This window comes from Dipodomys merriami, unplaced genomic scaffold (genome assembly GCF_024711535.1).
Source record: "Dipodomys merriami isolate MVZ:Mamm:240054 unplaced genomic scaffold, mDipMer1.0.p SCAF_78, whole genome shotgun sequence".
Taxonomy (NCBI): domain Eukaryota; kingdom Metazoa; phylum Chordata; class Mammalia; order Rodentia; family Heteromyidae; genus Dipodomys; species Dipodomys merriami.
In genome coordinates, this window is record NW_027206379.1 from 667421 (window position 1) to 800109 (window position 132689).

Sequence of the window (132689 nt, forward strand, 5' to 3'; positions counted from 1 at the left end):
AACTGTGATCCTCAGATTATAGGCATGACCCGCTGGTGTCTGGCTTTCTTTCTTCTTTTTTTTGGCGGTTGTGGGGCTTGAACTCGGGGCCTGGGCGCTGTCCCTCAGCTCTTCAGCTCAAGGCGAGCGCTCTACCACTTGAGCTACAGCACCACTTCCGGTTTTCTGGTGGTTTATTGGAGATAGGAATCTCACGGTCTCTCCTGCCCAGGCTGGCTTTGAACCGCGATCCTCAGATCTCAGCCTCCTGAGTAGCTAGGATTACAGGCGTGAGCCACCAGCGCCTGGCTTCTTCTTTTTCTTTCTTTCTTTCTTTTTTTTTTTTTTTTTTTTAACTCAACTCTCTTTAAGCTTTGGTGAAGGGATCCCTGGGGTCCCTTCCCCAATTGGACCAGAGCTGGGCAAATAGTTGAGAAAGGAAATGGGACTAGGAACCAAGAAACTAAGTTTAGAGCTAGGTACCTCAGAGGGAGAATACTTACCTAGCCTTGGTAATACTAGCATCACAAATGAATGAAATAAAGAGGGAGAAGGAGAGGAGGGGAGGAGAGGGGAGGGAAAGGGAAAGAAGGAAGGAAGGAAGGAAGGAAGGAAGGAAGGAAGGAAGGAAGGAAGGAAGGAAGGAAGGAAGGAAGGGAGGGAGGAAGGAAGGGAGGGAGGGAGGGAGGGAGGGTGGAGCTCAAATATGCCCATGTCACTGTGCACATGACACTGCCCTTAGACAAATTGTTTGGTCTCTGGTGGTCTCAGCTTTGACATCAGAAAGCCAAGAGGCATTCTTCCTGCCTCTGAGGATGGGAGGTAAGAAAACACTTCATAATTATAACGTGCTCCAGGCAAGAGTGACTTATGAGTGTCACTTGTTATTGACTCTGAGCCACTAAGAAAGCAGCCCTGCTGAAGGACCAGAGCCTGCAGTGAGGAAGTCTTTCACCTTGCTTTGCCACTTAGAAGTGAGCATCCTGGCTGGGCTGTGGTTACTTTCATCTGAAACCTAACCATCTCTCTCCCCTGCCTCATCTGGTATACGGAATGGGGAAGCCCAAAATGTGGTGCTTTAAAGGCTTGGTGGAGCAACATCAAGGGAGGAAAGACCACCAGGTCTCAGTGGTTTGGCAGCATGAGGGGTTGATCTGGCTACAGGGCTGACACCCATATGGAAAATGAGGAGGGGCTGGGAAGGTGGCTCAGTGGTAGAGTGCTTGCCTTGCGTGCCTGAGGCCCTGGGTTCGATTCCTCAGCACCACATAAGCAGAAAAAGCCGGAAGTGGTGCTGTGGCTCAAGTGGTAGAGCACTAGCCTTGAGCTGAAGAGCTGAGGGACAGCGCCCAGGCCCAGAGTTCAGGCCCCACGACCGGACCAAAAAAAAAAAAAAAAGAAAATGAGGAATATTCCAGCCTCATAGTAAGGAAAGACCTGGTTGGGCTGTTGCCAGCAGGCCAGGCATGTGGGTAAGGACTCTAGGTTGTAATGGACTCGAAATCCATCCCCCCTTGGACTCCTCTAGTCCCTCCCAAGCCAGATCTAAGGCTTTGACAGACTAGCTGCAGAAGCTGAGTGAGGGAGACAGCTCCATCACCTAGGGAGTTTGCCAAAATGAAGCAGGCACTGCAAATATGAGTGCCATGCTGGGCGCTGGTGGCTCATGCCTGTAATCCTAGGTACTCAGGACGCTGAGATCTGAGGATCGCAGTTAGAAGCTAGCAGAGGCAGGAAAATCCATGACACTTTTTTTTTTTTTTTTGGTCGGTCCTGGGGCTTGAACTCTGGGCCTGAACACTGTCCCTTAGCTCTTCAGCTCAAGGTGAGCGCTCTACCACTTGAGCTACAGCGCCATTTCTGGTTTTCTTGTGGTATATTGGAGATAAGAGTTTCACAGGGGCTGGGAAGGTGGCTCAGTGGTAGAGCACTTGCCTTGCATGCTCGAGGCCCTGGGTTCGATTCCTCAGCACCACATAAGAAAAAAGCCAGAAGTGGCGCTGTGGCTCAAGTGGTAGAGTGCTAGCCTTGAGCTGAAGAGCTGAGGGGCAGCACCCAGGCCCAGAGTTCAGGCCCTCCGACCGGACCCCCCCCAAAAAAAAAAAAAGTTTCACAGACTTTCTTGCCCAGGCTGGCTTTGAACCTTGATCCTCAGATCTCCCTGAGTAGCTAGGATTACAAGCATGAGCCACCAGGGCCCGGCCCGTGAGACTCATCTCCAATACACCATCAGAAAACTGGGAAGTGGCACTGTAGCTCAAGTGGGAGTGCTTGCCTTGAGCTGAAGAGCACAGGGACAGCAACCAGGCTGAGTTCAAGCCCCATGACAACAACAAAAAAAGTCCATGAATCTCTTTATCTCCAATAAACTACTCAGAAAAAGCCAAAAGTGGCACTGTGGCTCAAGTGCTAGCCTTGAGCAAAAGAAAAATCTCAGGGACAGCACCAAGATCCCCAGTACCAGCAAAAAAAAACCAAACCAACAAAAAAACCTCACACAAAAAAACCCACACAATTGCGAAGTATGAAGTCCTTCTACAGCACCTGCAGCCCACCCCACAACTTCTAGTCAGGCACTGGTGGCTCACACCTGTAATCCTAGCTACTCAGGAGGCTGAGATTTGAGGATCACGGTTCAAAGCCAGCCTGGGCAGAAAAGTCCATGACTCTTATCTCCAATAAACCACTAGAAAACCGGAAGTGGCACTGTGGCTCTAGGTAGAGCGCTAGCCTTGAGCTGAAGAGCTGAAGGACAATGCCCAGGCCTAGAGTTCAGGCCCCACAACAACAGAGTGAGAGCAGGCCTGAGTTCAAGCCCCAATTTGGAGGCGGAGGGGTGTGGGGATCACAATTTTTTTTTTCCTGTTTGTCAGGAGGCTTGAACTCTAGGCTTAGGCGCTGACCCTCAGATCTTCAGCTCAAGGCGAGCACACTACCGTGTGAGCCACAGTGGCACTTCCGGTTTTCTAGTGGTTTATTGGCGATAAGAGTCTCATGGACTTTCCTGCCCCAGCTGGCTTTGAACCAAGATCCTCAGATCTCAGCCTCTTGAGTAGCTAGGATTACAGGCGTGAGCAACTGGCACCTGGCTCACAACTTGTTTTTGGAATACAGCCAAGACCCAGCCCACTGCGAATGCCAGTGTCATCCCCTGGCAGGGAGCTAAGATGGGGCAAAGGTGCGAGGCTGGGAAAGAGCTCCCAGTGGACTCAGGCTCATGTGGTCATCTCCCAGAATGACATGTGACTCAAGTGGGAGGTGCAAACATGCTGTAGCACCTCATTGTCTCTGTACGCTCAGCTGAGGGCTCGAGGAACAGGATCACCTCTGGTAGATTCTGAGGAACTTTCTCACATCTGCAGATGAATTATTGGTCACAGCAGGTCAGGGCTCATGGTGGTCCCTGGGCCCCTCCCTGGAGTCCAGACCACTGCAAGGTTGAAGCCCAAGCTGGCTATGGGAGGGAAGCCACTGACAGACACCGTGCACTGCTGTGTGGCTAGACTGGGTAAGAAGGGTTCTGTCCTCTCCCTTAAGCGGTGGATTTGAACACAAGAGGACCTTTCTTCTAGAATATCACACCCACATCTGAGATGCCTGCCTGAAGACAGACTGTTATGTACTCCCAGTATATGTAGGGTCAAGGGCCCCTGAACCCCATTCCTCCCCAGCCGTTCCAGTCCTTGGGGGAACAGGGCATGACATCTGGTTATAGCCTTAACACCAGGGGAGCGGGGCTGATGTATGGCTCTGATGGGGGTTTGTTCCCCAATAGGCATGGGGGATGGGTACATCCTTATCTCTACTGTGCTGACCTGGCTGGGAACGAGGAAGCCCATCAGCTAAAGCTGTGAGGACTCCTCACTCCTGTCCCTGTAATACTGTGTGTGCTCATGAGGGGCCATTTGCTGTTGGCTCTAGGTGGGAGCTGCAGAAGCTCCTACAGAGGTTTGGGGAAGGGAGAGTCCCAAAGGGCTGAGGGCAAAGGGCAAGGTTTGAGCTGCTCCCAGACTCCTGCCCTCCACCTCCTAGCTTCCTCAAATGTGCAGAGCTCTCCCAACAGCTGAGGTTGTTGAGTGCTGCGTTCTGAGCCAGGGGCTCCTGGTGAGCGAGACCTGGGAGAGAGCAGAGCTGTCTGCCCTCAGGGATGATAGGCAATGGTGGGGCTGGTGGCACCCTTGGCTCCCACTTTAGGCTGGTCTGGTCTAGTGGAATTGATGATCTAGCTTTAAGCACGAGTGGGAGATGGGTGAGGGGTGGAAGTAGTGTAGGTGTGGTCGTTGCCTGAGCTGCCGCAAGGGTACTTCTTAATCTTCCTGTTAGTGTGTGCTAATCTTCCTGTTAAAAGAACCAACCCCTCCAGAACCTATACAAGACAAAGTCCAAGCTCTCAGCCTGCCCTCTGGCAAGTGCTTATTGCCTGTCTGTGTGAGTCCTATTCTACCCTCAAGGCCCAGGTCAGAGGCCACTTCCTCTCAAGGCTTCCCTGGCCTGTACTGAGAATCAGGTTTTGATCTACAGTGTTTCCATATTGGATGCTGGGGAGCGGGGCAGGGGACCTCACACCCTGTACCAGCCCCTCCAAGCCCCCTCCCCCTCCCCAGTCCTCACCTTCTTAATGTAGAAACCAGAAGGCAGAGTGAGTGGTCTCTGAGGATGGAAACTGTCAGACAGGCTGCTTACACATAGGCAGCCAAGGCAAATGGCAGTCCCAGAGCACCCTCAGAGACCAGGAACTGGGAGGTGCGGCTAATGCCTCTCCAGACGCTCCACCTGCCACGCAGTGACACCCCCACCACTGTCTAGCAGCTGAGTGGAACCGCTTACCCTGCCTCTATTTCTCTTTAGTCTCCTCCCCAGAACTCAGACTTCCAAGTCCTGCCATGTTTCCTCTTAGAATAAGAACCTCATCAAGTTGGCAGCTAGGCCAGAACGCTCCCTCCTTGCTGATCCTCCTAGTGTAACCCCCTCCTTCCTACAGGTATGCATAGTGCTGAGGGTCCAGATAGTTACCTGCCTTCTCCTCTGCTGATTACCACTTTGCCCCGTTCTTTTTTTTGTTGTTGTTTGTGGGGCTTGAACTCTGGGCCTGGGCCCTGTCCCTCAGCTCTTCAGCTCAAGGCACTCTACCACTTGAGCCACCATGCCACTTCCTGTTCTCTGGTGGTTAATTGGAAATAAGTCTCACAAACTGGGTCTGAAGTCCTCCACTCCACCTGGCCAGCCCCACCCTGAGTGGACTCCAGCCACATCTACCAAAGGCCAAAGGCTCAACCTGGCCTGACTCATAGCAGCCCGTGAGCCTGGCCTTGTAATCTTGAGTCAGCCATCCAGGGACCCAACAAAACCTTAAAAGGTAGCAAGTAGCTCAATAGCCCACACACCTGGGTAGGACTGAGCCAAGTACCCAGTGGACTTCACTGCTCATCCCCTCTCTTGAGCTTCCATGAACGCAGAAGCCAATGGTCTAGCCCTCCCCCAGCAGTAACAGCAGACACTCCCCGGGCTCAGATACCCCATTCAACAGCCAGTATGGAAGTAATTACAGCCACACACCAAGGCTTCTGTCTGTCCCTGCAGGCTGGCTGAGGGTAGGGTACAGGACAGACAGCCAACAGCATCTTTTACCCAGCAAACCCTGTTAGAAATCCTGCAGACCCCAGCCCTGAAGAAGCATCCTGTTGATGAGGCTTTTTATTGTTGTATCTTTTTTTTTTTTAATTGACAGTCCTCACTGATCCTGCCTCCATGAATGGCCAAGACCAGAAGAAAGGGGGGGTGGGGGGGAACCAGCCGGCGCGGGGGATGGGGGTCATCTCCACAACATTCCATTTACACACAGAACTAAACAGACAAGCACAGAGTCACTATTGCGGTTAGAAGTTGGCAGCATGGGATGGGGGAGGAACAGGTGGGGAGTAGGGATATTGTTAAAAAAAAATACAAGCCTCCCTCCAAACTGGGTGCAGGGGAGAGGGCAGAGGATGGGACATCCTCAACCAAAAAAGGAATGAGAAGATCAAAAGCGGTTTGGAAGAGCCAGAACCATCAGGGATGGAGGAGAAGGAAGAAGAGGAAGGTCCATGGGGTGAGGGGGCTGTTTGGCAACTGGGGCGAAGGAATTACCCTCCCCCTGCTGGGTTCCCCCCCAGCCCCTCCCGTCTGGCAGGAAGGGAGCAGCCTGCAACCCCCAAGGGCAGGTCTGGGGCTGCCAGATACTCCAGGCAGGGGGCTGGAGGGGGCTCACAAAGGCTTGCCCTCCAGGGAGATGACAGCACTGCCTCCCAGCTTCTCCGCCAGGGTGCATCGGTCCTTGACCTCCTCATAGCAATTTGCTTGTAATTCATGCTTGATCCCTGTAGGAGAGAGGGGAGCATCTGTGAGAGAAAGCAGTTCCCGAGTCTGGGAAGCAGCCATCAGAGCAGATGGAAGGGCATAGAAGGAAGGTCTGGCCCAGCAAGGCAGGGAAGACTGGAGGAACCCCGTCATTGTCATGTACTCTACCCTTCAGCCAGGGCTCACGCACACAAAGGTACCACCATTACATACCTGTCAGCTTCTTCTTGATGGCATCCTTGGAGCTGGCATAGATCATTTTGCTCTTAAGTGGTGCACACTCAGGGGCCCTGTAGACAGACAAACCAGGAACTTTTGCAGCAATGGTCCTCAGCAACAGACTACTCTTCAAGAAGCCCTGGGGCTGGCCTCTATCATTTACTAATGTTCCCCACTGAGGGAACATTTTGTCCCCACCCCCTCCCCTCAAAATGGCACCTCCAGGAGTGCTTCTGAATGAGGAGCTCACCAGAAGATGAACACCAGGTCCTCCTTCTTGCTCTCCTTGGTCTCGTAGGTCGCGTCATAGAGGGCATATCGGCAGTCTTTGTCTGGCAGCATCTTGACAAAGGTGGCATAGGGGTCATCCACAGTCTGGCCCACATCACCTACCAGGATTTCCTTGCCCTCTTCCAGAATAATGTTTTTCTTGTCCTCACTCAGGCAGAATAGCACTGCCTTCTTGCGCTTCTTCACTTCCTCTGGCGTTGAAGACTTGCGCACCTTCATGTCATTAAACACCTTGATGACACCATCAGAGACAGCCACACCGGACGCCTGAGGGACAAGTCACACACTCACACCTCATGAAAGAACTGTCTCCTGAAGCCCCTGCTTTCTAGTATTAGATCTCAATCTGGGTAACAAAAGGTACAGCTCTCAGCTCATATTCACAAGGAGTCGGCTAATCCTCCTGCCAAGGTAAGACTTTTTCCCCATCTAAACCACTGCCCAAGAGAACCAGATAGGACATGCATAACTCCTCTGCACGGAGGGTACGGAAGTGGTCTCAGCCGTCTAGCTCAGCATCCTTACTGATTTTACAGGTTAGAAACTGGAGAGCTATGGTAAACAAAATCCTTCCATGAGCTATGAACTCAAAATTAGAACCTACTGGCTGAGCTCTTAAGAGTACTCAATCACAGCCTTTAGGTAGCAGAATTTCACAGAAACCAGACGGCCCAGACAGGCTTCACTCTCCTCTTCGAAAGGACAAACTGGGATCTGGCCATGATGCTGAAGCAGGCACTAAAGGGTGCTCCACCGTTAAGTTCACTAGAGCCGCTCAATACGGTTATGACACAAACGCCCCTCTCCCCAGCTAGGATCTTTCCAAAGGAGAATCACGGCCCTCAAATTCAAATCCGCTGGACAGCCCCCCGCCCCCCCAGCCTCCTCTGCAAGGGGTACAGGACCCTAGAGGTCGCTGACAGAACCCTGCTAGTGTCCTGGATTCCCCAAACCTCCTCAGATCTTTACTCGGCCTGGTGCCGAGGGCCGCCCCAGCCGGGAGAGGGAACGATTGTTCACGGTGAAGTCTGCCCCCCCCCTCGGGGAACTGCAGAGGAAGCTGGCCACGTGACCGTCGCTTCCGGAGTGGGTGGAGAGAGATGGGCTAGGCCTGCCCCCTCCACGGGAGAGAAATCTGTACCCCGGAGGCCACCGCAGCCCGGCGCCTCTCCTCACGCCGGGGCCGCCTTTGAGAATACACGAACTCGCGTGTCCGATTGGGGCTGGAGCCCGGGCAAGTGGCCGAAGCTTCAGTTTTCGAAGCCTTCGGGCTAAACGTAGGAGGCGGGTGGTTTCCGGGCGGTGCCCGCCTGGGTCACTTCCCTAAACTCGGCTCCGCCCTCAGGCCCCATCCGGGAGAGCTGGAGGCCCCGCGGGTCTCGAACCCCGGCCCCCCGAGGCCGGGCCGGAGCGTGTACGCACGCGCGGCGCCAGCGCAGCCCGGGGTGCGAGCGCGGGCGTAGCGGGCGCTGTGGGCTCGCGAGGAGGGCGGCCTCGGCGGGTCGCGCGCCTCGCCAACTTCTGGGTCTCCCGACACCGGTGCCCCCCCCCAGGACCCCCTCGCCCTTCCCGGACCCCGGCATCCCTGCCACCTGCTCCGGAGACGGAGCCGCCCGCCGAGGGAGGGTGACGCGGAGAAAGGAACAGCCCTTGGGTGGGGCGCGCGCGCTTTTCCTCCGCCGCCCCGGGGCTGGGTTTGGACGCCGCGTGCTCCCGGGCGGGCGGGCGGGCGGGCGCGCCGGCTCGGAGGATGCGCGACGCCGGAGGCTCCGCGAGGGGCGCGCGATCGCGCCCGGACCCCTCCCCCACGGCTGGTGTCCGCGCGGGCGGCGTGGGGGAGGGGAGGGAGCCAGGGGGCGCGCGAGCGGCGTCCGGCCCGGCCCCGCACCCGCGGGCGCGCACGCGCGGCCCAGGGCCGCCCGCCGGTCGATGCAAGACCCGGTCTTGCCGGGGGGTCGGGAGGGCCGAGGTCGCCCTCTCCATCCCCGGGCGTCCGAGGGACCGACCCGCAGCCGCCTCCCCCGCGGGAGCCGCGGCCTGCCGCTCACCATGTTTCCGAAAGCGAAGAGAAGAGGGCGAGGAGAGCCTGGGAAAACCAAAGCTGCTGCAGCTGCTGTCGGGATCCGACTGAACGCGGCCTCTCCCGGCCCCTTCCGTTTAGTAGGAGCCGCACAATGAGGGGCGGGGCGGGCTTCCGGTGCTCCCTGCTCGTGCCGACGGGAAATGGAGTCCGAGGGTCTCGCACGGTCTTCGGGCTCCCTGGGTAATAGCCGGGGGTGTCGCCTGCCTCGCGGCTCCGCAGGGCCTGCGGGGAAATGTAGGCCGAGGGGCGGGGCTGTGCGCGTAGAGCGGGCCTATTGGTGGGGCTCACCAGGAACCGCTCCGGGGCGCCGAGGGAGGTGCCCAGCGCGGAGCGCAGTGCCCCGAAAATCATCCTCGATGGAGCGGCTCCTTCTTCCGCCGGGAAACGGTTTCCTAAGGTCCACCTGGCACTTTCTGGAAACCTACTGTAAAAATATTGATGATTAGGATTTCGCTTCTTGGAAACAAAGCTTTGGCCTGGAATCCGGTCCTAAAACAAGCCTAATTGCTAGTTTGAAAGTATCTTCAAAAAAAAAAAAAAAAAAAGTATCTTCAAACTTTGCACCCTCCGTGAGCGAAGTAATTCTTGTCAATTAAACAGTCGAGCCAAATCTAGCTACTCAGGAACCTGCGATCTAAGGATCGCAGTTCAAAGCCAGCCCAGACAGGAAAGACAGTGAGACTTATCTCCAATTAACCACCAAAAAACCAGAAGTGGCGCTGTGATTCAAGTGGTAGAGTGCTAGCCTTGAGCACAAAAGTTCAGGGGCAGTGCCCAGACCCTGAGTTTAAGCCCTAAAACGGCACACTCACAAAAAGGAACAGGTCATATAGAATAAGAGGGAAACACACACACACACGGGAATAGCTACAAGAGAATCTGAAAGAAGAGCTTGGTTCTTAACGTTTGGCAAATTCAGTGAAGCAGGACGGGTATGTGTATGTGTGTGTGCATTCAAGACTTACGTGCCCTTTGCCAGGCAGAGAGAAGAGAAAGACGAACCTAGTTGTCAAGTTGATAAATTTAGTCACTCTAACACTCAGAAAAACCGAGACACTATCTCTATGGGAACATGAGCCTAAAATTAAACATGTGGGGAACTTCCAGGAAGATTTCGTTGGCCTAGAACAACGACCGACCTTAGCTTCACTACAAGAAAATTGGGCAATGGAAACAGTCGGAGCAAGGGCGTTGGTACCACAAGCAGAATAAAGCGTGCAAGTGGAGAGCAACGCAAGGAGTGGGGGCTATTTCGCAGAGCATGCTGGGGGTTGTAGTCGGCAGCAGCGTCCACCGTCCAAGCTCCGATTGCAGCAGGTAGAAGAAGCCGCTGGACACCCCCTTCTCTGCCGCGTCCCCTCAGCACCCCGGGCTAAAGAGAAGACTAGCTCCACCGTTTTGTGAGCCTCGCAGTTTCCCAGAGCAACGAGGAGGGGGAAGGGGCTTCGTAGTTACCCTGGAGACGCGATCCTTCCGCCCCCGGCCGCGGGATGCCCTAGATGTCCTTATTAGGACAAGAGACTAGAGGGGGCGGGGCCGGCCCCAACTCCGGCTTCAGGCTCCTTATAAGGCCGGGTCGGGAAGGAGGCGGGCTCCGGGAGCCGGGCTGGGCGGGCCTGGAGCTAGGATTCGCCCCGCTCCTCGCTGCCTGGAGCCCGCCCACTTCTGGCCTGACAGCTGGCGGCCTGGGGCTGCTGAAACCCCAGACGAGACCTGTACCCAATTCACCTACATTTGTCCTTCAACCTGAGACCCCTGTGCAAGAGTTCGATCGTCAACCTCCGTGAGCCACGAAAACGAAGTGTTCTGTCTACTAAGCAGCTTCCTGGGATGCCATCACACGCCAATCTGGTCTCCCCAACCTTCCAGGAACCCCAGCACCTCTTAAAGGTCTTCTACTTATTCTCTGACACACACACCCACACCCACCCCGCCCCGCGCGCCCCTTACACTTAGCCTGGGCCTTCGGGGCACGTCCCTGACTTTGTGTCCCCCCCCCCCCACTACATACACACGTGTCCCACGGCTCACCATTTCTTCTTAGATCTTTCAGCTATTCCTGTCTTACCTTTGTGCCATCCCCTACACTCCTTCCCGGATGTCCCATCTACAAATATACTTGTACTTGTGTTGCCCTGTCCGACTCTTCTCCAGCCTAGCTGGTCACCTGTCACCTCTGCGGGGGTGAGGCCGTAACTGCCAGGCTTAGAAATCTTCCGGGCTACTAATTTCGGGTGACAGTCCTCCCAGACGCAGGGGGCGCTGCCCCCCTCCGTTCTCCAACACGGAGAGGCTCCCCCCCACCCTTGCTCTCGAATCTAAGGCGAGAGGAAGGGGCGGGTCAGAGCTTCTGGCCTGGACGGGACGCTTCCAAAGGGCGGGTCCTGGCAGGGGGGTGGGGTCTGGGGAAGCCGAGGGGGTGGGGAGAGGGAAGATGGTAGCGACCCTTTCCCGCTGGGTCTCTTATGGAGTGGTGCGGGGATAGAGAAGCGCAGGGAGCGAACCTCTAGTTAGTGCCCAACAGGGGCCACGTGTTCGGGGAGGATCTGCCCTCACTCTTGCCTCAGCCCCCCCCCGCCCGCGCGCCCAGATGTTCGCGTCCTGACAGCCGCGCCGCGCGATCGCACCGGCGTGGGACGCTGAGGGTCCAGCCCCGGGGCTCATGGCGGCGCCCGTGCGCCTGGGCCGCAAGCGCCCCCTGCCCGCCTGTCCCAACCCGCTCTTCGTGCTCTGGCTGACCGAGTGGCGGGACGAGGCGGCCCGCAGAGGGCGCCGCACGCGCTTCGTGTTTCAGAAGGTGAGTCCGGTACCGGGACTGCCGGCGCCGGGGGCGGGAGGGCGCCGCCCGAGCCCGCGCTCCCCCTGACCGAGACCCGCACCCCTGCCCCGCCAGGCGCTGCGTTCGCTCCGGCGGTACCCGCTGCCCCTGCGCAGCGGGAAGGAAGCCAAGATCCTCCAGCACTTCGGAGACGGGCTCTGCCGGATGCTGGACGAGCGGCTGCAGGAGCACCGAGCGTCGGGCGGTGAGCGCCCCGGGCCGCAGCGGGTGGCCTGCCAGGGGCAGCCTCCGCGCCCACTTTGGGTGCCTTGGCTTCAAGCTCCCCAACTCCTGGAGGAGCTGCCACTTGGCCTGGGGTAGTGGTTGGCACTCTCTGAACCTCATAGATCTCAAATACAGCATAAACAGACGGACTCTGCTAGCTGCGTACTCCCCAAGACTCAAGGTTGATTTTCTTCTCCCGCAGGTGACCATGCTCCAGGCCCCCCGTCGGGAGAGAAGAGTCCAGCTATGGAAGGGTCACCTGCCCAAGACCAGGACTCTAACATGCCGGTGAGGAGGGGGCAAAGGGGGAGCGCTGAGAGTACGACTTGGTTTGAGAGATTCCTCAATGAATCTCTTTGAGACTGTAAATGGGGATATTGATAACAGAGAGGGAGCCATTTCCTTGCTGTGTTCTCTTGCAGTGGTGGCAGAACTGAGGCAGGGCCAGGCACAAACCTCCACCCTTTGTCTTTGCCCTACAACTGGTCTCTGTCTCATCCACAGGCTGCATGGGCCTGTGAAAAATGCAGCCCTTGCCAGGGATTGAGCTGATACTGACTGACTGACCATCATTCATGTCCAGATTCTTTCTGTCCTTTTCAGGTTTCTGCTCAACCCCAAGCAGGAGGCTCTGGTGGCTACTGGCCAGCTCGGCACTCAGGAGCTCGAGCTATTCTACTGCAGCTCTACCAGGAGCACCTGGTAAGTTGGCTGGCCACCCCAGCGGTGGGTGGGATGAGGCAATGAGTGGAGCTGTGGGCTCCAAGAAGCACCTGGTGATGGCAAGGCTAAGTTTTTCTCAGCCATTCAGGGAAGTAAAAAAGCAGCTCCTAACTTTTCCACCATGATTGCAGAACCCTGATGGCCACTCTTTCCTAACCAAGGAGGAACTGCTGCAGAGGTGTGGCCAGAAGGCCCCCAAGGTGAGCACCCAAGTTGGGCTGGAGTCTTTCCTTCATGGCAGTGAAGGACGGCATGAGGCCTTGTCCAAGTATGGCTCATGGCTGAGGGACACAGGAACCTGGAATACCAAGAGCTCTGTTTCTATTCCTATTTCCAGGTAGCCCCTGGGACTACTCGACCCTGGCCTGCCCTTCGTGGCCTGCTCCACAGGAACTTGGTCCTCAGGACACACCAGCCAGCCAGGTATGGGCCTGCTGCAGGAAGATACTGGTGGCAGGAATGAAGGAGCATGCACGGCATTCTGGCATTCTTAGTGAGGCTCGCCTACCCCCAGCAGTTCCCACACATGGTACTGCTGAGGTTGGGGAGGCCTAGCCCATCTCAGGAGCCTGCACTGTGGAAAAACGGAGCCTATGAGCAACTAAAACAGCAGAGGGAGCTCCATTGTTAGAGGAGCAGAAAGCCTTTGATGGGGACATGGCATTATTGGCATGTCTTTAAATCTGATTGGAGGACAGGCTCAGTGGCACACACCTGTAATCCCAGCTACTCTGGGGGCAGAGACTGGGGAATTGTAGTTTGAGCAGGCACAAAGTTACCAAAGCCACACTTGTAATGAGTGCTTATGATTCCCAGCCATGCGGGAGGTATAAACAGGAGGATCACAGTACAGGCTAGCCTGGGGGAAAAAATAATAATAATTGAGGCACTACTTGAAAAATAGCTAATGCAAGATGAGCTGGGGTTGTTGCTCAGGTGGAGAGGATTGGCCTTAAAAGTATGGGGCCCTAGTAGAATGCAGGAAGCATGCTGAAAGGAGGGAACGGCATGAGTGAAGACAAGGGGAAGGAGACGGAGGCACACATACTGCAGACTTCAGAAGTGACACTAAGGAGGTCCTGAGGAAGTTGGTCTGAGAGGCAAGAAAACAGTGGAAGAGGGACTGGGCAGGGAGGCCAAGGCGGGGTGAAGTTCACCTCACTAGGGGCAGCAGGAGACCTTGCCAGATGTGAAGAAGAGAGAGCTATGTGTGTCTCCTCCACCTCCCAGGTTCTCACTGACCCCGGAGGGCCTGGAGCTGGCCCAGAAGTTGGCAGAGTCAGAAAGCTCAAGCTCGCTGAATGTGAATGTGGGCACCAGGCCTAAGGAGCCTCCTGGGGAGGAACCAGCAGTGCCAAGAGCAGCCTCTGCCGAGCTGTGAGGAAGAAGGGGGGGAATTGGGGCAAGGGAGGGTGGGGGCTCCTACAAACGAAGCCAGAAGCACATTCTTAATTCTGTGAGCTGTGTGTGCAGGGGTGCCCCTGGCTTCACACTCCGCCCCATTTCCTTGTAGTGGCACCAGTGGAGGAGAGGGCCAGCAGCCCCTGCTGGAGCTGAGGCCTGGAGAGTACAGGGTGCTGTTGTGTGTTGACACTGGAGAGACTCGAGGGTAAGGGGGGTGGGGGGAATAGTGGTGAAGCTGATGAGTAGATGCTGGGGGGGGGGCGCCTGTAGTAGACCACCTTGACTTTGGCCTCCTTCCCTGTAATTTCAGGGCAGGACACCGGCCAGAGCTGCTCCGAGAGCTGCAGCGGCTGCGTGTGGCACACACAGTGCGCAAACTGCACGTCGGGGACTTTGTGTGGGTGGCACAGGAGACTGAGCCCAGAGATCCAGGTAAAAGGCTGTGGATAGGCCAGGTGCCCATGGCTCACACTTATAAGCCTAGCTATACCCTGTCATCTGATCGAAGTTCCAAGCCAGCCTGTGCAGGAAAGTCTGTGAGATCCTTATCTCACAAGTCCTAGTACTAGCACAAAAAAAGGGAGGGATCTGTGGATGGGCAAGGGTCAGAGACTAGACCTGGTGATGGGGGGTGTCACAAGTCAAGAGGACGCATTTTGGCTTCTTGGCAGCAAGACCTGGGGAGTTAGTTCTGGACCACATTGTGGAGCGCAAGCGGCTAGATGACCTGTGCAGCAGCATCGTGGATGGCCGCTTCCGGGAGCAGAAGGTGCCTTGGCTCGCAGGCCTTATCCTCCCACTGCCTGCCCCAGGCCCGTCTTCAGCCCAAAGCAAGCAGAGGGCACTGCTGAGAAGATTCCTCCAGTCAAAGCACCTCTGGCCTCCTTTGAGCTGAGGAGCATCTTAAAGACCCCAAGGGTGGCTCTGGTGGCTCATGTCTGTAATCCTAGCTACTCAGGAGGCTGAGATCTGAGGATCCATGTTCAAAGCCAAGCCCTCTCCCCACCTTGCCCCACCCCCCAAAGTCCCTGAGATTCTTATCTTTGGTAACCATCAAAATGTCAGAAGTGGAGGTGTGGTTCAAGAGGTAGAGTACTAGCCTTAAGCAAAAAAGCTGAGGGACAGTGTCCAGGCCTTGAGTTCAAACACCAGGACTAACATGAAAAAAGAAAAAAAAGACCTTATTGTTACCCAGTGCAGCCATCCCACATAAGGCCAGGGCCCCCAGTAATAGAAAAGCAGAGGCTATTCGCCGGCCTTAGGGTCAGAGGTCACATACAAGTCTTAGGGGCCTAAAGGATGGGTTCCCCCAGGAGTAGGAACACTGGTTGCACAGACCTCTCTGAGCAGGAGACAACTGGCAGGACTTGGGGTTACCTTGCAAGCTCGAATGTGGGGCATGCTAAACAGCCCAGTCACTTGGGCATTTGGGCCTGACCACCCCTCCCCCACCCCATCCCCCTTTCCACCTCCCCAGTTCCGCTTGAAGCGCTGCGGCCTGGGGCGCCCTGTGTATCTGGTGGAGGACCATGGCTCAGTCCATAACCTCAGCCTTCCTGAGAGCACGCTGCTGCAGGCTGTCACCAACACCCAGGTGAAGTGGGAGGGCAGGGCCAGGCTGGCAGGAGCCACGGCTCATGCCTCAAGCCGGGAGCCAGCTCTCTATCTGCTCTCCTCTTGCACAGGTCATCGATGGGTTCTTCGTGAAGCGCACTGCTGACATTAAGGAGTCAGCCGCCTACCTGGCACTGCTGACCCGGGCCCTGGAGAGACTCTACCAGGTGACGAGGGCTCCTGCTTGGCAGTGGAGCCTCGCTGTGCCTAGGCAGGCAGTGTGGGGGGGATGTCCATTTCTCAGGTTGCCTGGGGAGGCCCAGGACTCGGAAACACAGGTTGGGCGTTGCCCAGCTTGGCCTAAGTCACCTCTTCCCTTAGGGCCGCACCCTGCACAGCCGCCCCTGGGGAGCCCAGGGGGATCCCAAGCCAGGGGAGAGGCCCTCCCCAAACCCGCTCTGCTCACTCCTCACCTTCAGAGACTTCAACGCAGGAGCCATCAAGAACAAGGTACTGCTCTTGCCTGGCCCCTGCTTAGGTGGCCCAGGGGCCCAGCCTGCCCCTGACCCAGGCCTCCCCAACCCTAGGCCCAATCTGTGCGAGAAGTGTTTGCCCGGCAGCTGATGCAGGTGCGAGGGCTGAGTGGGGAGAAGGCAGCGGCGCTCCTGGAGCGATACAGCACTCCCGCCAGGTATGCGCTGCCTGTGTGAGGTTCACCTTCACCAGGGCTCCTATGGAGTGAGCTTGGCTGTGCACAGATCCAGGCGAACCCTGGGAACTCAGGTCGATGGAATTGCGGGGGAAGACAGGAATGTGTGCTACCCGGTGCCAGGAGGTGGCTTCTTCGAGGAAGATGGGGAGCTTTGGGAAGCTTTGCTGGTTCGCACCCCAGGAACAGAGGGACAGACAGGATGGAGCAGGGCCTCAAATATCAGGCTTAGTAAAATATGCAGTGTCTAGACCCTGACACCCCAGACTTCCCTGTTCATGGTTCATGGTTTTCATGGTGCTGGTACATACAGATAGTCAGCGCCGTATACCCCACCCGCAGCCTCCTGGCCGCCTACGACGCCTGCGCCACCCCCAAGGAGCAGGAGATGCTACTGAGCACTATCAAGTGTGGGCGTCTGCAGAGGTGAGGGTGAGCCTTCATCTGGAGGGAGGCAGCCTAGGCCCTGGGCCAACCGTCCCCTGCCTTTCTCTTCCTGCAGGAACCTGGGACCTGCTCTGAGCAGGACTTTGTCCCAGCTCTACTGCAGCTACAGCCCCCTGACCTGAGCTACGTGTGCCAAGAGATAGACCCCAGTCCTCATCTTCCTTCTCTCCCCAGCCTTTCAACTGAGATCTTTAGGGCTACAATAAAAACCTTTGTGTCTGCAGCCTTATTATGTGTTATGGAGGAAATGCCAAGCCCCTAGACCCTTATACAATATGCAGGAACTTAGGAGTGAAATAGGTAGAGTCCAGTGGGGTTTTTTTTGTGTTTGTTTTGCAGTGCTGAGAAACACAGAGCACTGGGCATCCTAGGCAAGCAGTCTACCACTGAGCTACAGATATAGCCCTAGCCAGTGCTTTTAAGAACAAGTTCCTGTCCAGGTGTGGTAGCACATGACCATAATAACAGCAGTTGGGAAGCTGAGCAGGACAATCTGGAGTTTCCTTGTCAGAGAGATGGAGTCAATGGGCATTGCAGCTTTGAATCTACTTTATGTAATTAGATGGTCCCTTGTCCAATAAAAGTTCATTTGATAAGAAGCTCTATAACGTGGAAAAGAGGAGCTAGGAAAGCAGTCACAGTCATCATCTCATTTTGTAGATTGAGAAACAGGCCCAGGAAGCGAGCGGGGCTTAAACAAATATCTACTTTGAGGCAGCGCTAGGACTCTAACTCTGGGCTTCTTGGCAATGTCCTGGGTAAGGTTTCTCACCCCCCTCCACATCAGCCAAGCTGGGTGCTGGGATGAGGCCTGGGGTGATTCTGAAGCCCTCAGGCCCACCTCAGTGGAGCCCCTCAACCTGAACACAGCTCCCTTCAGGTGGGCTTGGCCTGCTTCTCCCAAGCCCGGCCCCTTCCCCAAGCTGAGGTTGCCCGCCTACCTCAGCCACCAGGACTCCTCCTTTCTCCCTTTATTGCCTTTCTATCCTTCACAACATCTTGCTTTTTAGCAGAACACAGTCATCTCTGAGCCCCAGGCTCCTCAGCTACAGGGGGCAGATGGCCCCTCTCTAAGGGTCCCCCCCTCCTCAGAAGGTGTAGGCCCCCACGAAGACGGTGAGTCTCAGTACGGAACTGGCCCGGTAGCTCATGAGGGAGTTCATGGTGACCATCTCCAGGTCCAGCACGTACTCCCGGGGGCCTGTCACTGGCCGGGCGAGGACCAGCATGGCGCTGACGTTGTTGATTTGCTGCAGGGCACAGTGGGTGGCAGGACATGGGGGTCGTCAGCCTCTGTGCCAGGCAGGATCCTGTCCCAGTGTCACTTCCACTTCACTTCCCGTCACAGGGCAGTCAAGTGGGGGAGGGGGCAGCCCTGGTCAGGCTGTTGTCACCCAGGCTCTCACACACATCCTTCTTCTAGCCTAAGGTTCTGCCCTCCAAAATAACCCCACTGGTTCTCTCCCCACCCCTCCCAGCTAGTTGCTTTCTAATCAAGATTAACTGATGACTCAAGGCCAGTGTTGGAATGATGGAGCCTTTGGTAATTGGAACAGACTAGACTCCCTTTCAAAGCCATCAGTATTTTTTTTTCTTCTTTCGGTGCTGGAGATCAAGCCCGGGGCCTCTTGCTACAGACTAAGCACATGTTGTATCACTAAGCTGCATTGTCAGCCCCGAAGCACTCAACTCCAAGGGGAAAAAAGCAAGCTCTGATGCCAAATGCCTCTAAAAGCTTAAATACAGCAGAACACAGGGGGTTTGAGGCCCTCCCACACACACTGCAAGCCACACCTGGACCCGTGCCAGCCTCAGCTAGCTCAGCAGCAGAACTGGATCCAATCCAACTCCTACACAAATCTCAACGCCATTCCTTGTTTTGTGGCTGAAGAAATCAAGGCCAGGTAGGGGAGGCCGATACTGAGGCTCAAACCCCAGTGATGAACTGCCTGTCAGAACTGTCTTAGAGGCTGGGACCCTGGGAATGTTCCATTGCACACACCAGTCCCGCCTCCTGGGATGGGAAGTAGTGGAACAACCTAGTCTCCCACTCACTGTTCTTAGAATAATGCATGTTGGGGGGGCGGCGGGTGAGTAAGAGAGCACCTTACCCTAATGTAGAAGTCCCCCTGAGAGTTTCCTGCACGGATCTGAAAGGCATTGTAGGCCCCGGGGTAGACGGAAGTTGCCTGTATCTGGAACACATCGGCGGGCACGCTGCGCTCCGAGGTGATGCTCATGTACCGGTACACAATGGATGAAGGCTGCTCTCGACACAGGGGGTTGGAGGCGGGGCAGAGGCAGCGGCTAGAGGCCCCAAGATGGAAGACAGTAAGATTCTGGCCCATCCAAGATCCTCTTGGGAATCCCAGCAGAAGACTACAACTCCCACCAGCCCTCAGGTGCACTAGCCCGCTATAAGGCCTTCTGGGAATTGTTTCCACAGAAGCCTGTCACTTCGGAGACTCACTTGTCCGACACCTGGATATAGGGCTCCACACAACGGTTGGTGTCCACACAATGGTATCCCCCATGGAAGTTGACACAGGTTTGGGCCTCAGAGCACTGATGCCCACCTGACTCACATTCATCAATGTCTGTACCAGGGCAGAGGGGCTGGAATCAGGGACATGAGCTCCTAAACCCATCCGCCCAACCCAGCCCCCTGTACCTTGGCAAAGCCGTGTGGCCATCAGCTGGTAGCCCTGTGGGCAGTGGCAGGAGAAGCGGCCTGGCTCATTGACACAGCGGTACTGGCAGAGGTAACTGGAGTAGCTGCACTCATCTGTATCTGAGGGAGGGAGGGTGGAGATGAGGATACCGGGACCAGGGCAGCCCTCACCATTGAGTCCCACAGCCCAATTAGGGACAAGAGCCCTGGATATGGGAAGAGAGAAGGGACAAGAGGAGCCCTGAAAGGCTCAGGAGGGGGATAGAGGGCTCAAAGAAAGGTCAGAGGGGCCAGGTATACCTGCAATCCTAGCTACTCAGGAGGCTGAGATCTGAGCATTATGGTTCAAAGCCAGCTCATGCAGGAAAGTCCATGAGACTCATCTCCAGTTAACCAGCAAAAAGCTGGAAGTGAAATTGTGGCTCAAGTGGTAGGATACTAGGGACAGTGCCCAGGCCTTGAGTTCAACTAGGGACAGTGCCCAGGCCTTGAGTTCAACTAGGGACAGTGCCCAGGCCTTGAGTTCAAGCCACAATACCAGCACAAAAATAAAAGGTCTGAAGGGTTTGTGGGTATACTTCTGTGGTATTCTGTATGCTTTAGTATCAAGCCCTGAGTTCAATCCCAGTACTACAAAAGCAAGTGTGTGAATAACTTAGAAGGCTATGTCTATAGGTTGGCCCAGATCTCCTAAGTCCTTGATCTGTCCCAGGACTGTAAGAACATTAATAGAAAAAACAATTAAAATTTTTACAAAAGGGCTGGGAAGGTGGCTCAGTGGTAGAGTGCTTGCCTTGCATGCATGAGGCCCTGGGTTTGATTCCTCAGTACCACACAAACAGAAAAAACCAGAAGTGGCGCTGTGGCTCAAGTGGTAGAGTGCTAGCCTTGAGCTGAGGAGCTCAAGGACAGTGCTCAGGCCAGGCCCCACGACCGACTGGGGGAAAAAACAAACAAACAAACAAAAAACAGGGCTGGGAAGGTGGCTCAGGGGTAGAGTGCTTGCCTTGCATGCCTGAGGCCCTGGGTTCGATTCCTCAGCACCACATAAGTAAAAAGAAAAAAGCCAGAAGTGGTGTTGTGGCTTAAGTGGTAGAGCGCTAGCCTTGAGCTGAAGAGCTGAGGAACAGCGCCCAGGACCAGAGTTCAGGCCCACAACTGGACCCTCCCCCCCCAAAAAAAAAAAAACAAAAAAAAAAACTTGAAATCTAAAGGCTTGGGCATACATTCAACTCCATTTCCCCATTTCCCTGCCAGTAACATGAACAGGTTAAACTAGCAGATCAGAAGTGTCTGCTGTAGTTCTCAACAACTTGTCCAATTCCTACAACCCACAATCAGTCTGCACCTAGTCCCCTCTTGGCAGCTATGAGCTACACACAGGATGCTGTTTTCTACTCTTGTTCCCCTTATGCAGTCAGGCATCAACGAGCTTCTACTCCATAGCAAAGTATGACAGAAAGGATACTTTCTGTGTGAGCCAGTGGCTCGCACCTGCAATCCTAACTACTCAGAGGCTGAGATCTGAGGATTGTGGTTAGAAGCCAGGCCAGGCAGAAAAGCCCCCATGAGACTCTCATCTGCAATTAGCCACTCAAAAACTGGAAGGGGTACTGTGGCTCAAGTGGTAGAGCGCCAGGCTTGAGCACAAAGAGGCTCAGGGACAACACTCACACCTTGAGTTCAAGCCCCACAACCAACAAAAAAAAAAAAAGGGCACATGACGTGACATGGAGAGAAAAGTCTGAGATTGAGCCCCAGCCCATCTCATCCTTGGAGTTTAATTAACTTAGGTAAAGTCACTTAACCTCTCTAAATTGAAGGCTAAACTTCTCAGGAATTCACCCAAAACTTATTTGTTTTACAATTCTCCCAATAATGGTCATGTTATTGTCTTGTTTGAAGAGAAAGGACAACAAAATCATACCTATGTCAAAGGATTGTTGACAGGGTGACACAAAGACCAAGTGTGCAGAGCCAAGTACCCTGCACAGAGTAAGTTCTCAACAAACTCCTCTCCAACTTCAGCTGCTGGAGATCTGATGAAGCCGGTCCATTATCACTGTCCCTATTCATCCCCTATCCAACCCATTTTGTAGAAGGAACAAGCTCAGAGAGACGAATGGCTTGCTCTAGTGCAGGATTCAAATGTAGCTCAGCCTGACTGCTAGGAAGAATGGTACCCATATCCTTCTCGTCTTGCCAGCTCAGAAGGAGACTATTGCACCTGAGGGTGCCCACCGTCTTGGAGTGCCCTGCGACCAGCGCAGGATGGAGGGCATGGTGGTGTATGGGTGAGGAGAATGGGACACGGAAGGGTCAAACACAACCATGTGGCTGCTGGTGGCATGGTGAACTGCAAGGCCTGGAAGGGCAATTTCAGAAACTCAGCGCAGGTTTTGGACTCACCACTGCAGGAGAAGCCATCCCGATGCAGCTCGTAGCCCTGGTGACAGCGACACAGGAAGGTCCCATAGGAGTTGAAGCAACGCTGCTCACACGGGGCCCCCATCTCACACTCATTCACATCTGAAGGTGCCAGGAACAGTTGGAGGGGTGAAAGGAACAGAGCAGCCCACAGGCCCCCTCCACTTAGGCTGATCTTAGGAAGGGAGTTCCCTCATCTCACACCTTCTTTCCCAGGACCCAGGAGCCTGGCCCAGCCCAGCCTCACCCACACAGGAGCGGTTGTTGGGCCCCAGCTGGAAGCCTGGCTCGCACTGGCAGCGAAAGGAGCCGGGCAGGTTCACACAGCGGTGCTGGCAGTAGCGGTAGCGACACTCGTCTATGTCTGGGATGGAGATAGGGGAGGAGGGCGGAGGGTAGAGGTCAGGCAGGGCCTTGGTCAGCTAGAACTCAAGGCCTCAGCACCCATGATCCATCTTGTCTTTACCTAAGGAGCTGATTGGGCCAGAGCCAGGCCAGCCTTGACACGCCCCCTGCCCACATACAGTGTGCCCCCCCACCCCCCCACAGGTGATAAGGGACTGAGGTGATTTAGGGAGTAGATAGGAAGAGGGGGCAGGTGCTAGAATGAGAGCCAGGCTAGGGCCCAGAACAAAGACTCCCTGGACTCACCCACACACTCTGGCCCGATCTTGCGGTAGCCATCTGGGCAGGTACACTGGTAGGAGCCAGGTAAGTTATGGCAGTCCTGGCTGGGGCGACAGTCATGCAAGGCCTGGGTACACTCATCCACATCTGCGGAAGACATCACTCAGCTCTGAGCACAATCCCACGTGCCACCAGCTTGAGTGGTGGCACACACCAGATAACGTTCACATGGGCACATGGTAGACTGGCAAGAACACAAGAATTAAATCCTCTCCACAGCACAAAAAACAAAGAAAAAAAAAAACCCAGCAGCCTGGGAGCCTCCAAAGGCACCCTGACCCTGTGACACCCCATATCAGTGGAGCTAAACAAGGCTCTGCCCACCCCCTAATATCACTGACACCGGGACCTTCACTTCTTCAAGGCCCATGGCTCCCTGGGGTGGGATATAGATCTTAAAGCAGATAGAGCCAGAGGCTGGGGAAGAGGGGACGGGGGAGGAGGGGCAGAGCTCTTACATCCCCGGGGGTGGTGGGGATCTGAATGAGTGGGGATCTGAATGAGTGGGGGTGCCTCACTGAAGAGCCCAATGGGCTTTGAGCAAGGGAGGATCAGGAGAGGACGCCTGGTGAGAGGGCTGGAAGCCTGGGTACTGGAGTGGCTGGCACTCACCCACGCAGCTCTCCTGTTCATCCGGCTCGTATCCTGGTGGACAGGAGCTGGGGTGTTCAGCAGGGGGCACTGGTGGTGGGGGTCCCTCGCCATGTAGGTCATTGATCACGGCAGCCGAGCGGGGCAGGCACAAGTAGCCCCCATAATGGTTGATGCATTTCATTTCGCCCTTGCAGGCCTCAGGAATGGTCAGGCACTCGTTGACATCTGCAGAGAGGGGCCTGCTGGGCACAGCCAGTCATCTGGGCTGGCCCTGGAGGTAGTGAGAGGCAGGAGCCCCGGCTCGGCCTTCTCTAAAGTGGATAAGGATGTCTGCTTGCCTAGGACCTGTCAGGGCTGCAGGTGGGGCTCCTGTTCCCTATTTGTCCCAATTCTCTTGCCTCAAAGTGGGTTTCAGCCCCACCTCAAGGCCCTAGCCCTAGCTCAGCCCAAGACTAATGGGCAGGCCTCCTAATGAACTGCCCTCCTAAGTTACAGGATAAAGAGCTGGGCTAGGTCTGTGGTTCAGAGAGATGTATGCAACCTGGCTCTCCTGGGTAGTGCTCAGCTGCTTGCTTACTGGGAGGGGGTAGATTAGAGGAAGAGCCACTTCTAATTGAGCCCCCAGAGAACCGGAGCTGGCCTAGGCCCAGCAGAGCTGAGTAGAGGGCAGGCCATTAGGCTCTGGCCACAGTTCTTGGAGGTGGTGGTTAACACCTGAACCCCAGCTAGGCTCCCGGGGCTAGTGGGTCCTGCAGGTACACTCACCCCGGCAGTGCTGGCTGTCTGGATCCCACTCATAGCCATCTGTGCATTCCTGGAAGGGAACCAGAGATGGCCAGCGCTCATTCCAGGTCTCCTCCAACCAGCCAGCAACCACAGGGCCTGAGCCCTGCCACCCTCCAAGCACGATCCAAACAAAAGCCTCCAGCCGACCCACCAACCAGGAAGGGGAGATTGGGTCCCCGCAGCTGCCACTCCAGTACCAACATCCTCTCTGCCCGCCCCATCCCAGGCCAGCGGCCCCACGGTCCCCACCGTATAGCTGTCCGGCTCCTCAGACTCCTGGGGAGACGCTGCCCCCAGGAGCAGCAGCAGCAGCGCCCACAGCAGTAGAGAGTCGCGGAGGCAGGAAGCGAAAGGGAGCATCCCGAGGCTAGGAGGTGGTGGGCAGGGGTCAGGGGCCTCTGCCAAGACACGCGAGCCCCCGCTCCCGCCGCCTCCAGCTCAGGGCCGTGCTTGGCACCCGAGCCTTCCATGGCTGGGGGCCGACTCCTCTCGCAGGCCCGGATCCCAGGCCCACCCGGCCTCTGCCCATTGCCCCAGCAGTGCGAGCCGTGGGGCGCAGGCCTCTGGGTTCCGCGCCGCGCTGTCTCGGCGGACGCTGGGGCCCGCGCCCTCCCCCGCGGACGGCCACTCACTTGGGCCCGAGGCGCCCGGCAGCTCCGTGGACTCCGGCAGTGCCTGCAGGCGGCGGACGGACGGGCGGACGGCGCAGCTCCCTGGACGCACGGCCCCAGGAAGCGCCCCCCGCCCGCCCGCCCGCCCGGCGCGGCCCACCCCGGCGCCTCCGCCCGCCCTTCGGCGGATTCCTGAGCCCGCGCCAGGGGGAGGGACCCCGACCCCCGCTTCTCCGCCCTCGGCCGGCCACAGGTCCCCACCCGGTCCCCCGCGGCGCTGCCCTGCCCGGAGCCGCCTCCCGGGGTTCAGCCAGGGACCCCCAGCATTCAGTCTTAACCTTGATGCCTGGCGTCCAGGCTCACCTGGACGGGGGGGGGGGGTCCCTTAGACCCTCACTCAATATATCCTGTACACCTACACCCTACCCAACCTGCACCCCCAGAACTGTATCCTGTGCGAACACACCTTGGTCCTGCCAAGACCCGGACTCCGATGGTGCACCTACATCTCACGGGTACCAGGCACCCCAAACCCGCACTTCATTCTGGGGGCTCCAAACCCTCACTCGCCTCCCTCCAAGATCTTATTCTGGGCTCCCAGGTGGCCCCCAAAGTGAGGGCGTGGGGACCCTGGCGCAGGCAGGAGACGCCCCTCCCCCCCAGCAGAGCCGTGCATCCCCGGCCCTGCCCTCCTCCGCGGGGCAGCCTTCGGCCCGGTGGTCCTCCGCTCCAGCGCGCGTCCCCACGCCTGCCGGGCTCAACGTCGCAACTGTTTGGGGGCAGCAATTCCCCTTTGGCCCCAAATGAATGGAAGCCCCTAAGACAGGCTGGCATGCCTGAACTCCGGCGAGCCGGACGCCCGGGCCCAGTGCCAGCCCCTTCCCCACCCTCTTCTCACCCACGTCCCCCGCCGGGTTTCCGCCTCCGCCCCCAGCGGAGCGCAGGCCTTGGGGCGGAGCCGGGCCCCCAGGAAGGGGCGGGGCCTCGCCGTGCAAACGTCTCAGGGCGGACCAGACGGGAAAAGGCTGCGTGTCCAGGGATCCCCCGCTTGGGCCGGGCTGCGAGCCGGAATAGCGCGGCCTACCCCTGCCTTGCCCTTTCCTTCTCCATCCTTGCTTGTCCCTGCCATCGTTTCCAAGGTGGCACCGAGGTGGGGCTGTGCGGGGAGGGGGAAGGGTGCAGGTGGTGGCTAAGGTGTGAGCCCTTGGGGTTCAAGGAAAACTACTGAGCGTGGCCTTCGCACTGCCCAACGCGCAAACCACTAGGTCAAGGCTAAAAATTAGAATCCAAACCAAAAATGACGGCTGGAGATGGTGGCACACACGCCTGCCATCCCAGCACTAGGGAAGCCTCTTGCACATGCAATAAACTATTCATTGTTCCTACTCTATTGTAAGTATAAAGTGATGCAACTGCTATGGAAAACGTTCTGGTCTTTTCCCAAAATGTTGCATGATCCAGCAATTTCACCTCTAGGGAAAAATGAAAACATTTACACGCCAAGATATCTGTATGTAGTACTGGTAGCACTTTTTTTTTTTTTTTTGTAGGTCATGGGGCTTGAACTCTGGGCCTGGGCGCTGTCCCTGTGCTCTACCTCTTGAACCACAGTGTCACTTCTGGTTTTCTTTCTTTTTTTTTTTTTGGGGGGGGTCCGGTCGTGGGGCCTGAACTCTGGGCCTGGGTGCTGTCCCTCAGCAATTCAGTTCAAGGCTAGCACTCTACCACTTGAGCCACAGTGCCACTTCCGGCTTTTTTCTTTCTGCTTATGTGGTGCTGAGGAATCCAACCCAGGGCCTCAGGCATGCAAGGCAAGCGCTCTACCACTGAGCCACCTTCCCAGCCCCCCACTTCTGGTTTTCTAGTGGTTTACTGGAGATCAGAGTCTCATGAACTTTTCTGCCCCCGCTGGCTTTGAACCCTGACCCTCAGATCTCAGCCTCCTGAGTAGCTAGGATTACAGGCGTGGTGAGCCACCGGCACCCAGCTAAAGCAGCACTATTTATAACAGCCAAAATGTAGAAAGAAGCCAATGTCCATCCTCTGATAAATTTTGGTCTATCCATTCTTTTTTTTTTTTTTTTTTTTTTTTTTTTGTCGGTTGTGGGACTTGAACTCTGGGCCTGGGTGCTGTCCCTCAGCTCTTCAGCTCAAGGCGAGCGCTCTACCACTTGAGCTACAGCGCCACTTCCGGTTTTCTGGTGGTTTATTGGAGATAGGAGTCTCACGGTCTCTCCTGTCCGGGCTGGCTTTGAACCGCGATCCTCAGATCTCAGCCTCCTGAGTAGCTAGGATTACAGGCGTGAGCCACCAGCGCCCGGCTGGTCTATCCATTCTTGTATTCAGCTACAAAAATAAATGAATAAATAAAGGACTGAAATGCTGATACTACTCCAATATGGGTGAATATTGAAAACAAAGTACTAAGTAAAAGAAGCCAGACCTGGGCTGGGGAGGTGGCTCAGTGGTAGAGCGCTTGCCTTGAGCTGAAGAGCTGAGAGATAGCACCCAGGCCCAGAGTTCAGGCCCCACGACCGGACCCCAAAAAAAAAAAAATCTGTAATTTTAGCTACTCATGAGGCTGAGACCAGAGGATTGCAGTTTGAAAACCACACTGTGCAGGAGAGTCCCTAAGACTCTTTTTGTTGGTGGTGGTGGTGGTCATGGGGCTTGAATGCTGGGCCTAGGTGCTGTCAGCTCAAAGCTCTATCACTTGAGCCACAGCACCACTTTCGGTTTTCTGGTGGTTTATATGAGATCAGAGTTTCATGGACTTTCCTGCTAGGGCTGGTTATAGGCGTCCTAAGACACTTATCTCCTAATTAAATACCAAAAAAAAAAAAAAAAAGCCAGGAGTTGTGGCTCAAGTGGTATAGCACTTACTAGCCTTGAGTGAAAAAGCTAAGGGACAGTGTGCCCGTACCCTGAGTTCAAGCCCCAGGACCAATTAAAAAGAAAAAAAGAGGAGGAAGCAAAAACAAGAAAAAATCTCACCTGATTATTAAGATTTAACCATTCTAGGCAGTGACAAGGACCTCATTCGATTCTGCCAAGCTATAATGGGACAATGGGATGGTGTTACCACGCCCTTTCACAGATAAGGGTGGCTGAAAGATTTGTCTTAGGTACAGCCAGAGTGGTAAGGACAGCATGAGGATTCAAATCCCGCTGTCTCCAAGATTCTGACTTGGTCCCATATCAGTGTTTATCAATGTTAAGAAGCCACCATGTGAACAGGTGGCCAGGCTGATGGGTGTGCACTATCATTTCATTCAAACTTCAAAGAGAATTGTTGCTGTTACAAAAATGAAACACTGATGCCCAGAGGGGAATGACTGTATACTTGTAAACTTGAATCTGAACCTCCAACTTTGCATGTAGGCCCAGGAGAACTTGCTACTTGGAATCGCCTTCTCAGAAAGCCTCAGTGACCCTAGTGGGCATCATGGGCAGGAGATTTTGGGACCTTTTTTTTTGTTTGGTTCAGGTGAGCTGTCCCTGAGCTTTTTTTTTTTTGCTCAGGGCCTAGCACTCTACCACTCTGAGCTACAGCCCCAACCTGGGTTTTCTTCTGGTTAATTGGAGATAAGAATCTCATGTATTGTTGGGCGCCAGAGCCTCACACCTGTAATCCTAGCTACTCAGGAGGCTAAGATCTGAGGATCATGGTTTAAGACAGCCCGCACAAAAGTCCATGTGAGACTCTTATCTTCCAATTTAACCACTCAAAAACCAGAAGTGGCACTGTGGCTCAAAGTAGTAGAGTAATAACTTTGAGCAAAAGAGCTCAGGGGACAGCACCCAGGCCTGCCTAGGCTGGCTCCAAACCATAATCCTTAGATCTCAGCCTCCTGAGCAGTTAGGATTACTCCATGGGACTCTAATCTCCACTGAAACTATCAAAAAAGGGCAGTGGAGCTGTAGGTAGAGTGCTAGTCTTATGCACAATAGCTCAGGGAAAGTGCTCAGGCCCAGAGTTCAAGCCCTAGGGCCAGAAAAAAAATTGTCTCACAGACTTTACTGCCTGGGCTGGCTTTGAACTAAGATCCCCAGATCTTAACTTCCTGAATGTCTCGGACAGCAGTGAGCTACTAGCACCTAGCTAGGAAAGTTTCTAGAAGGAGATGGCTGAGCTTAACAGGAGCATGAATAGCTGTCAAGAGGGCACTGATCATTTTCTATCTCTGCCTGGTGTCTAGGGGTCTTTTTGGCCTACGCCCCTTGGGTTTCCCATCATGTCTATATATTGTCACTGTCCACTTCAGATCTGCCTTCCAGTCCCCTGAAGGACAGCTCTGTCTTTGTCTCCCTAGAGTTGCCCTGAAGTGGAGTGGCCTAGAGCTGTGGAATTGACAAAAAAAAAAAAGGAGGATGGAAAGAAGCTAAGCAGGCCTAAATGTCCGGAAGGCAGCCTACACGCATGCTTTAGGGTCCACCTGCTACCCCGAGCCTGACGTCTTGGGTGTTTCCCCAGCCCTACCCCCTCCAACTTGATCTGCATAGCTTCCTGCCCCTGCATTCGGCACTCAAGGCTGCATACCATGGCACTGACAGCCCAACTCTCCTGTCTCCTGGTCCTGATGGTGTCAGGCCAAGCCCATGGCTTCTGGAATTCCCCTGGAGCTCAGGTAAGTGTTGCCAAGCTGCTTCTCACAACTGGCTCCTCTTCCGAAACAGCCAGCTAGCCTCCATTTCTCAGGGGGAGCACTTGATGTGGGAGACATCTGTCATGCTCAAGCCTTGCTGGGGTATAGCTAAGGCAGACTCCCAGCAATGAGTTCTCCCCTCTCCCCCTTCTTCCTGCCATTCTGTGCCAGGGCCCTGGTCCCCAGCCACTGGAACTGAAAGAAGTCTTCAAGATGTTTCAGATCCAGTTCAACCGGAGTTACTCAAACCCAGCAGGTATCATGGGGCATATATATTTCTAGATGAAGAGCTTAGGGCTGGGAAGTTGGCTCAGTGGTAGAGTGCTTGCCTTGCATGCCTGAGGCCCTGGGTTTGATTCCTCAGCACCACATAAGCAAAAAGAAAAAAGCCGGAAGTGGCGCTGTGGCTCAAGTGGTAGAGCACTAGCCTTGAGCTGAAGAGCTGAGGGACAGCACCCAGGCCCAGAGTTCAGGACCCATGACCGGACCACAAAAAAAAAAAAAAAAAAAGATGAAGAGCTTAAAGGAGGGGGTAATAATGCTCAATAGGAAATGTACTCATTACCTTACTCATGTAACTGTAACCCCTCTGTATAGTACCTTTACAATAAAAAATATGATTATAAAAAAAATTTTAAAAAGAAGAAAAAAAGATAGAGAACTTGAACAGGGCGCTGGTGGCTCACACCTGTAATTCTAGTTACTCAGGAGGGTGAGTTCTGAGGATTGTAGTTCACAGCCAGTCTGGACAAGAAGATACATCTAAGGCTTGTATCTTCAACAAAGCACCACAAAGCCTGAAGTGGAGCTGTGGTTCAGTGGTAGAATACTACCTTGAGCAGAAAAGGCTCAAGAATGTACCCAGGCCCTGAGTTCAAACCCTAGGGCTGGCACTTAAAAAAAAAAAAAAAGACACAGAACTGGAGGTTTAGGTTGGGGACTAGGCTTGATCCATCCCACCCAGCAGGACACAGGACTGGAGTTGTACTGGCTCATGTGTCCAGGGCGTGGGTGAACACAGGGTTGTCCTGTGCCTTGAAGCTGGAGGATTTCATGATGGCTGACAGGCATCTGCCCTAGCCTTAAAGGATCCTCTGGCTCCTTCGTCAACTCGCAGTGATTACAAGCATGGGACTGATGACTATCAAATCAGGTGTTCACTCACCAGTCCCCGCATTGTGTGCCCATGATGGCATTCCTTGTCACCACCATTCCAAGAACAGAGAAGGTCCTGCTCCTCCCTTCTCTCTAGGTCTCATTTTCCACCGAGTGCTGGTCTGTGCAAGACAATGCTGTCCCCTCCCCCCTGCAGCTTCCGATGTGAGGTGTGAAGTGGACAAAATGGTGGCCGGGCCGGAAGCCTGTCCCTAGCTACTCACTCAATCTCCCCCTCTGAGTCACTGCCTCCGGACTCTGGGTTTTGCTTCTTCTCAGGGTGGGCAGATGCCCCCCTTGCTGCCTTGGGGGACCTAACACTTAACTGGATAACCACTTCCTGGGCCCAGTGTCTACAGTGGAAACTGGAGGCTATAGAAAAGGAGTCTGTGCTCACCTGGGTGGGGGTGGGTGGCCGGAAACCCGGCCAGTGGCCACTTCCTGCCTCTAGGGAGTCAGTCTGAGACAAATCCGTTTTGGTCCAGAGCATGCTCGCCGTCTGGACATCTTTGCCCACAACCTGATCCGGGCTCAGCGGCTACAAGAAGAGGACTTGGGCACAGCTGAGTTTGGGGTGACTCCATTCAGTGACCTCACAGGTACTGAGACTCCCCTGGACTGTAGGCAGTGAGCGAAGAAGCAATTTTCTAGGGATACGGCAGATAAACAGAATAGTGTCCACTTGAAGCACTAAACTAGGTATCTGTTCCACCCCAGAATTCAGGGGCAGGAACCCTGCTGGCCTGCATCCAAGGCAGCTCAGGGACAAGACTAGAGGACTCAGTATTTCTGCCTGATGCATCCGATACAGGGATGCAAATGACTAAGGATGCGCTTAGCTGGAGTGGGAGAAGGTATCAAGAGTGGAGTAGCCAGGTGTCTGTTGCTCATGCTGGTAATCCTAGCTACTTAGGAGGCTGAGGTCAGAGGATCCTGGTTTGAAGTCAGGCCAGGAAAGAAAGGCTGAGAGATTCTTATCTCCAATTAACCATCAAAAAGCTGGAAGTAGGAAGTGGCGTTGTGGCTCAAGTGGTAGGGCCCTAGCCTTGAGCTGAAGAGCTGAGGGACAGCGCCCAAGTCCTGTGTTCAAGCCCCATGACCGACCAAAAAAAAGAAAATCAAAAGACAAAAAGCTGGAAGTAGCCCGGCTGGTAGCTCAGATCTGTAATTGTAGCCACTCAGGAGGCTGAAATCTGAGGATTGAGGTTTGAAGCCAGCCTAGCACAAAAGTCCTGGTGAAACTCCAATTAACCGCTCAAAACACCAGAAGTGGAGCTGTGGTTCGAAAGGGGAGAGAGTTAGCCTTGAGCAAAAAAGCTCAGGGATAGCATCCAGAACCCTGAGTTCAAGTCCCACAACTGAAGAAAAACAAACACAAGGGCTGGCAAGGTGGCTTAATGGTAGAGTGCTTGCCTAGCATGCATAAAGCCCTGGGTTTGGTTCCTTAGTACCACATAAACAGCAAAAGCTGGAAGTGGTGCTATGGCCCAAGTGATAGAGTGATGCTAGCCTTGAGCAAAAGAAGCTCAGGGACAGTGCCAGGCTGTGAGCTCAAGCCCCAGGACTGGCAAAAAAAAAAAAGGGGGGGGGGACAGGGTCAAATCTGTGACTTCTATGGCTCTGTTCCCAGAGGAGGAGTTTGATCAGCTCTATGGGAATTGGAGGGCAGCTGGAGGAGACTTCAGCATGGAGAGGAAGGTAGGGTCTGAAGACTGGGGGGAGTTGGTGCCCCACACTTGTGACTGGCGGAAGAAGCCTGGTATCATCTCACCCATCAAGAACCAGGTATGTGCCCCGCCCAGTTCAGCCTTACCCAGCCCAAGGGGTAGAAGAAGGCCAAGACTTGGATGCCCTATCCTACCCTACTATCTAACCCACCAGGAGAACTGCCAGTCCTGCTGGGCCATGGCGGCAGCAGGCAACATCGAGGCCCAGTGGGGCATCAAGAGCCAGCAGTCTGTAGAACTCTCGGTGCAAGGTATGCTGGGAAGGAGGAGGATGGGGGAGAGGGAAGGGTAGATGAAGGCCCTGTTCACGGTCCCTTTCTGCCTTCAGAGCTGATTGACTGTGGCCGCTGTGGAGATGGGTGCCAGGGTGGCTTCGTCTGGGACGCGTTCATAACTGTCCTCAACGACAGTGAGTACTTGGGCTTGCTGGGTGGCTGCAGGTGTGTGTGTGGGTATGTGTATGTACGTGCGCGCGTGTGTACGTGTAGCAGGGATCAGGAACCAGGACTCTTCCCTTGTCTTGTCGTCTTCAGGTGGTCTGGCCAGTGAAAAGGACTACCCATACGTAGGCCGTGCCAAACCAAACAGGTGCCTGGCCAAGAAGTACACCAAGGTGGCCTGGATCCAGGATTTCATCATGTTACCAGACAGTGAAACAAGTGAGATCTGGGTGGGGATGTGGGGGGGGTGATGAGGAAAAGAGATGCCAGGACAGAGGCAGACAGACCTATCTACTACAGACAGTAGGGGGGAGGGGCAGGGGTGATGGTGACACTGGGGAAAAGACACACAACAGACAAGTGGCATGAGGAACATGCCCATGTGCCAAGAGCAGCAGAGCCTGACAGCATTCTCTATCTTCAGAAATTGCTTGGTACCTGGCCACCCAGGGGCCTATCACTGTGACCATCAACAAGGCCCTATTACAGGTAAGTGGGGCAGAGTGGGAGGAGGGCCATGTGAAGAAGGGGACCCCAGATTCAGCCCCTCTGCCTCTACCCCTGCAGCATTACCAACAGGGTGTGATCAAAGCCACAAGCACCACCTGTGACCCTCAACTTGTAGACCACTGTGTCCTGCTGGTGGGTTTTGGTAAAAACAAGGCAGAGAAGACAGTGTCATCGGGATCTTGTCATCCCAGTCATTCCACCCCATTCTGGATCCTGAAGAATTCCTGGGGGGCCCACTGGGGTGAGAAGGTGAGTCTGACCCAATGGGGAAGGGGCGGGGCAGAACAGGCCCTTTCCACTTTCTGGCCCTAATGCCCCTAAATTTCCTAGGGCTACTTCCGGCTCCACAAGGGGAGCAATGCCTGTGGTATCACCAAGTATCCGATCACAGCCCGCGTGGGGAAACAACCAGTTAAGAAGCAGCAAGTCATCTGCCCTCCTTGAGTGGGGCAGCCACCCTTCAGCCTCTCCAGCACACCAGCTGTCTTCCCTGCCAAACTCATCATGAGGTTTTGCCATCTTTTCTCTATGGCTTCAATAAACCAAGATAATACCCCTGGCTCCTTAGTAGATTCAGCTGAGATCTGGAGAGAGCGGGGCCAGGAGAGCACTGACCACCCTGATCTGACCCGGTCACTGAGGGGCTAATGTACACGGAATCCTCATGCTCAAAAGCCATGGCACTCAGGATATACTTGCACGCTGCCCACGGCCCTGTGGGCTCCTCCCCAGGAACCAGGACTGGTCTCCAAACTCATGGCAATTTTATTGTCACTGTGTTCAGGATGGAGGGAGAGGGCCTCAGTCATGATAGAGGCGCAGGAGGCAGCCACAGAGGGTGCCCATATAGCGTTCCCAGAGGGCTTGGTGCCTGAAATGAAAACGGCAACAGTGACAGATGTTCACTTAAACCCTGAGTCGGAGATGGCTGCAAGTGTTTCCTATACCTTATTAAATCCTCAGAAATTCCTTTTTTTTTCTTTGGGGTGGTGGTGGTGGTGGTGGTGCCTGTCCTGGAACTTGAACTCAGGGCCTGGGTGCTATCCCTTAGCTTTGTTGCTCAAAGCTAGCAATCTACTTGAGGCACAGCTCCACTTTCTGGCTTTTTTTTTTTTTTGGGGGGGGGGGGAGGCGGCTTAATTGGAGATAAGAGTCTCAGACTTTCTGGCATTGAACCATGATCCTCAGATCTCAACCTGCTGAGAAGCTAGGATTACAGGCCTGAGCCACTGGCACTTGGTTTTTCGTTGGTGGTGGTGGTGGTTGTGGGGCTTGGGTGCTGTCCCAGCTGAAGGCGAGCGCTCTACCACTTGAGCCACAGCACCACTTCCAGTTTTCTGGTGGTTTATTGGACATAAGAGTCTCAGAGACTTTCCTGCCCAGGCTGGCTTTGAACCATGATCCTCAGATCTCAGCCTCCTCAGTAGCTAGGATTACAGGCATGAGCCACTAGGGCCTGGCTTTGGCTTTTTTTTTTTTTTTTTTTTGGTCGGTCATGGGGCTTGAACTCTGGGCCTGGGTGCTGTCCCTCAGCTCTTCAGCTCAAGGCAAGCGCTCTACCACTTGAGCTACAGCACCACTTCCGGTTTTCTGGTGGTTTATTGGAGATAGGAGTCTCACGGTCTCTCCTGCCCGGGCTGGCTTTGAACCGCGATCCTCAGATCTCAGCCTCCTGAGTAGCTAGGATTACAGGCGTGAGCCACCAGCACCTGGCCTTTTTTTTTTTTTTTTTTAGTGGTGCTGGTGATTGAATTCAGTGCCTTGTATATGCTAGGTAAGTGATCCATTACTGAGTTACACCCACAAATCATAAATTCTTATGATTCTTCTACTTACAGTAGCATTTTAAATGAGGAAACTGAGGTAAAGCGAAGTTAATCTGTGTGTCCCAGGTCACACAGATTCTATGGGTTAGAACCAGAGACTTACACTCCAAGTAGCACATGGGGATCCCCAAGGGTGCATATGTGGGGGAGGGGGAAGTGAGGCCCCAGGAGGCTGGCTGGTTGGGGCCAGGACAAGCTGACAGGAGGCCTGTGGTTTCTCACCGGAAGCCATCCAGGGAGTGGACAGATGCTGAATACTGATTCAGGAAGAGCCGTACATCATTCAGTGGCCAGTGGTCAGAGCGGCAGGGTTCCACAAACTGTGGGCCCAAGGGAACATTTACCATCCCCAGTTCGACTCGGGAAAAGCACAGGTGTGGATCGAGGGTAGCAGGCAGCACAGCTCACCTTCTCCACCAGGTCCACAAAAAGGTCTCTGACGTCCTTATTGTGAGTCAGCTTGGCAGCAACATTCACCAGTCCTCGGGACAGATTCTGTGGGGCAAGGATCCTAGGAGTTCTGGGGGCTGAGCTTGGAGGCTGGTCTGTCCCCAAAAACACCCTCCCTCCCCCAATCAAGTTCCTTTGTTTACAAGTGCACAGGGAGCAGCAGTGCCATCTGCTGGCCAACCTATGACCCAAGAAGCTGAAGATTCCCCAGGGGAGAGGGCTGAAAGGGCTAAAGACCTTGAAGTTGGTTTCCATCTCAGAGAAGACACCAATCTTTCCCCGGAGGGCAGTACACACCAGGCTGAGGGAAAAAGAGGGCATACTACAATCACCTCTGCCCTCACTGCAGGTTCGGTTCCCATGGAATCCCAAGGTCACCTCTTATGCAAGTCCAGAAGGTCCTTATCAGCCACTAGCACCTTGAGCTCCTTCAAGTCCTGGAGGAATTCTTTGTCTAAGTCCACATCCATGTCATCCACCTGGGAGTCTGCATGAAGGAAGATGGGGTGAGTGATAAACTCATCTACGACAGCCAGAACCTTTCTCAACCACCACCTCCTTGCACCCCACAGGACAGAAGAAGAAACAGGGTCTCGTGGGTGGAATAACATGCCCCAGGCCAGACAGAGGGAGCCCTTGGTCTCAGACAAGGTGGGGTGGAGAGAAGTAGACTACATAAGCAGAGGTCTGGGTGGAGACCTGAAGAAAGGACACTGAGACCCAGGGGGCTAGAGAAGGAAGTGCTGGTGAGGAAGCAGGCCTTGAGAGGGTGGGAAGGGTCCAGGCACCTGGGTCGGTGGGGGCCTCACCGACGGCTCCAAGGGTCCAGTTCTGGATCATGAGCTCAGCACAAAAGGCAAAGTCACCGAAGCTCAGATACTGTAGCTTTTTCTTCCCGGTCTCAAAGCGGTTGTTGGCAAAGAAGACAATGGCTGCATAGTCCCTGTAGACAGGGAACAGTGTAGGTCCTCTCAAGACTTGAAATCCTTTCTTACTAAGCCTACAACGATGTGTTCATATTCATCTCACTCAATATACATTGTAGGATTAAAACAGTTTTCTTCTTGTCAAGCAGCCTCCACCTGCAACCTTGGCTGGCCATCTGAGTTCTGGCCTTTCTTTCCCCACTGTGTGACTCTCCCATAACTACCTCTTATGGGGCTCTTCAACAGTGCAGAGAGAAGATTCAGCCCAGTTTCCTAAGAGATACAGTGAGTAGTAGCAGCTATCATGTCTCCGTACTTCCTAAGTGCCATCGCATAAAAGCCCAGGTAGAAAATAACCAGGCTAGGATCTGAACCCAAGTCAGCCTGATCTGTAGTAGAGATCATAAATGAAATAATGTGGGGTGCTCACACTATATGCTCACACCTATAATCCTAGCTACTCAGGAGGCTGAGATATGAGAATCACAGTTTGAAGCCAGGACAGGAAAGTCCCTAAGACATTTTTTTTTTTTTTTTGGTGGTCATGGGGCTTGAACTCTGGGCCTGAGTGCCGTCCCTCAGCTCTTCAGCTCAAGGCGAGCCCTCTACCACTTGAGTTACAGCGCCACTTCCTCCCTAAGACTTTTATTTCCCATTAACCTCCAGAAGTGTCTCCCCAGCACAGCCAGGAGGTGAAAGAGTTGAAGTGTAACAGGCTCAAGGACTAGGGAAGGCATGTGCAGGTGGGAGATAGTTGGCCTCTCACCTGGCCAACCGATCAGAGAGGAGAAAGTGTTGCTGGATGTTATCCACCAGGGAGCCCCGCATTTCCTCCACCACTTTGAAGACTCGTTTAAAGTTGTCAAACTGCAGAGCGGTTAGTGGAGGAGAGGAACTGGTCAAAAGCCAATCAATGCTTACTCAATACCCCCCTCCCTCTTATCTGCCTCTCCAGTTGGCAGCTATTTCTTTTTGTTGGGTCCGGTCATGGGGCCTGAACTCTGGGCCTGGGCGCTGTCCCTCAGCGCATCAGCTCAAGGCTAGCGCTCTACCACTTGAGCCACAGTGCCACTTCTGGCTTTTTTTTTTCTGCTTATGTGGTGCTGAGGAATCGAACCCAGGGCCTTATGCATGCAAGGCAAGCGCTCTACCACTGAGCCACCTTCCCAGCCCTTGGCAGCTATTTCTTTAGCACCAGTTATTCCTTCAATAACTACTTGTTATTATTAGCAGTTATCAATTCAACAGATATTTGTTTGCTTCTACCATCTGGACTTGAGTAAACACTATTCTCTATTATTAATTCAGTCCTGTTCCAGCCTTGCTCTTTGGTTCTCCATAAGCTTGAACCAGAATGGATTCTCCTAGGTAAGTCCAAATTACTCAAAATGAGCAAATCCTAAGTTTGTGGAGAAGGCAGCATCCAGTGCCATGCCCAGAAATTCAAATGGTAGATATGGGCAAGAACTGTACTTTCCAAGTAACAACAACATAATCTAAAGGAAAATTGGGACTAAAAGGATTTGACCTGCAGAGAGCAAATCACAGGGAAGTCTGAAGGTCAAGACTAATAGTACACTGCCACCCTGGAGGCAATGGGAGCCAATGAAAGTATATAATCAAGAGAAAGTCATGGTCAGATCTGATCATATAAAAGGGACAAAATGTAGGGCTGGGAAGGTGGCTCAGTGGTAGAGTGCTTGCCTCGCAGGCATGAGGCCCTAGGTTCCATTCCTCAGCACCACATAAGCGGAAAAAGCTGGAAGTGGCAATGTGGTTCAACTGGTACAGTGCTAGCCTTGAGCTGAAGAGCTGAGGGACAGCACCCAGGCCCAAAGTTCAGGCCCCACAACTGAGCCCCCCACCCCCACCCCCAAAAAAAAGAAAAGAAAGAAAAAAGGGACAAAAATGCAACAAGTGTGCAAAGGAATGGAGAGAATGAGTGAACTATATGGGATGTGATACACGTGTGGATCAGCGCTCACCTGCCTGCGGCAACTCTTAAGCGTGATGCCTGTTTTGGTGCTGATGTCATCCAGGTCCTTCTTGGTGCCCTTGGATAACTTCTTGCCCAGGACTTCCCGAACAAAGGCCTCGTCAAAGGTGTAGTACCTTGTAGAGGCAGAGGACACCACTGACCCTTCATAAAGGAGGGAAAAGGGGGCCTGAGTTGTTCCTTTCTCTCAACTTTCTGGGTTCCTTGGGTGAAGTTCCATCCCTCCCTGGGCCTCAGTTTCAGCCTGCAAAATGAATATAGGTCACCACACCGGGTGAGCACCTTTCAATGAGCAGCGCCTGCCGGGAGGGAGGGATCTGGAAGATGAGCTGGTGTAGCAGCTTGGTCGGTGCATGCAGCAGGCGCTCGAGCATGTGAAAGGTTCGGTAGTGGTCCATGGTGTCGCTCTGCAGCACCCCTGCCGTGGCGCCCGTCTGTTCGAGGATTCCCGAACGCACTCGCAGAGCCACCGCGTCGCTCACTGGAGAGTGGGCACAAGGATCAAGCCCTATCTCGCCGACCCCAGAGACGCTGCAGAGCTTCCAGCCCCAATCTTTCTCCCTCCCTTATTCCCAGCCACCTGCCCGCGAACTCTAAAGGATGCACGAGGCCTGGTCCCGCCCCTTCTCCCATCCAAAACAGCCGCTCCTCCGGACCGGCCACTCACGGACCCGAATACCCATCCAGCCACAGGCGATACACATCCTCGTCGATAAGCGTCGTGTTCCCCACGAAGATGTCCAGCTCGCTGGTCATGGCGCGGCCCCGCCCGGCGTGCCAGGGCTGCCGGGGTTCCAGGAGCTGGAGGGAGCGCGGGCCCAGCCCGGGGCGCGCCGCCGCTGAGCCACTTCCGGGAGCTCCGAGATTCCGCTCCCCCTCGACCGGAGCCAATGAAGGACCACTTCCGGGGCGGGGCTAGCGGAGCGGAAGTAGCCCGGGAAGAAATCCCTGCCTGGGAAGAAAAATACTGCGCTACGGAATAGCAGCTGCTGCTGCGGGAGAGGAATCCCGCTTTTGAAGAGGACATCCAGGGTGCTTTCCGCCGCGTCTCTCCTGCCCTGCAGATTTGTCTCTCACTTCCATGTTTTCTCCTACTTTCTCTGCCTTCTTCAGGGCCTCCTAACTTTGACCTTTATCCTACACTTCCAGTTTCAAGGCCTCGATTCCTAAATCTCTTCTCAGCAAATATGTGTGTAGCCCTACTTTTTACAGTTGAGCCCCTCTCCTGGGTACGGGGCACTTGCCATAAGTTAGGATTTTTTTTTTTTTTTTTGTCGGTCGTGGGGCTTGAACTCTGGGCCTGGGCGCTGTCCCTCAGCTCTTCAGCTCAAGGCAAGCGCTCTACCACTTGAGCCACAGCGCCACTTCCGGTTTTCTGGTGGTTTATTGGAAATAGGAGTCTTCACGGTCTTTCCTGCCCAGGCTGGCTTTGAACCGCGATCCTCAGATCTCAGCCTCCTGAGTAGCTGGGATTACAGGTGTGAGCCAACGGCACCCGGCTTGCCATAGTTCTGACCACATTCTTCACCTCTGTAGGAGTTAATTCATACCCTCTTACTCTGTCCCTTAGATCTGTCTCAAGTCCTCATTTGCAGGGCTGCCCATCTGCCAAGTCTTCCCACATGATCTTGCCCCAAGCCCCTCCAAAATTCAACCCAGGATATGGTTGTAGCCAGGGGCAAAGTGCTAGGTTGGATTTCCAGCACCAGGCACATAAGGCTTAACACACTCGACAGAACTCTCGCTATCCCCAATCTGCTTCTTTCCTGGTCCCTATCTCTGTCACAGTCCTAACATCCACCCAGTTTACATACTAGGTACCTGGACTTTCTCCCAGATTTCTCTCTCCCACATTTGCTTCTCTTTTGCCTCTTGAGCATTTCTAGTATCTGTTTGGTCTCCTCCACTCCTGCTGACTCAGCCCCAGCCTAGTCTTAGCCTAGTTCTACTTGCTCATTGACACAGTGTTACTAGGCTTCCTGCCTTCACCTCCCCTCCCCTCAGAGTCCATCCCACACACAGCTGCTGAGCAATCTTTTTAAAATGCAGACTTTAAAATGTTACTCTCTTGCAGGTGTAATGGTGCATGCCTGTAATACCACTTTAGTGGAGGCTAGCATGGGCTACACACCTAAGACCGTATCTCAAAGGACAAAGTTACTGTTCAAAATTCTAATTGGTCACTCTCCAATCAAGTACTAAAAGGTTTTAAGAACCTGGGTTCTAACTAGATACAGACTATGTCCCTGGCTTGTGATCTTAGCTATTCAGGATGCTGAGATCTGGAGGATCACAAGTCAAAGGCAACCCAAGAAGAAAAGTGTCAGGCTCCATCTCCAAAATAACCAGTGAAAGCTAAGGCTGGATGTATGGCTACAGTGGAAGAGTTTGAGCTGGAGCAATCCAGATCTGAATTCATGCCCTGAGTTTAATCCTGGGTATGCAAGAACCTGGCTTCCCCTACATTTGAATAAGGACATCAAACTGAGCCTCTTGGTGCTTCAAGGCTAGTGCGCTACCACTTGAGCCACAGTGCCACTTCTGGCTTTTTTGAGTAGTTTATTGTAGATAAGAGATTCTTGAGGGCTTTATCTGCCCAGGCTGGCTTCGAACTTCGATCCTCAGTTCTCAGCCTCCTGAGTAACTAGGATTACAGGCGTGAGCCACCCTCGCCAGGCTGGTCATGGTTCCTAAATCAGCATTCTCACTTAAATAGCCTTCTTTTTACCTGGAAAAGTCATAAATCTTTCAGTGTCCCTAAGCTATCGACTCTGGTCAATTCCAGAGACTCTACTATGGTCCTCCCTTGCCCCACCCTCTCCCTTTTCTTTTTTCCCCCTTCCAATGCTGGAAATAAGCCCAGGCTTAGTGCTTGCAGCTATACTCCAGTCTTCTGCCTTCATTTGCTTTTGCTTTTTCCTCTGACAGACTGCTAGAACCTCTTCAGGGATCAAGATCAGAATCTTGGCCAAATTTATTTCTGCGTGGGCATTACATACAATAAAGGTTTACTGAACAAATGAATCTCCTGGATGTCTCCCCACCCAGTTGCCCTCAGGAAACAGGAAACCTCCATGGAAGGGAGGCGGGGGGGGGGGGGGGGGGGGAGTGTAGTTTTTTGGTAGAGTCAGTGCGTTTGGATTTAAGATTCAGAGGAGCTGGGAGTGACGTCTATCCAACATTCTCCAGGTCCAAGGAAGGAGGGAGGCCGTTAGTCTGTATTCCTTCAAGTGGTGGTGAGGAGTCACGGTTGGGCACCCCAATCTTGGGTCTCAAAAAAGGTGGCTGAGAGGTCTAAGCTCGGGCTTAAGGAGATGTGCAACTTGGAGGAACGCAGTGCCTTCAACCGGATTCTGATCATCGAAGGAGGAGGACAAGGCGCAGGGAAATCCTTGTGCGCGGCGGTCTCCACTGCGGGGGTCGCGAGTGGGAGGGAAGGGGCGCCCGGCGCTCGGGCTCCGCCCCCTTCCGGGAAGGCCTCCTGATTGGCTGTCCTCGCGTGTCGCCATCAGCCCCCGCCCCCGCGCGCGCCTCGCCTCGTGCCCACCCCCGGGTGGCTGCTGCAGCCTGCGCTGCCTCCGCCACTGCCGGCCGCCTGCGGAGTCTGAGCGGGAGCCGGATCGGTGCCCAGCTGACTAGGGGCTCCCGGGCCGCGGGGGCGGGCGGGCGATGCTCCAGCAGCCTGACCAGCCATGGAGGCCGAGGCAGGCGGCCTGGAGGAGCTGACAGATGAGGAGATGGCGGCGTTGGGCAAGGAAGAGCTGGTGCGGCGTCTGCGGCGGGAGGAGGCGGCGCGCCTGGCGGCGTTGGTGCAGCGCGGCCGCCTGATGCAGGAGGTGAACCGGCAGCTGCAGGGTCACCTGGGCGAGATCCGCGAGCTCAAGCAGCTCAACCGGCGCCTGCAGGCCGAGAACCGCGAGCTGCGCGACCTCTGCTGCTTCCTGGACTCGGAGCGCCAGCGGGGGCGGCGCGCCGCGCGCCAGTGGCAGCTCTTCGGGACCCAAGCCTCCCGGGCCGTGCGCGAGGACCTGGGCGGCTGTTGGCAGAAGCTAGCGGAGCTGGAGAGCCGCCAGGAGGAGCTGCTGCGGGAAAACCTGGCGCTGAAGGAGCTTTGCCTGGCTCTGGGCGAGGAGTGGGGGCCCCGCGGCGGCAGTGGCGGCGCGGGGGGCTCGGGCGCCGCGCCGACCCCGGAGCTCGCCCTGCCCCCCTGCGGGCCCCGCGATCTAGGCGACGGCAGCTCCAGCACCGGCAGCGTGGGCAGCCCCGATCAGTTGCCCCTGGCCTGTTCCCCCGATGACTGAGGGAGCTGCTGCTTCCACGCGGCGCCCGTCCAGATTGCTCCCGGAGCGCTGCGATTGCTGTGAACCCCCGAACTAGGACGCGTCCTCGGGGGTTGGGGGGGGAGTGCACCTGGAGCCGCTGACGGGGCCTGAGAAGCCCTGGCGCTAGAGAAGGCCCCTCGCACTCGCTGGCGGGGCAGCAGGGGGGACTGGAGGTGTGATTGGTGGGACTTACTGGGGGGGGGGGGCTGGAGGGGGGAAACTAATAAACAGGGACCGAAGCGGAGCCCGAAGTCTGGGCAATTTGTCTGAGGTTCGCCGGGGTTGGGGAGAGGGCGGGAACGCCTCGACAGCGTACCGCTCCCATCAGGAGGGGCTGTGAACTCCCATTATCTGGGGCAGAATATGGGACAGTGGTAAAGCACTGACTTCCCCTTTGGGCGCCAGGACGGGCAGTCATCCCGCCCCTGAAGTGGCTCTAGCTCCCTTCCCGGCTCCTTCCTGTCCAAGACAATGGGGCAGGAAGCAGGTGCTGGGGGCCTAAAACCTACTGGCTGGCTGCTTAGCGTGGAAGGGGGACGTAGCACAACCCCCCCCCCATCCCGCGTGCTCACGCGGCTCTGTGGGCCCCCATGAGGAGAAGGATGATAATCCTCTTTGCTTGCATCCCAGAGCATTCTCTCCGTGGAGGAGATGAGGATGTAACCCCATTCATCAGATAAGCCAATCCTGGTCCCCAAGTACGGGAAGTTTGTCCAAGGCCGAGCAGTGTGAGTCAGGGGCGGAGGCCGGAACTCAGGCCGTCTAGCTCCCGTGGTGTCCTTTCGTCTCTGGATCCAAGCAGACACCCAGGCCAGAGCTTCAAGCCTTTTATTCCATGTTGGCAGGTTTGTATAAAAATATTCTCTTTAGGAAAATAAATAGCTGTCTTCTCTGTGAAAGCTTGGATTCCCAGGCGCTAAAGGCTTCTCAGAGCTGGGGGCTGCCGACCAGCTCCTCACCAAGCCCTCTGGCACCTCCTCAGCTGTGCGGGTTCAGGAAGAGTCCGCAGATCTCCCTAGTCCAATCATCTGGTGCTGCTGGAAGTGGGGCTGGATGAATTAGTGTTTTAGGCTTGTAAAAGGGCACCTCTGTCAGCGGCATTCTGGGTGCACCACAGGAAGCGGGTGATGGAGTCTGCCAGGAGGTAGAGCCCCAGAGAACCTCTGGGGATCCGCAGTCTTGGGCTGCCAGGATTACTCTGGCACAAATGGGACACACACACAGTGCCAGTTCAGGGGCTTGAACTCAGGGCCTTGGGGTGCTGTCCCTGTGTTTCTTTGATCAAAACTAGTGTTCTACCATTTGAGCCACAGCTCCACTTAGAGCTTTTTTGCTTAACTGAAGAGTCTCACAGACTTTCCTGCCTGGGCTAGCTTTGAACTGTGATCCTCAGATCCTGAAGCTGGGATTACAGGTGTGAGCTGCTGGCAGGAAATATTTTTATCTCTGATTAAGTGCATTTTGTAATAGACCAGCCCCGCCCCAAAGAAATAGTGGGTGGTTTTGGTTGCCCTAAGCTGGTTTTACCTTGAATCAGACTATGTTGTCTCATCTGGAGGAATGGAAGACCAGTTGGCACTGAGCATGGTATGGGTCCGGACCAGCTGGACCAATAGGGGAAAGGAAATAGCTAGAGTAGCACCTGCAGAGCACGAGCAGGTGTCTCACAAGGCAAGGAGGGTAGGGGATCCCAGGGGGTCAGAGGAAGGGTCCCCACTGCTGCTGCTGCTCTTTCGGTGAGCTGAGGCACAAGGCTCTGGTGTACTGGGATAGGTGAAAACCAGACTGGGGGTAAAGGGAGTCAGAGAGGGTGTGGTCATGAGGGTAGGGGTGTGCAAAGCTTCTGGTTCCAGCACAGGGCCCGGGGAAAGGGAGATACAAGGTACAGGGCGGCAGGGTGCTGGTGGGCTGCTGGTGCCACTGGCACTGCTGGGTCCTCCTGTGTCCCTGTCCTTGTCTCCTTCCGGGATTTTGCAAATAGGGCGATGGGCTTCCAACACCAGTTCCAGGCGTTCCTTCTGCTTCTGAAGCTCCTCAATCTCTCGCTGCAGCCCGGATTTCTCATCCTCCAGTTTGTCAGTCTCCTGTAGAGGATCAGGAGAGGGGTTAGGGAAGCTAAGGACGGAGACCTCACGCCTCTAACAGAGTGGGGGTGGGGGCCGGAGGCCTCGGCAATTCTGGACTGCAATTCCCATGAGCCCCTGGGAGAAAAATGGGCACGATTGCCATCGGACTCGGGGCATCTTAGAAGACTGCCAACCAGCTTTGGGCTCCCGGGAGCCGAGGTTCCCCCGCGCACACACCCCTCAGGCTCGGTGGGCACTCTCCCCCCCCCCCCCCCCCCCCCCCCCCCCCCCCCCCCCGGCCGGGGCTCACCGCCTGTAGGAAGTCGGTTAGTTCCTTCCTCCGGTTTCTGCACTTGGCCGCGGCCAGCTTGTTCCGTTCCCGCCGAACTCGGCGGCGCTCCTCCTCTTCGGGGCTGATCTGGGGAGTCGGGAAAGAGGGTAAAAGTGAGGGAGCCCCCAGGCTATGTTGTCCCGAGTTCTCCCTTTGTGTGGGTCCCTCTGCTTCAACCTGCACCCCAACTAGCTTAATTTTCTAAATGAGAACTGGAAGGTATGGCTCAAGTGGTAGAGCACCAGCCTTGAGTGGGAAAAGCCAAGAAATGAGTTCAAGCGCCAGTACTGGCAAAACAAGTAAATAAGTACTTAGATTTCCTCCTCACTTCAAGCTTCTCTCTCGTAATGATCCCAAACCCTTAACTTGCTTCCCTAGGAACTCGACTAGGATGCCTTCACCTCCAGAAAGCCTTCTCCTTCCCCAGCCAGATGTGGCCTTAATCCTCTTATGAGTCCCCCTGGGCAGAGTTACCCCCTTTTCCCAGGGCCCTCATCTTCTGAATCTGTGGGAGATTCTAAATATCTTCCTGCAGGAACCATGCAAACTAGGAGAGGCTCCTGTGTGCTAAGTTGTGATTTCTTAGTTGCATACAGTGTGCCAGTTAAACCTTCTGCTATATGGCAGGCATGTAGTCAGTATTCAGGTAAAAGGGCAAGGTACTTCTCCCCAGCCTTTGCAGTGCTGGGGTGGAATCATGGGCCATGTTCATGCCAAGGTAACCTCCAAAGATAGACTTTGTGGGGCTGGGAAGGTGGCTCAGTGGTAGAGCGCTTGCCTTGCATGCATGAGGCCCTGGGTTCGATTCCTCAGCACCACATAAGCAAAAAGAAAAAAGCCAGAAGTGGCACTGTGGCTCAAGTGTTAGAGCGCTAGCCTTGAGCTGAAGGACAATGCCCAGGCCCAGAGTTCAGGCCCCATGACCGGACCCAAAAAAACAAAAACAAAACAAAACAAAACCAAAAACAAAGATAGACTTTGTGTGTGTATTCCAGTCCCAGGGCTTGAACTCAGGGTGCTGTCCTTGAGTTTTTGTCTTTGTTTCTCAAGGCTAGCACTCTACCGCTTGAGCCACAGCTCCACTTCTGGATTTTGGTAGTAACATAGCGATGAGAGTCTCACAGACTTCCCTGCCTGGACTGGCTTCAAACTGCAATCCCTAGATCTCAGCCTCATGAGTAGCTAGGATTATAGGCATGAGCCACTAACACCTGGCTAAGACATTTTTTTGTTGTTGTTGTTGGTCTTGGGGCTTGAACTCTGGGCCTAGGCACTGTCACTCAGTTCTTCAGCTCAAGGCTAGTGTTCTACCACTTGAGCCACAGCGCCACTTCCAGCTTTTTCTGTTTATGTGGTGCTAAGGAATCAAACCCAGGGCCTCATGTATGCAAGGCAAGCACTCTACCACTGATCCACCTTCCCAGCCTCCCCCCCCCCCCGCTTTTTTTTGAGACGGGGTCTCCCTATTTATATAGCCCAGGGTAGCCTCAAACTCCAGAGCCTCCTGCCTTTGTCCACAGAGTGCTGGAATTATAAGCACGTACAACCACATGTAGCTAAACACTTTTAAAACATTTTTTTGCCAGTTCTGGGGCTTGAATTCTGGGCCTTGAACTCTGGGCCTGGGTACTGTCCCTGTGCTCTTAAGCTCAAGGCTAGCGTTCTACCACTTGAGCCATAGTACCACTTCTGGTTTTCTAGTGGTTTGTTGGAGATAAGTCTCACGGACTTTTCTGCCCGGGCTGGCTTTGAACTGTGATCCTCACATCTCAGCCTCCTGAGTAGCTAGGATTATAGGCATAAGCCACCAGTGCCCACTGTCCCTAAGCTTCTTTTGCTCAAGGACAGCACTCTACCACTTGAGCCACAGTGCTACTTCCAGCTTTTTCTATTTATGGTGTACTGAGAAATCAAACCCAGGACTTCATGCTAGGCAAGCACTCTACCACTAAGCCACACTCCCAGTCCTAAACACTTTTTTTTTGGTCGGTTATGGGGCTTGAACTCTGGGCCTGGGCGCTGTCCTTCAGCTCTTCAGCTCAAGGCTAGCGCTCTACCACTTGAGCTACAGTGCCACTTCCAGTTTTCTGGTGGTTTATTGGAGATAGGAGTCTCATAGCCTTTCCTGCCCGGGCTGGCTTTGAACCTCGATCCTCAGATCTCAGCCTCTTGAGTAGCTAGGATTACAGGCATGAGCCACCAGTGCCCGGCCACTTTTTTTTTTTTTTTTTTTTACATAGACTTTTTTACCCCCTTTGTGACAAGGGATTGAACTCAGGGCCTGGTACATGCTAGGTAAGTGCTCTATCACTGAGCATAGGTAGTTTTCTTTCTTTGGGGGAGCCGGGGTGTGGGACTGTGAGACTGGGACTCAAACTCAGTAACCAACATTTTTGATCACTGGCCAGCACTATATTAACTCATACCTTCAACCCCTAGGCATAGTTTTTTTTTCTTTTTCTTTTTCTTTTTTTTTGGGGGGGGAGGGCAGGGGGTTGATCCTGCGGTTTGAACTCAGGGCCTGGCCACTGTGTCTGAGCTTCCTTTTCTCAAGGCTAGTACTCTATTACACAGCTTTTTCTTTGTAGTTTACTGGACATAAGAGTTTCACAGAGGGGCTGGGAAGGTGGCTCAGTGGTAAAGTGCTTGCCTTGCATGCATGAGGCCCTGGGTTCTATTCCCCATAAGGAAAAAGAAAAAAATCTGGAAGTGGCACTGTGGCTCAACTGGTAGAGCTCTAGCTTTGAGCTGAAGAGCTGAGGGACAGCGCCCAGGCCCAGAGTTCAGGCCCCATGACCGGACCCCCCCCCCAAAAAAAATAAATAAAATAAAAAAAGAGTTTCACAGAGGGCTGGGAAGGTGGCTCAGTGGTACAGCGTTTGCCTTGCATGCATGAGGCCCTGGGTTCGATTCCTCAACACCACATAAGCAAAAAGAAAAAAGCCGGGGGCTGGGAAGGTGGCTCAGTGGTAGAGTGCTTGCCTTGCATGTCTGAGGCCCTGGGTTCGATTCCTCAGTACCACATAAGCAAAAAGAAAAAAAGCTGGAAGTGGCACTGTGGCTCAAGTGGTAGAACGCTAGCCTTGAGTTGAAGAACTGAGGGACAGCGCCCAGGCCCAGAGTTCAAGGCCCCATGACCGGACCAAAAAAAAAAGGAAAAAGAAAAAAGCCGAAAGTGGTGCTGTGGCTCAAGTGGTAGAGCGCTAGCCTTGAGCTGAAGAGCTGAGGGACAGCAGCCAGGCCCAGAGTTCAGGCCCCATGACCAAACAAACAAACAAAAAAAAAAGAGTTTCACAGACTTTCCTGCCCAGACTGCCTTTGAACCATGATCCTCAGATCTCAGCCCCCTGAGTAAGTAAGATTACAGGCGTGAGCCACCAGCACCCAGCTTGATCATAGGTTCTTACCCAACTTCCTAGGTTGGGTAAGTCCAGCAAAGATGAATAACTTGTTTATAGTTCTGGGCAGAAATTAATATCCACTCACTCTATTAACATTGGTTGAGAGGCCAGCTGAAGGAGACCACCTTCCCGGAGGACTTTACTCACAGCTCACAGCCTCAACCCAGTACTACTTAGGATCAAGGGTTACACCCAGGACAGGGCTGAAAGAAGGAAATACAGGATGGATTACCCCTGGCCTGCCTCTGTGGCTCAAATCCAAGTCCCTTTCCTAGATGGTCACAAAGGCTAGCCTTTCTATGTCTAGGAATCCTATTGTTAGCTCATCTCCAGGGCTCCAAACCCACTCCCCATCTCTCCAAAGGTACCCAATCTCTACCCAGCCAAGGAAGCTTGTGGAAACACATTACCTCACTGCAGTCTCACAATAACATCCTCCACACAGTCTCCCCCGCATTGGTGCTGTTTCTGAGCCTTTGTGTTCAAGGCTAATGGCCCTACCACTTGACCTACAGCTCCACTTCCAGCTTTTTGTGGTTAATTAGAGGTTAAGAGTCTCATGGACTTTCCTGCCCTGGCTGGCTTCAAACAGAGATCCTCAGATCTCAGCTTCATGAATAGTTAGGATTACAGGTGTGAGCACTTGTGCCTGGCTTGAGGTATCAATTTTTAAAGCCTCTCCATCTCAGCTGGGTGCTGGTGGCTCATGCTTATAACCCTAGTTATATTGGAGTTTGAGATCTGAGGATCATGAGGAAGGAAGGTCTGTGAGACTCATCTCCAATTAGACTCATCTCCACTAAAAAAGCTGAAAGTAAAGGTGTGGTTCAAGTGGTAGAGGGTAGCCCTGGGTGAAAAAGTTAAGGGACAGCACACAGGAACTAAGTACAAGTCCCATGACTGGCACTTTTTTTTTTTTTTTTGCCAGTCATGGGGCTTGAATTCTGAGCCTGGGTGCTGTCCCTCAGCTCTTCAGCTCAAGGCTAGCACGCTACCACTTGAGCCACAGTGCCACTCTGCTTTTTTTGTTTATGTGGTGCTGAGGAATCAAACCCAGGGCCTCATGCATGCAAGGAAAGCACTCTACCACTGAGCCACCTTCCTAGCCCTGGCACTAATTCTTTTTTAAAGAAACTTCATCTTGGGGGCTGGGAAGGTGGCTCAGTGGTAGAACGTTTGCCTTGCATGCATGAGACCCTGGGTTCGATTCCTCAGCACCACAAAAGCAAAAAGGAAAAAAGCCGAAAGTGGTGCTGTGGCTCAAGTGGTAGAGCGCTAGCCTTGAACTGAAGAGCTGAGGGACAGCGCCCAGGCCCAGAGTTCAGGCCCCATGACTGGACCCCCCCCAAAAAAAAGAAAAGAAACTCCATGTTAGCCACTGTAATCCCAACACTTAGAAAGCTGAAGAAGTATCTCAAGTTCAAAATCAGCCTGAGCTACATATGGAGATTCTCTCAAGAAAAAGAGAATGCCATCTGTTATTCATTTATTTTAGAAAGAGCTTTGGGGAGGCAACAGAACCTAGCATCCTCTGCCCAAAATCTTCTGTTAGTTTTCAGTGAGACAGTGTGACTAGGTGGTTAGGATCCAACTTAAGAGTTGGCTAGGGGCTGGGAAGGTGACTCAGTGGTAGAGTGCTTGCCTTGCATGCATGAGGCCCTGGGTTCGATTCCTCAGCACTACATAAGCAGGAAAGGCTGGAAGTAGCACTGTGGCTCAAGTGGTAGAGCAGTAACCTTGAGCTGAAGAGCTGAGGGACCCCCTCAGAGCACCCCCAAGCCCAGAGTTCAGGCCCCACGACCAACAAAAAAAGTTGGGTAGACCTGAGGCCCAGGCCAGTTCTGTTTCATTACTCACTATTGTATGATCTTGGGCAAGAAAGACATTACCTCTCTGTGCCTTCACTTCCTCAGCTAGAAAATGGAAGGAAGGTGCAGGTGGCTCTCACCTGTAATCCTTGCTACTCAGAAGGCAAAGATCTGAGGATTCCAGTTCAAAGCCAGCCCAGGCAGGAAAGTCTGTGAGCCTCTTATCTGCAATTAACCACTGTGGCTCAAAGTGGTAGCGCAAGTAGCTAGTCTTGAGCAGCAAAATCTCAGGGACAACACCCAGGCCCTGAGTTCAAGTCTCTTGGCCAACAAAAAAAAAAAAAAAAAAGAAAAGGAAATCTTTCCAGTACATTTCCAGAGAATTTCCATGACAGTGTGTGTGTGTGTGTGTGTGTGTGTGTGTGTGTGTGTGTGTGTGTGTGTGTGTGTGTGTGTGTGTGTGTGTGTGTGTGTGTATGTGTGTTCACACACATGCAAATCTAGTCTGGCTTGGACTTGGACTTGACGCTGTCTCTTCGCTTTTTTGCTCAAGGCTGGCAGTCTACACCACTTGAATCATATTTCTCCTTCTGACTTCTTGGTGCTTAATTATAGATAAGAGTCTCACAGATTTTCCTGCCTGGGCTAGTTTCAAACTTTGATCTTCAGATCGCAGCCTCCTGAGTATCTGGGATTATATAGCATCTAGCTCAGTTTTTTTTTTTTTTTTTTAATGAGTATTAAATGAAGTAGGAAACAGATCTAGAGAAGAGCTGAAGAAAACCTTTTTGTTCCGGTTCCCTCCCTGACTACAGATAGCATAAGCCACCCCCTCCAGGCATGCCAGCAGATGGAGACCCTTTCACCTCTCCACATGAACACCTTATACTCATTCTTCTCCACTTCCATTTTTGTGCCAGCCACCCCTCTACCACGAAGGTCCTTCTTTCCGTTCTACCTATTCAACTACCTTCCTAGGTCAACACACAGTCACCTTTTTCCAGGAAACTTTCCTCGATCCACAAATGACCTTCTTGGCCTCCCCAGAGATTCCCATCATTTTCTGCCTTGGGCGATAGTCACTGATGGCCCTTCCACCCCCTCCTCTAGGCCTGTATTCTTTCCAGCAAGATCTTGTCCCCTGTCCCCTCCCTCTGTGGGGTCATCACAACCATTGTAACTTGTCTGTTCCTTACCTGTTCACAGGGCCGGCGACGTACCCCTGGAGGTGGTCCCAGTGCCCGGATGACTCCTGGCCGGGGGAGTGGAGGGCTGTATTGAGGGTAGGTCAGAGGTCTGGGGTAGCCACTGGGCCCTAGGAAGTGAGGCTGAACCATCCACTGCAACTCTTGGCTGCCGCTCAGAGCATTGATGCTTGGCACGAGGTGGAACTTCTTAGAGATAAGAAATGGAGGGTCAGAGATCAAGTCTATGTGGATTGAGGGATTTCTGGGGGAACAGGACACAATGCTCTCCATCCTTAGGTTGAAGATGCTACTTACTTCAGAGAGATCTGAAAGAGCACAGAGTGGCAATCAGAGAAACTGATTTGGAGGGAAATCATTGTTCATGAGATATGTGACTTTGGGCTAGTCACAAAATCTCTCTTATCTTCAAGGGATTGTGGGGTTATTTCCCCATCACACTCATCTTAATCAAATGTGAATTCTTTTATTCACACTATTCTAACTAACCACTTTACAAATAGTGACTCATATAATGGTGCAAGAGTATCTTCATTTTCACACAGGAGATCAGTTGTGCAAAGACACAGCGTGGGAAATGGGACTTGAGTCCAGATGGCTGGGTTCTTGTCCACTCCCGCACCCACCATACAGAGCTTCCTCCGTGACTGAAGAGTCGGTCAGAGCATGTGTGTGACAGCCTGGAATGCGGAGGGGCTGTAACAGGCAAAAGCTGCTGCTCTAGATTCTGCCTCAATTCTAATCACAGCTTCTCCACTGGCTGTATGGATCTAAGAAAATGTTTAACTTCACTATGCCCTGATTTTCTTTTTCTTTCTTTCTTTCTTTCTTGCTTGCTTGCTTGCTTTCTCTTTCTTTCCAGCGCTCAGGATCTGGTCACTGTTCCTTGGCTTTTTTTGTTCAAAGCTGGCCATCTAATCACTTGAACCACAGCTCCACTTAGGGCTTTTTGTTGGCTAATTGGAAATAAGAGTTTCATGGACTTTCCAGCTCAGATTGGCTTCAAACAATGATCCTCAGATCTCAGCTCCTGAGTAGGTAGGATTATAGGCAAGAGCCACCTGCGACCCACTCACTAGTTTCGTTGCTTCTAATATTATCATAGATGAGGGTTATAGCATTTCATTGATGCTGAGAAACTGGAGCTCTGATAGCCCTGAAATCAAAGTTTAATTGGCAATGTATCAATTCAGCGGCTGAAAGGATTGGTGGGTTGTGACATCCATAAAGAGTCCATAACATATGGTAAACGAAGCGGAAAGTGCCTCGGGGCGCGGGGCGCCCCGGCTGGTGCCAGGAAGCTGCCCATGACCATCCCCTTTCGACTAGAAATCTGAGAAGAGCTTCGGGAACGAGGGGCTCGGCGTGCTAGGAAGAGAACTGGGGTCAGGCCCCGCACTTGGGCTCTGGGTGTGGAAGACCTGGCATCCGGGAAGCTCCCCGCGAGTCCAGGCAAGTCTGGGCAACGGTGTCCCCGATCTGGCGCTGCAGGTACGGCGGCCCAGTGACCCCAGTTCCGGGCTGGAGGCCCCGCCGGGGGGCATCTCTCGCTCCCGAAGAAGCTGTCGCTTCCCGGGCTGCTCGGGGCCAGGAAGGGAGGGGCGCCCGGGGTGACTCAGCCGCCGTGACTCGGCGGAACGGACGCCGCTCCTTCCCTCCCCGGCGACACGTGCGCGCAGCCCCTCGACAGGAAATGGGCACCTGCGCTCCCGAGGCGGGGAGGGGGGGACCCCAGCCACCTAGGGCCGGGAGCCAGGGACCCGGCGCGTGCGCGCTGCGGGGACCCCGTTACCTCCCCCCCCCCCCCCCCCGCTCACGTCCCGCACCTCGGGGTCTGACTTTGTGTCTCCCAGCCCGGCGGGGCCCGGCTCCGGACCGACGTACGGACAGCCGCCGGCGGGCGGCGGGGATCCCGCCTCTATCCCGCTTGCTTCCTGACGGTGTCCGCCCGACGGTGCCACCCCGAGCCCAGTCCCCCCACCGCCTCCGACCCCAGGACTCTCAGCCCCAGGTGGCGGCGAGCGCCGGGGCAGATGGGACGTGGATAGTTAGCGGTGGATAAGAAGAAATCAAAGACGGCAAGCGATGGCACAGGGACAGACGGACAGAGGGACAGACCGACAGCCAGCCAGAGATCAGGGGTCGACGGGACCGCGGGGGTTCGCAGCCCGCGCGTCCGCCGTGCGCGTCCCCAGGCGTCGGGGCCCAAACGGCCCCTGGACGGCGCGCACGGAGCCGGAGCCTCGGTCCCATCCCCCCACCCCGGCCCCCGGCCTCCGCCCGCTGCGCCCGGAGCCGACCCCCGCGTCCCCGACGCCATCCCTGCCGGGGACCCCCCCCCCCGCCCCGGCGTCGGACCCGCCCTCACCTGCTGCTCGGCCGCCGCCTGCGCCTGCGCGGCGGTCGGGGGCTGCGCGGGGCCGCCGTAGGCGCCGCCGGCCCCGGAGCTCGGCCCCGGTTCCCCGAAGTCTCGGTACATGCCCTGGGCCGGCCGCTTCTGCGGGGTCCGCGTCGGCGGCTGGGGCTCTGACTCACGCCCGCCTCGCAGGCTTTTCTTTTTATGAATGAAAAGTTGCCGGGCTGAACCACTCGGGCTCGCGGGGTGGGGGCGTTCCGCGACGGCAGGGGCGCTCCGAGCCCCACCTCTGCGGCCGCCGCGCCGGCTTCTGACACCTCCCGCCGCCGCCCGCCGCCTTTTTCTCCGGGCTGTCAGGGGGGCCCCGCTCGGCGTCCCCCAGCCACCGCGGCGGGCCCGCCCCCTCTGACGTAGCTGCCCATACATGGTGCCATTTCCTCGCCGCGCCCAGGTGGAGCCGAGGATTCCCCGCGCCCGGCGCACCTGCCTGGAATCCCGCCTCTCCCCGCGCCCCCCCCTCCGCGCGCACCCCGAACCCGCCCCGCCCGCGGCCCGCTCCCGGCCCTGGTTGGCCTGGGTGTCTGCTTCCCTACACTAGGAGGAAATAATCACCTTGCCTGTCTGGAAACGATAAAGTGAATTGTGAAGTGATGGGGATGATGATGATGATGATGATGATGATGATGATGATGATGATGATGATGATGATGATGATGATGATACTTTGGCAGTACTGGACTTTGAACTCAGAGTCTCAATGGTTGCTAAGCAGGTGATCTACCCCCTTGAACCACGGAATCTTGCTAGCATCCTCAACCTCCCTTCTCCTCACCTCAGATTTTAGTCCTCTAACCTTCGCCTCTCACATAGCTGTGATCATAGAAGTTAGCCATCACACACAGTTCATTCGTTAAAATAGGGTCTCACTGTAGCCTGGCTGGCTTTGAACTGGGATTGCAGGTGTATACCAACACCTGGGGCTGCATTGGCACTAAGGCTTCGGCTAAACCAAAAAGTGAATAGTCGTGCATCAGTGGCTCCCACTTGTAATCTTAGCTACTCGGGAGGCTGAGATCTGAAGATCGAAGTTTGCAGTCAGCCTGTGCAGAAAAGGCCATGAGACTCTGATCTCCAATTAATCATCAAAAAGCCAGAAGTGGAGCTGTGGCTCAAGTGGTAGAGTATTAGCCTTGAGCAAAAAAGCTCAGGTACAGCACCCAGGCCCTGAGTTCCAGCCCCAGGACAGACACACACTCACACAAACTAAAAGTGAACGCATGACAAACCAGGCTTGCAAAAATGCCGATGTATTTTAAATGGTTGCAATAAACAAGGTGATGCTTTGAACTACACACAAATATAATGCAATAGAGACATGTTACTCAGAGGGCTGGAGTCATGGCTTTGGGGTAGAGCATCTGTCTAGCAAATGGGAGGCCTTAAGTTTAAAACCCATTATTGGAGGAAAGAAAAAGCTTGTGTTACTCTGCATAGTCTCAGGAGCTATGGCAAGTTTTAATTCAGCACCTCTACAGACAGGGAGAGCAGAGGGGCATAGGCATCCTAAGGTCTTAATGACACAGCTTGTGTGTGTGTGTGTGTGTGTGTGTGTGTGTGTGTGTGTGTGTGTGTGTGTGTGTGTGTGTGTGTGTTGATACTGGGACTTGAACTCAGGGCCTTTCACTCTTGCTTTGTTTTCTTTTACTCAAGGCTGGTGCCCTACCATTTGAGTCACACCCTCAGTTCCAGTTCCAGAGTTTTGCTGGTTAATTGGACAGAAAAGTCTCTTGGACTTCTCTCCCTGGGTTGACTCTCAACTTCAATTCTCAGATCTCAGGCTCCTGAGTAGCTGGGATTACAAGCGTGAGTCACTGGCACCCAGCATCTTGATTATTGGTGCTCTTTCTGTGTGTCACCAGCCTTGTTGGAGAATTAGGTGAAAAGTCCTTAGAATGTAAGACCTGGCTCACTGGGCTGGGTAGATAGGTAGTATCTTTACCCCCACTTTAACGATGGGAAAAACCAAGGCTGAGGGCACTAAGTGAATGGCTAAAGCAAATGGCCAAGTCAGGAGTCTAGAGCTCCAAGCTCAGGCTCAGCCAAGATTCTTTTCAGAGCAGAGACACCTTTTCAGACATGTCAGGGTAGAGAGATGTCCCTCAGCAATCCTTCTCTTGATGAACCCTTCTCTTGAGGCTCAGAGAGAGAGAGAGAGGAAGGAACTACCAAGGGTACACAATTCCTCCTGTTTTGTCCACGAGGAGCTTTGGTGGATAGGTGCCGGTTTTGCCCTCTGGGATCCCAGACTCAGTGCTACCATTTCCTATCCGTGTGACCCTGGACAGGTCACCTTCCTCGAGTCCCAGTCTGAAAGAACCTTCCCTGCTGACCTCATGGGGCTGCTGCGGGGCAGAAATGAGATCACAAATGAGAAAGTGCTCCATAAGCTATAAAGTGCTGTGCGCTCAGCTGATCCCTGGCCTCCTGCCCCTCCCTTGACCTGGTTTTCCTCAGTGCGTGTCTTCCTCTAGAAAGAAAAGAAAACAGAGCACTAGTTGGAATGAAGAATATAGGAATGAGAGAGACACAGGGGGCTGGGGGGCCATTTTGGAGGCAGTGAGACCCTAAGGCATCCTTGTTAGAGTCAGAAAGCTCTGAGTTCTGGGTTTAAATTCTAGTTAGGCTACTTATAAGCTGTGTGACCTGAATGCTATCCACAATCTCTCTGAGCTTTGTATGTGGGTCTGAGTGGGTGTGGGTGTGTACTGCTGCTGGGATTTGAACTCAGGGGCCTCAGCATTGTTCCTTAGCTTTTTATGCTCAAGGCTGGTTGACCTACCCCCTAAGCCATAGCTCTACTTCTGGCTTTTTGGTGGTTAGTTGGAGATAAGAGTCTCAGTCCTGCCTGGACTGGCTTTGAACCTGGATCCTCAGATCTCAGCCTCTCGAGTAGCTGGGTACTTGGTACTGGTACTGGTACTTGGCTCTCGTTTTGAGCTTCTGTTTCTTTGTTTCTTTGTCCAATGGAGATGTAATGACAACTACATCTCAGAGTTACTGGAGGATGGCAATAAAATAAGGTCCCCCATGCTTAGCCTCACATGGAGGAATTTGAGGAAGTAGAAGCGTGGCTCAAATGGTAGAGCACCAGTCTTGAGCAAAAATGCCAAACCAAGACTACAAGGCCCTAAGTTCAAGCCCCAGGACAGGCACCCCCCCAAAAAAATAATTTGACAAGCAGTAGTGAAAATCAATTCACAAATGAACACAAAACCTCTTTGGGACTTCAGGTACACGTGCTCATCAGTGCGTGCACACACAACCGCGGCTATCTGAACTCCTTAGCTGATCTAAGGTAAACCAGATGACGCAGGCAGGCAGCCAGGTGGTGGCCCAGAGAAGACTGGACCAGCAGCAGCCTGGAGAGCATTGCTGCCTTGCTGCAGCCCAGCACCCTGTCCCCTCTCCCACCCCCACGGTCAGGGGAGCAGGCCAAGCAGGACACAGGTCTCTGGGGGATGTGTGTGTGTGTGTGTGTGTGTGTGTGTGTGTGTGTGTGTGTACGTGACTTTGAAAGGCCCTTCCTGCCTCAACCAGCAAGAAGCCACAAGAGGCCCTTTCAGCAGTGGTACATTCCAAACGCCTCACTCACTAACTCCTGCCTTGTGGCTGCACAAACGTTTCTGGTATCTGACCTCACCAGCTCCCAGCTGGGGATCCAGGGGAGCAACTTGGGTGTGTGTGTGGGGGGTGTCTGAACAACTGCTTCCAGTCTGGGGTGGGGGGTCTGAGGGACCCTGCTGCTGACCCCTAGCAGCCCCATGAGACCAGCTCAGTGGCTTCCTGTCTCTGAGCCCAGGAAACCTCCATCTTCCCAGCTAGGTGACTAAAGGAGGCCAAGGTTGAGCAGGCTGAGCGTGAAGGGGTGGGGGTGGGGTCCATAGGCCACCGAGGCCCGGGAGGTGATGTTTATGCTTTGGGGTTTCCATTCTCTTTTTTAATTTGAAGTTTTCTTTTTAAAATTGAGGCGAAATCCATCTAACATACAATTAACTGTTTTAGAATCTGCAGTTCCGTGGTATTTAGTGTATTTTAAAATGTTGGGCAACCATCACCTTTCTGGTTTCAAAACTTCATCATTCCAGAAAAACACTCCATAGTCATTAAGTAATCCCTCCCAACTCCCCCCCCCTACACACACCCTTTTCCTGGTAACCACTAATCTCCTTTCTGTCTCCATGTCTTTGCCTATTCTGGGCATTTCAGGTAAATAACATCATATGACATGTAACTATTTATGTCTGGCTTCTTTTACTTAGTATAGTGTTTCTGAAGTTCAGTTGTGTTATAGCATGTATCAAGTCTTTTTCCTTCTTCCTGACTAAATAATATTCCATGAGATGTATGTACTACAGTTTGTTTATCCCTAAATTGATGGGATGATGCACAGTCTATAAGGCTGCTATGGACATCAATGCATGTGTTTTTGTGGGGAACATGTTTTTATTTCTTGGGTATATATCTAAGAATAGAATTGTGTCATATGATAACTTTCTGAGGAACTGCTGGACTGGTTCCCAAAGTAGCTGTATCATTTTGCATTTTCACCAATAGTGTGTGAGATCTTTGCCAATCCTTGCTAGTTTCAAAATTAAAAAAAAATAGTTATTCATTTATTTTTTGGTAGGTGTGTAGGAGAGGTGCTTGTTTTTCTTTTTAAAATATGTTTTTAATTTTTTTTTTTTTTTTTTTTGTCGGTCGTGGGGCTTGAACTCTGGGCCTGGGCTCTGTCCCTCAGCTCTTCAGTTCAAGGCGAGCGCTCTACCACTTGAGCTACAGCGCCACTTCCGGTTTTCTGGTGGTTTATTGGAGATAGGAGTCTCACGGTCTCTCCTGCCCGGGCTGGCTTTGAACCGGGATCCTCAGATCTCAGCCTCCTGAGTAGCTAGGATTACAGGCGTGAGCCACCAGCGCCCGGCTGTTTTTAATTTTTTTTTTTTTTTTTGTCGGTCATGGGGCTTGAACTCCAGGCCTGGGCGCTGTCCCTCAGCTCTTCAGCTCAAGGCGAGCGCTCTACCACTTGAGCTACAGCACCACTTCCGGTTTTCTGGTGGTTTATTGGAGATAGGAGTCTCATGGTCTCTCCTGCCCGGGCTGGCTTTGAACCGCGATCCTCAGATCTCAGCCTCCTGAGTAGCTAGGATTACAGGCGTGAGCCACCAGCGCCCGGCTTGTTTTTAATTTTTTTGAGACAGAATCTTTCTTTGTAACACAGGCTGGCTTTAAACGTGTGTGTGTGTGTGTGTGTGTGTGTGTGTGTGTGTGTGTGTGTGTGTGTGTGTGTGTGTGTGTGTGTGTGTGTGTGTGTGTGTGTGTGTGTGTGTGTGTGTGTGTGTGTGTGCCAGCTTTGGGACTTTTCCTTAGGACTTTTCCTTTTATTTTTCACTCAAATCTGGCATTCTTAAACTACTTTCAGTTTTTGCTGGTTAATAGGATATGAGACTCCTGCCTGAGCTAGCTTTGAACCATGATCCTCAGATTTCAGCCTCCTGTAGGATTATAGGCATGAACCACTGGTACCAGCTAACCTTAAACTCTTGATCCTCCTACCCAAGCCTCCAGAATACTGTGATTACATACTTGTTTTTGTAATCACACACATACACACACACACACACGCACACACACACACACACACACACACACACACACACACCCCTCCCATGCTCAGCTTTAGTTTCCAGGTACTAAGTTAAAGACATCTTAGAGAACCTGTGCTGGTGGCTCATGACTGTAATCTAACTACTCAAGAGACTGAGATTTGAGGGTCAGGATTCAAAGTTATCCTGGGCAGGAATGTCCATGAGACTCTTATCTCCAATTAGCCACAGAAAATCAGAAGTTAAGTTAGACTCAACTGGTAGAGAGATAGCCTTGAATGAAAAAGCTAAAGAATAGGGGCTGGGAGGGTGGCTCAGTGGTAGAGCGCTTGCCTTGCATGCCTGAGGCCCTGAGTCCGATTCCTCAGCACCACATAAGCAAAAAGAAAAAAGCTGGAAGTGGCACTGTGGCTCAAGTGGTAGAGTGCTAGCTTTGAGCTGAAGAACTGTGGGACAGCGCCCAGGCCCAGAGGTCAGGCCCCACGACCAGACCCAAAAAAAAAAAAAAAAAAGCTAAAGAATAGCATATAATGGTAGAGCGCTAGCCTTGAGCTGAAGACCTAAGGGACAGCGCCCAAGCCCAGAGTTCAGGCCCTACAACCAGACCCCCCCCCCAAAAAAAAAAGAATAGCACATAAGTTCTGAGTTCAAGCCATAGTACTGGTGCACATGCACGCACTCATGCATGCACACACACACAAGTTCTATTGCTCATCTAGAAACTATTTTATTTTTTTAGTGTGTGTATTTGAACTCAGACCCTGGAGCTTGCTAGACAGGCTCCGTACAGCTGCACTACTCCTGCAGCTATTTGCTACACTATTTTTGAGATAATATCTCACCTGTTCATCGATTCAAGTATTTTAGGATAATAGCAGTGTACCACCATGCCCCATTCTTAGTTGAAAAGTGGTCTCAAAATTCTTCCACTATGGGCTGGGAATGTGGCTCAGTGGTAGAGTGCTTGCCTAGCATGCATGAAGCCCTGGGTTTGATTCCTCAGTACCACATACACAGAAAAAGCCAGAAGTGGTGCTGTGGCTCAAGTGGTAGAATGCTAGCTTTGAGCAAAAGAAGGTCAGGGACAGTACCCAGGCCCTGAGTTCAAGCCCCAAGACTGGCACAAACAAACAAACAAACAAAAAGACAAAAATCCAGAAGCTATGTTTTTTTTCTTTTTTAAAAAATTGTTTCACAACCCAGATGCCCCACCACAGATGAATGGATCCAAAAATTGTGGCACCTATACACAATGGAATATTATGCAGCCATTAGAAATGGCAAAATAATGGCATTTGCAGGGAAATGGATGGAGCTAGAAGGAATCATGTTGAGCGAGGTAAGCCAAGAGCAAAGAGACAAACGGTACATGGTCTCCCTGATAAGTGGATGCTAAATCCAAAATATTAGGTGATACGACAAAACTAACAGGACTTAAGAAACAAAGAACTCCCACTCATCTGGTCGAACCACTACTAAATATCTCCATGCTGCTGATCACATGTATGGTGTATAACATGTGTACTGTATAACATGTGTACACCGCTATATGCTATAGACGTGATAGACAATTTGCTCCAGGAAAGTTAGAATGAACTTGTGACTTTAAATGAGCATCATTATTCCACAATACTGTGAAATTTGGGAAATTATGTAAAAACTTAATCACAATTAAAAAAAAAAAAAGAACCTCGGGGAGGTAGGGAGGGAAGGGATGGTAGGGGGAAAACAATGGAGGGGGTAACAATGCTCAATAGGAAGTATACTCATTGCCTTGCTCATGTAATTGTAACCCTCTGTATAATATCTTTACAATAAAAAAAAATTGTTTCAGGGCTGGGAAGGTGGCTCAGTGGTAGAGCACTTGCCTTGCATGCTCGAGGCTCTGGGTTCGATTCCTCAGCACCACATGAGAAAAAAGCCGGAAGTGGCGCTGTGGCTCAAGTGGTAGAGTACTAGCCTTGAGCTGAAGGGCTGAGGGACAGTGCCTAGGCCCAGAGTTCAAGCCCTACAACCGACCAAAAAAAAAAAAAATTCTTTCAGTCTAGCTGACCTTGAATCTAGATCCTCCCAACCTCAACCTCTCAGGAAGCTAGGAGCAAGACTGGGAGGTGGCTCAGTGGTAGAGCACTTGCCTTGCATGCATGAGGCCTTGGATTCGATTCCTCAGCACCACATAAGCAGAAAAAAGCCAGAAGAGGCGCTGTGGCTCAATAAGTAGAGCGCTAGCCTTGAGCTGAAGAGTTGAGGGACAGCGCCCAGGCCCAGAGTTCAGACCCCATGACTGACCAAAAAAAAAACAAAAAGCAGCAGCAGCAGCTAGAAGCACAGGTGTAAACCACCAGCTCACAGAAGTGACCTGTGAGTGTGTGTGTGTGTGTGTGTGTGTGTGTGTGTGTGTGTGTGTGTGTGTAAGAGAGAGAGAGAGAGAGAGAGAGCGAGCGCACATGTGCTGGAGATTGAACCCAGGTCCTAGAACTCAGGACCTGAACTAGCTATCCATTAGGTCCCAGCCCAGTCCTTGGAGATGACATTTTACTTCTCTTCAGCAAAGACTCTTCTGTGTCCTGCCGCCATTCTTTCCTTCCTAACACAGGCTCCAGCCTGGCACGGGCCTTAGCCTGAGGTATAAAAACAACACCAAAACATTTTTTTCTTGCTGGATACTGATGGCTCACAACTGTAATCCTAGCTACTCAGGGGCCTGAGCTCACACTTCAATGCAGGCTTGGGCAGAAAAGTCCATGAGATTCTTCTTTCCACCACCAAAAACTAGGAGGTAAAGCTGGGACTCAAATGGTAGAGTGTTAGCTTTGAACAACAACAACAACAAAAAGCTTGGGGATAGCACCCAGGTCCTGAATCTAAGCTCTAGGACCTGCACACACCAATAAATAAATAAGTGCTGTACAGAAAGACCTGGGCTCTGGGCAGAGCTAGAAAACTCGTGCGATCTTTAAGGTTGTCTTTTGTTTGGGGGACTATGAGGACCAAGGAGTTAGTAAGAGGGGTTCACCTCACTGAGCTCTGCTGAACTAGGCACCATTTATTTATTTATTCTTTATTTTCATTTTTTTGTCAGTTATGGGACTTGGACTTGTGGCGTGGGTTCTGTCCCTGAGCTCTTTTTCTCAAGGCTAGTGCTCTACCACTTTGAGCCTGAGCTTCACATCTGATTTTCTGGTGGTTCATTGGAGATAGGAGTCTCAGATTTTCCTGCCCGGGCTGACTTTGAACCATGATTCTCAGATCTCAGCCTCCTGAGTAACTAGGACTGCAGGCGTGAGCCACCAGTACCATTTACTTAATCATCACAACCATCCTAGGAATTAGATAACTATTTTACCATTTTAAACCCAATTTTTTTGTTTTGCAGTTTAGGAAAGGGAGGCATAGAGGAATGAAGCAACATGCTAGAAGCTAGAACACAGCTAGGAATTAGAGTGTCTGGAATTGCTAGGTGCTGGGTGGCTCATTTCCATTGTCATAGATTAGTTGTGTCTGTGAAGGTCTTCCATGTCTGTATAGCCTTTGTTGACTCTTTTCATGTCTGAGTAGTATTCCATTGTCTGGATGTACCACAGTTCCTTTAGCGTCTGTCCCAAATTAATTGAACTAAAGATTGTATGGAGCCAGATGTCAAGAAGAGAAGGTTTTTGACTTGACCCTGGCTCCAAGGCACTGCCAAGCTCAGAGAAGTGGGCAGACTCAAGAAAAACAGTCCTGGCATTTGGGACACAGGGCTGGAGGCAGGAGTCAGAGAGTACATGGAACATTCCTGGAGCCTCCAGAAAGGAAGGATTCTTTGCAACTGGGGTAGGAGTGAGTGGGAGAAGTCTTCTTGGCAAAAGGGAGTCGAGGTCAAGGGAGACATTCCTGGGGTTGGACACAGTGGGTACAAAAGCCTGTGAGTGGGCTGCAGGGGAGGCTCAGGTCAGGGCACCCAGAGTAATGTGCATGCATTGGGTGACAAGCTGGAGGGGCAGTCAGGCTGTGAGGATGGGCAGGGCTGAGGGACAAGGCGGCTGGGAGGGGCAGGGCCTTCCTGGCCTAGCCCTCCAGGTCTCTGGGGTAAGGAGAAGCCATTTGTGAAAGGGGAAGGGGCAATGGTGAGCTAGAGCGGATGCCAGGGTTTGTATCACCAGGATGGCAGGGTGACCTTCCTCTAGGATGCTGCCTGACCCTTTGTGTCCCTGGAGCCTCATGCCACCCTGCTGTGAGGCAGACAAGGACCAGAGTCTCCAGATAGGGGAGCAGACTGAGTTAAGCACTGTGGGACATCAGAGGCAGCTCTGGTCTTCCTGTTTCTTTTCTGGGGCTTGGCTACCCACGCGGGCCACTCTTTAGGCCCAGACAGTAGAGAGAACTCCAGAAGCCAGCCTAGCCTGGGCTTAGTTTCCACTTGTTAGGAAATTCACATCAATCTCTCCCTCTGGGATCCTCAGTTTCCTCCTCTTCCTCCTCCTCCTCCTCCTCCTCCTCCTCCTCCTCCTCCTCCTCCTCCTCCTCCTCCTCCTCCTCCTCCTCCTCTTCTTCCTCCTCCTCCTCCTCCTCCTCCTCTTCCTCCTCCTCCTCCTGTTCCTCCTCCTCCTCCTCTTCCTTCTTCTCCTTCTTCTCCTTCTTCTCCTTCTTCTCCCTCTCCCTCTCCTCCTCCTTCTCTGCCTCTTTTTCCTCCTCCTCCTTCTTCTCTTCCTCCTCCTCCTCCTCTTTCTCCTCTTCTTCCTCTTCCTCCTTCTACTCTATTTCCTCTTTCTCCTCTCTCCTCTTCTTTCTTTTTGTTGGTACTGGACCTTGAATTCAGGGCCTCCAGTTTTCACTTGGCTTTTTTGCTCTAGGCTGGTGCTCTACCACTTGAGCCACTCCTCTGTTTCCACTTTTTTGTTGGTTGCTTGGACATAAGAGTTTCATGGAGTTTTCTGCTTGGGCTGGCTTTGAACTACAATCTTCAGATCTCAGCCTTCTAAGTGTAAGGATTACAATGATGAGCCCCCAGCGAGTGGCGTTTAGAACACCGTCAGCTCACATACAGGGCTGGGGATGACCACTGGGGTCCTCAGCCCAGTTCTGGGCAGCACAGCCTGGGAAGAAGGAGGGGATGACAGCACAAGTGAGCTGGCCAGGGCTTTGGGGGCAGCTTCCCAGAGAAGAAGACCAGACGGCAGTCTGGCATCAAAGCTGTCCTTTCTGACCCATTTTATGGATGAGAAAAGTGAGGCGTATAGTAAGAGCAAACACCTACACAGATGCTGTGGGCCAGGCATTTTCTCCTTTTATAAATGAGGAAATTTCTTGGCTGGGTAACACAGCAATTCCCTTCCCTTCTGCTTACCTCCGTTTATTAAAATAAAAATATATAATATTTGCATCTGCTTTTCAGGGTTATTGATGGGAATCAACAAAGTAAGGTACAGATAAAACTCAGTTGGGGACCTGCATAGTAAGGAAGCAATATACATATTTTTGAGATTGTGTGTGTGTGTGTGTGTGTGTGTGTGTGTGTGCCAGTATTGGAGTTTGAATTCAGGGCTTGGGCCCTGTCCCAGAGCTTTTTTGCTCAGGGCTAGCACTCTACCACTTGACTCACAGCTCCACTTCAGGCTTTTTGGTGGCTAATTGGAGATAAAAGGCTCATGGACTTTCCTGCTGGGCTGGCTTCAAGCTGCAATCCTCAGATCTCAGCCTCCTGTGTAGCTAGGATTACAGGCTTGCTTGACTAAGTGACCAATCAGTGCCTGGATATTTTTGAGAATTTTCTTGCTATTATTGTGCCATATGGACCATTTCCTTTGAAGCGAGGTGTCAGGCTTGCACAGCTAGCTCTACCCTTTTGGCCTGGCCCTTTAAGACTGCTGGGGTAACTCTTCCCCCTCCCCTAGGTACCCAGACCCTGGGTAGCTGGGGTCTATCACCCAGTTCTCCCAACATTGGGGATCTGGGGCTCCCCCCCACTTCCTGTCCTCAGGCTCTCAGGAGCCTGACCTACTGTCCTTGGGGATGCCAAGAGTGGGATGAAATGCTTATCCTGAGATGAAAGACTGGCGGGCCTGGGCTGGACCCATAAACCGCCCCACCCGAGCTGGGAGGACCTCCAGGCACCGGTGTAAACTGAGTCATGGGGGGCGAGGGGGTGAGTCATGAGGCCTGGGAGCAGGAGCCAAATGGAGCAGAGTAGACTTGCGTGGAGCCCTGGCCACACCTCACAGAGCCACAACCCGTACCCTCCCTGGGGCACCCAGAGTGGAGGGGAGCAGGGTGGCCAGCACTGCAGGGGGAGCTGGCCTCACAGGCTGGAGGGGGGGCTGGGGGGGAGGGGCAAGACAGGAAAGGAAGGCTGTGACTTGGGAGGAAAGGATTGGGGTTTGGAAAAATGTCAAAGCCCTAGAGAGGTTCTGGCGGGAATGCTTCGGTGCCCTCTCCTGGCCTCCGTGGGTTTGGCTGGTTTGCTGCCAGGCCAGCTTTTGCCAGTGGCTCAGAGCTGTCATCCTAGCTGAGGAGGTTGAGGTCTGAGAATCATGGTTCAAAGCCAGCCCAGGCAGGAAAGTCCGTGAGGCTCTTATCTCCAGTGGACCACCAGAAAACCAGAAGGAGTGCTGTGGCTCAAGTGGTAGAGAAGCTAGCCTTGAGCTAAGAGCTGAGGGACAGCGCTCAGGCCCAGAGTTCAGGCCCCATGACAGACCAAAAAAAAAAAAAAGAGTCATAGAAAGTGCCTGAGCGTTTCCAGGCCTCACCTTGGCCAACCAAGTTAGCATCTTTTATCCTAGTTCCTCATCAGTGAAAGCAGGGCGGTGAGGAGTGAAATGAATGAATGCACACAACCTGCTTAGACAATGCCTGGCCCAGAGCACGTCTGGGTAGTTGCTTGTAATTACTCTCTGCCTCAGTTGTCTCATCTATAAAATGGGTGAGAAAGGACACCAGAGGTGCTTCTTGTTCAGCCTTCACTCCAAGTTGCAGTCTAGTTTTCTTTCCTAGGGAGTTGTCCCCAAGGCCCTGTCACCTGCTCATCTAGCTCTCTGCCCTGCCAGAAGACCGGTGACCACAGAAAGACAAGATTGGTGGGTTTCACAGTCGAGCATCCTCACATGTACCCCTTGATACCCGGGGGAAGCGTGTCACACAAGCGGGGAGTTTCCCTTTTCCATGAATCAGCTGTGTGACCCAATCCTCAGCCCTGCCAAGGCCCCTCCCAGCCAGCAGGAGTGGGGCGCAGCTGCCCTGCTGGGAAAATCCCAAAACCCTAACTGGCTCTGGCTGCATCTCCTAACTTGGCTGTTTCCTGTACTCCCTGATTCAGTGACCTGGGTCCAGGCCTGAGTAAGGGGTCAGGCAGTCTCCCCGACAGCCCTTCTGTACTCCTCCCTAAGGCCTGGGGAGGGGAGGGGGGACAGGGTTTGCAGTTTATAGTAGAAAAAAGAATAGGGAGGGCGTAATGAAGTTTCCTTGGCTTATAGCATCTTTTGGTGTGTGTGTGTGTGTGTGTGTGTGTTTTGCCAGTCCTGGGGCTTGAACTCAGAGCCTGGGCACTGTCCCTGAGCTTCTTTTGCTCAAGGCTAGCACTCTACCACTTGAGCCACAGTGCCACTTCTGTTTTTCTGGTGGTTCATTGGAAATAAGAGTCTCATGGACTTTCCTGCCTTTGAGACCTTTAGATCTCAGCCTTCTGAGTAGCTAGGATTACAGGCATGAGCTGCCAGCACTCAGCATTTTCTGGTGGTTTTAAAAAAGGAGATGGGCACACAGGTTTGTTCAAGTTTGCCCCTGACCTTAGCTACTTACATAATCCAAGTAGGCAGGAACTGGACAGAGCAGAGCTCCTTGTCAGCTTGAGGGTGCCTTTGCCCTGGAAGGGGAGCAGTTCCCATTGCAGGCCTAGGAAGACCCTTGTTATAGAGATAGGCCTAGTGGCTGCACTTGCTGGGCTGTTCTTGCTGGGTAGCGGCACCAGTGTCACATGGAACCTCCATGTTTTGCTAGCCTGCCTCCCAAATGGTTCTGAAGCTCTAAGTTGTGTGCTTTAGGAATCACTCCTAAGTCACTACCAGATCTCATTGATTTCTGCAGGGCCCACTGGAACAGCACTTTCAGCTAGGTGTCATGCATCAAGTGCTCTGGAATTGCATGACATAGGCTCAAATTTTGTCTCTTCTTTCTGCAAGCTCTGTAACTGTGAATTACTGAACTTGTATAGGGCTCAGTTCCCTCATTTGGCTATATTAGGGCTTGAACTCAAAGCTTCATGCTTGCTAGGTAGGTTCTTTACCAATGAGCCAGGCCTTCAGTCCTTTTTTTGTTGGTTGTGTGGCTTGAACTCTAGGCCTGGGCACTGTCCCTCAGCTCTTCAGCTCAAGGCAAGCGCTCTACCACAGCGCCACTTCCAGTTTTCTGAGTGGTTTATTGGAGATACAGAGTCTCATGGACATTCTTGCCTGGGCTGGCTTTGAACCATGATTCTCAGATCTCAGCCTCCTGAGTAGCTAGGATTACAAGCGTGAGCCACCAGTGCCCAGCGTCCAGTCATTTTTTGTGTCAATTATTTTTTGAGATCGGATCTTAATTCTTGCCTACATGTATACCTGGGCCTTGACTCACCTATTTAAGGCATTTTGTCTTAGCTTGGATAATAAATGCATATCACCCCACCCAGCTGTCTAAAAGGGAGTCTGGAGCTGGGCACTGATGGTTCACATTTGTAATTCTAGCTACTCAGGAGGCTAAGACCTGAGAATGGAGATTTGAAGCCAGCCCATGCAGAAAAAAAGTCCATAAGACTCTTATCTCCAGTTCACCAACCATCAAAAAGCTGAAGTGTAATGTAGATCAAGTGCTAGAACAGAAAAGCTAAAGAATAGTGCCTAGGCCCTGAGTGAGCCACTGGTGCCTAGCTCAGTTTTTCATCTCATTTTTTTCTTCTGCAAAATAGCAATAACAACAGTCAGATAAAGCTTGGCCTGTAATCCTAGCTACTCAGGAGGCTGAGATCTGAGGATCACGGTTCAAAGCCAGCCCGGGCAGGAACCATGAGACTCGTATCTCCAATAAACCACTAGAAAACTGGAAGTGGCACTGTGGCTCAAGTGGTAGAGTGCTCGCCTTGAGCTGAAGAGCACAGGGACAGTGCCCAGGCTCAGAGTTCAAGTCCCACGACAGACGAAAAAAAAAAAAAGTTTGGATGAGTTAGCATGGGTAAATGCTTCATAGGGTGCTTGGCTCTTGTTAATAATAGGAGGAAACTGAGGCCTACAAATAGAGAATGACTTGTATTCAATCCACACATGAGCAATGTACTTATTTGACACTAACACTAGGGTAGGCTGTGTGCTGCATGCACTGGTGACAGCTATAGGTGGGTACAGTGGAGCCTGGGATGAAGATGTCTGGGGAGGCTTCAGGGGGCAACACCTGAGCTAGTGGTTCTAAGATATGGAGTTAGCCAGGTGTGTGGGAAGGGCTGGGCAGGCCAGAGGCTACAGCAGAAGCCAAGACAAGAAATGAGAATGGCCAGAAGCATGCAAGAAAACCCACTGAACTCAGCCATCAGGAGGAGGATGAGACAGGAGTATAAAACAGAGGAGGGGGGCGGGCCACAGGGGCTTGGGCTGAGTCAGTTCTTTCCTTTTTTCGTTCCTTCATTTAATAATTCATGACTAAGCACCACTGGCTCATGACTGTAATCTTTGCTACTCAGGAGGCTGAAATCTGAGGATAGTGATTCTCAGCCAATCCTGGGTAAAAAAGCCTTTGAGACTCATGTCTCCAGTTAACTACCAAACAGCTAGAAATGGAGCTGCAGCTCAATGGGTAGAGCGCTAGCCTGGTATGAAAAAAGCTAAATGAGTGAGGCCCTGAGTTCAAGCCCTACTACCAGCGTGTACATCTACACCACACATACAAAACTATCAAGAGCTGGTTCTGGGGTCAGGGCTGACAGACACTTCCTGCCTTTGAGGAGCAAGCAGTCTGGACATGTGGCTTAGGGGTCAGTTGGAGATAGATGGCAACAGTTGGTTACATAAGTAACGACCCAATCTTATGATTGTAGTGAGAAGCAGGTGTTGAAGCAGAAGGAAGGCCCCAGGCTCAGGGCTGCTTGCCAGGGGGTGAGGGATGTGCCAGTTGGCTTCAGTGGAATGAGCACATGCGGGAAGGAGAGCCTGCAGACAGCTGGCACAGCTGGGTGGAGGAAGCAGGTCAATACCGGCCCAGAAGGAAGGGCCTCTATCCTGCAGACTGGGGGGGGGCCCAGAGGTGCTTTGAGAAGGGGCATGTGCAGCTCTAGAGGGAGCTAGGTGGCACTGGCTATGGGGGGAGGGGGCAGGGAAGGAGGCTTGGGGTGGAGGAGGCGAGTTGGAGGCTGCCACCATATTGGTACACAGTGAGGGGTGGACTCAGGTAGGGTAGTGGAAATGATGAGTTGGGACGACTTTGCAGGCTTCATTATGGGAGACTGGGGCTGCCCCCTTCATTTGGCATCTTTAGGGGATACATGAGGCCCCCAACTTAGGACCCCGCCTCCCACTTTTCCCCACGCCCTGGCCTACTTTAATCAAATGCAAGGCACTGATGGTCTCAACTAGGCAGGACAGCAGGCTGAGACCATCGGCTTTGGGGACTTCCCCAGGCTGGGCTAGGGGAGGGTGGGAGTTGGGGGGCTCAGCTCTGGGGCAGCTCAGGGTGGGGAGGAAGCCGGGAGGGGGTTGAGCTAGCATCTCATGACTCAGCCACTTCCACCCAGTCAGCCTGGTGGCATCTCCGCTCCTCTGCTCCAAATTCCAACTTGGTGAGGCTGCTGGAGACTTAGTCAGCTCAGGCCCGGCACGAGAGCAGTGTCCCCAGGGGCTCCTGGCCAAATTCCCTGGCCCCTAACCAAAGGAGGGCAGGACACTGGGCTGGCGAGGCGGGGACAGTGGCAGTATAGAAACCAGGCTCTGCGGCAACAAGGCCTGAAGACTTCAGAGCAGGGCAGCAGAGCAGAATGTCCCATGGCGTGTGAGCAGTGTGTGTAGCTCTGCTCTCTCCTCAGGTTAGGAACCACACCAAGAAGATGGGGAGGCACATGCTGGTCACTCCACTGAGCTACCCTGAGTAAACTCTTTCCTCTTGGCCTCCATCTTGACTGGGATACTAGCTGGGATCAGTATCTCCCTCAAGAGGCTGGGAGAGTGAAGAGGGTTCTATAGAAGTGCTTAGCAAACTGTCTGGGAGTTTTGGCGACAGCCAGGTTGGCAGCAGACGTAGGTTGGCAGCAGACACTAGGTTGTGTGGGTTCCTTGCACATCCAGCCCAAGGCACTGAAATCCAGCCCATCCTCTGCTCAAGCACCCCATAGGCCTGGGCCTCTAGGTACCAAGACAGCTCCTTTCTCCAACATGCACAAATGCACTCTGGGGACTTCCTAGCCAGGTCAACTCCTGTATTGATGCGAAATCAGAGAACCTGACTGTGATTCTTGGGGTGCAAGGATGGCTGTGCCAGAGGTTCTCAGAGGTAACCGCCCCCTCCCCTGCAGTGAGGCTGGTCTCATCACTTGGGAAGCCTGCCAGGGATGGGAGGGCTCTCCTAGTCTGCCTCTCCCCAGCAATCAAAGCAGGTAACCAACCACAAGACAGCATTTTAAAAAACACTCAAGACACAGACCCAAGCTGGGTTTTATTGAAATGCCAGGAGCAGACACGTCAGGGCAGGGAAGGGAGGGCAGTGATGCAGGCTATGAGCTGGCAGGAGGAGCAGGTCCACAGCCTGGCATCCCCTCTAGGCCAAGGGATGAATTGGCACAACTACCCCTCCTCCTAAATGGCATGCGCAGTCAGTCCTGCAGAGCCCCTGTCCCCTGGACTATAAAAGCTCCAAGGACAGGGACTGGAAGCACTAAGTTTTCTCCCCTGTGAGGAGCAAGGAAAAAGGGAAAGAATGGAAGAGGAAGAGGGAGAGATACAGTGGGATGAAGGTGGCTAAGCAAGGCTCTCTTTAGTATCTGCATCCAGCCTGCGGATGGACAGGGGAGGGGAGCAGCATCAAAAAGGGAAACTGAGGGCCCGGCCCTCAGGGAGCCAGAGCCCCCAGCCTGTGGGAGCTGGAGTGAGCCCTGAACAGAGGGCAGAAGTTCAGGGGGACTGAAGATGCAGGCAGTTCCTGAGTGAACAAGTCCTCAGAGCTGGGGGCTTGGACTTCTTGGGAAGAGGAAGAGGAAGACAGAAGGTTCCATCCCCAGCAGGGGACCGAGGGTGGTCTCCCTCACTTGGCCCCACTAGGTCAGTTCTACATTGTTGGCACGGTCCAGCACTCGCGAGCCACGTGTATTGCCTCCAAGCTGGAAACGGCTCTCATAGAGAGTGGGGCAGAGGTGCCAGCGGTTAGCCCGGTAGATGCCCAGGTAGGTGTAGACATCCGGTTTGTAGGTGAGCAGACACTTAATGCCTGCAGCACGGATGGCAGCATCTGCCTCTAATACACCCAAGCGGTCCGTGAAGTCGTCCGTGTAAACACAGATGACTTGGCGCCCACCCTCCTTGGCCCGTGGGCTCACCTTGGCCACCTGAAGCCGGCCCTCAACCACAGCCCGGGCAATGCCAGCCCAGGCGTGGTCCAGCTTGAAGCCAGGTGCCAGGTGAATAAGCCACTTGCCTGAGAGCACTTGGTGGGTGATGGCCAGCTGGCGCAGGGTACCAGGTGTGATGGGTCTCCCACCGGTCTGCAGAGCCTCCCAGGCTGCCTGCAGGCCCTGGACATCCCCTGAGTTGGGGTTGTAGCCTTGCCCATAGGCTGCAATCCAGCCCACAGGCTCAGAGTTGGGTGAACCAGGATCTCCATAGCGGGTAACTTGGGATGGTGGGTACTTGGCCAACCAGGCATCCAACTCAGTGGCGGGTGTAGTGCGGGCATCAAACACCAGCCAGGGGTCCATATCGGCGGCCATGGCCTCTGCAGCCAGGTGCTCAGCGGCGGTGAAGCCATCCTCCCGGCCAGCAGAGTCCTCCTCCTCCAGCTCCTCACTGGGCTCCATCCTGCTGGGAGGGTTAATTAAGTCAGCAGAGGTCTGAGACACTAACTACAGATTGCTGGGCCCAACGGCCCTAATCTATGTGCCTCAGTTGCTCCTTCTTCACAATCGATTAGACGTGAGACAGTCAGACGTCAAACCTGTTGATGCTATTGATTCTCTCCATGCACACTGACGAGGAAGCTTAAGCTCCTAGAAAAGGGACTTGCCCAAGGTCACACCTGTCGGTGCAGAATGTCAGGGATGGAGTGCGGGCCTAGCTGCGGGAGCATGGACTCGCTGCAGGAAGGTGCCCAGATCGCGGCGACCCACAGGGCCACAGGGAACGCACAGGCCCGGCGGGGCCAGGCTGGCTCAAAGGGCGTTTTAAAGTCCCGAACACTGAGACCCAGAGAGAGGAGTAACCAGCTGGGGGCCAATGGCGGCGTCCGGACTCGAACCCCGGCTAAGGGCCTGCAGGAGGGCAAGGTTCCGGCCTTGCTGCGCCCGCCGCCATTAGCGCTCTCGGCCCGAGCGGCGCCCTGCCCCCGCCCCTCCCGCAGCCCCCGCAGTCACCTCCTGTTTTCGCTGCGTTCGGCGCTGGCCCAGCTTCGGGCCCGACTCCGCTCCGGCCCGGGGTCCGCGCCGCTGCCGCCGCCGCCGCGCCCCGCCCCCGCCACGGCAGCCGCCGCCGCCGCCGCCATCTTAGCGCCCCGCCGCCTCAACAACAACTTTATAGACAAGCGCAGCCACAGGGCGGGGCCACAGGGCCGGACCCGGGGGCGGAGGGGCGGGGCTGTCTGGGGGCGGGGCGTGAGGGTGGGGCTGTCGGGGGCGGGGCCACCGCGGGAATCCAGGGAGGGGCGGGCCCTCCGGGGGCGGGGCTAACGTTCGCCCCTCTGACTCCGGAGCGGGCGGGAGTGGCGGGCCTGTGAGGGGGGGCGGACGCGCTGTGCCCGGGGCGCTTCGGGAGGCGGACGTCGGGGGCCTGGGAGCCGCATCTTGACGGGCGGCGCTAGGACCCCGCGGAGAGCGGCGGGGGCGGAGCGGGCGGCACCAGGACCCGGGGGAACCGCGGCGGGCGGCCGGGCGGCGAGCAGGCCCGGGGGCCGGCAGGCTGCGGGCGGCGGCTCTGGGCCCGGCGCGACGAACGAGGCCCCGAGATGCCGAGCAAAAAGAAGAAATACAACGCGCGGTTCCCGCCGGTAAGCACGTGGCCGGGCCGGGCAGCAGCCGGCCGGGCTCGGGGAGGCTCGGGCCCAGGCCGGGAGGGCGGGCGGGGGGGGGGCGGGCGCTTCGGGTGTTGGAGGCCTTGATGCCCCGCCCCCTCCGGGGCCCTCCTGGCCTGGTGCCCCCCGCCCCCTTTCTCCCGGGGTACCCCTCCCCGCCCCTCAACATCCCATGAGGGACGCCGGCGACAGCGCCCGAACACTGCCCCCTTTCGTAGGCCAGGATCAAGAAGATCATGCAGACGGACGAAGAGATTGGGAAGGTGGCGGCGGCGGTGCCTGTCATCATCTGTATCCTGCCGGGGGGGGGGGGGGGGCTGGCCGCGATGAGGGGCGTGGGGAGGGCCTGGGACACTCCCCTTTCCCGAGTCCTCCTTGACAGCCCACCAGCCCGGGCGCTCGAACTCTTCCTGGAGTCGCTGTTGAAGAAGGCCTGCCAGGTGACCCAGTCCCGGAACGCCAAGACCATGACCACATCCCACTTGTGAGTGGCCTGGGAGCCGGGAGGAGCCGCTGGGAGGCGGTGTTCCCACCGGGAGGGGCCCGGAGGCTTGGCAGAGATGGGGAGGGTTCCTGAGGGTCTGTCCCTCCCACCTTTCCCAGGAAACAGTGCATCGAACTGGAGCAAAAGTTTGACTTCTTGAAGGACTTGGTGGCATCCGTGCCTGACATGCAGGGGGATGGGGAAGACAACCACATGGATGGGGACAAAGGTCCTCGCAGGTGGGTGGCCGGAGCCAAATAGGCAGGTGGGAGAGAACAGGGTTGGGGGCTTCTGAGGGAGTGGGGCAGCCAAGGAGCAGGGAGAGGCCCTTAAGGCTGATATTGTTCCTTCTTGAAGGGGTCGGAAGCCAGGCAGCAGTGGCCGGAAGAATGGTGGAATGGGAAGCAAAGGCAAAGACAAGAAGTTATCGGGGACAGACTCCGAACAGGAGGTAAGTGAAGCCCGCTCCCTCACCCCCAACTTTCAGTCTTCCCCTCATGGTGAGGGGAAGCTGAGCTGGCTGGAGGCCTCCTGTCATCCTTATCTGTGGCCCCCGTGCTTTCTGGGTCTCTGAAGGGTCTCTTTCTGTCTCTCCCACTTTCAGGACTTTGGGCTCCCCATTGATGGATCCCTGCCTTTGCTTGCTTGCTTCCTTTTTGTTGTTGTGGGTGGTGGTCATAGTGCTTGAACTCAGGGCCTGGGCGCTATCCCTGAGCTTTTATGCTCAAGGTCAGTGCTCTGCTACTTTGGACCATAGCACCATTTCTGGTTTTCTGGTGGTTAATTGGGCTGGCTTTGAACCATGATCCTCAGATCTCAACCTCCTGAGTAGCTAGGATTATAGGTGTGAGAGGCGTGAGTCAGCAGCACCTGGCTCCCTGCCTTTTCTTGTCAACTTCACCCCTGTTGTGCTCACAGGATGAGTCTGAAGACACAGATACTGATGGGGAAGAAGACACACCACTGCCTGCACCCCAAGCCAGCCACCCTCCTGCCCACTTTCAGAGGTAAGCAGCTCAGGAACACCAAGAAGGGGCTCCCAGACTCCCCAGAGCCATTTGTTTTTCCCCTCTCATCTCCCATGGCCACTTGGTGATGTTGGGTGTGGTAGACTTGGGGGTCAGAGGGGACAGGGACAGATGGAGAGGGTGGAATTTTTTTTTTCTTTTTAGAAGTACCAGGGTTCAAACTAGAGCCTCACGTTTGCTAAGCAGGTGCTCTACCACTGGAGCCATACCTCTAGCTCCTGAGAAAATCTTAAGACCAGGAGACTGTTCTCTGGGAAGGTCTTCACCTTGATCGGGGGGAGTGGGTGGACCTGGATTAGGACAGTTTGATCTGCTGTAGGCCATAGCTTCTATTTTTACAGAGAAAAGTATGAGCTCCCTCGGGCTGGAATGGGTTGGGAGCCTGCCTGATTTTCCTACTTTCTGCTCTGCAGCCCTCCGACCCCGTTTATGCCCTTCACCTCTCCTCTGCCTTTGCCTCCGGCACCCCCAGGCCCCTCAGCACCCGATGCAGAGGATGAAGAAGACTATGATTCCTAGCGCCTTCTGGCTGCACCCCCTTTTAGTTGGTTTTAGTTATTCTGGGGGGAGGAGAAAGGATGGAGTTGTTCTTAAATTTATTAAAAAAATAATGAAAGAGCCTGTGTCTTCCCAGCCTTTGTTCAGGGCTTTGTGGTTGCTTTCCCATCATTACCTGCTGGGGTCAGGGTTAGTGGGGGCTAACAGTGGCTGAGGGAAAATGGTGTCAAATGGGGAGACTGGTCACCATGGTGGTGTTGGGCATTGAAGAAAGGAAGATGGGGCTGTGGTGAGGGCCTGAGCCAATAGGTGCTAGCTCCATGGGAAGACAGGCTTCCCATTGCTCTGTGTGACCTTGGGCAGGCCTCTGCCTTTCCCTGGGCTGCCCTTGAAAGAGACCGGAGGGATTGGAGGTGTGGCTCAGTTGGTAGAGGGCCAGCCAATGAGTGAAAGCGGCAGGTACCAAGATAGAGTCCTGGTCTTGAACCTAAAAAAAGATAAGAAAGTATGCCGTGAAAACTGTAGAGCTCTGCACTCAGCACAGTGGAGAGCTTGTGGGAAGGAGCAGGAGGGGGTGGTTTTGACCACAGCTTTTGAATGGAGGAGTCTGTCTGTCCATGCTCATTTCTGAGCAGCCTGGAGGTGGCTGCTACATTGCCCCCCTGGGTCCAGAAACATTTCTCAAACTCTTGGAGCTAGGGAGGCCTTGGGTTCCTTCTGGTGTTGATGAGGTCACTGGCTTCTTCCTGCCAGAGATATCCAGGGACCTCAGTGACGTCCTGAGAGCGCAGGTGAGGATGGCAGAGGTCAGAGTACGATGAGGCAGAGAGCATATGGGGAGACTGGGCCTGTTTGACCATGGGCTTGACTGAGCACAAGGGTAGAGGGTGGGAATCCATAAGAACCTTTCCCTGGTTCTTTTCTGCAGCCCTTTGGTAGGGATGGGGCTGTTTCCCAGCTGGGAAACATGGGAGAAAGGACAGGAATTTCCCCTTACAATCAGTTTGGTTGGGATGAATTTGGGGTGTCTGTTGGGCTGCTGAGGATGTCAAATGGGTATGTGGACTTGGAGGCCTAGGGCAGGTGTATAGACCTGGAGAGCAGGTGACCTCAGCAGAGAGTAGGGAGGGCCTGCATAGGCTACCCCAGGCCACCTAGATGAGCCATCCAGAGAGAGGACAGACATCCAGTGCCACCAATGGAGAGGAGTCCAGCTCCATGGGACCTTCACAGAGCTGAGGTGAGAAACTCCAGATAAGCCTCACCTGGGTTATGAAGGGACTGAAAGAGGAGTATATGGTAGATGTTTGTTCAGCTTGTGTAAAGCTCTGGGTTCCATCTCTAGCACTGAAAAAAAAAATCAAGACTACAGACTTCAGAGGGGAGTGAGGGGAGATTTCAGGCTTCTAGACAGGAGAGGATCAAGGGACAAGATGGGGAGAAGAGAATTGATACGTTAAAAAAAATCCAGGCGCTGGTGGCTCATGAGTATAATACAAGCTAGATAAATACTAGATTTATGGTTTGGGCTGGCTTTGAACCATGATCCTCAGATCTCAGCCTCCTGAGTAGCTAAGATTACAGGTGTGAGCCACCAGCATCCAACTGCAGGGTTTGTTTTTTGTTCTGTTTTGTTTTGTTTTGTCAGTCATAGGGCTTGAACTCTGGGCCTGGGTGCTGTCCCTGAGCTTTTCAGCTCAAGGCTAGTGCTCTACCACTTGAGCCACAGTGCCACTTCCAGTGTTCTAGTGGTTAATTGGAGATAAGAGTCTCACAGATGTTCCTGCCTGGGCTGGCTTTGAACTACGATTCTCAGATCTCAGCCTCCTGAGTAGCTAGAATTACAGGCATGAGCCACTGGCACATGGCTACAGTTTCTTGTTTAGTCTGTTAACACCCATTTTCCCTGCAATTCAGCACTTGCACTCCTATAAATCCCCCAAAGGAAGTAAAGCCCCAATAGACATGAGCAGAGTGCTCCCCGTCCCCCTCAACAAGGCATGGGCACACACGGTAGCCTACGTGTGATAGAAGAACAGCTAGAAGAACAAACTTCTTGCACATATCTTGCAGATGTCTTCTTGAGCAAAAGAAGCCAAACAAAAACAGTGTACCAGATGATGTTATTCATTTCAATAGAGTTCAGGAATAGGCAAAACTAATCAGTGATGATGGAAATCAGTATAATAGTAATCTAAGTGGTGGGGAGACTCGTAGGCCATAAGAGGCATCTGGAAATACACTATAGCTGGAACTGTGGTAGGTAAAATCATACTCAGTTGTGCACTTAAGATTGTGTATTCTGGGCTGGAAAGGTGGCTCAGTGGTAGAGCGCTTGCCTTGCATGCATGGGGCTCTGGGTTCGATTCCTCAGCACCACATAAGAAAAAAGCCGGAAATGGCACTGTGGCTCAAGTGGTAGAGCGCTAGCCTTGAGTTGAAGAGCTGAGGGACTGCGCCCAGACCCAGAGTTCAGGCCTCATGACCAGATCCAAGGAAAAAAAAAAAAAAAAAGACTGTATTCCCTACAATAGATGAGTGGATCCAAGAAATGTGGTAGCTATACACACTGGAACTTCACACAGCCATTAGAATAATATGGCATCGTTTTCAGGAAAATGGATGGATCTAGAACAAATCATGTTAAGTGATGTAAGCCAAGCTCAGAGAGACAAAAGACAAGTTTTCTCTCATATGCAGAAGCTAGATCTAAAATATACCGGGACATGATAAATGATACAGGACGCCAGGCATTCAAACACAGTGACACCACAGGAGCATAGTCTCAGGGGAGAACACAAAGGCTCCATGCCTATGTGCCTCTGATCACGTAAAGTATTTTTCAAAGTGAACACCAGGAAATGGAAACCAGATTTTTTTCTTTTTGTTTTGTTGGTTTATCTGTCTTTTTGTTGTTTTATCTGTCTTTTTGTTTTGTTGGTTTATCTGTCTTTGGAAGGGTAAGGGGGGAGGTCCAGAAATGGAGGAACAAAGGGTGAACAAATGCAGTGGTGGAAAATGAACTATGCAATTTATGGGTAGGATTGGGAAGGAAAAACTGAGACAGCAAGGGAAGAGGTGACATCCAAAAAGAAATGTACTCATTACCTGACTGATGTAACTGTAACCCCACCTTTATAATACACCTTTATAATAACAATCACCTTTATAATGACCAAAAAACATAAACTTGTGCACTTTTGAGCCCAGTGACCTGTGGTCCATGCTTGTAATGCCATCTACTCAGGAGGCTGAGATCTAATTATCCAGAAAAAAAGCTAGAAGTAGAGGTGTGGCACAAGTGGTAGAGTTCTGAGTTCTAGCCTTGAGATCAAAAAAGCCAAGAGAGAATAAGAGGCCCGGTACTGGCACACACACACACACACACACACACACATACACACACACGATTTGTATACTTTATTTATTTTTTTGTGTCTGGTCATGGGGCCTGAACTCTGGGCCTGGGCACTGTCCCTCAGCTCTTCAGCTCAAGGCTAGCACTCTACCACTTGAGCCACACAGCGCCACTTCCAGCTTTTTTCTTATGTAGTGCTGAGGAATCGAACCCAGGACCTCGAGCATTCAAGGCAAGTGCTCTACCACTGAGCCACCCTCCCAGCCCCTACTTTTATATCTTCATAGAAATTCTGCCTCACCAGGTGTCAGCGGCTCACATGTGTAACTTAATAGGCAGAGATCTGAGGATCTCTGTTCAAAATCAGCCTGGGCAAGAAAGTCCCTGAAACTCTTCCACCACCACCAAAAGCTGGAAGTAGAGTTATGACTCAAGAGATAAAGTGCTAGCCTTGAATGAAAAAGCTAATTGCCCGGCCAGGCACCAGTGGCTCAGGCCTATAATCCTAGCTACTCAGGAGGCTGAGATCTGAGGATTGTGGTTAAAAGCCAGTCAGAGCAGGAAAGTCCATGAGATTCTTATCTCCAATAAACCACTGGAAAACCAGAAGTGGCACTGTAGCTCAAGAAGTAGAACACTCACCTTGAGCTGAAGAGCTGAGGGACAGCGCTCAGGCCCAGAGTTCAAGCCCCACGACCAACAAAAAAAAAAAAAAAAAAAAAAAAAAAAAGGATGGTAAGGGGAAACAAAGGAGGAGGCAACAATGATTGATAAGAAATGTACTCACTATCTTGCCCATATAATTGTAATCCCTTTGTACGGTATTTTCACAATAAAAAAAAAAAAAAAAAACTAAGTGTCCAGCACCCAGAGCTGAATTCAAGTCCCAGGACCGGCATACACACAAAAATTATATCTGTCTCTGTCTGTCTGTCTGTCTGTCTGTCTATCTCCTGTTGCACATGAAGCAATGTTCTATGTGGTAGTGATTGTGTGAGCAAAATGCTCTTGGAGTTTATTTCTAAAGGAGACAATGAAGACCACAAATAGCGTGTGAAATGGCAAGTCGTGCTGTGCATAAGGAGGAGGAAGGGCAGCTCAGACGGGGTGAGATTTCAGTAGAAAGCCCAGGAAACAAGGAAGAAGAAGGAAGCCACCTGGCTGTTGGTAGAGAGGGCTGCAGGTGGAACAGCTGGAGCAGCAAGGAGGCAGGCCAGGGAATTGGTACGGATTCTATATGGATTCTATTATTCTGTCAGTTCCTCTGTGCCCACCTCCACCCTACCACCTGCCACGCGCTCCATTTCCTCTACTGCCACCCACGTCTCCGTCCTGCCTTGGCTGAGCAGTGTTTTTGTGGCACTGACAGCAGTGCTCTCCTTCCCTCCTTCCCTCTCCTTTTCCCTCTCTCTTTCCTTCTCCCTCTCCCTCTCCATTTTTTCTCTCCCTCTCTTTTGCTAGTACTGGGGCTTGAACTCAGGACCCAGGCACTGTCCCTTAGCTTTCTTTCTCAAGGCTTGGTGTTCTCTACCACCTGAGCCACAGTTCCACTTCTGGTTTTTTGGTGGTTCATTGGAGATAAGAGGCCCAGTGAGCCAGGCGCCGGTGTCACGCCTGTAATCCTAGCTACTCAGGGGGCTGAGATCTGAGGATCGTGGTTCAAAGCTAGCCTGGGCAGGAAAGTCTATGAAACTCTTATCTCCAATAAACCACCAGAAAACTGGAAGTGGCGCGGTAGCTCAAGTGGTAGAGCACTCGCCTTGAGCTGAAGAGCTGAAGGACAGCGCTCAGGCCCAGAGTTCAAGCCCCAGGACCAAAACAAACAAACAAACAAACAAAAAAACGAGGCCCAGTGACTTTCTTGCCTAGTCTGGCTTTGAACTGTGATCCTCAGATCTCAGCTTCTTGAGTATCTAGGATTACAGGCGTGAGTCACCAGTGCTCATCTGGCAGTAGCTCTTTAGAGCCCAGAAGCTGTGTAGAGTGGGGAGAAGGCAGTGGAGTGAGGTCCTACCTCACACCTGCCCAGGTGGATGTTGACTGGGACCCGAGGCTAGGGAGGGGGCGGAGGGAGAAGAACTGGAAGATTCAGTGGCTTTACCCACCCAACTCTGGCTTCTCCCTTGGCCTGGAGCTGAGGGACCTGACAGCTCCTTCGCCTCTCTGGGATTCACTGCCACCCCCTCCGTGGGGGTCGTGCTTCCTCCCTGTACCCGGGCCCTGAGTTCAAGCCCCAACACTGACACAAAAAAAGTCAGACCACTGACCCTGGGGAGAATAGGGGTAAAGGGAAGTCTGTGCATTCTGTGGGAGTGTTAATTAAAGGGATTTTTTTTTCCTTCTTAGCTTCAATGCCCTGTCAGGTACTTCCAGGGTAAAACCTCTCACAAGTAGAAAGATGCATCCTAGACATGGTTAGAGGTGAGTAAAAAAAGCTAAGGGAGGGCTGGGAAGATGGCTTTGTGGTAGAGTGCTTGCCTAGCATGCAGGAAGCCCTGAGTTTGATTCCTCAGTATCACATCAACAGAAAAATCCAGAAATGAGACAGTGGCTCAAGTGGTGGAGTGCTAGCTTTGAGCAAAAGAAGCTCAGGAGTTCAAGCCCCAGGACTGGCCAAAAAAAAGCTGAGGGTCAGAATCCAAACCCTGAGTTCAAACCCTAGTACCATGTAAACACACATACACACACACACACACACATACACACACACACACACACACACACACACACACACATGAAATAAAAGAGAGTCTTTTCAAGCTTACTGCTGACATAGTACCATAAGCAAACCAAGGAGCACAAGCTGCTTTAGCCTGTGCACTGTATGATCAAAAAAAGAAAGAAAGAGGGCTGGGAAGGTGGCTTAGTGGTAGAGTGCTTGCCTTGCATGCATGAGGCCCTGGGTTCAATTCCTTAGCACCACATAAGAAAAAAGCCGAAAGTGGCACTGTGGCTTAAGTGGTAGAGCGCTAGCCTTGAGCTGAAGAGCTGAGGGACAGCGCCCAGGCCCAGAGTTCAGGTCCCACGACTGGATCCCAAAAAAACAAAGAAAGAAAGAAAGAAAAGAAAGAAAGAAAGAAAGAAAGAAAGAAAGAAAGAAAGAAAGAAAGAAAGAAAGAAAGAAAGAAAGGAAGAAAGAAAGGAAGAAAGAAAGGAGGGAGGAAGGAGGGAGGAGGGAGGGAGGGAAGGAAGGAAGGAAGGAAGGAAGGAAGGAAGGAAGGAAGGAAGGAAGGAAGGAAGGAAGGAAAGAAGACACTATCAGGTATCTTTCAGAATGAACTAACTGACTTATTTCCCCCAAGAGGGAAGCAAACCATGGCCCTGCGAGGTTTGTGGCTATCATAAATGTTTGACTGCAATCACTTAACAAACATTCACTGAACACCTGCTCAGGGCCCTTCTCTGATCCTGCTCTGCTCTGCAGAGGCCAAAAACCACCACAGTAATGGCTGTCCTGTAATGCCACCAGGCAAGGTGGCAAGAGGCACCAAAAGTCTACAACTCTCAATGGTCAGGTATAGATAGGAGCCATGAAGAAAAAAGAGCCACACACAGAGACAGGAGAGAGCAAGGGTCACAAGGGCACAGATCAGTGCTGGACAGGACAGCTGGGTAGGCAAGTGTATAGTCAGGGCCTTGTATGGGCGGGGCCTTGTGAGGGCCAGGACTGGGTTATGGGATGGGGAAGCTGCCTGTCCTGATATCCCAAGATGGTTTTTCTTTCCCTTCTCCTGTTTCAAGTTTTGCTTCAGTCTTAAAAGTTCACATCCTACCATTGTCTTTTTTTTTTTTTTTTTTTTTTTTGTCGGTCATGGGGCTTGAACTCTGGGCCTAGGCGTTGTCCCTTAGCTCTTCAGCTCAAGGCGAGCGCTCTACCACTTGAGCTACAGCACCACTTCCGGTTTTCTGTTGGTTTATTGGAGATAGGAGTCTCATGGTCTTTCCTGCTGGTCTGGCTTTGAACCTCGATCCTCAGATCTCAGCCTCCTGAGTAGCTAGGATTACAGGCGTGAGCCACTAACGCCCGGCCCCCTACCATTGTCTTAAGTCATCTCTGACATAGCAGGGAAAGTGAATCAGTTTTGGGGTAGTGAACCAATACTGGGGTAGTTGTTTTCTCTGCACCATTTGTTGAAAAGACTTCCCATTGGCCTTAAGACCATCGTCTAAAATCAATAGATCATAAATGTAAGGGCTCTTACATTTATGGACTTTCAATTCTATCGCATTGGCTTATCTGTCTATCCTATTCTTTGTAAATGTAGTAATACTTCACTGATTGCCAAACATTGTGAAGTTTAGATTTTTTTTTTTGGTGACAATGGGTTTGCTGAATTATATCCGAGGTGAGTCCAGTAAGAACAAGGAAGATGAAATAAAAACTAGAAGGGGGAAATAGAAATGGAGAACCAAGATTATGAAATGTAACTGGAATGAGAAAAGAAAGATCAGGAACAAGAACATAAATATACAAATACATAGACCCAGCCGGGTGCTGGTGGCTCACGCCTGTAATCCTAGCTACTCAGGAGACTGAGATCTGAGGATCTCGGTTCAAAGCCAGCCCGGGCAGGAGAGACCGTGAGACTCCTATCTCCAATAAACCACCAGAAAACCGGAAGTGGCGCTGTAGCTCAAGTGGTAGAGCGTTCGCCTTGAGCTGAAGAGCTGAGGGATAGCGCCCAGGCCCAGAGTTCAAGCCCCACGACCGACAAAAAAACAAAAAACAAAACAAAAAAAAAACAAATACATAGACCCTAAAGGCCAATAAGAGGCTTTCTGAGTTGAATGATCAATTTTGGCTCTGAACTTCATGGCAGCCAAACTAAAAACAAAACAAAACAAAACAAAAAACAGATATAGTAACTTTTTTTTTCCAGAGCAGACAGAATATACAAGTTTCTCATTGTAAAGAAAAAAGTTTATTTTTGCCAGTCCTGGGGCTTGAACTCAGGGCCTGGGCACTGTCCCAAGTGCTCAAGATTAGCACTCTACCATTGAGCCACAGTGCCACTCTGGGCTTTTTCTGTGTATATGGTACTGAGGAATGGAACCCAGGGCTTCATGCATGCTAGGCAAGCACTCTACCACTAAGCCACATTTCCAGTCTCAAGAAGAAAATAATTTTTTCCTAAACTATGGCCAAAGGGCAAGTTTCCTGTGGGGCTGGCCCTGGCCAGTTCCCACAGCCCGGGTCTGCAATGGGCCTCTTAGATGTGTCTTTGGAGAACGGGCCTAGGGAACCAGTAGGTTGCTGCATTCAGTCGTGAGTTCTTGGCCTTGCCTTGACCTCTCAGTGGCTTTTGCCACAGTCACTTCACTCTTGGGTAAAAGGCGTTCTTCAGCTGGCAGGGAGCCCATGTTTGCTCAGCAATCTTCTTTCTCACAGGCTGCTACATCTGGTCTCCAAGGCCATCTGGTCTCTTTGACCTCTTCTAACCACTAAACAGCCACAGATCTAGAACCATCTCTCTCTCTCTCTTTTTTTTTTTTTTTTTTTTTTTGTTCTAATGCTCAGGAACTCAGGACCTAGATACTTAGCTTTTTTTTTTTTTTTCTTCTCAAGGCTGGTGTTTGATCGCTTGAGCCCTACCTTCATTTGTAGCTTTTTATTTTTTATTTTTTTTGGTGGTTAACTGGAGGTAAGAATCTCAGACTTTCCTAGGCTGGCTTCCCACCACAATCCTCAGATCCTGAGTAGCTAGGATTACGAGCCTGGCTAATCTGACTTCTGCTCTGTGGTCTTTTTCCCGTGTTCCTCAGCCCAAGTCCTCCAGTCTTTCTCCCAGACAAGTCTTGTTTCTATCCTGGGCCCTCCTACGTGATTTCTCCTTCGCAGCCAGAGAGAGGAATGGGCCCCTGACTGCCCTCTGTTCCTTAAAAGTCTTGAAGTCACTAAAGAAATCTCCTAGCCAGCTCTAGTGGCTCATGCCTGTAATCCTTTCTATTCAGTAAGTAGGCTGAGACTTCAAGGATGGAATTTCAAAGCTAACCTGGGCTAAAAAGTCCTCTAGACGCTTATCTTCAATTAACCAGCAAAAACAAGGACTGGAGGCATGGCCAAGTGGTAGAACATTGGCCAAGTGAGCAAACCAAATAAGTGTGAGACTCTGAGTTCAAATTCCAGTTATCCCTTCCCCCACACACACACAAAAAAAAAAATGGAGGAAAGAAATTAGTTAATGCCCAGTCTGGCTGGAAATATGGCTTAGTGGTAGAGTGCTTTCCCAGCGTACATGAAACCCTGGGTTCCATTCCTTAGTACCACATAAACAGAAAAAGCCCAGACTGGCACTGTGGCTCAAGTGGTAGAGTGCTAGCATTGAGCAAAAAGAAGCTCAGGGATGGTTCCCAGGCCCTGAGGTCAAGCTCCTGGACTACTAAAAACAAAACAAAAAAAAAACCACCAATGGGGCTGGGAAGGTGGCTCAGTGGTAGAGCGCTTGCCTTGCATGCATGAGGCCCTGGGTTCAATTCCCCAGCACCACATAAGCAAAAAGAAAAAAGCTGGAAGTGGTGCTGTGGCTCAAGTGGTAGAGTGCTAGCCTTGAGCTGAAGAGCTGAGGGACAGTGCCCAGGCCCAGAGTTCAGGCCCCACAACTGGACCCCCCCCCCAAAAAAAAGACCCACCAAAACCCACAAAACACTAAAGCAAAAATGCCCAGTCCTCTGTAAGAGCCACATTTTTTTAAATGTATTTTTTTTTGTCGGTTATGGGGCTTAGACTCTGGGCCTAGATGTTGTCCCTCAGTTCTTCAGCTCAAGGCTAGCGCTCTACCACTTGAGCCACAGTACCACTTCCAGCTTTTTCTGCTTATTTGGTGCTAAGGAATTGAACCCAAGGTCTCATGCATGCAAGACAAGCATGCTACCACTGAGCCACCTTCCCAGCCTAGGAGCCACATTTCTGAACTTGATTTACAAGGAAATGCTCTGCTTCTGCTTTCCTGGCCTTTGCAGCCCTGCTGATGAGTCTGCCCTGCTCTGCCCCTCCCCAGCTGGCTCTACTTCTTCAGCCTTCTGATTCACCACAGAGACACAAAGGGATAAAGGAAGGAAAGAGAAGGGAAGGGAAGGGAAGGGAAGGGAAGGGAAGGGAAGGGAGGAGAAGAGAAAGAATGGGAAGGAAAGAAGAAAGGAAGGAAAGGTGAGAAGGAAGGGAGGAAGAAAGGGAGGGAGGGAAGGAAGGAGGAGAGGAAGAAAGGAGGGAAGGGAGGGAAGGAAAGGAAGGTATTTACATGATGGGTGCTGGGTAATTGTTTATGGGTGATTATGTATGACAGAGTTAATAGCTACTTCCTAGGGGTCCCCCAGCAGTCCTCGCAGAGTTTCATTGTGGGCTCCCCTGTCCCCTGAAAGTCTGGGAAGTGGGCGGGGCTCTTTTGGGCTGCTCCAACCCACACAGACCCTCTCTTGGGAGCCTCACATTACAGTGCCACTTTCTGCCTTACTTCTAGCAACTCCCCTTGCAGACAGAACCCGTCCTTTCTGAGGCTGCCTGTACTGCTCACCCACTGGACTCTAGGGCTTTGGAGAGCCCCTCAGCCTTCCAGGTGACTTGTAGCACATTTAGGGTAGCTCCTCATTGGCTGTGGTGCTGCACACCTGGAGTTCTGTCACTCAAAGGTGGAGCAGCAAGGGCTAATATTCTTTTGTATATGTTGAAAGATTTTTTTCATAATTAAACTTTACTATTAAAAACAGCAACAAGGCCAGGCGCCGGTGGCTCACACCTGTAATCCTATCTAGTCAGGAGGCTGAGATCTGATGATCATGGTTCAAAGCCAGCCTGGGCAGGAAAGACCCTGAGACTCTTATCTCCAATAAACCACTCAGAAAACTGGAAGTGGTATTGTGGCTTAAGTGGCAGAATGCTAGCCTTGAGCTGAAGAGCTGAGGGACAGCGCCCAGGCCCAGAGTTCAAGCCCCACGATGACAAAAAACAAAAAACAAAACAAAACAGAAACAAGGGAATTGAATATAGTGGCTCATGCCTATAATTCCATCTGCTTTGGAGGCAGAGATCTGAAGGTTCTGGGTTCCAGGATAACTTAGGCAAAAAGTTAATGAAACCCTATCTCAACAAACAAGATGGGTATGGAGGTTCACATCTGAGACGGCAGCTACTTGATGGGAAAAGGTGAGAGGATCCTGGTCTGAGGCTGTCCCCAAGCAAAAAGGAGTGACCCTACCTGAAAAATAATAGAGGGGCTGGGAAGGTGGCTCAGTGGTAGAGTGTCTGCCTTGTATGCATTGAGGCCCTGGGTTCAATTCCTGAGCACCACATAAGCAGAAACAGTCAGAAGTAGGGCTATGGCTCAAGTAGTAGGGTGCTAGCCTTGAGCTGAAGAGCTGAGGGACAGTGCCCAGGCCCAGAGTTCAAGCTCCACTACCGACAAAAAAAAAAAAAGAAAAAAGAAAAGAAAAGGACAGAGGGCAAGGCTCCAGTTGTAAAATGCAGGATGTGAATTCAAATCATAATTCTGTCAAAAATCACAGCCCCCCCCCAAAAAAAAAGAGGTGGGGATATAGCTCAGTGGTAGAGCACATTGCTTAGCATGTACAAATCTCTTGGTTTGATACTAGCACTGAAAAAAGATGTAGCTCCCTAGATACTTGGGGACTCATCAGAATAGCAGCTCTTTCCAAATGTCATTGGAGTTGAGGCATAGATAGGGTGGTAGAGCACCAGTCAATGAGCAAAAGCATCGGATACTGAATTCAAGTCCCAGTCAGACACACACAAAAAATCAATGTCATCACCAACTTCCTTTTTCAAAATCCATCATTGATCCCTTCATACTCTTGATCTGGATGAGGGCTTAAAAAGTGACAGGCGTGTGCTGGTGGCTCACGCCTGTAATCCTAGCTACTCAGGATGCTAAGATCTGAGGATCATGGTTCAAAGCCAGGCTGGGCAGGAAAGTCCAGGAGACTCTTATCTCCAATAAAAACCACTAGAGGGGCTGGGAAGTTGGCTCAGTGGTAGAGCGCTTGCCTTGCATGCCTGAGGCCCTGGGTTCAATTCCTCAGCACCACATAAGCAAAAAGAAAAAAGCCGGAAGTGGCGCTGTGGCTCAAATGGTAGAGCACTAGCCTTGAGCTGAAGGGCTGAGGGACAGTGCTCAGGCCCAGAGTTCAGGCCCCACAACCGGACCAAAAAAAAAAAAAAAAACCACTAGAAAACTGGAAGTGGCGCGTGGCTCAAGTGGTAGAGTGCTTGTCTTGAGCTGAAGAGCTGAGGGATAGCGCCCAAGGCCAGAGTTCAAACCCCATGAGCGACCAAAACAAACAAACAAAAAAACCCAAAAAACAATCCTAGCCTAGTGGTTCATACTTGGTTTTTGTTGTTGTTGTTTTTTTTATGTTGGGTCCGGTCGTAGGGCCTGAACTCTGGGCCTGGACGCTGTCCCTCAGCTCTTCAGCTCAAGGCTAGCGCTCTACCACTTGAGCCACAGCACCACTTCCGGCTTTTTTCTTTTTTCTTATGTGGTGCTGAGGAATCGAACCCAGGGCCTCAGGCATGCAAGGCAAGCGCTCTACCACTGAGCCACCTTCCCAGCCCCAGTGGTTCATACTTGTAATCCCTCACTCAGGAGGTTGAGGCAGAACTATGAGTTCAAGGATTGCCTTAACTTGAGTGCCTAACTCAAAAAAGGGGGGCAAAATGCCATCTATGATAGTTAATTTTGGATGTCCATTTCACTGGATTGAGGAATTGGTAAACTGAGGCTAGGTCCAGATTAGTGTGAATGGGGAAGATTTGCCCTCAGTGTAGGCAGTATCATCCTCTTAGCTGGAGGCAGATGGCATAGATGCCAAAGGAGAATCAGATAGACTTTTCTACTGCCTTAGGCACCCAAGTCTAGGCTCTCTGGCCTTTGAACTAAACCACTAGACACAGGATCTTGGCCTCACACTAGAGTTACCCCACTGGCTCCCCTGATTCTGAAGCCTTCAAAAGATGGCCTAAGCCACCCTAGTGGTGGCTCTTCCTGGGACTTTTTTTTGTCGGTTGTAGGACTTGAACTCTGGGCCTGGGCACTGTCCTTCAGCTCTTCAGATCAAGGCTAGTGCTCTACCACTTGAGCCACAGTGCCACTTCCAGTTTTCTGGTGGTTTATTGGAGATAAGAGTCTCATGGACTTTCCTGCCCTGGCTAGCTTTTTTTTTTTTTAATTAATTGTCAATATATTTTTATTTAAAAAAATTTTTATTGTGAAAATACTGTACAGAGGGGTTACAATTACATGGGCAAGATAATGAGTACATTTCTTATCAAGCATTGTAGCTTCCTCCTTTGTTTCCCCTTCCCATTCCTTCCCATCCTCCCTCTGTCCCCCTACCCAATCCTCCCCACTCCCCCTACCCCCCCCTGCACCAAAGTTGGAAAAAAAAATGGTTAGATGCCACGAAGTAGGTGGCAATGCCTTAACCATATGCGTGTTGTCAGGCCCAAGGGCCTCTTCCATCTTTGTCAAGGGGAGTGCTAACCTTCTCTCCTTTCATACAACACCCTGGCTAGCTTTGAACTGCCATCCTCAGATCTCAGCCTCCTAGGAGCTAGGATTACAGGCATGAGACCCTGGGGCCTGGCTCTGAGGACCCTTTGAGATGGCAAACCCTCAGGTTACTTTTACAAGTGATGGGCAGACATGGGCCTGTTGAGGGCAGGAGACTTACCCTAGGTCCCACAAGTCTCTGTGTCCCACAAGGCTCTGTGTCTGGTTCTCAAATCCTGGTGAATTCTTCCCCTGGAAGGAAGTCAGCCTCACCTCCCCTGGCTGAGCCCTGTGGGGCATACTTTTTGCCAGAGTCCTTCAGACTAGACAAGGACTAGTTGCCATGGAGATGACCAGGCAGGTAGTTCCAGGACAGCAGGTGGGGGCGGGGCAAAAGGAGGACATCGCTATGCAAAACCCCCATCAACAGTTGGTCAGGGCCACTTCCAGGAGACCCAAGCAGGATCTGCTGTCACAGGCTCCAGGGAAAACAAAAGGGCTCATCAAGTTTCTGTCCAGCCTCTCCCAGAGAGGACAGGTGAGAGGGAAAGGGGCAGCGTGTGTATGTGTGTAGGAGGGTGACTTCTAACTGCCCAGTGGCAGGTGGGCATCTGAAGGCAGGAGAAGCCAGGGCTGAGTGAGGCTCTGAGAAGAAGCTATGAGACTAGAACTCAGGTTTAGGTGACAGGGACGCTGGAGGAGGAAACTTAAAGGGTGTGGGATGAAGATGATGAATTAAAAAGTAATTTGGGAAGGACTGTGGGAAGAGCACTGTTGGGTTGGCTCTAGCAAGTCCAGAGCCCTTGAGACACTCAAATGTAGAACTAGTCTTACAAGTTGCCCAAGTTGCCTCAAACTTGAAATTCTCCCATATGGCAGGGGGTGGGGGGCCCGTGTTTGGGATTACAGATGTGTGCCACTAATCCTGGCTTTCTTGTGTGTGTGTGTGTGTGTGTGTGTGTGTGTGTGTGTGTGTGTGTGTGTGTGTGTGTGTGTGTGTGTGTGTGTGTGTGTGTGTGTGTGTGTGTGTGTGTGTGTGTGTGTGTGTGTGTGTGTGTGTGTGTGTGTGTGTTCCTGAAATTTGACCTCAGGGTCTGGACTCTGTCCCTGACCTTTTGTGCTCAAGGCTAGTGCTCTACCACTTAAAATTACAGCTCCACTTCTGTTTTGTTGTGGTTTTTTTTTGTTTTTGTTTTTTTTTTGTGTGATTAATTGGAATCAGAGTATCACAGACTTTCCTGCCTAGCCTGGCTCTGAACCAGGATCCTCAGACCTCAGCCTCTTGAGTAGCTAGGATTATAGGCTTGAGCCACTGACACCTGCCTGATTTTTTTTTTCTTGGTTCTCCAGGTATTAAGAGTTGGATCTTTTTCTTTTTTTTTTTTCTTTTTCCGGTCATGGGGTCTGAACTCTGGGTCTGGGCGCTGTCCTTCAGTTCTTCAGCTCAAGGCTAGCGCTCTACCACTTGAGCCACAGCGCCACTTCCGGCTTTTTCTGTGTATGTGGTGCTGAGGAAGCGAACCCAGGGCCTCATGCTTGCAAGGCATGCACTCTACTGCTGAGCTACCTTCCCAGCCTCCCTGATTTTTTTTTTCTTGACCAACAGGAGTTGGTGGCTCATGCCTGTAATCCTAGCTACTCAGGAGGCTGAGATTTGAGGATCACTATACAAAGCCAGCCCAAGCAGGAAAGTCCACGAGACTCTCATCTCCAATTAATCACCAGAAAATCAGAAGTGGCCATGTGGCTCAAAGTGGTAGAACACTAGCCTTGAGCAAAGGAGTTCAGGGACAGCACCCAAGCCCCAAGTTCAAGCCCCATGGTCAACAACAACAAAAAATCTTAAAAAAAAAAAAGTTCTAGCCGGGCACTGGTGGCTCACGCCTGTAATCCTAGCTACTCAGGAGGCTGAGATCTGAGGATCTTGGTTCAAAGCCAGCCCGGGCAGGAGAGACCGTGAGACTCCTATCTCCAATAAACCACCAGAAAACCGGAAGTGGCGCTGTAGCTCAAGTGGTAGAGCGCTCGCCTTGAGCTGAAGAGCTGAGGGACAGCTCCCAGGCCCAGAGTTCAAGCCCCACGACCGACAAAAAAACAAAAAAAAAAAAGTTCTCTGTTTTAAAATTTAAAATGATACAGAAGGCTGGGCATGTAGCTTAATGGTAGAGTGTTTGCTTGTTGTTGTTTTTTTTTTTTTTGGGGGGGGTCCGGTTGTGGGGCCTGAACTCTGGGCTGGGCACTGTCCCTCAGCTCTTCAGCTCAAGGCTAGCACTCTACCACTTGAGCCACAGCGCCACTTCCGGCTTTTTTCTTTTTGCTTATGTGGTGCTGAGGAATTGAACCCAGGGCCTCAGGCATGCAAGGCAAGCGCTCTACCACTAAGCCACCTTCCCAGCCCCTGGTAGAGTGTTTGCTTAGCATGCATGAAGCCCTGGGTTCAATTCCTTAGTACCACATAAACAGAAAAGGCCACAAGTGGCACTGTGGCTCAAGTGGTAGCATGCTATCCTTGAGCAAAAACTCAGAGACAGTGCCCAGGCTCTGAGTTCAAGCCACAGGACTGGCCAAAACAAAAAACAAACAAAAAACCAATCCACAGGGGCTGGGAAGGTGGCTCAGTGGTTTACCTTGCATGCCTGAGGCCCTGGGTTCGATTCCTCAGCACCACATAAGCAGAAAGAAAAAAAAAGCTGGAAGTGGCGCTGTGGCTCAAGTGGTAGAGTGCTAGCCTTGAGCTGAAGAGCTGAGGGACAGCACCCAGGCCCAGAGTTCAGGCCCCACGACCAGACCCAAAAACAAAAACAAAAAACAATCCACATAAATGACACATAATTGTACATGTTTATGGGGCACAGAATGAAAATGTATTACTTTAAGACGTATTTAGGTAACTAGCATTTTCCTTCCCTTACATATTTATCAACTGTTTGTACTGGAACTATTCTGAGCCTCAGTTTTTGGACCTATGTGATAGATATAGTGAATCTATGATGTGGCCTAATCTCATTGGTCATGGCCTTACGGAGGTACATATACCTGAAAGTCCTAAGCAATGAAGAGGGGTTCTGGTGGGGGTGGATTTTGCTGTTGTTTGTTGTTGTTGTATGTTTGTTTTTGTGGCAATCCTGGGGCTGGAACTCTGGGCCTGAACCTATCCTGAGCTTTTCTTGCACTCTGTCACTTGAGCCACAGCTCCACTTCAGAGATAAGCGGTCTCACAGACTTCCTTGCCTGACATGGTTTCAAACTGTAATCCTCAAATCTCAGCCTCCTGAGTAGCAAGGATCACAGACATGAGCCACTGGCACCTGGATCTTGCTGTTTCAATATGAAAGATGATCATTGTGATCAGTCACTTTTAGAAATAACAGGGCCCAGTCAGGGTGCTTGGAGAGAAGGTCCCTGGGGAGGGGTAGAATGGTCCAGAAGGCTGCTCAGAGCTGGCTTCCTCCCCTGTCCCAGGATAGACAGGGTGGTGGTGATGTCATGCTGAGTTATAACGGAATGAAGAGATCTCAGAGTACAGGGCAGACAGCAAAGAAGGAGCGCCGGCCTCGGGGGAGGAACAAGAAAGGTCAAGGTTCCTCTAAGGGGTAAGCAGCTAAGGATGGGCTGGGAGCAAGGCTGGGTCTGGAGGGACCCTAACCAGGACCCTGACCCTGACCATCTCCCTCTTCAGTCTCTTTCCTTCTCCTGCTAGGAAACCCTCATTCCCCTTCCAGTGGGCCTGGGAGAGCTACATCACAGATGGCCTGGCTCTGCTTCAGCAGGACTCGTTTGAGGCTGCTAGCCAACAATCCCTATGGCCCTTATCATCAGGGATGTCCAAGCTCAGGTCCAGGCACAAGTCCACAATCAACCTCCCAGAGGCCCTTGACTTCTGTCAGAAGATGGAGGCCCAAAACCCAGAGAGGAAGCAGCGGCTGTCAACATGGGGAGAAGACCCCCGGCCTCCTGATAAAGCTGAGAACAAGGCTGACTCAGGATCAGAGTCTGAAGAGAATGAGGAGGCCTCAGAGTCAGAAAGCTCTGAGGTTGAGGAGGCTGAAGAGGTTCCGAGCTCTAAGGAACCGCCCCAGCTCCACAGGAGAGACGCCATCTTGGATGAGGAACAGTTCTCAGATATATCAGAAGAGGCTGAAGAGGGGGCGCCTCAAACCTTCCATGAAAGGAAGGACAGCTCTAAGAAAAAGGAGCAGAATTCTGAGGAGGCCTTAGAAGAAGGGGACCTACAAGGCCAGAGCCACGAAAAGGGTGCCAACTCCAGCAGCCTCCGAGGGCTGCTGAGGGGAAAGTCAAGGCCCAAGGACTTGGAGGGGCCCTGGGACCTGGAGAAGCTACACAAACAGTTACAGCAAGAATTGGACAATAATGGTGAGGGCCTCAAAAAGCTGGGTTCTCGATGAAGCTACACTGGGGAGAGAAGGTGGGAAGCTAAGGCCCTCTCTGGAGAGTCAGAAGGTGATGGGTTGGGCTCTGGGTGCTGGGAGTGAGGTCGCTCAGTAGGCCAGGAACGAGGCAATCCCTTGACTTGATTCCTCTGTGCCCAGGCTCCCAGAAGCCGACGTGGAAAGCACTGCAAGCTGCTCTCCGGGCCTCCAATAAGAATGCAAAAGCCCATACCTTGGGAGATGATGAAACATTCCTGTCTGCCAACCTCCCTAATCGCACCTTCCACAAACGACAGGAAGCTACCAGGTAAAGGGAGTAAGAAGCAAGGGTGGAAGATGGAGGAGACAGTTCTCCAAAAGACATTGTCTCTTGTATGTTCATTTATTCCTTTATCTATTTGCAAGGTTTTTGGTTATCTAATCATCTGTTCACTCACCCATCCACTCATCCATCCATCCATCTATCCATTTTCTCATCTATCTATCCATCATCCATCCATTCATCCATCTGTCTACTTGGCCAGCTATATTAAGCCAAACCACATTCCATTCATTTCTTGCTTTTTATCCATCCATTAACCTATTAACTGATTATTGCAATGCATATCTGTCTATTCCTGGGTCCTCAGGATATAAAAATTAAATCTTGGGCTAGCCCTGAGAAGGACTGGGTCTGGAAAATGAGATACATAGACAATTATGTCAGTTCAGTTAAGCAATTATTATACTTGAGCTTGAACTGGAGACCATGGGAGCAGAATGAGAAAGCTAAAGACTAGGAAGGGGCTGATGGCAGTGTCTAGAGGAGGAATGATTAGGGCTTGGAACAGGTATGGGTGGAGAGAAGGGGATTGACTTAAGAGTTCTTTAAAGAGCTGGGCTCACACATCTCAGGAGGCTGAGATCTAAGGATCACAGTTCAAGTGTCCTACCACTGAGTTAGCCCTTAGCCCTGAGATAGTCATAGGCTGGCTCAACCAGGCTGAAGTAGCATGTGAAGGAGGGAAAACTACACTCAACATTCTGTTAGAACCTTTCAGTCCTTTCAAAATAAGTTTATTTGAAGTTGTAGATATGTTTTGAAATATATATACACACACATACACACACACTCACATTTTGGCATGATTAAACCAAGCTGATTAACAGATGCATTAGCTTACATACTTGGTGTTTTTGTTTTTAGTGTTTTTTTTTGAGTGAAAGTCCTGGAGCTTGAACTCAGGGCCTGGGTGCTGACCTTGAGCTTTCTTACATATTTATATCTTGCAAACACTTAAGATCTACTTTTGGAATAATTTTGAAGCATACAATCCATTGTTAACTGTAGTCTCCATATGCTACAATAGATCTCTTGAATTAATTCCTCTTTTCTAGCTAAAATTTTGTACCTTTTGTGCCAACATCCTGTCAGCACTGTCCTGCACTTGATAACTACTGTTCTCCTTTCTACTTTATAAGGACAGTGTTTTCAGACACCACATGCCACATCTGTCTTCATCCTGGTGTGTGTGGGTGCCCATGCACATACACACATGCTGTTACTGGGGATTGAACTTAGGCCTTGTGTTCTCTGGCTTCTTTGCTCAAGGCTTAGCACTTTACTACTTGAACCATACATGCAACCTGTTATTTTTTTTCCTCTTTGGTACTGGGGATTGAACTCAGGGCCTTCCCATGTTAAGACAACCTTGACCATTGAGCTACATTCCTAGCCCCTGAACAGCTCTTCAGCTCAAGGAGAGTGCTCTACCATTTGAGCCACATTGCCACTTCCGGTTTTCCTCCTGGCTTGTCTGTTCTTTATATTTCCACAAAAGTTCAATTGAGTATCAATGCACTGATTTATGAGCTTCTATTCTGATTCAATGCTTTGTATGTCTTATTTTCTTTTTAATACTTGTACCATGCTTTTTTTGTTATTATATCTTTATAGAATATGATGAAGTCAGGTAGTATGATGTCTCCAGGATTTTGTTTTTTGTTTTTGGTCATGGGGCTTGAACTTTGGGCCTGGTGCTGCCCCTCAGCTCTTCAGCTCAAGGCTAGCGCACTCGGAAGTGGTGCTGTGGCTCAAATGGTAGAGTGCTCGCCTTGAGCTGAAGAGTGCAGGGAGAATGCCCAAGCCCACAGTTCAAGCCCCACAACCGACAAAAACAACAACAACAAGGCTAGCACTCTACCATTTGAGCCACAGCGCCACTTCCGGATTTCTGGTGGTTTATTGGAGATAAGAGTCTCACAAGCCTAGAGTCGGTGGCTTACGCCTGTAATCCTAGCTACTCTAGGAGGCTGAGATCTGAGAATCACGATTCAAAGCCAGCCCAGACAGTAAAGTCTGTGAAACTCTTATCTCCAATAAACAACCAGAAAACTGGAAGTGGCGCTGTAGCTCAAGTAGTAGAGTGCTAGCCTTGAGCTGAAGAGCTAAGGGACAGCATTCAGGCCCAGAGTTCAAGCCCCGCAACTGACAAAAAAAAGAGTCTCACAGACTTTCCTGCCCAGGCTGGCTTTGAACCATGATCCTCAGAGATCTCAGCCTCCTGAGTAGCTAGGATTACAGGCATGAGCCACCAGCGCCCAGCTTGATATCTCTTTGTCTGCCTGGCCATTTTTCTATATAACCAGGATTCAGTTATATGTAAATCCACCAAATATTTTGGTATATGTTACACACTGTTCTACATGCTGGGGATTTTCTGGCAGTGCAAATGAACACAAGAAACCTGAGCATCTGAGGCTAATGTTATGAGAAGACAGATATAAATAATAAAGAAATAAACAAAAGGTGTAGCTAGCTATGCACTGGTGGCTCATGCTTGTAATCTAAGCTTCTGAAGCTGAGATCTGAGGATCACAGTTCAAAGCCAGTCTGGGCAGAAAAGTCAGTGAGACTCTTATCTCCAATTAACCAAAATAAAACCAGAAGTGGAGCTGATGAGGGGTTCAGGGAAAGTTTGTATAGTTAGGAGTGACATTTGAACAAAGATCTGATAAGAAGAAACTGGCCTTGAGATGTGCAGAAAGTAGTTCCAGGTCTAAGGACTGAAGGTATGGTTTAAGTGGCATATCACTAGAATGTTCCAGATGTTTAGTTCTTGGCTATTTGACTGTCCCTACCTTTCAGCCTTCAGTTGACCTTTTTAGCATTTGTTCTCACTTTCCTATTTCTTTAGTCATCTGTCTGTCTATCCATCGGTAGAACTGTGCTTCAAACCATTGAAGCAGAGTCCTAGGGAGGATGCTGAGCTCCACACGGGTTCAGAGGCCTGGGCCAAAGTTCAAAACTGGAGCTCAGTGCAGGAAAGAGAAAGGCTGAATTTTGCAACAGTGCTAGAAGAAGCCTCCTTCAGCCCACACTTCCACAATAAACCCCCTTCACTCTTTGGGAGTCCCAGTTTTTCTCCCAATCTCCCTAACCCTCCTTGAGGCTTACCCTCCCGTGGACTTTCTTTTTTTCTTTTTTCTTTTTTTTGCTGATCATGGGGCTTGAATTCTGGGCCTAGAGGCTGTCCCTGAGCTCCTTCAGCTCAAGGTAGGCTCTCTACCACTTGAGCCACAGCACCACTTCCAGTTTTTTTCTAGTGGCTTATTGGAGATCAGAGTCTCACGGACTTTTCTGCCTGGGCTGGCTTTGAACCACGATCCTCAGATCTCAGCCTCCTGAGTAGTTAGGGTTACAGGCATGAGCCACCGGTGCTGGGCCCTCCCATGGATTTTACTCCTTTTTGTTCTCTCTCCCCACCAGAAGCCTGTTGCTGGCCTGGGAGCGGCAGCAGCAGGAGGAGCGCCAGCAGGCTGAGATGCGAAGGGCCCGGGAACAGCGAGTTCAGCACCAGGTGGCCCGTTGTCTGGCAGCCTATGCACCCCGAGGGAGCAACGGGTCCCGGACTACCCAGCACAAGCTGGAGGAGCTGAGGTAGGAGCCCAGGGCCAGGAGGACCTGGTGGTCACACTGCAGGATCCCAAGGCAGGTTGGTCAGGCCACAGTCACAGATGAAGATGTTGTGGACTGAGGAGAAAGGGTTGGTCCAAGGTCACTCAGTGAATAAGAACAGTGGGATGCTGGGAAGGTGGCTCAATGGTAGAGTGCTTGCCTTGCATGCATGAGGCCCTGGGTTTGATTCCTCAGCACCACATAAGCAGAAAAACCGGAAGTGGCGCCATGGCTCAAGCGGTAGAGTGCTAGCCTTGAGCTTAAGGGCTGAGGGACAGTGCCCAGGCTCAGAGTTCAGGCTCCACGACCAACAACAACAACAGAAGAACTGTGGGATGCTCAAGGTCAAATGTGCTATCCATACTTACCGTTTTGAAACCCACTTTTCTGATTCCTAGAGCCAGACATGTTTATTAATAAACAAAAACATTATATTAGTACTTAAGCCCTGCTGGGACTTCTCCTGGAGACTACTGTACATGGTCAGGTGGAGTTAGCTGTTTTTTCTTCCTCCTCCTCCTCCTCCTCATCTTCTTCCTCCTCCTCCCCTTCCCCCTTCACATTCCCCACCCCCTTCTTCTTCTTTTTGTCAGTCATAGGGCCTGAACTCTAGGCCTGGGCGCTGTCCCTCAGATCTTAGGCTCAAGGCTAGTGCTCTACCACTTGAGCACAGCGCCACTTCCTGCTTTTTCTGCTTATGTGGTGCTGAGGAATCAAACCCAGGGCCTCATGCATGCGAGGCAAGCACTCTAATACTGAGCCACCTTCCTAGCCTGGCTGTTTTATTTTCTTCCTGTATTTTGGCCATTTTTTGTTTCTGTGCCAGACCTGGGAGCTGTCACTGAGTTTGTTTTTTTTTTTTGCTCAAAGCTGTCACTTTACCCCTTGAGCCACAGCTTCATTTCTGATTTTTTGGGGGTTAATTGGAGATAAGAGTTTTATAGACATTTCTGCCAAGGCTAGCTCCTCAGATCCCAGCCTCCCGAGTAGCTACAGGCATGAGTCACCAGCACTCAGCTCCGTTTCTTTTTTTGCTCTGTTCTTTGTGTCCATACCAGGGATTACACTCAGAGCCTCTAGCTCTTGGTTGGCTTTTTCCACTCAAGGCTGGTGTTCTATCATTTGAGCCATACCTCTATTTCTGACTTTTTGCTGTTGTGTGTGTGTGTGTGTGTTTGTGTGTGTGCATGCATGGGCACACTTGAACTCGGGGCCTGAGTGCTGTCCCTTAGCTTTTTTTTTTTGGTCCAGTCGTGGGGCTTGAACTCTGGGCCTGGGTGCTGTCCCTCAGCTCTTCAGCTCAAGGCTAGCGCTCTACCACTTGAGCCACAGCGTCACTTCCAGCATTTTTTTTTTTTTTGCTTATGTGGTGCTAAGGAATCGAACCCAGGGCCTCATGCATGCAAGGCAAGCACTCTACCACTGAGCCACCTTCCCAGCCCCTGTCCCTTAGCTTTTTCACTCAAGGCTCTACCACTTGAGCCACAACTCCACTTTTGGCTTTTTGGTGGTTCACTGGAGATGGGAGTCTCATGCACTTTGCTGCCCGTGCTGGCTTCAAACCGTGATCTTGATCTCAGCCTCTGAATAGCTAGGATTACAGGCGTGAGCCACTAGCACCTTGTTCACATTTTCTTTCTTTCTTTCTTTTCTTTCTTCCTTTCTTTTCTTTTTGTCGGTTGTAGGGCTTGTGGGGCCTGGGCGCTGTCCCTGAGCTCTTCAGCTCAAGGCTAGCACTCTATCACTTGAGCCACAGCACCACTTCTGGTTTTCTGGTGGTTAATTTGGAGATAGTCTCACAGACATTCCTGCCTGGGCTGGCTTTGAACCTCAATCCTCAGATCTTAGCCTCTAGAGTAGCTAGGATTACCGGCATGAGGGCTTGGCTTCACAGTTTTTAATGATCAGTTAGGTTTGGCAGGCGCTGGCCTGGATATGGGTTGTGGCCTGTTAGCCACTCAGTCTCATCTCTCCCACAGGCGCCAGGAGCGACAGCGCTTTGTTGAGTACCAGACTGAGCTGCAAGGCATCCGGCACCGGGTGCAGGCCCGACCCTTCCTATTCCAGCAGGCCATGCAGGTGAGGGATCGCAATGGTGCAAGCAGACAGCGCCCCTGGAAGCCCTGAGACCCCTTAGTCATCAGAGCCTCAGCAGCCCCGGGAAGAGCGGGAACCCCTCTTCTTTCTCCTCAGGCCAACGCTCGACTCACTGTCACCCGGCGCTTCTCCCAGGTGCTGTCAGCCCTGGGTGTAGATGAGGAGCTGCTGCTGGCTGAGGCAGGAAAGGGGAACGGGCACAAAGAGGGCACCTCCCGGAAGTCCAGGTGAGGCCACTGGCTGGCCAAGGGACTGGTTCTAGCTAGCTGTCGTGGGGAGGGAAGACAAGGCTAGCCTCTGGGCTCTGTAGGGTCTCCTCCATGTCACCCTAGAACACGGGCCAGGTCTACTGTTCCCTCTTCCTCTCCCTCCTAACTCCTCTTCCTCCTCTTCAAGTTTAGTATAACAGGATTAAAGTAAGGAGAAATAGAAACATTTCCTGCTCTCCATACAGGAAATGGGAGTTAAAGACTCCAACAGCCACGCGCTGGTGGCTCACGCCTGTAATCCTAGCTATTCAGGAGGTTGAGATCTGGTGGATCATGGTTCAAAGCCAGCCCAGGCAGGAAAGTCCGTGAGACTCTATCTCCAATTAACCACCAGCAAACTGAAGTGGTGCTGTGGCTCAAGCAGTAGGGTGTTCGCCTTGAGCTGAAGAGCTGAGGGACAGTGCCCAGGCCCAAAGTTCAAGCTCCACGACTAACAAAAAGAAAAGACTCCAAACAATTGTGTTGAATTTTTTTGGGTGGTACTGGGATTTGAACTCAGAGTCCTCTCTACCCTTGCTAAGCACATGCTTTACCACATGAGCCACATTGTTAGCCCTTGTTCTCATTTTCCAATGAAGAACCTGAGAAGCTGAAGGCCAGGACCTTGTTTAAGGACACAGGAATCCCTAACTGTCAGAGCTAATCTGGGACTCTGTAGCCATCTGAGCACCTCATATGAAGGCTAGTGCCCCATTAGCCACCCCAGGTATACAAAGCAGGGATTACGAGGCCAACTTCACAATAAAGAAACTCAAAAGAAGGGGAATCATTTGCCCAGAGCTACACAGGAGTTGGATCTGGACTCACAGTCATCAATGGCTGTCTTGGCATAGGGTGGAGACCTATGGAACCCATTAATTTCTATCTGTCTTTAAGGAGCCATCGGTCAGTGGGGGTAAGAATGAAGCCCTCTTCTCAGAGCCCCCCAAGAACAGAAGCCATCGATGCTCAGTCGGGCAGATACTCTTCCCCATGCCTGGTCCCAGAGAAACCCTCAAGATAAATATTAAAGGCTTTTTTGGAAGATACCGCGTACGATTTCTGGGGTAAGGGGAAGCTATAGGTTGGGATTAGGAGTGGCAGCAGGCTTACCTGTACTCACATCATCAGGAGCTCTGGCTGCCCACCACCCAGCACACACATCCTGTTTCTGCTCCAGAGGGCTGGGATATCTTGGAAAGCAATGGCTAGCCAGGTGCTGGTGGATCACACCTAGAGTCCTAGCTATTCCAGATGCTGAGATCTGAGGATTGCCATCTGAAGCCAGCCTGGACAAATAAACCCATGATTCCAGGAAGTTGTTTGGAGTCTGAAAGATCTGTTAAGTTCAGAATCATTATCATCAGCAAATAAAGGATAATCTAATCTCTTCTTTACTTAAATTCCTTTCCTTTTGCCTGCCTTATTGCTCTAGCTAGGATTTTAGAACCATACTGATTAAGAGTGGGTAGAGGGGCTCAGTGGTAGAGTGCTTGCCTAGCATGCATGAAGCTCTGGGTTTGATTCCTCAGTACCATGTACACAGAAAAAACCGAAGTGGCGCTGTGGCTCAAGTGGCAGTGTGCTAGTCTTGAGCACAGACAGGTTCAGAGACAGAGCCCAGGCCCCGAGTTCAAGCCCTGGGACTGGCAAAAAAAGCAAACACAAAACGAAACAAAAGAAAACAAAAAAACAGGGAAACCGTTTGTTAACAATGTTGGTTATGGGGCTCTGGGCGAAAGAGGAAAACATACATTGTCTAATACTCCATGTAGCCTAATAGAAGGCTGCTCAGTGGAGAGGAGGGAGCCGTCCTTCAGAGCAAAGAACACACCGTGCAAGAGGAAGGCAAGGAAGGACCCTCTCGCCCCTCACCCTCAGAAGCGCGTTTACAAAGGATTCAAGGTCCTTATAACGGAGTCGGATCCTCCAGCAGCCTACTACAGCGTACCCACTGGGGCGCATGCGCAGATAATCATCCGGCCCAGGGAAGTGGCGAAGGCTGGGTTCCGATTCGGCCTTACCCATGAGCCTTTGGGGGTAGGCTTCCTAGTATACGACGGAAGTCGCCGCTCTTGGTTTCCGGCAACAAAACAGCGTCCGCCGCACGACCCGGAAGTGTTTCCATTTTGCGTCGTCGGGGCTCGTCGGCCACCCGCTCCCGTAGACTTGCCGCCATGGGCTCGTCTAAAAAGCACCGCGGAGAGAAGGAGGCGGCGGGGACGACGGCGGCGGCCGGGACTGGGAGCGCCAGCGAGCAGCCACCGCGCCATCGGGAGCACAAAAAACACAAGCACCGGAGTGGCGGCGGCGGCGGCGGCGGCGGCGAGCGACGAAAGCGGAGCCGGGAGCGCGGGGGCGAGCGCGGGAGCGGGCGGCGCGGGGCCGAGGCCGAGGCCCGCGGCGGCGCGCACGGGCGGGAACGAAGCCAGGCCGAGCCCTCGGAGCGGCGTGTGAAGCGGGAGAAGCGGGACGATGGCTACGAGGCCGGTGAGGGCGGGTCTTGGGCAGGGGGCGGGGCGGGGGTGCCAGGTTGCCGCGGGGGTGGAGGCGGGGGTGGGGGGGGTGGGGGGGGAGTGTGGTCCGGGATTGCCCGGAGTGCAAGCCTGCCAGCCAGGCTGTCAGATTCCATGCTGTCTTAATCAGGATTTTGCCCTGATGGTGGTGGGTAGCTGGGGCTTAAAGATGGGGAGATGTTTTTTTTTGTTTGTTTTCCAGTCCTGGGGCTGGAACTCAGGGCCTGGGCGCTGCCCCTGAGCTTCATTTGCTCAAGGCTAGCATTCTACCACTTGAGCCACGGCACCACTTCAGGATCTTTCTGTTGATGTGGTACTGAGGAATCGAACCCAGGGTTTCATGCATGCTAGGCAAGCATTCTACCGCTAGGTCACACTCCCAGCCCCTTGGGGAAAGCTAGTGGATCTGATCGGTATTTCCTAGAGACCGTTGTTCAAACCTAGGGCGGTAGACCTTTCTTTGGAATTAGGAGGGCAATTAAGCACCGACCAGAGGAGAGATGAGGGTGGCTGCACCAGGAGAGTGGGATGGAATGGAGAGATGTGGACAGATTTAAAAGATGCTCTGAAGAAGGAATTAAAAATGTGGTGTTTGAGCTGGGCACCGGTGGCTCACGCCTGTAATCCTAACTATTCAGGAGGCTGAGCTCTGAGGATCATGGTTCGAAGCCAGTCCAGGCAGGAAAGTCTGTGAGACCCTTATCTCCAGTTAACCACTAAAAACCTGAAGTGGCACTGTGGCTCAAGTGGTAGAGCACTTGCCTTGAGCTGAAGGGCTCAGGGACAGGGCCCAGGCCCAGAGATCAAGCCCCACAACTGACCAAAAAAATAAAAAATAAATGTGGTGTTTGGGAGATGTTGGAAGGAAAAAGAGGAGTAGGGAATGACTCAAATTCTGGGTTGAGCAGCTAGGTGAATGATGTCATCTGTTGAAAATGAGGACTTTACTTTGGGGAAGAGAAGCAGGTTTGAGGCAGAGGGAAGATAATGGAGGTCGTTTTGGAAAGTATTGAAGTTGATGTGCAGAGAAAGCCAAGATATAGGTTGGATAGAGTGAGTAGTTAGGTTGTTATCAAAGCTCAGTGAAGGCTGGGAATGTGGCTAGTGGTAGAGTGCTTGCTTAGCGTGCATGAAGCCCTGGGTTCCATTTCTCAGTACCACATAAACAGAAAAAGCTGGAAGTGGCACTGTGGCTCAAGTGTTAGAGTGCTAGCCTTGAGCAAAAGCAGCTTAGGAACAGTGCCCAGGCCCTGAGTTCAAGCCCCAAGACTGGCAAAATTTAAAAAAAAAACAAAACTCCATGAGTGAAATAAAACTTGGGAAACACCAGTAGCCTAATTATGAGCAGAGGAAGGTACTACAAAAAGAGTAGCTGAAAGATAGGGAAAAAAGAAACTCCTGAGTTGGGAGTCTTGTGGGAAGGGAAAATTGCCAGGAGGAGGAGTGACTGACAGCATCTTGCTGCAGGGGAAGCAAAGCCAGAACTGAAGAGAACTTACGGAATTTGAAAATACAAGGCTAATGACCTTGGAGAGAGCCTGTATGGGTTGGGGTCCTTTTCCCTGGTGGAGAGAGGAACCAGGGGGATTACATAGGAGGAGGTAGGGTGAAGGAGAGTATGCATTACAGTGGCTGCTGGTTAAAGGAGCTCCAGCTGAGCTGTCTTCCTTTCTGGTGTTTGGTGAAGTTATCTGCTGTTCATAAGGTGTGTGGAGGTGCTCCCAAATGCCTATTTGCACAGGTCTACGGCATCCAGCACAGAACACAGAACATGTCCCAGGAAGTGTCCCCTCCCCCCCGCCCAGTTCTGGGGCTTGAACTCAGGGCCTATGCACTGTCCCTTAGTTTCTTCAAGACTTGCACTCTTATCACTTAAGCCACAAAATGGACACAAGTAAAGAGAGCACAGAAAGGGATGCAAAAGTTAGATTTCTTGGGTCAGAAATGGAAATACAGAGATGAGGTGCTCTGGGCCTGGAATTATGGCTCAGGGTGGTAGAGATCCTGCCTAGTAAGCACAAGGTTCCTGAGTTCAAGTCCCAGTACCACTAACAAAGGAAAAATTGGTGGTGGAATAGAAGGACACCAGAATCCAGGCACTGGTGGCTCATGCCTGTTAATCCTAGCTACTCAGGAGGCTGAGATCTGAGGATCACAGTTCAAAGCCAGACCAGCCAAGAAACTCCATGACTCTCTTTTATCTCCAATAAACTACTCAAAAAAGCTTGAAGTGTTCCTGTGGCTCAAGTGGTAGAGCACTTACCTTGAGCAAAAAGAAGCTCAAGGACAGGGCCCAGGCCCAGAATTCAAGCTCCAAGGACCCACTTAAAAAAAAAAAAAAAAAAGAGTTGCTGCTGCTTTTTAGCTCAGGAGGAAAAAGACTGTTTGCTAGTATTACCACAGGCCCAGGTGGTAGTGAGAGGCCCTGGTCTTTGACCCTGCATCTAGAGTCAGAGTTATAGGCCTCTTGGCCCTTTGTTCAGCCCCTGAACCATGTTTCTTTTTGTTCCAGCTGCCAGCTCCAAAACTAGCTCAGGAGATGCCTCATCACTCAGCATTGAGGAGACCAAGTAAGTACTAGTTACCTTATAGGTCTCCTGTTTGCTGGGACAAGCAATTCTGTGAAGCCCCTGAGGAGGGTATCTTCTATGAAAGCATGCCAGTTGAGTTGGAGGGTAATAGGAGTCATTTCACCCAACCATTGGAGTTTCAAAGGTGAAAACTAAGACCCAAGAGAGGGAGGATGGCATTCACTGGCTGGGCTAGGCTAAACCTAGTGCCCACGTTCCTGATATAGAGGCCTGTGTCCTTGGTGCCTTGGGACTACCCACTTCCATTCTTTTTTCACCTCTTGCTTGTTCAGAAATAACATCTGATGCCCTATTTCTTAGCAGTCCCTAACACTTATGTTTCTTGTCCTCAGTAAACTCCGGGCAAAGTTGGGGCTGAAACCCTTAGAGGTCAATGCCGTCAAGAAAGGTAAGTGTAGAGCTAAGGATGGGGGCTGAAGGCTGGCATCTGTGGGAAGAGGGCATTTGAAGAGTTGGGGTTACAGCACAGAGTTAGCACCACTTGGTGGCGCTGTGTATTTCTCCAGGCTCCTCTTTGCTGCCCCCAGTGGGGATCTAGGGCCGCTTACTTGTGCATCCATGGCGTCCTTGCTGTAGATATTCAGAAGGATGTGCACATATATTGCAGCTGTGTTGTTTGGTTTTTAAAGAAACCTGGTTCGAGGAACTTCAGAGTACATAGAGGGTTCTGTCTAGAGTGAAGTGGGAGTGGTGAGATGAACGGTTCTTCCTCTCTCCTGGCCCCTTCTGGCCTTTGAGCTGGAAGGGGCAGGGTGAGTGGCTCCCTCCTCTCCCCCCAGCCATGGGCAGGCATAGCCTCACGTCTGGGCCCCCCTTCCAGAGGCGGGCACCAAGGAGGAGCCCGTGGCAGCTGATGTCATCAACCCCATGGCCTTACGACAGCGCGAAGAGCTGCGGGAGAAACTGGCAGCTGCCAAGGAAAAGCGCCTACTGAACCAAAAGCTGGGGTGAGTGTCCTGGCCAGGGAGGGGCAGAGGAGACTGCTGTCTCTGCCATAGCACATCTCCATAATGGGAAGCCTCCGTAATGGCTGGACTCCTGAGCATCCACCTTCCTTCTCTTCAGGAAGATAAAGACGCTGGGTGAAGATGATCCCTGGTTGGATGACACCGCAGCCTGGATCGAGAGGAGCCGGCAGCTGCAGAAGGAGAAGGACTTGGCAGAGAAGAGGGTGAGCACTTGGCTGGCAGGGGCTGACCCTTGCGAGGTGTGTGGGGTTGGTTCAGAAGAGGCCTAGGTTGGGGGGTCAGCTTTGGGTTCTCTGCACCTTGGCTGTCAGGCCTGTCCTTTTTGTACTTATGCTTGGTAGAGCTGCAGTTGTGTTCTGGTGGTGCTGAAGGGCCTGAGGTCCTAAATCCCTCTTCCCTGTCCCTCAGGCCAAGCTGTTGGAGGAGATGGACCAAGAATTCGGTGTCAGCACGCTGGTGGAGGAGGAGTTTGAGCAGAGGCGGCAGGTGAGGCTGCAGCGGCAGTGCGGGGTTGGGGGGTGTTCTCAGAGTTTTGGCTCCCAACTCAACCAGCCTCCCATGTAGGACCTGTACAGTGCCCGTGACCTGCAGGGCCTCACTGTGGAGCATGCCATTGATTCCTTCCGAGAAGGGGAGACGCTGGTCCTCACCCTCAAGGACAAAGGTGAGTTGAATTGGCTGCTCTGGGCACTGGGCCCCGTGTTCTGGCTCTGGAGTGGTACTACCTCGGCTCTGTCCTAGGTGTCCTGCAAGAGGGGGAGGACGTACTGGTGAATGTGAACCTGGTGGATAAAGAGCGTGCCGAGAAGAACGTGGAGCTGCGGAAGAAGAAGCCTGACTACCTGCCCTATGCAGAGGACGAGAGTGTGGACGACTTGGCACAGGCACGCTGCCAGGGCAAGGCCTGGGCTGGTGGACGGGGAATGCTGAGGAAGCCATTATTTCCTGGCTTCTTAGGATCCAGTCTGGGTTCCAATCCACCCCTCTTGCCTTGCAGCAAAAACCCCGCTCTATCCTGGCTAAGTATGATGAGGAGCTGGAGGGCGAGCGGCCATCCTCCTTCCGTTTGGACCAAGGTGGCACAGCTGACGGCCTTCGGGAGCGCGAGCTGGAAGAAATTCGGGCGAAGCTGCGGCTACAGGCTCAGTCCCTGAGCTCCATAGGGCCCCGACTTGCCTCCGAGTACCTCACACCTGAGGAGATGGTGAGCCCTCGTGCTTTTTTTTTTTGGCCAGTCCTGTGGCTTTGAACTCAGGGCCTGGACACTGTCCCTTGGCTTCTTTTGCTTAAGGCTAGCACTCTAACACTTCCAGCTTTTTCTGCAAATGTGGTACTGAGGAATAGAACCTAGGGCTTCATGCATGCTAGGCAAGCACTCTACTACTAAGCCCTATTCCCAGCCCGACTCCTCATAATTTGAATGGCACAGTTCTGACCTTGAGGGCCTGGGCATGCGCTCTGGAGAAGTGGAGGTGGTGGTGAATGGCAGCCTGGGGGAGGTTCTGGGCCAAATTGACGCAGCCTGTGGCCAGTGTGTGCCTTGTGTGAGCCACTTACCTGATCCTGGAATGGCAGTAGCAGCAGCCACCTGCAAAGACATGCCACCAGGACTCTGCCAGTGTGGGCAGGCAGAGCTTTTCAAGGGGCACAGGAATCTTGCTGGGGAAGAACTGTGAACCAGGGCAATGGCGTTATCATCTTGGCTGAGTGAGGAGGAGTTTGGTAGCTGTAATTGGCTAGTCCTGGCTCCCCGAGGAGGGTAGTTCTCTCTCAGTCTTCTCAGTGGTGTACTGACAGTAACACCAGAAATGGTTATTGAGGGCTGTGGTGGCCCCGAGTCCCCTTCTCAATGCCTCTCCTCTCGGCCCTCAGGTAGCCTTCAAAAAGACCAAGCGAAGGGTAAAGAAGATCCGCAAGAAGGAGAAGGAAGTGGTAGTGCGGGCAGATGACCTGCTGCCTCTCGGGGACCAGACTCAAGATGGGGACTTTGGCTCCAGGTAGGCTTGGATACCTGTTGGGGCATGAGAGCTGTGGTTTCTGGGCACCAACATTCACTAGAGTGGCCTCCTTTTCCTAGACTGAGGGGCCGAGGTCGGCGCCGAGTGCCGGAGGCAGAGGAGGAAGCTCCAGAGGATGAAGATAAGGAGCCTGTGTCCCAGCCCCCCGCGTCAGATGACACCCGCGTGGAGAATATGGACATCAGTGATGAGGGTGAGGGGCCAGCAGGGAGCGAGGGGCGGGGCCAGGGCTAAGGGAGTAGTGAGCCATTGTCTTCCTCTTTCCCCAGAGGATGGGGGTGCTTTGCCGTCAGGCTCTCCCGAGGTGCTCGAGGAGGATGAGGCGGAGCAGGAGCTGCAGAAGCAGCTGGAGAAGGGGCGTCGGCTGCGGCAGCTGCAGCAGCTGCAGCAGCTGCGAGACAGTGGTGAGAAGGTGAGGCTGAGCACTCAACACCCCTGTTCTGGGGGAAGTCTCCCATTAAGAGTGTAGCACCCTGTGGTGTGGGTGAGGTTCTGTGTTCAGGACCGGGGAGCAGGGCAGCCACGGGACCCGAGGCTCACAGCCTGCTTTGCAGGGACCTGGGATCATACGCAGCTCTGGTAGTTTGTGATTGTGAGATGACTGTTGGGGTGCTCAGGGACAGCCTCTCATGGGTAACATTTGAGCTTAGGGATTTGAGGAACTCGGGGATCTGTGGTGGAGGCAGGAGTTGAGAGGTACGGATGGCATGGAGGCAGCGTGGACCTCAGGCGTCCTCAGGAGGACTTTGTCTGGAGTGCTTGGACCAGGGCTGGAGCAGGGCTGAGTCGATGGTTGGTGAAGTGAGAGGCCGCCAGTCTCAGTAAGGCCAGCTTATGTGGGCCCTGAGGCCACAGCCAGCTGACCCTTGTAGATGTGTACCAGGCAGGCAGGAGGGGGGTGACTAGAAATGTGGGGGCTCTGTGGTGAGGGGGTCTTGTTAGAAGGGAGCGAGGCTGGGCGTGTGGCCTGACAGGAGAAGGGAGAGGCTGCCCCAGCACAGGCAGTAGGTGGGAGCTCTTGGTGAAGCAGGAAGTGAGAAGCCAGTTTTGAGAGGTGAAGAGTGGCCATCTGGATGCTCTCGGCCTCAGGAAGGAGCCGTGGGAGAACACGTTCTTGAAAGGAGAAAGGGGAAGCTGAGAGAGCATGAGGGGCTTTGGAGAAAGGGTTGGTCAGCAGGGGTCAGGAAGGGCTGGATGTTAAAGGGCGGTCGGGAGCCTGGAGGGCCTGGCGAGGCGGATGGGGGTGGGGACTGGTTGGCATGGCCAGCAGGAGCAGTGGGAATGGCCTATTCACTGCCACCAGGGAGGATCTGTGGGGCCCAGGTCTTAGTGGTATCACCCCAGAAACTTCGGATCTGCCCACAGCTGCTCCCTCCCCCAGGTGGTGGAGATTGTAAAGAAGCTGGAGTCACGCCAGCGCGGCTGGGAGGAGGAGGAAGACCCCGAGCGCAAGGGGGCCATCGTGTTCAACGCCACCTCGGAGTTCTGCCGCACCCTGGGGGAGATCCCCACCTACGGGCTGGCAGGCAACCGGGAGGAGCAGGAGGAGCTCATGGTGGGTCCCAACTCCCCACAGCCCTGGTGGGTTTCTCTGCTCTCCATCAGGGCCTGCTGGCCTGTGCTACGAGGTGGGGTGGGGGTCTAGGTTGACTTTGATTTCTGGCTCCAGGACTTCGAACGGGATGAGGAGCGTTCGGCCAATGGCGGCTCCGAATCGGACGGGGAAGAGAACATTGGCTGGAGCACGGTCAACCTGGATGAGGAGAAGCAGCAGCAGGATGTGAGGAGGGGTGCAGGGTATGGGCTGGATGTGGGGCCTGGGCCCTAGGGGAGGGTGCGTCACCCGCTGCCGCAGAGCCTCTGTCTCCTCTGTAGAACATGCTCTGAGGCCCGCCTGGGGACTAGCCTCATGGGGGGGGGGGTGCCTGATGGGGAAGGAAGGGGCTAAGGAGCACCTGTGGCTGCTCACGCCCCACCTGTGTTATCTCCAGTTCTCTGCTTCCTCCACCACCATCCTGGATGAAGAGCCCATCGTGAACCGAGGGCTGGCGGCCGCTCTGCTCCTGTGTCAGAACAAAGGTAGTGCCAGGCTGGGTGGGTGCCTGCCTGTGGGGCGGGCCCAGTGCAGCACCTTCAGGCCCCTCAGCCCCCTTTTCCCATGGTCCCGAGCCCTCCGCCTTCCTCCCAGTTGTGGAAGTTCCAGGGAGTGCCCATGCCTCTGCTGTGCCTTCAAGGCTCTGGTCCTCTGGGAAGCAGTCGGGGGGAGTTGAAGCAGGAAGACCCTGGGGTCACCCTGCCAGCTCTGCCATCCTTAGCTCCTTGACAAGACCGGGAGTGGGCGCTGCAGGCCCCACTGGGTAGTGCCCATCTGGAGGGAGGCTGCATGGAGGCTCACGGCCCCTCTGACCTCAGGGTTGCTGGAGACGACGGTGCAGAAGGTGGCTCGGGTGAAGGCCCCCAACAAGTCACTGCCCTCAGCTGTGTACTGCATCGAGGATAAGATGTGAGTGTGGCTGCAGGGGTGCGGGCAGGCGGAGAGGCCGGGGTCGGCTTGGGCTGCCCGGGCCCCAATTCACACGGAGCCGTCTCGTCAGGGCCATTGATGACAAGTACAGCCGGCGGGAGGAGTACCGAGGCTTCACCCAGGACTTCAAGGAGAAAGACGGCTACAAGCCTGATGTTAAGATCGAGTATGTCGATGAGACAGGCCGGAAACTCACTCCCAAGGAGGTGAGCAGGGCCGTGGCGGCAGCGCAGCTCTGTCCCCCGTGCTGACCGGGGGCTGAGGGGCAGAACCTTATCTTCAGTGGGCTCTGCATGGCCAGAGCGTCCATCAGTGCCCACCTGCTGTAGCAGAAGCTCTGCCCTTGGGTGGACCAGGCCCCTGTTGCCCCTCTGCTCTATGAGCCCTGTCCCCCACGCTCCTGGTCCCCCATGCTCCTGGTCTGTCTCCAGCCCACACGAGGCATGTCTGGTTCTGGATCCCAGCAATCAGCATGTTTGTCTCCAAGCCAGTCTCACCCCTTCAGGGCCCCTCAGGTCTGGGGTGCTTTTCTCACCCCCAGCCTGAGCATGGTTTAGGTCATTTGGTCCCACGCACCCTGTTGTGTGGGTATAGGTGGCCTAGCCCGGCATGGGGCTCCTGCAGCACCCAACTCTTCTTCCTTTGCCCGCAGGCATTCCGGCAGCTGTCCCATCGCTTCCACGGGAAGGGCTCGGGCAAGATGAAGACGGAGCGGCGCATGAAGAAGCTCGATGAGGAGGCGGTGGGTGTCTGAGGGCTATGCTCAGCGGTTGGGGGTCGGGGATGCAGGCCTGCCCTGGCTGTACTGACCTCCCCCACCTGCAGCTCCTGAAGAAGATGAGCTCCAGCGACACGCCCCTGGGCACCGTGGCACTGCTGCAGGAGAAGCAGAAGGCCCAGAAGACCCCGTACATAGTTCTCAGTGGCAGTGGCAAGAGCATGAACGCGTGAGTGGGGGCCCAGGGCCTGCCCTGGCAGGGCGGGGCCGGGCTGGGGAAGGCCGTGCTTGGCCTCACGCCTCTTTTCTCTCTGCAGGAACACCATCACCAAGTGAACGGTCTCACATCCCATCCCCTCCTCAACTGTAATATTGAATAAAGCTCCCTCCTTATTTTTTCTTCCCTGGTCACAGTACAGATTCCAGGGCTAGTCCTGGGAGGGGGGCAGGCTGTGATCTCCAACAAATTGCAGAACCTCTGAGCCTCCATTCTGCAGTCAAAACCCTTGTTCTCCAGAGAACTTGGCTTTTTCATCCCTGAACACGTGCGGCCTGTGCCTGGTGGGACCCGGCCTTCAGGTGTCCTGAGTAGTGACATGGAGGTGAAGGGAGGACGTGGGCAGCCACTAAGCCACTTGCTCTCCCTCTCCCACCGGCCGAGCTGTGGGTTGCCCGCTTGTGCAGGCCCAGCTCCTGATCCCCACTGGATAGAATATTGTGACGGGAACGCCATGGCGTCTCCAGGGCTGCACAAGTCACTCCCTGGAATCTCGCTGATGGTTTGCAAGGGTGAGCAGGATGGTGAAGCTTGTCAGGCAGGGCTGGGCCCAGCTTCACCCCTCTCATCCTGTGCTGCCTCACCTCTGTGAAGCCAAGGATGGGCCAGGCCGTGTCCTGCCCAAGCCTAGGTTGGGCGTTTGTTCAGGCGCACAGCTCTGGGAGGGCTGAGTCTGGCTCTGCACCGCCGCACTGGACCACACTGGGTCATGGGCTTCCTCGGTGATTGGTGAAAAGGAGCCAGGTTGGTTAAGGGCTCACAAGCCCCCACATCATGGAAGTGAACAAAGGACTGCCTGGACTCAGAAGATGGTGTCCTGTCCCACATGCCTCTAGACACATTCTGGATGGGTCACAAGTTCTAACGTGAAACCAAAAATAAATCAGAGAAAATGAACTCCTTTTTTGTCAGTTTTGGGGCTTGAACTTGGCCTGGGCGCTGTCCCTGCACTCTTCAGCTCAAGGCTAGCTCTCTGCCGCTTGAGACACAGTGTCACTTCCGGTTTCCTAGTGGTTTATTGGAGATAAGAGTGTCACAGACTTTCCTGCCTGGGCTGGCTTTGAACTGTGATCCTTAGATCTCAGCCTCTGAGTAGCTAGGATTACAGGCGTGAGCCACACTGGCACCTGGCTTCTAACAATGTTTGAATGGGAAAAATGTAAATGGGAGACAAAATTCAATTGCCTTGTTACTCAGGAGGCTGAGATGTGAGGATCCTGGTTCAAAGCCTGCCTGGGCAAGAAAGACTGTGACACTTTAATCTCTAATAAAAAACCACTCAAAACTGAAAGTGGTGCTGTGGCTCAAGTGGTAGAATATTAGCCTTGAGCTGAGGGACAGCGTTTAGGCCCCGGGTTCAAGCCCCATGACTGACCCAAAAAAAAAAAAAAATACTGGACCTAATTTTCATGTGGAGAGGATGGCAGCAGGTCACACGCTCCCTCCTGTTTTCAAGTCTGATTCTTCCCCATCTTTCCCTGCAGCTGTTTCTCAAGGAGGCAGCTGTGGATGTTCTCGATGGGCCTTGGGTTGGGGGAGATGTTCACTGTTTTTCTGGAAGCCTATGAGGAGCTCTCAGCATTGGCACACTGGTGACCATCTCTGAGGACTGACCTTTGTTTTTAGGAAATGGCCATTCAGCTTAGGCTGGGGTAGTAGAGACTGGAAGCCACCAAGTGTCCAGGAGCCCCAGGGGCAGGCAGCCATGTCAGGCTACGCTCTGCCCTTGCCAGCAGTACTTCTCACCCTGGACCTCATAAGCATTGACCTGAGGGTTAGCGTGTCTCTGCCAGGGTAACCTGGGGGCCTCAGTTTGGCTTCTGGTTGTCTGCCTAACTGCATGCAAGTTACTGAGGTCAGGTCCCTGCTCTGTCTGTGCCCCCTCCCCTCCCCCAGCCAAGTCCTGGGACTTGAACTCAGCCCAGGCACTGTCCTTGAGCTTTTTTTTTTCTCAAGCACTACCACTTGAGCCACAGCTCCACTTCCAGCTTTTTGGAGCTTCCTGCCCAGGCTGGCTTCTAACTGTGATCCTCATTTCAGCCTCATGAGTAGTCAGGATCACAGGTGTGAGCCACCAGCATCTGGTGGATTTGCTGTTCTCTCATCTGTGAATTGGTGTGTGCACAGGTTCTTAGAACTGGGGTAAGACAAGAGTTACCATATACTAGTAATTTATCCACACTGCTATTTCTTAGAAAATCTGAGGTGGGTCTTAATTCTGTCAAATCCTCATCCCGGGCTGGGAAGGTGGCTCAGTGGTAGAGTGCTTGCCTCACATGCATGAGACCCCAGGTTCCATTTGTCAACACCACATAAACAGAAAAACTTAAGTGGCACTGTGACTCAAGTAGTGGAGGGTTAGCCTTGAGCTGAAGACCTGAGGAACAGTGCCTAAGCCCAGAGTTCAAGGCCCCCACCCCCCTAAAATAAAACCTCATCCCAAAGCAATTCTTCTTCCTTTCTGTACTTGTTAATAAGGACAAATGGCTTTAAAGAAAACAAAATTAAATATCCTTTATTTATTAAAGGTGCGTACAGATAGGTTACCACTTAAGTCAGGTAATGAATACATTTTTTTTTGGACAGTGTCACTCCTTGCCTCACTCCTAATTTTTCTCTCCTATCCCTGCCCACAAGTTGGGTAGTTCATTTTCAAGTGTCCAGTGAGTATCATTGCTGCATTTGTTCACCCATTGCCCCTCCATTTCTGTGCCTCACTTTACCCTCACAAATGCAGATAAATGAACAAACAAGACAAAAAGATAAAAACTTGCTTTTATTTCCTGGAGTTCATCTTGATAAAATATTACCTTGTGCGATCTGACACACAAAAGCATTGTGCTTTGTGTTCCTTCTAAGAGTAGCTTCCTTTGGTCTCACTGTATATGAATGCATAGAGTCCTACATAATTTATCATGTCCCGGGGTATTTTAGAGCTACCTTCTGCATATGAGAGAAAACATGTCATTTGTCTGAACTTGTCTTACCTCACTTAACATGCTCAAGACTGTAAGTCTAACTTAGGAGGCTGAGATCTGAGAATCGTGGTTTGATGCCAGCCCAGGTAGGCAAGTCCCTGAGGCTCTTATCTCCAATTAACTACCACAAAAAGTAAAAAAATGGAGGTGTGGCTCAAGTGTTAAGAGCAAAAATAGCTGAGGGGTAGTGGCAAGGCCCTGAATTCTAGGCCCTGCACTGACACGAGGAGAGCGAGGGGAGAGATGAGAGAAGAGGGAACAGATCAAGAAGCACATACTTGGGCTGGGAAGGTGGCTCAGTGGTAGAGCGCTTGCATGAGGCCCTGGGTTCGATTCCTCAGCACCACATAAGCAAAAAAAAAAAAAGCCGGAAGTGGCGCTGTGGCTCAAGTGATAGAGCACTAGCCTTGAGCTGAAGAGCTGAGGGACAGCGCCCAAGCCCAGAGTTCAGGCCCCACAACCAGACCCAAAAAAAACCCAAAAAACAAGAAGCACACACTTAGCAAGGCACTAATGACTCGTGTCTGTAATCCTAGTTATTCGTGCACCCAAGATCTAAGAATCACAGTTTGTAGTCAGCCCAGGCAGAAAAGTATGAGGTGTTATCTTCAACTAACTAGTAAAAAGTTGAAAGTGGAGACATGACTTAAGTGGTGGAGCACCAGCCTTGAGCAGAAAAAAAGAGTAAGGCTTGAGCCCTTAGTTCAGGACCTTAGGCTATACAGGCATTACCTAGCCCTCCCCCACCCGCTCCCATAAGAGCACACTAACAGTAGTATATGGAGGGTTGAAAATGTGACTTGGTAGAGTGCCTTCCTAGCATGCATGAAGTTCTCGGTTTGATTCCTCAGTACCACAAAGCTGGAAGTGGTACCTTGAGCACAGACAGGCTCAGGGACAGAGTTCAGGCCCAGAGTTCAAGCACCAGGACCACTACCACCAACAACAAAAAAAGTGGATGAGTGGAAAAAGGAGTTGAACTTTTCCAGCAGATATCTTAAGACTTCTAGGCAATGCCAAGGGTTCACCTGAGATTTTAAAGAGATCAATTTCCATTGTAACTGGTGAGCTAAGATGGCTAAGATCATCTAGTAACAGTGCCTTGGGCTTAAGCACAGAGCTGAATGACTGAGGGCTAGGATTTCACTGTGTGAATACAGAGGCAACTGACTGGGGACCATGAACTGATGTTGCATAAAGAGGCTTCAGGTGAGAAACGTCAGGCTTAGATGAATTTTTATAGAGGTAAAAGTTGAATTTGCAAGGAAGCCAGGTGGTAAATGTACAGGTTATCCACTTACGAGTAGATAACTGTATACTTCCAGCCATATCAGGGATCTAGAGTAGGTAGGGGCACCGGCAGAAGGCTGGAACAGAGGGGTAATCAGTTGGGGGTTAGCAAGGAACCAGGGGCCATAGTGTTGAATAGGTCTACTGTGAAATAGGGAAAATAACTCAGTGGGGAGTGGGAGGAAACTAAGCCAAGAGGTAAACTTTTCATAAGATTGAGTAACAGCCAGGCACAGGTGACTCAAACCTGTAATCCTAGCTGCTCAGGAGTATCACAGTTCAAAGCCAGCCTGTGCAGAAAAGTCTATGAGACTTTTGTTTTTGTTCTTGTTCTTTGGGTCCAGTTGTAGGGCCTGAACTCTGGGCCTGGGCGCTGTCCCTCAGCTCTTCTGCTCAAGGCTAGCGCTCTACCACTTGAGCCACAGCGCCACTTCCGGCTTTTTTTCTTTTTGCTTATGTAGTGCTGAGGAATCGAACGCAGGGCCTCATGCATACAAGGCAAGCGCTTTACCACTGAGCCACCTTCCCAGCCCTATGAGACTCTTATCTCCAAAAAACCACTAGAAAACTGGAAGTGGCATTGTAGCTTAAGCCCAGGCCCAGAGCTCAAACCCCACGACGACAAAAACAACAACAACAAAAACAAAACAAAAAAACCCAAAGGCAGCAGACTGGGTGCTGGTGGCTCACACCTGTAATCTTAGCTACTTAGGAGGCTGAGATTTGAAGATCAAGGTTCAAAGCCAGCCTAGTCAGGAAAGTCTGTGAGATTCTTACTTTCCACCCAGAAGTGGAACTATATATGGCTTATAGAGTGCTAGCCTGGAGCAAAAAAGCTGAGACAGCACTCAGGCCCTGAATTCAAGCCCCACAACCAACATCTCCCCACCATCCCCGCCCCCCCAAAAAAAGCCAGAAGTGGAGTTTGTGGTTCAAGTAGTATAACACAAGCCTTGAGCACAAAAGCTCAGGGACAGTGCAGAACCTAGGCCCAGAGTTCACAACCCAGGACCAACACATACACACAAAAAGGCAGTGTGTGCATGTGGAGAGGGGTGCTAGTCTGAGTAGCCAGAGGCCACCAACTCCAACTTCTGATGTTGAAGCCCAAAAGATAAGGGTGAACAGCAGAAGCAGAGCAGTCATGTTCTTAGGGATAAATAGGTTTCAAATGAAGCCAGAGGATGGTAAGAAAATAGGTTTGCTGACCACAAGCCCACATTCTGGAGTTTATAGTTAGGGCAAGTTGAGATAGGGTCTAACTAATTGTAACTGACAGCAGCTTAACCAGTGCTCTTATAACAGATCACTACAAAGACTAGGAAAGTGACTCAGAGGCACCCTGGGATCCCTCCTGAGCATTTTGTAGACAGGTGGGCACTGGGTCCTAGGCTGTAAGCTTGAATGTTTGAATTGTTATTATCTTAAAGTAGGCAATGCAGTGGAATGTCTCCTAGATATTAAAAACTTTATGCAAGGTGAATATATAGTACTAGGCCTAGGCCTAAACTTTTTTTTTTTTTTCTTTTTGGTAACGGTATTGTATCACCAAAGGCCTGGTGTTTTCTTTTTTCTGTTGGTCTTGGGGCTTGAACTCAGGGCCTGGGCTCTGTCCATGAGCTTTTTTATTCAAGCCAAGCTCTCTACCACGTAGGCCATAATTCCACTTGTTTTTTTTTTTGTTTGTTTGTTTTTTTGGGGGGGGTACATAATTGGAGATAAGAGTCTCAAACTTTCCTGCATGAGCAACGTCAGTCTCCTGAGTAGGATTACAGGCATGGACCACTGGGTAAGCCGGTGCTTTCTAAATGTCCCATGAGACTTTGAGTGAATAAATTACCTGGAAAAGACTCTAATCCATCCCTCTTTCCTCCCCATTCTGCCCACTGGCATCTAAAGCCTCCTCAAGAGGCTGATTGGTTTGTTTGGTCATTTCTACCCCATTTCCACAGAGATCTACTCAGACACCAGTACAAGTCACTACCCACCAGGGGTTTAATTGTCCTAGATCAGAAAGTCAGTTCAAAGGGGGACCCTGCCTCATCCCCATCCAGGGGAGAAGATCTGCAGGGTACCTTGGGAATGTCCAAGCCCAGAGGAACCAGGGACTAATCCCTGAGCAAGTGGAGAAGTGGGTCCCCGGGTCTCAGGCTGCTTCTTCCTCTTCACTCTCCTCCTCACTTTCATGATACTGTCTGCGGTTGGTGTTAACAAAGAGGTCAGAATCATCTTCAGAGCCAGACTCTTCTCCTGAGGTCTGTGGCTCAGCCGGAAGCTCTGGCTGAGGCTGTCTGCAAAACGAAGACAACAGAGTTAGCTCAACAGCTTTTGGGAAAACCAGATATGCAACCAAGGAGTTCCCCATCTCCTCCCCCCCCAAAAGAAACACAACACCATTAGTCAAGCAGCCAGGAATACACAGGTCTTCAAAAATGCAGCAGTCCCTTAAAGACTAAAAGGAAGGATGGAATCAAGCAAACAGCTGGAAATCTTGGCCAAAGAAAACAGGCTAAAGATTGCCCCCTATAGTGGGGCATGGTGGTAGATACCACAGTGTAGTCCCAGCTACTTGGGAGACAGGCAGAGGATTTCAAATTGAAGGTCAGCCCAAGCAAAGTTAGAGACCAATCTCAAAAAACAAGATACAAGGGGCTGGGAAGGTGGCTCAGTGGTAGAGCGCTTGCCTTGCATGCATGAGGCCCTGGGTTCGATTCCTCAGCACCACATAAGCAAAAAAGAAAAAAGCCGGAAGTGGCGCTGTGGCTCAAGTGGTAGAGCGCTAGCCTTGAGCTGAAGAGCTGAGGGACAGCGCCCAGGCCCAGAGTTCAGGCCCCACGACCGGACCAAAAAACAAAACAAGACACAAAAACACTATACTCTAGCACAGAGTTGGGAGTTCTCATTAGGTACTGTGCACAGGGAGAAAGATGGCTCAAGTTGCCCCTCCGGGAATCACATGTGGGCCCTCCTTTTGTGTCCCTTGACCTAGAACTTGCTCCTCACCTGTTCCTGTTGTTTTGTTTCTCAGCCACTTCAGAGAAGGCTTCAGGCCTGTGCCAAGAAAAGAGGCAGGTTAGAGAAAACCTCTCAGTAAGAGAGCTGTTTTCAGTTGCACCTTTCCTCCCATAGTTCCCTCAATCTTTCTAAGAGCCAGAAGGCCAATCAATGATCAAGGTGGGGACGAACCTACCAGAGTCCTTCCTTTTGCAGAGAGCGCACATGGTCCTTGCAAAGCACAAAGGAGATCTCAGCCTTTACCTTCTCTCCCTCTTCAATGGGGTCAACAATGAGAAAGTCTCCTGTGGATGACACAAGACAAAGCCAGTCACCACTTGCACTGGGGGAAGCCAAGGCCATAGGAAATGGTCTGTCTCTTAGAGGGCTGCCTTTCTCACCTCTCTTGATCCAGATGTTCTTGCGGTATTTGGAGGGCATGCTCACCAGGAAGCGCTGCCCTTGTGCTGTCTCCACCTCATGTAGATTGTTTCCTGGGGTCCTGAGTACCTGTTCCAGGAAAACCAATATAAGCCTCTACCCCATGGATCCAATATAAGTGGAAACCAGGAAGAGCTGCTTGGCCCAGCACCACTTACCCTCACAATCTGCTGCTGGTCAGAGGGCACCATGTGTTCCCCCAGCACCTCCTTCACCACATGCTTCCTTTTGGTGACCTGAGACATGCCGAGTCCTGTCCAGAGTGCTTAGTGAAGCAGAGACTGTCAACTTCTCCTCACGATGTCTTTGGATGGCAGACTCAGAAGCCAGGGCTGCTTTGAAGATGTGCAGCCTTATACTGAGGAGTGACCTAGTTAAAAACATGAGATCTTCAATGTATGTATGTAAAAATGGAACTAGGAAACTTGAGGGTATGGGTAAGTTGGGATTGATGGGAGGGGGAGTAATGGGAGAGGTGACTCTGATCTAGATGCACTGTACCAATAAACTGACATTCTTATTTATTTTTTGGGGTCCGGTCATTGGGCCTGAACTCTGGGCCTGGGCGTTGTCCCTCAGCTCTTCAGCTCAAGGCTAACGCTCTACCACTTGAGCCATAGCACCACTTCCAGCTTTTTTCTTTTTTGCTTATGTGGTGCTGAGGAATCGAACCCAGGGCCTCGTGCATGCAAGGCAAGCACTCTACCACTGAGCTACCTTCCCAGCCCCATAAACTGACATTCTTAATTAAGCCCCTTCCCCCTTTTTTTGTGTAGGTCCCAGGGTTTTAACTCAGGGCCTGGGTGCTGTCTGATAGCTTGTGCTCAAGACTAACACTCTACCACTTGAGCCACAACTCCACTTTTAGGCCTTTTGGTGGCTAATTGGAGATAAAGAGTCTCATGGACTTTCCTGCTTGGTCTAGCTTTGAGCCATGATCTTCCTCTTGATCTCAGCCTCCTGAAAAGCTAGGATTACAGGCATGAACCACGAACACCCAGTCTTTAAAACCCCTTTGTATGAGTAGTTAAAGATAATTAAAAAAAAAAAACTATATGCATAGCACAAAGTTATCTAGAACAGTCATTCTAGCAACTTCTCCGGAGAAGTCTGACATACACTGAACCTTATTCTACCAGCTTGTACACCCCAAGTCTAGCACTGTCACACACAGACAGACGCTCAGTCTCTCAGCACACCACAGGCAGAGACTAATTCACTACGACAGTCCAAGTCAGAACCCTGTTAAAAGTCGCGGTAAGCAGGCTTACCATAGTCGAGAACTCAGTACCACCGAGACCAATGGTTTCCAAAGCAAAGTCCGACGCGCCGTCTCCGGCTGCCGCCCCTGCCGCCCTCCTCTCCCGCCCGGGAATAAAGATGCACACTGACCCTGGCCCTCGGGTCCGCGGGCGCTGTCCGGTCAGCTGACGCTGGGAGCGACTCGAGCGCGACTCGCTTCCAGACTAAGCCAACGAAGACGCAAAGACTGGTCCTGCCGACGACCGGGGCGGCGGAGTCGGCGTCAAGCCCGATCTCCGGTGTTCCCAGGTCCCGCGAAGCCAGAAGCGAGTCCGAGTCAGACGCCTACAAGAACGGAGTTTCCGGCGCTCTTCGGAATCCTCCCGGCCACCCTTCCTTTCCTTTGTCCGTCCCTCTAATCCTTCCTGGTGTCAGGTCGGGCAAAATGAAGTCCTAGAGTTCCGGGTGCCGGGCAGCAGAGGAGCCTTCGCTCCCTCGTCAGGCAACGCGGGCCGCCGGAAAGCGAGCGCACGGGAGGCGACGCCGCTTCCGAGAGCGGCTGGTGCGGAGGCCGCGGGCTCTGGGCGCCTCAGCTCTATGACCCGCAGGCAGCTAGAAGCGCCCAACTTATAATATTTTTCTTAGGGCGGGTCTTAAGGCGACCCGGAAGCGGAAGCCGAAGAACGTTCTAGCGCCCTGAGGTATCGGCGTGAGCGGCCGGGTGGCGGGAGGAGCCGTTACTGGAGCCGGAGCTGCGGGGTGAGCGCGAGCTGCGGAACAGGCCTTGGCTGGAGGCCGAAGGAGGCGCGGGAGGACGGGGGGGACGGGGCCCCATTGCCGAGGCGGTCCGGAGGGCGCGCCGCTGAAGCGGACTCCATCGCGCTGCGGGAGGGGCTGCGCGTGGCGCGTGGGAGCCGTCGCTCGTGGAGGGGGCGGGGCCGGCACCTGGGGGCGGGGCCGGGCCCGGTCGACGGAACTCGCGGGGGCGGGCGGAATTATCGCGAGGCGAGGATTCCGCTGGGCTGCGGTGGCCGGTGTGTGTCTCTGCCAGTGTTGGGTAGTGTGAGGTGGGGTGCAGAGTCCCTTCTTTCACCTTTTCGCACCACGGTGCTGTTTCCGGCAGGGTTAAGGTCTTTGCTGCAGCAAGGTCACGACAGCGACAGCTTCGGGGTGGTCCCTGGCTGTTAACTGGGGATCTTCTCGCTGCTCTGCGGGCGCCACCTGTTCCCTTCGGTATAGTGTTTCCTCAGGAGCAGTACCAAAACCCAGGCCCAGACAGGGGAGTAAGCTTTCTCTTCTGAATTGTGGCGGAATAGCTCTCATTTTCCTCATCTGTGAAATGAAGGGAACCAAGTGGAGGACTAAGTAATGCTGAGAGTGCCCTATGCACTCCCGGGTTTTCAGCCCTAACTTGCGTTTTCTTGGGATTCCCAGATTAAGACCGATCAAGATGACCACCTCCCAAAAGCATCGAGATTTCGTGGCCGAGCCCATGGGGGAAAAGCCAGTGGGGAGCCTGGCCGGGATTGGTGAAGTCCTGGGCAAGAAGCTGGAGGAAAGGGGCTTTGACAAGGTCTGGGGTCTCTGCGGGAGAGCTGCGTGTGTGGGAATGGAATATTGCGGGACGGATTGGGAGTGAGGAAAAGGTAGCTTTGTGGCGCAGTGTTGGGTAATGTGATTGTTTCTACGCTGGTGATTATCTCTTGGACTTAAAAAAAAATCAGTCAACAAATCATTTGATGAGTACAATGCATCTTGATCATTGTTCTCCCACATTCTTCTCAAATCCAACCCGCAGTTTTCTTAATTGTATAGGCTATACACTGAATATTATGATTTCATCCACCTTGTGTGTTTTGAATGCCACAAAGGTGGTCTTGCCCTCCCATCCAACTGTTTTTTTTTTTTTTTTGTGCTGGTCCTGAGGCTTGAATTCAGCCTGGGCACCAAGCCCTGAGCTTTGTGCTCATGACTAGTACTCTCCCTCTTGAGCCACAGCTCTACTTCTGACTTTTGGTGTTTAATTGGAGATAAGAGTCTCATGGAATTTCCTGCCCAGTATGGCTTTGAACTGTGATCCTCAAGTTTCAGCATTCTGAGTACCTAGGATTACAGGCATGAGCCACTGATACCCAGCCTTTAAACTCTTTTGTATTTTATTTTATTTATTTATTTTTTTTTGTCGGTCGTGGGGCTTGAACTCTGGGCCTGGGCGTTGTCCCTTAGCTCTTCAGCTCAAGGTGAGCGCTCTACCACTTGAGCTACAGCGCCACTTCCGGTTTTCTGGTGGTTTTATTGGAGATGAGTCTCACGGTCTCTCCTGCCCGGGCTGGCTTTGAACCGCGATCCTCAGATCTCAGCCTCCTGAGTAGCTAGGATTACAGGTGTGAGCCACCAGCACCCGGCTGTATTTTAATTAATTATTTATTTCTTTATTGCCAGTCCTAGGACTTGGACTCTGCCTGGGCCTCTCTGTGCTCAAGGCTAGCACTCTACCACTTAAGCCACAGTGCCACTTTCACTTTTTCTGATTAGTTTATTGGTGATAAAAGAGTCTTACAGTCCATACCAGTGGCCTTCTCCTGTAATCCTAGCTATTCAGGAGGCTGAGGTTTGAGAATCATGGTGGGAAGCCAGCCCAGGTAGGAAAGTCCATGAAGTGGTTTATCTCCAATAAACCTCTGGTTTATTGGAGATAAACCACTCAAAAACCAGAAGTGGCACTGTGGCTCAAAGTGGTAGTGTATTAGTCTTGAGCAGAAAAAGCTCAGGTAGAGCTCCCAGGCCTTGAGTTCAAGCCCCACGACCAACTGTAAAAAAAAGTTCAGGGGCTGGGAGGGTGGCTCAGTGGTAGAGTGTTACCTTACATGCATGAGGCCCTGGGTTTGAGTCCTCAGCACCACATAAGCAGAAAAGGCCTTAAGTGGCACTGTGGCTCAAGTGGTAGGGTACTAGCTTTGGGCTGAAGAGCTGAAGGACAGCGCCCAGGTCCAGAGTTCCGGCCCCATGCCCGACCCCCCCCCCCCCAAAAAAAATGCAGTAACTTTATGTATAAACATAGCAAAGTGTTATCTGGCTTCATCCAACTTTTTAAAATAGATACAGGCTGGAGCTAGTGGCTCACACCTGTAATCCTAGCTATTCAGGAGGCTGAGATCTGAGGATCACCTTTTAAAGCCAGCCCAGCCAGGAAAGTTTGTCCCTGAGACTCTTATCTCCAATAAACCACCAGAAAACCCGAAGTTGTGCTGTGGCCCAAGTGGTAGAGCACTGATCTTAAGCTGAAGAGCTCAGGGACAGCGCCTAGGCCCAGAATTCAAGCCCCATGACCAAGAAAAATAAATAAATAAATAAAATAGATACTTTAGTTACATTAAGGGGGATTTTACTGTGACATTCCATTCAGGTATGCAATTCAATCACACTCTGTCATTTTCTCTTACCCCCCTCGTTTTACTTTCATGCATGCAAACTACCTACCTGATCTTACTAATCTGTAGTTACTCCTGTTAGCCTAGCTCTGTTTTCATGCCTATTTCTCTTTCCCTGCCCCCTCCCCACTTCTTTAAACAGTTTACTGTCTCTGGGTTGGTCAGATGGGATCTTGTTACAGTTATTGGCTCCTGACAAGTTGGCTGGTATTTCCTGGATTCCAACATGCTGTAAAGTGATTTCAGGAGAGACTGGTTCAGAAGAAAAGACATTTACAAAATGAAAGTTGGAGTACCGAGCATTTATCCTGCTTTTACTTTATTTGTGGGCCCAAGTGAGGAGTCAGTGCTTCCCAGCAAAAGCTGCTGTTAAACACCTGTTACAACCCTATAGAGCGTTTACCAACATACCCTTTGCTTTGCCTGTTTTGTAGGCCTATGTGGTCCTTGGCCAGTTTCTGGTGCTAAAGAAAGATGAAGATCTCTTCCGGGAATGGCTGAAGGACACATGTGGTGCCAATGCGAAGCAGTCCCGGGACTGCTTTGGGTGCCTTCGAGAGTGGTGTGATGCCTTCTTGTGATGCTCTTTGGAGACCCCTCCACCCCCTGCCCCTGTGTGGAGTCTCCAGTGTTTGCAGCTGAGTGGAGACTCGTTCCTGCAAAAGAAAAGATTGCTGTTGTCACACTCACCTCCAATGTACACCAGGGTCTTTTGGGAGTTCTCTCCTTGTCATTTCAACTTTTTTGGAATTGCATGCATCCTCCTTCCTCTGCCACTTGCACACCTTTGAGAGTGAATTCCTGGCCTCTTTCTTCCCCTCCCTCCCCTCTGGTCTGTTGAATGCCATTTGGCCCCTTTCTTGGTAGAAGTCACTGTCCTTGTAAAGTTTTTTAGATCAATAAAGTCAGTGGCCTTCATAACTGGGCATTGTGCATTGGAAAGCAGGCAGGCCACAAGTCATCTCTTCCCCAGGGACTGGTGCGCTCTTTTATCAGTGGCTTTTCTTTCTATTCACAGAGGGAGCCACCCAAGCCACATGGGCTTTGGCAGATGCTTTGGAGTGTCCCAATGCCTGAATAATGTGGGAGAGTGTGGATTGTTCTCTTCCTGGGAGCCAGGTGGGCTGGGGTTCCAGATGTCAGTCAATTAATGGGCTAGGCAGCACCTGGTGGAAAAGTCAGTGGGAGTCACAGGTACCAGGAAAAGGGTGGACCATATGTGGGGAAAAGTTCTTCTGCCAGTCATCACCATCTGTTCTCCTGGCCTTTGGGAAATGTGGGAAGAGCTCTTGCTGTCTTCTCAGCTGTCAGGAAGGGAGGAAACATGGTCATTCCAGCTGGGAGGGCTTGAAGGAATTAGACCCAAATACAGTACATTTTAACCCTGAGTTTTTGTTGCTGTTGTTTTGTTGAGACATCTCAAAAAATGTGGTTCAAGCTGCCCTTGAACTCAAAGTACATCCAGATGCTGACAGGCATATGTGCTTCTGCCCCAGTATGCCTGGTGTCAGCCTCTTTCTTGAGCACTTAGTATAGTCCTGAAGCAGAAATCCTTACATTTTTTCCTTCTAGAATGATAAGCCGTGTGTGTGTCTGTGTGTCTGTGTGTGCACACGCGCATGCTTATGCTGGTCATAGGGCTTGAACTCTGGGTTTAGGGGCTGTGGCTGAGCTTTATTTTGCTCAAGGCTAGCACTCTACCACTTGAGCCACAGCTCTACCTCTGGCTTTTTTTTTTTTTTTTTTTTTGCTGGGGTTGAGGTGGCATGGGAGGCTAGTTTTATTGGAGATGAGAGTCACAGACTTACCTGTATGGGCTTGCTTTGAACCGTAATCCTCAGATCTCAGCCTCCTGAGTAGCTAGGATTACACACGTGAGCCACTGGTGTCCAACCATTGTGGTGTTGTTACAGTTCAGGCTAGTTTGCCCATGGACTTGCTGCTGGAAAGTAGTGGAAGTCAGACTGTAAGTTGGAAACCCATCTACTTGGGAGCCTGTGTGTCTTGATCATATCACCTCAGCCTTTCTGAGCCCATTTCCTTACTTGGAAAATGGCATTGTGGAGACCAGTTAAATGTTGGTGCTCTATCACTCATTCTGATTGGCATTCATTCCTTCAATCAAACATCATTAAGCAGTGCTCATAGTATAAGCAAAGCAGCTTTTCACATAACATTTAATGTCTGGGGAGGCAAGAGTGACAGCTATTAAATGTATAAATTGGGTCTATGTGAGGATTGTTCATTTATCTCAGGATAGAAAAGCTGTAAGGAGCCGGGCGCTGGTGGCTCACGCCTGTAATCCTAGCTACTCAGGAGGCTGAGATCTGAGGATCGAGGTTCAAAGCCAGCCCGGGCAGGAGAGACCGTGAGACTCCTATCTCCAATAAACCACCAGAAAACCGGAAGTGGTGCTGTAGCTCAAGTGGTAGAGCACTCGCCTTGAGCTGAAGAGCCTGAGGGACAGTGCCCAGGCCCAGAGTTCAAGCCCCACGGCTGACAAAAAAAAAGAAAAGCTGTAAGGAAGCCAGGTGCTATTGGCTCAGGCCTGTAATCCTAGCTGCTCAGGAGGCTGAGATCTGAGGATCACGGTTCAAAGCCAGTACAGGCAGGAAAGTCTGTGAGTCTCTTACAGAGTCTCCAATAAACCACCAGAAAACCAGAATTGGTGCTGTGGCTCAAGTGGTAGAGTGCTAGCCTTGAGCTGAAGAGCTGAGGGACAACGCCAAGCCCAGAGTTCAAGCCCCACAAACAGAAAAAAAAAACAAAAAAACTGTAAGGAAGTTGACAAATTGAACTCAATTTTAGAAATTTCATTTAAAAACTTGAGTAGCGAGATAAGGCCTAGCCCAGGCCCAGCCGCTCTCTCTGCTCTTTCTCTGCTCTTTTCTAGCTCTTTGTTCTCTGCTCTCTCTCTGTTCTTTTCTAGCTCTTCTCTCTCTCTTTCCCAGCTCTCCTAGCTCCCTTTCCCAGGCCTTTTGCCAGCCGTGTGGAGTGCCAACCTTGCCTGGTCCCAGCAGGTCTATTGAATAAACCTACCCCTTACCTGAATACAAAAAAAAACTTGAGTAGCTGGGCACTAGTGACACATGCCTGTAATCTTAGCTACTTAGGAGGCTGAAAAACAGCCTGGGCAGGAAAATCCATGAAACTAGAAGTGGAGTTAATGGCTCTAGTGGTAGAGCACTAGCCTTGAGTGAAAAAGCTAAGGAACAGTGCTCAGGCTCTGAGTTCAGACACCTGTATTGGCACCAAGAAAACAAAGAATACAAGCAAACAACCATACCAGAGCGCGCGCGCGCGCGCGCGCGTGTATGTGTGTGTGTGTGTGTGTGTGTGTGTGTGTGAACAACCATACCAGAGCGTGTGTGTGTGTGTGTGTGTGTGTGTGTGTGTGTATTTGCTCTGTCAAGAAAAAGGCAAGATGGGACTGGGAATATGGCTTAGTGGTAGAGTCTGCCTTACGTGCATGAAGCCCTGGATTCAATTCCTCAGTACCACATAAACAGAAAAAGCTGGGAGTCAAGCTGTGGCTCAAGTGGTAGAGTGCTAGCCTTGAGCAAAAGAAGTTCAAAGACACTGCTGAGGCCTTGTGTTCAAGCCCCAGGACTGGTAAGAAAGAGAAAAAGGCAGACAAGAGGATAAAGGAAGTATCTGAAAGGCAGCCTCAGGAGATTATATCCTATTAGTCAGTGAGCATAGGAAAACACTCAATTTCATTGGTAATCAGAACAGCAAATTCCATCAACACCCACCCAATTAACAAAAATCACAAAGTTGGACAATACCAAGTGTTGAGCAAATGGAGCAACAGGAACTGATAGCCAGTTGGTGGGAGTAAATTGCTATGAGCATTCTAGAAAAACAGTTCAGTGTTATTTTGCAAAACTGACACACCCTGTGAGCCAGCAATTCCATTCTCAGGACTGGTCCTCCAAGAAACTTCAACACCTGTACCAGGACCTACGCACCTGCTGGTTTTATAGGAGCCCCCAGCAGGGCATAGCACTATGGTTCTCAGCGCTAGGGTATGTATGTAATTAAAGCTGCACAGCAAGGAAAGTGAATAATCACAGGACAACAGAAGAATCTGAGCAAAGGAAACAAAACTGGTTCCATTCTTGTAAAGTTGAGAATGTAATTCTTGCCTAGTGATGTCTACTTGTATGATAAAATTAAAACCAAGAAAAATCCTTATTGTAAGATTCAGTAGTTGGGCCGGGTACCAGTGGCTCACACCTGTAATCCTAGCTACTCAGGAGGCTGAGATCTGAGGATCACGGTTCAAAGCCAGCACAGGAAGGAAAGTCTAGACTCTTTATCTCCAATAAACCACCAGAAAACCAGAAGTGGTACTGTGGCTCATGTGGTAGAGCGTTAGCCTTTAGCTGAAGAGCTGAGGGACAGCGCTTAGGTCCAGAGTTAAAGCTGCATGACAAAAAAAAAAAATCAGTAGTTGGATCTGGGGACTGGAGATGTGGCTCTGGTAGAGTTCCTATTTAACATATCCAAGACCCTGAGATATATGTTCTAGGTCACTGCTTATGTATTAGCTATATTTCAGAATAATGGGATAAAAAGGAAAAGCAAAAGTAAAGACTTGAGGATGGAACAATTATGAGATAAGTCAGGAACTCAATAATAAGCATGAGAATTCACTCAAAGCTGAGTCTGGGCAGTGTAAGTGGCCCACCCTGGAAGGGCCCCTGGTAGCCAGGGCAGGTGGTCATGGTCAGTTTCAAAATGTGCAGGAGCATGCTACTGTTTGGGTGGCACCATCCTAAGGCACAGAGCAAGGTACAGCAACCAGGCTGGTGAGGTGTAGCCCAGTGCTGGATGAAAGGGATCCCAAAATGACAACTGAGACATTTCATGAAATATTTTTAAGAATAAGATAGATGGCTGGGAATGTGGCTTAGTGGTAGAGTGCTTCCCTAGCATGCATGAAACCCTGGGTTCAATTCCTCAGTACCACGTAAACAGAAAAAGCCAGAAGTAGAACTATGGCTCAGATGGTAGAGTGCTAGCCTTGAGCAAAAGCAGCTCAGGGACAGTGTCCAGGCCCTGAGTTAAAAGCCCCAGGACTGGGGGAAGGGAAAACAAAACAGATAAATACCAAAAATTGGATTGAAAAATACCTAAATTTGAAAGAAAGCATCTAACTGTGTATAACTCAACTAACTTGCTTCCACCTCCCTCTACCAAATGAAGGGGCAGAGAGCCAGAGAGGCACTAGATACTCCCTCCACCTATCTGTCTCTGCTTCAGGAAGGTGTGCCCAGTGGGGGGGTCTCAGCCTTCTGCAAGATCCAGGCCTCTTCCCCTCCCCTGGAGCCCCTACCAGAGCTCCATACCATACACTGCAGGTCCCTGGGGCAGCATAAGAACCTGGAGGGAATTAGGGGTGGGAATCCATCCTTGGCAGTAGCAGGCCTGGATTGGGGGGGGGGGGCAGGCAGCATGATCGGGTGGAAGTGGACACACATCAGCACTCCATACACTGCTTCACTCCCCGCTCCTCACCCACTGCCTCTCCTACAGGTTCTCAGCATCCCAGTTGACAACACCCGTGCCATCCCGATGGTGGTAGCATGGGAGTTCGTCGTCTGAGCCCAGTGTATCAGTCCTCTCAAATCTAGAGTGAACCCTCACAAACGTCCCACATCACAGAGAGGCACAAACCTCCAGCACCCCTCGACATAGCACGAGACTCCCAATAGTCACAGGAGGCTATTGGTCAGAGTCAAAATGACAGAGGAGGGGTGAAAGCCCACACTAGTGGGAGTGCAGGGCCATATGCCCTCTGCAGGGGAGCCTGTACCCTGTCCTCTCAGTAGCAGCTTGGGTGCAGATGAGGAAGCTTCAGCCTGGTCAGAAGGCTAAGAGGCTACAAGCACAGGGTAATACCTCTCGAATCCTCACAGTGGGCACTCCTTCTCCCTCCCTCCAGCCTAATGCTTTGCCATGAAAGCAGTTGCCCCTTAGAGGAAACGTACAGCATTTCTTGCATACCTGGGCTTGTGTCTTCAATCCACTTGTTACACACACACATTCAAAAGACACACGCACACAAACACACCTCAATCTTACCCCTGTGTAGCAACACAGAAGCACTGACTGAACCCAGAAGGAGCACACCTCCAAGAGATCACTTGGAGATGTGAACATAGCCCCCAAACGCAAGCAGAGCCCAGTGTGCCACAACAGAATTATTGCTCCAACACACTGACACACATCAGCATCCAGGAAAGGACATTAACCATGTATCTTGAGGTGCTAGGCACTGGCAGTGTTAGGTTTAGGCTTCCAGGGAAGCCCCAGCAGCCTATGTACCACAATATTAAGCAAATGAAGCTAGACATAAGATGGTATGCTTTGATTCATGCAAAGTTAAGAATTAAATTCTTGCTCAATGACCCCTACGTGTGTGATGAAACTTAAAAAAAACAAAAAAAAAGGCTAGGTGTTGCCTGTAATCCTCTCAGGGGGCTGAGATCTGAGGATAGATCAGGGTTCAAAGCAAGCCTGGGCAGGAAAAGTCAAGATACTCTTATCTCCAATTAACCACAAAAAGCCAGAAGTGGAGCTGTTGCTCAAGTGGTAGAGCACTAGCCTTGAGCAAAAAAGTTCAGGGAGAATACCCAGTCTCAGAGTTCAAACCCCAATACCTACACCAAAAAAAGCAAAACAAAAAACAACAACAAAAAGAAAAAAAAACAACGAAATGCTTATTGGTAAGTCAACTGTAAAAGTAAAATCCATAATGATTATTTTAGGAAAGGGAGAACAGAGTGATTCAGGAAGGATTTGGGGGTTAGGTTTGAAGGATTAGGGGGTTATTTTGTGCTAGTACTGGGGCTTGAACTCATGAAACTTGCGTGGCTTTTTTGCTCAAGTCTGAAGCTCTGGTTTCTGAGCTGCACCTCCAGTTCTGATATTACCACTTCTTGACCTTTGAGGTGGGGGATACAGGTATTGACTCTTCTTTGTTAAAACGAAAACATACTGTACCATTTTCTGTGTGTAAGCTACATCCCAAAATAATACAAGGATAAGAGAAAAACCAAAGAGCTGGGGATGGAACAGCTGTGGGGTAAATGGGACACTGTTGACATGAATGAGAATGAGGGTTCAGTCAAGCTGGTCTGGGCAGTGTGTATGGCTCTAGCTGGCCCAGAGCAAGGCCCAGCTGTGGTTCTAGACACTTCCTGGTTCATGTGCTTCAGCTCAGACTATGTAGCAGGAATGGCTGCCCTGGAGTTTCAGGCTGTAGACTGTGTAGCCCATGTTTTCCTGGTTGGGTCCAGAAACAGCCTTAACTCTTGTCACGGAGGCTGGGCCCTTCTACTCCTCAGTCCTGACCATATATGATTGTTGCTGGCACCCTGCCCCATAATGGGAGAGTCCCCCTTCTCCCACAGAGCCCTTCCTGTGGCTCTAGCCCACACTGGTTGCCTGAATTTGCCCTTTTGGGATCTGAGGGAAAACCCTGTACAACTTCCTGTGATGATGTTTTATTGTTTTTTGGTGTTTTTTTGTTGTTGTTGTTTTGTTTTGTTTTGTTTTGTTTTTGGGTCCGGTTGTGGGGCCTGAACTCTGGGCCTGGGCGCTGTCCCTCAGCTCTTCAGCTCAAGGTTAGCGCTCTACCACTTGAGCCACAGCGCCACTTCCGGCTTTTTGCTTATGTGGTGCTGAGGAATCGAACCCAGGGCCTCATGCATGCAAGGCAAGCACTCTACCACTGGGCCACCTTCCCAGCCCCGTGTTTTTTGTTTTGTTTTGGTCAGTTGTGGGACTTCTTGAACTCTGGGCTTGGGCACTGTCCGTCAGCTCTTCAGCTAAGGTGAGTGCTCTTCCACTTGAGCCACAATACCACTTCTGGTTTTCTAGTGGTTTATTGGAGATAAAGAGTTTCATGGACTTTCATGCCTAGGCTGGCTTTGAACCATGATCCTCAGATCTCAGCCTCCTGAATAGCTAGGATTACAGGAGTGAGCCACCAGCACCTGGCATTTTTTTTTGGGGGGGGGGTCTGTCATTGGGCCTGAACTCTGGGCCTGGGAACTATACATCAGCTCTTCAGCTCAAGGCTAGCGCTCTACCACTTGAGCCACAGTGCCACTTCGAGCTTTTTCTGCTTATGTGGTACTGAGGAATCGAACCCAGGGCCTCATGCATGCAAGGCAAACACTCTACCACTGAGCCACCTTCCCAGCCCTGTTTTTGTTTTTGTTTTGTTTTTAATGGCTTTACTGAAATCCTTTGTCTTAAAGGGTTTAGAACCTGCTGTCTTTCTTTTTATTGTTATAAAGATATTGTACAGAGGGGCTACAGTTACATAAGTCAGGTAATAAGTATATTTCTTTTTGAACAATTCTGTCCCTTCCCTCACTCTCTCCCAGTCTTTCCCTCCTGCCTCTACCCACAAAGTTGTAGAGTTCATTTTCAACATAGTGTCTAGTAAATACCACTGCTGTATTTGTTCACCCTTTGTCCCTCCATTTCTATGTCCACTTTACCCCCTTCCCAAAGACAGAGAAACAAACAAACAAGGGAGTGTACTT

At 52.1% G+C, this 132689-nt stretch overlaps 13 protein-coding genes and 1 non-coding gene across 21 annotated transcripts; 7 read left to right on the forward strand and 7 right to left on the reverse strand.

Moving 5' to 3' along the window:
• Positions 1-5660: 5660 nt before the first annotated feature.
• On the reverse strand, positions 5661-9005 carry LOC138818706 (cofilin-1). Its single transcript, XM_070009747.1, has 4 exons — positions 8874-9005; positions 6785-7092; positions 6529-6605; positions 5661-6335 (listed from the first exon to the last, which is right to left on the reverse strand). Exons 1-4 carry the CDS (start codon positions 8874-8876, stop codon positions 6223-6225), a joined length of 501 nt encoding a protein of 166 aa, XP_069865848.1. The 5' UTR covers positions 8877-9005; the 3' UTR covers positions 5661-6222.
• Positions 9006-10199: 1194 nt separating this feature from the next.
• Positions 10200-17097, forward strand: LOC138818704 (crossover junction endonuclease MUS81). 2 transcript variants are annotated; one of them, XM_070009742.1, is made up of 17 exons: positions 10200-10798; positions 11499-11705; positions 11802-11931; positions 12154-12239; positions 12555-12653; positions 12806-12874; positions 13012-13097; positions 13905-14051; positions 14188-14283; positions 14389-14510; positions 14750-14847; positions 15556-15672; positions 15764-15859; positions 16014-16142; positions 16220-16323; positions 16684-16767; positions 16844-17097. In XM_070009742.1, exons 2-17 carry the CDS (start codon positions 11571-11573, stop codon positions 16908-16910), a joined length of 1665 nt encoding a protein of 554 aa, XP_069865843.1. In that variant the 5' UTR covers positions 10200-10798; positions 11499-11570; the 3' UTR covers positions 16911-17097. The 2 variants fall into 2 exon arrangements, with proteins under 2 accessions (XP_069865843.1, XP_069865842.1); XM_070009741.1 differs by lacking the exon at positions 10200-10798 and having other exon boundaries at positions 11332-11705.
• A 222-nt stretch (positions 17098-17319) lies between these two features.
• LOC138818705 (EGF-containing fibulin-like extracellular matrix protein 2) lies at positions 17320-25516 on the reverse strand. 3 transcript variants are annotated; one of them, XM_070009745.1, is made up of 11 exons: positions 25463-25516; positions 24203-24320; positions 23933-23981; positions 23186-23392; positions 22538-22660; positions 22134-22250; positions 21869-21988; positions 19460-19579; positions 19259-19385; positions 18900-19095; positions 17320-18038 (listed from the first exon to the last, which is right to left on the reverse strand). In XM_070009745.1, exons 2-11 carry the CDS (start codon positions 24311-24313, stop codon positions 17877-17879), a joined length of 1332 nt encoding a protein of 443 aa, XP_069865846.1. In that variant the 5' UTR covers positions 24314-24320; positions 25463-25516; the 3' UTR covers positions 17320-17876. The 3 variants fall into 3 exon arrangements, with proteins under 3 accessions (XP_069865846.1, XP_069865847.1, XP_069865845.1); XM_070009746.1 differs by lacking the exon at positions 25463-25516 and adding an exon at positions 25031-25410; XM_070009744.1 differs by lacking the exon at positions 25463-25516 and adding an exon at positions 24586-24661.
• A 3566-nt stretch (positions 25517-29082) lies between these two features.
• LOC138818812 (cathepsin W-like) lies at positions 29083-33732 on the forward strand. Its single transcript, XM_070009956.1, has 10 exons — positions 29083-29192; positions 29382-29466; positions 30851-30964; positions 31996-32150; positions 32247-32343; positions 32421-32501; positions 32626-32751; positions 32957-33021; positions 33100-33291; positions 33373-33732. The coding sequence occupies exons 1-10, from the start codon at positions 29106-29108 to the stop codon at positions 33484-33486; spliced, it is 1116 nt and encodes a 371-aa protein (XP_069866057.1). The 5' UTR covers positions 29083-29105; the 3' UTR covers positions 33487-33732.
• A 57-nt stretch (positions 33733-33789) lies between these two features.
• On the reverse strand, positions 33790-39080 carry LOC138818811 (acidic fibroblast growth factor intracellular-binding protein). Of its 2 annotated transcripts, none has more exons than XM_070009955.1 (10): positions 38912-39080; positions 38523-38721; positions 38230-38356; positions 37011-37111; positions 36128-36261; positions 35697-35805; positions 35556-35619; positions 35277-35363; positions 35091-35188; positions 33790-33913 (listed from the first exon to the last, which is right to left on the reverse strand). In XM_070009955.1, the coding sequence occupies exons 1-10, from the start codon at positions 38994-38996 to the stop codon at positions 33844-33846; spliced, it is 1074 nt and encodes a 357-aa protein (XP_069866056.1). In that variant the 5' UTR covers positions 38997-39080; the 3' UTR covers positions 33790-33843. The 2 variants fall into 2 exon arrangements, with proteins under 2 accessions (XP_069866056.1, XP_069866055.1); XM_070009954.1 differs by having other exon boundaries at positions 36107-36261.
• Positions 39081-41781: 2701 nt separating this feature from the next.
• On the forward strand, positions 41782-42743 carry LOC138818781 (coiled-coil domain-containing protein 85B). Its single transcript, XM_070009883.1, has one exon. The coding sequence runs from the start codon at positions 41933-41935 to the stop codon at positions 42539-42541; it is 609 nt and encodes a 202-aa protein (XP_069865984.1). The 5' UTR covers positions 41782-41932; the 3' UTR covers positions 42542-42743.
• Positions 42744-44226: 1483 nt separating this feature from the next.
• On the reverse strand, positions 44227-53885 carry LOC138818578 (fos-related antigen 1). Its single transcript, XM_070009508.1, has 4 exons — positions 53742-53885; positions 51365-51562; positions 44939-45046; positions 44227-44646 (listed from the first exon to the last, which is right to left on the reverse strand). Exons 1-4 carry the CDS (start codon positions 53850-53852, stop codon positions 44227-44229), a joined length of 837 nt encoding a protein of 278 aa, XP_069865609.1. The 5' UTR covers positions 53853-53885.
• Positions 53886-70997: 17112 nt separating this feature from the next.
• LOC138818613 (UPF0696 protein C11orf68 homolog) lies at positions 70998-73106 on the reverse strand. Of its 2 annotated transcripts, none has more exons than XM_070009584.1 (2): positions 72942-73106; positions 70998-72393 (listed from the first exon to the last, which is right to left on the reverse strand). In XM_070009584.1, exons 1-2 carry the CDS (start codon positions 73067-73069, stop codon positions 71634-71636), a joined length of 888 nt encoding a protein of 295 aa, XP_069865685.1. In that variant the 5' UTR covers positions 73070-73106; the 3' UTR covers positions 70998-71633. The 2 variants fall into 2 exon arrangements, with proteins under 2 accessions (XP_069865685.1, XP_069865684.1); XM_070009583.1 differs by having other exon boundaries at positions 70998-72390; positions 72942-73105.
• A 306-nt stretch (positions 73107-73412) lies between these two features.
• LOC138818602 (dr1-associated corepressor) lies at positions 73413-75724 on the forward strand. Its single transcript, XM_070009565.1, has 7 exons — positions 73413-73570; positions 73813-73885; positions 73985-74078; positions 74198-74317; positions 74436-74529; positions 74997-75085; positions 75520-75724. Exons 1-7 carry the CDS (start codon positions 73529-73531, stop codon positions 75623-75625), a joined length of 618 nt encoding a protein of 205 aa, XP_069865666.1. The 5' UTR covers positions 73413-73528; the 3' UTR covers positions 75626-75724.
• Positions 75725-89352: 13628 nt separating this feature from the next.
• Positions 89353-89478, reverse strand: LOC138818836 (U6atac minor spliceosomal RNA). Its single transcript, XR_011369226.1, has one exon. It is a non-coding gene; the product is annotated as a U6atac minor spliceosomal RNA (small nuclear RNA).
• A 380-nt stretch (positions 89479-89858) lies between these two features.
• Positions 89859-101182, forward strand: LOC138818792 (testis-specific protein 10-interacting protein-like). Of its 2 annotated transcripts, none has more exons than XM_070009910.1 (8): positions 89859-90002; positions 92927-93057; positions 93144-93838; positions 94015-94162; positions 97604-97774; positions 99772-99871; positions 99986-100116; positions 101035-101182. In XM_070009910.1, the coding sequence occupies exons 1-8, from the start codon at positions 89874-89876 to the stop codon at positions 101159-101161; spliced, it is 1632 nt and encodes a 543-aa protein (XP_069866011.1). In that variant the 5' UTR covers positions 89859-89873; the 3' UTR covers positions 101162-101182. The 2 variants fall into 2 exon arrangements, with proteins under 2 accessions (XP_069866011.1, XP_069866013.1); XM_070009912.1 differs by having other exon boundaries at positions 100025-100116.
• A 1078-nt stretch (positions 101183-102260) lies between these two features.
• On the forward strand, positions 102261-111872 carry LOC138818753 (U4/U6.U5 tri-snRNP-associated protein 1). The gene is made up of 20 exons (XM_070009841.1): positions 102261-102627; positions 105166-105223; positions 105577-105632; positions 106065-106191; positions 106310-106415; positions 106621-106698; positions 106777-106876; positions 106954-107096; positions 107210-107416; positions 108085-108209; positions 108290-108423; positions 108500-108642; positions 109612-109785; positions 109900-110010; positions 110222-110309; positions 110643-110733; positions 110825-110960; positions 111407-111496; positions 111580-111701; positions 111790-111872. Exons 1-20 carry the CDS (start codon positions 102315-102317, stop codon positions 111806-111808), a joined length of 2421 nt encoding a protein of 806 aa, XP_069865942.1. The 5' UTR covers positions 102261-102314; the 3' UTR covers positions 111809-111872.
• Positions 111873-117988: 6116 nt separating this feature from the next.
• Positions 117989-121136, reverse strand: LOC138818707 (probable RNA-binding protein EIF1AD). 2 transcript variants are annotated; one of them, XM_070009748.1, is made up of 6 exons: positions 120845-121136; positions 119611-119822; positions 119413-119521; positions 119208-119316; positions 119021-119068; positions 117989-118308 (listed from the first exon to the last, which is right to left on the reverse strand). In XM_070009748.1, exons 2-6 carry the CDS (start codon positions 119695-119697, stop codon positions 118164-118166), a joined length of 498 nt encoding a protein of 165 aa, XP_069865849.1. In that variant the 5' UTR covers positions 119698-119822; positions 120845-121136; the 3' UTR covers positions 117989-118163. The 2 variants fall into 2 exon arrangements, with proteins under 2 accessions (XP_069865849.1, XP_069865850.1); XM_070009749.1 differs by lacking the exon at positions 120845-121136 and adding an exon at positions 120724-120825.
• Positions 121137-121352: 216 nt separating this feature from the next.
• On the forward strand, positions 121353-125513 carry LOC138818708 (barrier-to-autointegration factor). Its single transcript, XM_070009750.1, has 3 exons — positions 121353-121453; positions 122129-122267; positions 124560-125513. The coding sequence occupies exons 2-3, from the start codon at positions 122145-122147 to the stop codon at positions 124704-124706; spliced, it is 270 nt and encodes an 89-aa protein (XP_069865851.1). The 5' UTR covers positions 121353-121453; positions 122129-122144; the 3' UTR covers positions 124707-125513.
• The last annotated feature ends 7176 nt before the right edge of the window (positions 125514-132689 follow it).

Coding starts and splice junctions, on each gene's coding strand:
- LOC138818706 (XM_070009747.1), bottom strand. Junction 6,606..6,784: donor GACCTGGTGTTCATCTTCTG/GTGAGCTCCTCA, acceptor GTCTGTCTACAG/GGCCCCTGAGTGTGCACCAC. Junction 6,336..6,528: donor CATCAAGAAGAAGCTGACAG/GTATGTAATGGT, acceptor TCTCTCCTACAG/GGATCAAGCATGAATTACAA.
- LOC138818704 (XM_070009742.1), top strand. CDS start 11,571: ATGGCGGCGCCCGTGCGCCTGGGCCGCAAGCGCCCCCTGCCCGCCTGT. Junction 11,932..12,153: donor GGAGCACCGAGCGTCGGGCG/GTGAGCGCCCCG, acceptor CTTCTCCCGCAG/GTGACCATGCTCCAGGCCCC. Junction 16,143..16,219: donor CAGGAGCCATCAAGAACAAG/GTACTGCTCTTG, acceptor CCCCAACCCTAG/GCCCAATCTGTGCGAGAAGT.
- LOC138818705 (XM_070009745.1), bottom strand. CDS start 24,313: ATGCTCCCTTTCGCTTCCTGCCTCCGCGACTCTCTACTGCTGTGGGCG. Junction 21,989..22,133: donor CAACAACCGCTCCTGTGTGG/GTGAGGCTGGGC, acceptor TGGCACCTTCAG/ATGTGAATGAGTGTGAGATG. Junction 19,386..19,459: donor GGCCACACGGCTTTGCCAAG/GTACAGGGGGCT, acceptor GCCCTGGTACAG/ACATTGATGAATGTGAGTCA.
- LOC138818812 (XM_070009956.1), top strand. CDS start 29,106: ATGGCACTGACAGCCCAACTCTCCTGTCTCCTGGTCCTGATGGTGTCA. Junction 30,965..31,995: donor TCCATTCAGTGACCTCACAG/GTACTGAGACTC, acceptor CTCTGTTCCCAG/AGGAGGAGTTTGATCAGCTC. Junction 33,292..33,372: donor GGGCCCACTGGGGTGAGAAG/GTGAGTCTGACC, acceptor TAAATTTCCTAG/GGCTACTTCCGGCTCCACAA.
- LOC138818811 (XM_070009954.1), bottom strand. CDS start 38,996: ATGACCAGCGAGCTGGACATCTTCGTGGGGAACACGACGCTTATCGAC. Junction 35,806..36,106: donor TGAGGCCCCCACCGACCCAG/GTGCCTGGACCC, acceptor TCCTTCATGCAG/ACTCCCAGGTGGATGACATG. Junction 35,364..35,555: donor AGATGGAAACCAACTTCAAG/GTCTTTAGCCCT, acceptor CTTGCCCCACAG/AATCTGTCCCGAGGACTGGT.
- LOC138818781 (XM_070009883.1), top strand. CDS start 41,933: ATGGAGGCCGAGGCAGGCGGCCTGGAGGAGCTGACAGATGAGGAGATG.
- LOC138818578 (XM_070009508.1), bottom strand. CDS start 53,852: ATGTACCGAGACTTCGGGGAACCGGGGCCGAGCTCCGGGGCCGGCGGC. Junction 45,047..51,364: donor GTCGCCGGCCCTGTGAACAG/GTAAGGAACAGA, acceptor CCGACTCCCCAG/ATCAGCCCCGAAGAGGAGGA. Junction 44,647..44,938: donor TAACCGACTTCCTACAGGCG/GTGAGCCCCGGC, acceptor GATCCTCTACAG/GAGACTGACAAACTGGAGGA.
- LOC138818613 (XM_070009584.1), bottom strand. CDS start 73,069: ATGGCGGCGGCGGCGGCGGCTGCCGTGGCGGGGGCGGGGCGCGGCGGC. Junction 72,394..72,941: donor GAACGCAGCGAAAACAGGAG/GTGACTGCGGGG, acceptor TAACCCTCCCAG/CAGGATGGAGCCCAGTGAGG.
- LOC138818602 (XM_070009565.1), top strand. CDS start 73,529: ATGCCGAGCAAAAAGAAGAAATACAACGCGCGGTTCCCGCCG. Junction 74,318..74,435: donor GGGGACAAAGGTCCTCGCAG/GTGGGTGGCCGG, acceptor TCCTTCTTGAAG/GGGTCGGAAGCCAGGCAGCA. Junction 75,086..75,519: donor CCTCCTGCCCACTTTCAGAG/GTAAGCAGCTCA, acceptor TCTGCTCTGCAG/CCCTCCGACCCCGTTTATGC.
- LOC138818792 (XM_070009910.1), top strand. CDS start 89,874: ATGCAAAACCCCCATCAACAGTTGGTCAGGGCCACTTCCAGGAGACCC. Junction 99,872..99,985: donor TATTCCAGCAGGCCATGCAG/GTGAGGGATCGC, acceptor CTTTCTCCTCAG/GCCAACGCTCGACTCACTGT. Junction 100,117..101,034: donor GGCACCTCCCGGAAGTCCAG/GTGAGGCCACTG, acceptor TCTGTCTTTAAG/GAGCCATCGGTCAGTGGGGG.
- LOC138818753 (XM_070009841.1), top strand. CDS start 102,315: ATGGGCTCGTCTAAAAAGCACCGCGGAGAGAAGGAGGCGGCGGGGACG. Junction 106,416..106,620: donor AGGACTTGGCAGAGAAGAGG/GTGAGCACTTGG, acceptor CCTGTCCCTCAG/GCCAAGCTGTTGGAGGAGAT. Junction 107,417..108,084: donor ACCTCACACCTGAGGAGATG/GTGAGCCCTCGT, acceptor CTCGGCCCTCAG/GTAGCCTTCAAAAAGACCAA.
- LOC138818707 (XM_070009748.1), bottom strand. CDS start 119,697: ATGTCTCAGGTCACCAAAAGGAAGCATGTGGTGAAGGAGGTGCTGGGG. Junction 119,317..119,412: donor GAACATCTGGATCAAGAGAG/GTGAGAAAGGCA, acceptor TGTCATCCACAG/GAGACTTTCTCATTGTTGAC. Junction 118,309..119,020: donor AAACAAAACAACAGGAACAG/GTGAGGAGCAAG, acceptor TTCGTTTTGCAG/ACAGCCTCAGCCAGAGCTTC.
- LOC138818708 (XM_070009750.1), top strand. CDS start 122,145: ATGACCACCTCCCAAAAGCATCGAGATTTCGTGGCCGAGCCCATGGGG. Junction 122,268..124,559: donor AGGAAAGGGGCTTTGACAAG/GTCTGGGGTCTC, acceptor CCTGTTTTGTAG/GCCTATGTGGTCCTTGGCCA.